This window comes from Podarcis raffonei, chromosome 10 (assembly GCF_027172205.1).
Source record: "Podarcis raffonei isolate rPodRaf1 chromosome 10, rPodRaf1.pri, whole genome shotgun sequence".
NCBI classification, from domain to species: Eukaryota; Metazoa; Chordata; class Lepidosauria; order Squamata; family Lacertidae; genus Podarcis; species Podarcis raffonei.
In genome coordinates this window covers 51,933,797-52,061,691 of record NC_070611.1, presented here as the reverse complement: position 1 = coordinate 52,061,691, position 127,895 = coordinate 51,933,797, and the positions used below count along the sequence as shown (strand labels likewise).

Sequence of the window (127,895 nt, the reverse complement as noted above, 5' to 3'; positions counted from 1 at the left end):
CTCCCGCACCCTGTATTTTTCGCCTGGGAACAGGCAGAAAATTCAACAGGTAGATGGTTTTCCAGCAGCCACGAGGAGGGAGGGGCCGTAGCTGAGCGGCAGAGCATCTGCTTTGCATGCAGAAGGTCGCAGGTTCAAACCCAAGCATCTCCAGGTAGGGCTGGGAATGTTCCCTGTCTGGGACCCTGGAAAGCTGCTGCCGGTAGACAGTACTGAGCTAAAGGGACCAAGGGGCAGACTAGATCTAAAGCAGCTTCCTATGTGTCGTAAGAATAGTGAAGATACACTGGTGGGTCCAGCGGTTGGCCTTGGGGTCTCAAATTTCAGTAGCACCCTATGCAATGCCAACATTTGGTGCCCCCAGCCTCTCATCTTCCATTCTACATCACAGTTGCTGTGGCCCTGAGTGCAACCAGACTGGTTGCGCTCCCCTAAATCCCTGAATCTGGTGGGTGAGAGGCTGAACCTGAATCCAGATCTACCTGGTTCAAATCCTTGCGTTTGGTGTGCATTCACTAGGTGATCTTGTTAGTTTATTTTGAAGATCTTAAGCCGCCTTTCGGGGTGCACTGCCTTCACAGGTGTTGAATCAGTTACCAATGGAAATTATTATATTTCCCCACTCCTTCACTCTCAGGTACCAGAGTGGGCTATAACATTCAAAAAGAGGCAGTGTGGTGTAATGGTTAGAGTGTTGGACTAGGACTTGGGCCTGCCACCATCTTTTAGCCTAACCCACCTCACAAGTTTGTTGTGAGGATGAAATGGGAAGGAGGAGAACCAGGCACACCACCTTGAGCTCCTTGGAATAAAAAAGTGGTATATAAGTTTGATTAAATAAATAAATATACTATTAAAAACAGTTCAGAACAACTTAACAATCCCAGAAATGAGACAAGTGCCCTGCATTTTTATATTTAGGTGGCTATCAAAATTTTTCTTTAATAAGGCTTTCCCTGATGTGTGCGACCCGGTCATTTATGGAAGAATCATTTTACCATTGTAAAAATGGTTGTGCTTCATTTTGCCCACCGAGTTCCTCATCTTTTGCATTTTATTTCATTGAATTTATTCCATAAAATGTATATACCGCTTGATTGTTATTTATTTCCCCACTGAAAAATCTCTTTAAAGAGCTTCCAAGGAATTGCAGTCTTAAGAAACCTGTCGTGTTGGGCTGTGATATCCTAAAATCTGACAGGAAGTCATCTAAGGGCCATCTAACAGCTCCAGTACAAAATATATACTAAGGAAAAATTCTCTCACAGCAGGACATCTCAGCACCACAAGATGTCAAATAGGGGTATTTTATTTCAAAGAACTCTCTCAGCAGCGTTAACACATAAACGGCACACCTCTTTCGTTCCTCTGATTTATAAAATGTTTCTGTCTTGCAGGATCAGGTAGGAGGCAAGTGGTTTCATGAAAGACTGAGCTTGCGCTCAACCCTGCAGGGATTCTTTATGTGGGAAAGTCACAGTGTTCTTTTTACTGGGCACGTATTTCATGTTTTCTGCTCAGCAGGTGTAACTGTGTGTCAAAAGTAGCCATTAATTGCAATATTTTTTTCCCTTTGCCCCAAAAGGAAGGAGAAACTGGGTGGTAGTTAACCACATTTTCCCTCAGAATAGACGCATTGATATTAATGAACATGATTAAGTTAGGTCCATTAATTACCTGTTTTTATTTTAAATCCCACTATCTATTTTCCAACGACAATCAGGTGGCCTAACCAGCATGGCTGATCAATTTCATAATACTGTGTGAAATTTGAAACTGCTGCTACTAATCCTCCTTATCCGTTGATTATTTTCTAGTATTGGCTTTGACCCTTTCCTGCTCACATGAAGCCATTTCTGAGACTCTGCCTGTACAACATTTATAATTCAGATAGAGTTCTGTTTAAGACATTTCTGCTTTATTCTTATCTCTTTATCTTCTTACAAACCAGTGAAGTGGTATCTGTTCCTCTGTAGCCGTTTTTCAAGTTTTACTGTGCTCTGAAGCAAGTTTTCACAAGAAAGAAACCTTTCATGTTTTAGTTTTGATTTTTTTGGGGGGCGGGGGCTTCTGCTTGACTGCTTAGGATACCTTAAAAAGATAATAACTATGGCTGGATTGAATTACTGCCAAAGGGTGTGTCTCCACCCCCCACCCCATGCTCTCTGCAAAAAGCAATGGTGAGTCTTTTATTACTGATTTTGCTGTCATCCGTATTGCTGCATGAATTAGAAAGGGTGTATTAAGCTCTCTCTTAAGCTTCAGGCAAGCTTCTATGACCTGAGCTTTAGTATAGCATTGAAGCTACAGCACCTTTTTCTATGCTGAATTGTATTAGCCTGCTATAGGTTTTATTGTATGAACTGAATTTTAGAAACTTGGACCCCCTCCCCTGTTTTTTATTTATTTCAAGGATGGGTAACCTCATGCAGTGTTCCAGATTTTGTTGCACTAAAATCTGCATTGTTCTGGACCATGCTGGCTGGGACTGACAACCTATAGAGGGCCATAGGTTCATTTGTGGCTCCCCACCCCCCAAGTATTCTGGGAACTGTTGTTTGTTACGGGGAATTGTAGTGACAAGTTTTGTTATGTACTGAGTTGAATAGGATACAAAAGGCAGCAGTCTGATTGGTCCTACAACAATAGGATCCAGAATGCAGCAGTCTGATTGGTTCACAGGAGCCACCCAATCCAGCTCCAGGTGGAAGGGAATCTGCAACCTACAGGAGAATCCTAGAATTAGCCAATCACGTGGGGCCCATTGTGTAAATAATGTATATAAGGCAGACTTTCTGGGGGAACTTCCATTCCTCCTCACCACTATGAGCTGAATAAAGAGCATGAAATCCACTCTCGACTCCAAGTATATTTTCAAGTTTCCTATGAACTCTCAGCACCCTTAGCAAACTACAGAACCTAGGATTAGGTTTTAGCCATGATTGTTTTAAAAAAAGGTATGTGTGCTTTAAGTGCATGGTGCAGATGTGACCTAGGTTCATCAGCAATAAAGAGAAAATGCATCTCCTGAAAAGGACAGAAGAATATACAAGCTTGCATAAAATGTGCATATGCTGTGTTATGCATAGATACATATTTAGAAATCATTACTGGATATTAAATAGAAATGCATCACATTGTAGTGACCCAAGTGACTTGAAGGCCTGCTCACTCCAGGCGGTAACTGTTGATGAGCAGCTTCAAGGACCCTATTCTCCCTTCAAATAGTAAAGGTAAAGGTAAAGGGACCCCTGACCATTAGGTCCAGTCGTGACCGACTCTGGGGTTGTTGCGCTCATCTCGCTTTATTGGCCGAGGGAGCCGGCGTACAGCTTCCAGGTCATGTGGCCAGCATGACTAAGCCACTTCTGGCAAACCAGAGCAACACACGGAAACGATGTTTACCTTCCCACCGGAGTGGTACCTATTTATCTACTTGCACTTTGACATGCTTTCAAATTGCTAGGTTGGCAGGAGCAGGGACCGAGCAACGGGAGCTCACCCTGTCGCGGGGATTTGAACCGCCGACCTTCTGATTGGCAAGTCCTAGGCTCTGTAGTTTAACCCACAGCGCCACCCGCATCCCCCCTTCAGATAGAGGACTCCTTTAAACAGTGAACTCTCCTCTGCAGATTAAGCCACATGGCCACCATCAATGAGATGCAGGCAGAAGCGGAGAAGCTGTGACTCTTCAACTCCAACTCCCAACGGCCCCAGTCAGCATGATCAATGGTCAGGGATGATGGGAGTTACAGCCCAGCCACCTCTAGAGTAGGCATCCCCAAACTCGGCCCTCCAGCTGTTTTGGGACTACAATTCCCATCATCCCTGACAACTGATCCTGTTAGCTAGGGATGATGGGAGTTGTAGTCCCAAAACAGCTGGAGGGCCGAGTTTGGGGGTGCCTGTTCTAGAGGGCCACAGGTTCCCAGATCCTAAAGCATTTTAAGAGGAAAACAAAAGTAGTAGAAATGAAGGGCAGAACTTAGTAGCTGAGGATATAGTGCCACCTTGTGAGAGTACTGGAAAAAGGATTGATTTTAAAATTATAACTAACACCAGCACAATTTAAGAGTTACTTAGTACGAACCATCTGCCCAATGAGTGCAAAACTGGGCAATGAGATGGTCCCAGCAGAGGCCTGATGATCTAAGGGGTGAAGTTTAGCCCCATTGAAATCAATCAGATCTGCTGCTTCATTCTATGCATGTTTGCTCAGAAATAAATGCAGCTGTGTTCAATGAGGATTAAGTCCAGGGTGGAATCTAAACACATATAAAAAAACATTGTGAAAATGTTTTTTTAAAAAAAGTTTTGAAAAATATATATTGAATTTGCCATAGCTTAGCATCGCCATCTAGTGTTACATTTGTATACAACATGCTTAAAATGTTTTATTTGCAGCTGAGCCCAGGTATGTTTAAATAGCACTGGAACTTTACAGTGGAATCCTATAATGTACTTTAAAAAACTGGGTATAGAATTGTAGCCTTTTTTGAAAAAAAAAATTAATTGATTTTTTTACAACTACAATTTTACATCAAATTATCTATATAATCCTTTTGTGAGATTCTCTGAATTTCTTGACTTCCCCCCATCCCTTACATGGATCCTAATAACTATTTTTCCAAATCTACATATCAATGCAGTTTCCATAATTTTCATTTTTCTTAATTATGCATAATGTTCATTACTTTACAAGTGGTTTTAAAAGTCCAGCTAACATTTTAATTTGCTTACAATGGTCTCCTAAATAAGTTATAATTTTTCCCCATTCTTTAAAAAATCTTTATTTTCTTGATTCCTGAGTCTTCCAAATAGTTTAGCCATTTTGGAATAATCCAGCAGTTTGGCTTGCCATTGTTCCCTAGTCGGGATCCTTGCTTCTTTCCATCTTTGGGCTAATAACATCCGCACAGCTGTTGCCGCGAACATAAAAAGTCTTTTCTGGTCTTTTGCATCTCGGCACATATAATTTCTAATAAAAAGCTTTTGTTTTTTTAAATAAATGTTACCTTAAACATTTTTTTCCAATTTGTTAACAAAATCATTTGGAGAGATATTATATATGTACATGACCACCACATATGGTAAAAGGTACCATCATTTTCTTTACATTTCCAGCGATATTTGAACTGGTTGTATACATTTTAGGTAACTTAGTAGGAGTCAAATGCCACTGGTACATCATTTTCATAAAATTTTATTTCAGTGTACAACATGCTGTAAATTTCAAATCTGTTTCAATTGTAGCCTTAAAACTGGAGTAGGAATCCTTTCGTCAGCCACATTCTCTTGCCAGACACATAAGTGGGTGGAGGAAGGGAGTGACTTTTGTATTTGTACAAAGACTATGTTTCAGTTATGCAAAAACCAAGGGGTTCTGCACATACACATTCATCTCTGCATCATCCATCCAGGTAAGGAAGAAGCATCACCACCCTCTCTGAAGACACATTCTAGTCAGACGAAAACACCCAAGGGTGCAGATTAGGGTGAGGTGAGTGAATGGTGTGACCTGTGGAGGAGAGGGGCCTAAGGGGAGTTCTGAGGACCAAACAGAGAGACCTGGACGCCTGCAATTGGTTCCTGGAGAGCCGGTTTGGTGTAGTGTTTACAGTGTTGGGCTAGAACCTGACACACTAGGGTCCAAATCCCCACTCGGCCATGAAGCTTCATGGGTCACCTTGGGTCTGTCACTGCCTCTCAGCCTGACCTACCTCACAGGGTTGTTGTGGGGATTAAATAAGGAGAGGGAGAGCCATGTACGCCATCTTGAGCTCATTAGAGGAAAAGCAGGGGACATAAATGCAATAAAATAAGAATCTACTCTTCTCCCATTGATTTAAATAAAACCAATACAATTTTCTATGGATTATGCCGGACTGAAACACCTGCTCTGGTGCTTCATATACGTAGGAGATCACCACAGATCAGAGTTTCCAACTGACATAGCATTTTGCTTCAGATCCAAAGCAGAGCCTCCTTTTGGTTTGTCTTCTGATACTTCAGGTGCCTTTCCTGCTGGTTGTAATGTTTAACCTCATTCGTTGGCAAAAATGGATGAAATTGGCAAGCATCCCTTTCCTTGGGGATGAAACTTTCAGACAATTAGGTGTAGACTTGGACTAAAAGAAGCTCCCTCTGCCCCAACAGAGGGTTGTCCAATGCAAACACCACCCCACCTTCGCTGAACGAGAATAAGTTGCCACTGCTCCCTCCTTCTCCCCGGTGGAGTCACAGATCTTGAAGTGGAAGAGGCCAGAACTAAGGCTGGAGAGAGCACATCTCCTTACGGGAGCAAAAGCCCTTTAGGATTAAGTTACGTTTTTTCCTTAGTATGAATTACTAAAGGAATGAGCATGCATGAGAGAGTAGAAATGTAAGGAACTTTCTCATTTCTTCTTTGTCCTGATTTGTCCGTTACCAGCACTGGCAAACAGTAATATGAGAGCAGTTCTAGTATGAAGTAGGAGGAATCCTGTATGTATTAGACATCAATACCCACATGATGTTGCTTCTGGTGAGTCAAAGCCAACAGGCAGTTGGTGTTTATTTTCAAGTTGTCCGAGTTCACATGAGAAGCATCAAGTGAATCTGTGGATTGACACTTACGGCTTCATGGACAGATTGGCATCCAGTTATGTGGCTGCCAGTAACTAAGACAGAACTTAATATAGTTGCTGCCACTAATAGGAAAAGAAAAAAGACTCACTTGTGGCCTGAACACATGGAGGTTTGAGGAAAATGTTTCCTGAACTTGATTGTGGATCCACAAGGTCACATCCACATCATACATTTAAAGCCCTACTTTAACAGACATGACTTGCCTGGGGTACCTGCCACCCTCTTGCCACACTGGAGTTGTTCACTGTAGTTCAGGGGGCTGGCCATAGGCAATCATAACAACTCTAGACCTTGTGAGTCCACAATCAAGTATCAGAAGACAAACCAAAAGGAGGCTCTGCTTTGGATCTGAAGCAAAATGCTATGTCAGTTGGAAACTCTGATCTGTGGTGATCTCCTACGTATATGAAGCACCAGAGCAGGTGTTTCAGTCTGGCATAACCCATAGATAATTGTATTGGTTTTATTTAAATCAATGGGAGAAGAGTAGATTCTTATTTTATTGCATTTATGTCCCCTGCTTTTCCTCTAATGAGCTCAAGATGGCGTACATGGCTCTCCCTCTCCTTATTTAATCCCCACAATAACCCTGTGAGGTAGGTCAAGTTGAGAGGCAGTGACTGACCCAAGGTGACCCATGGAGCTTCATGGCCGAGTGGGGATTTGGACCCTAGTGTGTCGGGTTCTAGCCCAACACTGTAACCACTACACCAAACTGGCTCTCTAGGAACCAATTGCAGGCGTGCAGGTCTCTGCAGGCAGTGCGTTCCCTGGAGGAAGAATCTGCTGCCTCTTTGAATCCTGCCACCTGAGGCAGTCGCCTCAACTCGCCTAGCAGAACCTATTCAGAAGTAAACACCATTAGCTTTAACTCTCATCTGAATGGGTCCAGGATTGCAAGGACTTGATTCTAAGTAGACATTCCTAAGATCGCCCTGCAAATCGGAATATATTTGCTTTCAGTTTTCAGTGCGGGCGTGTCCTTAAACGCTGCCTGTCACGAGCTTCCCTCCCCAGTTGCCAGGCCCGCTTCACCCGGCAGGGGCCGCTGTTTGGGCGCCCCTCTAAACCGCCCAAGCGCCGCGGCCGTCGGCCCGCCCGCCCCGAGCTCCGGAGACTCCATTTCCCAGCATGCCGCGCGGGCGTGACAGGAAGTCCCGTGTCTTTGGAGTCGGGTGGGAAGGGGCAGATCTGCTGCTGCTGCTGCTGCTCTTGCTCTTGCTGGCGCCGCCGCTGGGCGCGGGTCCGTCATGGCGCTGGAAACCCTCTCGCCGGACTGGGAGTTCGACCGCCTCGACGACGGTTCCCAGAGTAAGCGCGAGGGAGGCGGGAAGCGTGTCTCATTCTCTGAGGGGACCCAACAGCGGGGTTGCCCACCCCCCCCGAATTTTGGAGGGCGGGGGGGGGGGTTGAGTCCTTCTGCTTATGAGGACATCCCGCTCCCCCCTCACCCTCCCGCCGTCAAAACTGCCTCCCCATGAAAAGGCCCCCCCTCCCCACAGCTCCCTTCCCTTTCTGCCCCGCCCCGACTGACCCCTGAGGGAGGCCTTTTGCCTGCCATGCCCTGTCCAGAGCCTGCCTGCCTGTCAGCTGCTTTGTGCATCTTTTTTGGGGGGGTGGGGGTGGTTTTGGGGGGTGGGGAGATGACCAGAGGCAGCCTCAAGCTCCCTCTTTGGGAAGCTGGCACCTTTGGCAGCCACGCTCTTCAGCCACCCATTTGCTCGTGGTCAAGGTGGCTGAAGGGTACAAGGGTGTCATCATCAATACCTGTACAAAAATCACGTCCTTTCTTCCCAGAGGCCAAAAATCAATAGCACACGAATTCCTGCCAGGTTGAGAGGAAGGAGTCTCTATCCCGAAATGGGGTGGCAAAGGTCTTCTGGATCTTAACTTCTGAGCAGGCATGCGTGGGATTGTACTGTTAAAAACTTGTTTCTTGTTAAAAGTTTGGTTCCAGTAATTAACAAAGATGACGCTCCCCTTTTCTTTCTTCTTTCTTTTTTTGCATGCTGTCAGTTTTACCACTTTGGCCATGTTCCATTACCACCTCCCACTTGACTTAATGGTCTAAATTAGAAACTCAGTCCATAGGATAGTTTGATACAGTATGAGTAACAGTTAACATGTTTGTAATTATTTTATAGTTGCCTTTTTTCTACTATAAACAATTATGCTTTCCTCCCCCTGAATTAATTTGTTGGGAATTACCATGCTACCCTCTGGTTCTATAATGCAGATTAAAGTCCTCCTCCTGCCAATAAACATACATTGGGAAAGGGACTAGAATTCAGCTCCTTTTTATAACTCTTTAACCACCCTTCTTGCAAGTTGCGCTGTGCTTCAAAAGTTTCCAAACGTACATGATTAAGCAATCTCATGTTTGAATTAAGAGGGAATTCTTTCTGTGCATCATGGTTGTCAATATAAATCTGGAGTGTGGTGGTAGTTCTGGTTTACTCTGGAGCAGTAATGTATAATAAACTCTTCCACATTAGCAGACACCTGTATTTGAGATTCATTGTGTGGCGGAGATACATACAATCACCAACATTTATCTGCTCTGTTTTTCAACTGACAAGAGTTTGATAGATTTCCCCTGAGTTTTATTGCATCTCTGTGGGTAAAATAGGGAATCTATCTTTTTGTAAGTGATTGTCAATATGGAAGCTGGGGTAAGGAGATTATTTCAAATGAATACTGAACAAATGATTGTGTACATACCACAGGTTCAACAACATTGGGTCTAATATAGAACATAACAAGAGTCCTGCTGGATTAGACCAAAAGCCTACCTAGACCAGCATAGTATTCTCACACTTTATGCCTATGGGAAGCCCACAAATGGGACTGAAGTGAAATAGCACTTTCCCACTTGTGATTTCCAGTGTAGGCAGAACATAGCCATTCTGGCAAGCAGCCATTGATAGGTCCCATATGGAAAGCTATTGGTTATTGTAATGTAACATGCTGTAGGTCAGCTGGCAGTAAGAAACCTCTGTGTTCTGAGTGTTGGGCTGCAGCTTGATTTCTGGGAAGTCCCCTTCCCGCCTTTCAGTTGAGGCTTTGCACTCTTTCTGACAAGCAGCTTCCTTGTTAATATAGTAATAACACTTTCCATTTTCTTTGCCTGTGTCTTTGGGGTTCTGTTTCACTTTTTTCTTCTAAAATAGCCACTTTATTCCAAATCTTCCCCAAATTTGTGGTTGCCTATTCTTTGCTTTCTCATTAAGTACGTACTTCCTTCTTAGATACAGTTAGGCTTTATTCTTGCAGCTACACTATTCTTTAGCCAGAAAAATTAAGTCATGCTGAAATAATTTAGTTGGGTGGTGTGTGGCTTTCGCTCTCTTCACTTTAGTTTGAAGAAACTGGACACTCTTTTCCACTTAGTTTTCACAACCTTCATTTAAAAAACACCATAATAATTGCATGTGGCAATGATTTCATGGTGTTGAAATTTAAACCTTATGTAAATTGTTCTTCCACACGCTTGCATGTACACGTCATATTAGTATGCTATGCATAATTTGAAACAAATTATGCTTTATATATTATACGACCATTGCTTGGAGAATGTCGTGAAGATATTCATTTTTGTCACAGTGATCTATAGCATATCAATGCTCATTTTTTTGAAGGAAAAATTAAATTTCCCATCTTGACATTCTGTCTACCTGCTCATTCTGGCATATGCAACAGAAGTTTATAAAGTAATGTTTTTCACACAGCATTCCAGTTTTGAATATTGAAGTAATTAGATGAAACAAAAAACGGGAAAACTTTGACATTTAACATGTGCCTTTCAAATCACCTTGCAGGTGGGTCAGGAAAGCTAGCTGATAAGGAAAGCAAGATGAAAGCAATCTTATAAAGCTGGTTGAAAATATTTATTCTCTAAATCATTTCATTTAAAACTTCCTGCGTTGCATTTGTGGGATGATGCCTTTGATTGTCTTAAATTAAAGCTTCTGAACAGTATATTTAACTCATGTGTGAACTCTTGTGTAATTGACTATGTAATGCTGGAATCCGTTATTTTATAGAAAGCCAAAGGTGAATATAGTAAAATGTAACTTGGATTTTAGGAAAGCTGATTTGAATAAGCTCAGAGAAATGCTAGGTAGGATTCCATGACTAGATCTTACTAAAGAACAATCACAAATGAGAGAAAGAAATAGAAGACCTATAAAAAAGTCAGTGTAGCTACACAAAAAAAAGCTTAGTAATCAGCTGAAAATAAAAAGGACATGTCTGAGACATGGAATGGGAGTATGTCACGAAGAATGTGTAGCTCAGCGTCATGAGATCAATCCCATGTCTTGGGATTGTAGTCTATTGCAAGCTGAACATGAGTCAGCACTGTGATATGTAAGAAAGACTAATGCAATTTTTGGCTGTATTAGTAGAACTGTGGTTTCCAAGTTGCAATAGGCAATGGCTCTGCTTTATTTTGCACTAGTCTAATGTCACCTGGAGTACCGTGTCTTGCTCTGGGTGTCTTACTTTTTGAACAAGTTCAAATGAGGGTGGTCAGGGCTTTGGAAAATAAGCATTATGAGAAAAAAGTTGAAGAAACTGCGAAAGAGGACTTCTGGCCCTCTTCTGTGTCGTCCAGGTATTTGCAGAGACTTTAGGTTTGTTCTTTGCTTCCTCAGAGAGGAGGACTAGATCTAATGGGCTTAAGTTAGAGGAGGGAGGATTTCAGCTGAACATTAGGAGAAATTTCTTATCAGAAACCCAGCAGTGGGTTAGTGGTTTTTGCTTTATCTTTGTCTTGTGAAATTTTGTGAAATTGACAACTCAGGAATATTTTGTGAGCCTTACAGATTGTGATTATGTGTATTTTATTAATAGTTTTATTATTGTTGAGGGTATTTTTAGAAGCTTTTTGAATTTTTGCCTGTATTTTAATTGTTATTGTTGTAAACTGCCTTAGTTTTTTACTTACATATGTGCCCTATAAATTTTCAAAGTTTTTTCTTCTTTTACAATATTGTAGCTGCCAGTTTGAAACAAACCTGCTGCTTTTCATTCATAGTATTTAAAAGCAGTTGATGGTTTAGTGCTAGAAACTGTATTAGCAAAAATGGAAGTAAAAATCCAAGTGTATATGCTTGGATTATGACTGTTGTGTGTAAGTTCTTTTAAAATTGATAAGACTTCTATGCTGTGAACACAGGCTGAGAGTTAAAATTACCTTTGGATTCAGCACAGTCTTAAGTTTCAACAATATTCTGGCTATAATTTGTCCTTTTAAAGTTGACCACTACCGCTTGCTTGCTTATTTATTTATTTATTTATTTATTGCAATATAGGAAATTGGTGTGCATTTGCATCAATATGTCACTGTATACTACTTTCAGTTTTTATGTTGTTGTTGCTAAAAGTAAAGATGCTAGCAATGCATTATTTAACTTTGCAAATATTGCTCTGTTCTAGTTTCGTTGGTTCTGCTAAGAGAAACTGAATAAAGCTTTATTATAAGAAACCATGTTTAGTTGACTGTGTGGGAAAGGAAAACAGTTTCCTGCTTTGCTGTAAATGAAGAAAATAGATCTGCTCCAAAGCAAGGAGCTCCTATAAGCAAACAAAACAAAAACAAAAACCATTTCAAAGTTGTTGTTTCGAGAATCCTTAGCTAACATACAGTTTGTAGATGTTCATTGATGGAAAATGGCAGCGTTAGATCAGTCCTACTGGATCAGCTCAATGATCCACCTAGTCTTTGAAATCTACAACCAGAGAGCATGAAGGCAACCGCACCACTGTCCCAGAGACACACTGCCTCTGAACATGAAATATGTTTAGCTGGTTCATCACTTTTGAAACCATTTAAGCCAGTAGCCGTCACCATGTCTTTGTGGCAGCAAATTCAATAATCTTACCATACACTGTGTGAATAAGTCTTTTCTTTTCTTTCTTTTGAATCTGCTGCTAATCAGATTTATTGGTGACCCTGGGTTCTAATGTTAGGAAAAAGATTTCTCTATCCGCCTAGCATAGAATTTACTTTCCTCACTGCTGCTGCATATTGAGTCGATGTTTTCCTGGAGCTGTCCTTCACAACCATTTCCTGGACAGAACATTCAATGACTGTGCCTATTAGTTATGAAGTTGATATTTTGCTTCCCCCACCCCCAGTTCCTTTGTACTTACAGTAAATCTCATTTACGTATTTGTTGCTCATTCATCCAGTTTGAGGGGAGCTTCTTGGAGTTCTTCACTTACCATATTCTTAATCAGTTTGTGTCATCTACAAACCTGGCTAACACTGCTACAGTTGACACTCACTACAGTTAATTATAAATTAATTAATTAATAGTAGTTTTGAAACAGTGGACCCTAATGGCTACTTCCCTCAATTGTGAAAACTGACTGTTTCTTCATATCCTCTGCTTCCTGTTCTTCAGTTGGTGTCTAAGAGAATCTGTTTGCCTTAGCTCATGACCTCTAAGATTACTTAGAAACCTTTGGGAGCTTGGTCAAATATTTTTTTGGAAATCTAAGTTTATAATGTGTGCCAGATTACTCCTCTCTAGGTGTTTGCTGACACTCGTAATTTTTAGAAGGTTGATGAAACATGAGTTCTGTTTGTGGTAACTACAGTGCTTCTTCCTCAACAAGTCTTGTTTTTAATAGTTTTAAAAATTCTAGCTTAAGTAATAACTTCCCACTCATTTAGCTGTACTCCTAGCTTAACAGACCTTTAATAACCTGGTCACGCAATTGATTCCTTTTAAAAAGTCGGAGTTAACATTGATTCAATTCCAAGGCTGCTAATATTAGTGATGTTGCATATTTTTGTTAGTATAGTACTGAAAATATTCGTGGAAAAATAGGTGTGACTAGTTACAGTGGTCTACACTGAGCCTCTTGGGCTTGCCGATCAGAAGGTGGGGGTTTGAATCCCCGTGACAGGGTGAGCTCCCGTTTCTCGGTCCCAGCTCCTGCCAACCAGGCAGTTTGAAAGCACGCCAAAAAGTGCAAGTAGATAAATAGGCATCACTCAGGCGGGAAGGTAAACGGTGTTTCCGTGCACTGCTCTGGTTTCGGTGTTCCGTTAGCCAGAAGCGGCTTAGGCATGCTGGCCACATGACCTGGAAAAACTGTCTGCAGACAAATGCCGGCCCCCTCAGCCTGTAAAGCGAGATGAGCGCCGCAACCCCAGAGTCATCTGCGACTGGACTTAACTGTCAGGGGTCCTTTACCTTTACCTTTTTACATAAATACATGATTCAAACATTCAGAAGTTTGTGTAACGTTATGTAGACTTTGTCTCGTTTAAAATCTTTCTGTTTTGGACAAATAGGTCCCTTGTATGAGGTTAAATTTGCATAGACAGATTGTAAGCAAAACGCCGATAAAATCGTGTATTGTGGAAATAGATCTTTCTTAAAACAAAAACAAAAAAAGGCACACACAGGACATTCACTTGAACAACATGTTATTTATCTAGGTCGGGGGGGGCAGCTTTTGGTCTACCAGGTGCTGTTGGACTTAACTCTTGTCTGCCCCAGCCAGCATGGCTATTGATGAGGAATTGTGGGAGTTGTAGTTCCGCAACTTTTGGAGGGCTGCAAGTTGTCGACCTGTGATCTAGATTGTTTCTGTTGAAGGTTTAGGAAATTTTAGTTTAATGACTATGATAACAAATAACCTGTCCTAATGGAATACAATTTATTTTTAGAAATTCATGTTGGAGTACAGTTGAAGAATTATGGGAAATTTCTAGAGGCATACACTTCCCAGCTGAAGCGAATTGAAGATGCATTGGATGACTCTGTAGGAGATGTTTGGGATTTCAATCTTGATCCCATTGCATTAAATGTAAGCTTTTGTTTACTATGCACTTCTCACTGTTCACTTAATTCTGTTGTGTAATTGATATCTGTGAGCTAAAGCTCTTTGGAATAGGGCTGTAATGCTTTGCATAGCTACGCACATGTAAATCCCATGTTAGTAATGACCTCTGTGTGTGACTGGGTACAGGACTGTAGCCTAAATGTCTCGCATCCAGCTGCTTTCCGAAGAGAAGTATTCCGTTTTAAACATTGACCTGCTTTGCATTTCACAATAAACCAAACCATAGCTTAGCACGAATGCGCAAGCATGTGGGCTCTAGGAGAAGGAATCATGGGTACTTTGCTCCTCCTTAGTCATTCTGTTGCAATATAGAGCCATTGCTTGGCTTAATGTGTTCTGAAAACCTGGTCTTATGGTTTAGCTCTCTCCAGACTAACCACACACTGTAACCAAGGCTTGCCCTATGGGTTATGCCTCGTGTGTTGTTCTGGTCTTGCCCACCACTGGCATGTGGTTCCTGGAATGTTGCCACAAAAGGTTCCCCACCTCCAGTAGACCATCTCACTCTCATCCCAGTCAGTGCTGCCCCGCGATGACTTTGGCACAGAGGGAAGGCGGGCTAGTACGGGGTACCGAGGAATGGTCCCCTCCTAGAAGCCTAGGAAATTGCCTTATACCGAATCAGGCCTTTGGTCCATCTAGCTCACTGGTGTCTACGCTGTTGGCTTTTGACAACTTCAGACAGAGGTTTATGTCCCAGCTCTACCTAGAGATGCCAGAATTGAACCTGGTACCTTCTTCATGTTTTTGTTCAATAGAGCCTTACACTTGTTTGTCCCGCCCCCCCCCCGAACATATATTGTGTTTCCTAAGCTAAAAGTGGTTTAAAGAAAAATGCAGCAAAATTTAAAATTAAGAAAATATAAAAACACAGGAATTATTGTTGTTGCTATTATTTATATCTTGCCTTTTCCCTTGATAAGGAACTCTATGCATCTTACAACTAACACACAAACAGCAAAAAACAGGGGGATGGGGAGAAGTAAACGTAAAAAACACACCAATTACCGTATTTTTTGCACCATAACACTCACTTTTTTCCTCCTAAAAAGTAAGGGGAAATGTCTGTGCGTGTTATGGAGGGAATGCCTATGGGTTGCATGCCTACGGACTTTCCTCCTCTAAAAACTACGTGCGTGTTATCGTCAGGTGCGTGTTATAGAGCGAAAAATACAGTAGATATGTGTGTATTCCACTGAGTTCCACTCAAGGCTTTTTAAATTTGGTGAGGGGAATTGGAGGAGTAGGTGCCCCTGTTGAATCCTCTCATCTGTTGGTGGTCTCTTCAGGAGAAATTTTTATGATATGTGTGGCTTTAAAAAACAAAACCCTATGCAGTCGTAAGAAATCATTATGGAAAACCTATAGAGTTAAAACTGATAGATGGGAACATGGACTAGAAATCATGGTTAATTTAGACCGGGAGCCAAAGTTTTCATGATCTTCTGGTGGCAGCTCCTTGTGCATTCCAAAGTCCCTCAAATTTCTGGAACCCTGAAGTAAAAAAAACCTACGGCTACCATATGCTCTGTGTGTGTTCATGCACACATGTGCAGAAGTGCTTTGCAAATTGGCTAGTCATAAAGTAAGTATTTTAGTAATTATTTACAGTATGTCCCAGTAGGTGTGGCTCCTTAGTTGATACGAAAAGTACAACTGGGACTTAAGCCTTCCAGGAAACCATACGTTCCTGTTACACTAAAAAACAAAATTATTGTTATTAAAGAAAGTTGCTCTTGAAAATCTCTTGACTTCATTTCTGGCAGAGTACATGAGTCTCTGAAGGCGAGTAAAAGTGCCTAGTGGTATCTAGCTATGGGCCCGTTTAGAAATCATACAAGTCATTGTATGCTAGATCTTTTCCATGCGATAGCTGTCGTTTAGTTAATATGTTTCTAAAAATAACATTTGAAAAAGATCTTGTAGTTCTGCTCTGTGTGGTTCCTCCCCCTCCCCCAGAGGAGTTGAACAGGGTTTGTTTGTTTGTTTGTTTGTTCTTTTTAAGCAAACAATCTCTGTTACTGCCTTTATCATAATATATATATATATATATATATATATATATATATATATATATATATATATAAAATCTGCCTGTATATTTGCACTTAAGATTTTGTTTGAAACAGCTGTGTCAACTGCAATTGGACATTTTAGCCTATTCAGTAATGTGGCAGGTCTCTGTCTTCCTAAAATCACCAATTATTTTGTTTTATTTTAGCTTTTGCCTTATGAACAGTCTTCCTTACTCGAACTCATAAATACGGAAAACAAGGTAAAGTTCTTAATTTTAAATATGTATTACAGAAACCTTTTTATTCCATTCTTCAGCTGAAAAGGCTTCTAGAGCAGTTTACATAATATCAGCAACAAACAGCAAAGTTCCTGTCTCCAGACTTACAACCTAAAACACACCAAAAAGGGAAATAATCGGAAAGGGAGGAGGAAAAAAGGGAACTCAGGCACATGTTCTTCTAATAATCAGCTTGAATGGAAATATTTTAGGGAGAGAATGTGCTAAATGTAGCTACCCCTGGCCTGACCCCCATCTCTCCCTTTGCTGCAGATATAGATAGATAGATAGATAGATAGATAGATAGATAGATGATAGATAGATAGATAGATAGATAGATAGATAGACAGATAGATATTGCTGTAAATGCACTAATATTTAGCTTTTCTATTTCATTTATCCAGGTTCTAAACAAAGTAATCACTGTGTATGCTGCCCTTTGCTGTGAAATAAAAAAGTTAAGATATGAGGTAAATATCTCTTCATTTTGCCAACTACAAACTGCTTTCTAGAAACTAGTTTATTCACCTTCTATATTATGACTTCTTATTCAAGAGAATTAAAAATCTTTTCTTTGTTCCTAGGCAGAAACAAAATTTTATAATGGCCTCTTGTTTTATGGAGAAGGAGGTAAGTACTTTACAGTTCAGTCTGCTGTTGGTTGGATTTCTTGCACATCATTTGCCATGAGGTCCCAGGATAGGTTAGAATAGGGTGGATTCTCTCAGGTTTCAGTGGTGCATCTTCAGCCTACGGTGAAAGCTATACAATGGCAATACGAGATTTATCTCTGTGAGTAGTGTGTTCCACAAGCTAGGAGCTGTTACTAAGTAGGGTGATGGTGGGGCCTGATGGTGGGGCCACATCACCCACCACTTCCAAACACCTGTTCATTTGCAATGGCCAAGCTAGGAGGTGTATGAGAGAGGAGGAATTTCCTCTTCTGCTCCCCATAGCATGGATCATCTTTCTTTCTTCCCCTCCACTGGTTCCATTGCAAAGTAGAATTACTATCCCAAAATCCAGGCTAGCGTGAATTTTTTTTGAGTGGTGGGAAGGCAAACATAGAACCTCATGAACTGACAAAAGGGCCTTGGTTCCAGTGTCCTTTGCTCCCCCAGTAATGCCTAATTCAGGGCCTAAAATGTGCTGCTGACGGTGGTAGCTCCATGCAGGAGCATAGCCCTTACAGTGGATGTGCCCATCTGCTATCAAAACACTTCTCTGCTGGGGCTCTGCACATCAAGGTTGCTGTGCCCATCTTGCTAATATGTGAAAATTCTTCTTTGGTTAGTTTTGAAACCAAATTTGAAGCCACAGATAACAACTCACCTTACCTTTAAACTGTTTGAGCATTTGGCAGAGTTGCTTAAGCAGTTGCAAAAGATAAATGTTTGGCTTCTGTTGATACAGCTCAATGGCAGTGTGATGTGCAAGGTCAACAGAATTGGTATGTCCTTGGCCAGGATTCAGACAGGTGTGGGCGGCTTTGCCACTCATACACAGAGACTTTTAAGCTGCACTCTTGAAGTGGCTGCCCTCACAAAAAAACCCATCTCAAATTAAGGAACCCCCTTTGGATTGGGACTCAGTGAAGTATGAGGGGTTTCTGTCAGATGAAGGTTTTTTTCTTTTCTCCTGGGTGAACAGTCTGCTTCTGCATGGGGATGGTCTTGCAGTAATGAACTGATATATCTAATTGATAAAAGTGCTCAATTCTGAGTAGTTCTGTTTGAAGTAAAGCTTAAAGTTAGAGGTGTTCAATGTTTGGTCTGTTAGCTATATGAACAATCACAGGCCATAGGTAAGATAGATTTTGAATACTGTCTGCCAGAACCAAATTGTAATACTTTAGTGGAAGCTTTAATGTCAACATAGAAATGCTGCTAACCCATAAGAATGGTTTTTGCTAAAATACTGAGGGTGCTTTGAAGAGGAAGTCATGAGGGACCTTGATCCATGCTGCCTTTGTGTTCAAAGAATGTTACTGCCAAAATGGAGAGGATGTTGAGCACAGAAATGGCAGTCACCCGATCACATCCTTTTGGGCAGTTTTGCATAGTTTCTTCTGCTTAGGGAAAAGCTGCTGTCTCCTTTCTTGCACCAGTATGATGAATGAGATCACATTGCTATGAGAATCCTTTGAAGATTGGCTCCTTCATGCTTTGAAGGAGGAAGTGGCCTTCCGAGGTTGTAGGATACAAGTTCCTATAGAACTAGAGTGTAGTAACTGTTTCTAATTTAGATGGTAAAAGGAAAACTTCTAGTATGCGTTAGCAGTAATATTCACAAAGGATGAAAACTGTTAATGACCTTTCAGGAAATAAACTTTACCTTAAAACTGAATTCCTGGAAGATGCTGCTTCTCATATGCTGTGCTTGTATTTAAATCCTTTTTGAAAGATACAGTGATGCGCTGCCAAAACTAAAACAAGGCACTTCTGATTTTCTTCCTCACTGGCAGGAAGCAAAGATTGCTGTAGCAGCTGCGAGAGTCACATTTTTATCAGTAATTCCATCCCCCCCCCTTGACTCTTTGCAGACTAAGCCATTTAGATAGAGCTGGGAAATTTAGTATCAGGCAGAGTACCTCTGTAACTTGTGCTCAGGGAGAATCTTTGTTAGGTGTGTTTCCTTCCACCATGGGGATGCAGTGGTGGGAAAAGTCAACGTGCGACAAGCTCCCACATGTACTTTGCCATAGGAGTATATAACAGCAAGCCCTGATTGCCAGTGGCTCCCCATAACACATAAACAACATGTACAGGGCAGTGAATCTGACATGACATACGCAAAATCCAGTGAATGTACTCGCGGCACCTGCTGTTGTATACATAGGATGCTTGGGCTTTTCTACACAGAAATAATCTCCACTAAGAAATTTGTCATTTGCTAAATGATTCTTAGGGATTTGGGCCATAAAAAGTATATGATCGTTTGGCAAACATCCAGTCAAATAGACCCAGCTCATGCCTGTCTACATGAAATACCTTCTGAAGATTTTTTTTTTAAAATTCTCTGCTGTTTCTTCTTTTTTGATAGATAATATTGGTAATTTTTACGTGGGGTAGTGATAAAGTAGCATTTAAACATTTTCTAATGAATCATTCATTTGGAATCCATTGGCGATGCATAGTTTTGTTGTAGTATATTTTTAATTATGACTAAAAAAAACACCCTTTGCCATCTTAAGTGTCATTAATAGGTAAACAATGTGTTTTCTAATATTCCTGTAACTCTCATTTTACCTTTCAAGCTATGGATTCCAGTAAGGTGGAAGGTGATGGCCAAATACAAATGGGAAGATTTATTTCATTTTTACAGGTAACACCTGGGACATAGTTCTGCAACTTTTATGGTATTTTTTTGTGCTGATCAATAGACTTCATAATCATTTGCTTCTAAAATGTTTGCTATACCACAGGCTTTTAGTGGCTTGGAGTCAGTGCTATACAGTTGTCACCAGTTGTGTTGCTTATACTGTCACATGCACGCAAGTCTTTTTGCCCCTGTGTAGTCTCTGGTCACCTCGTTTTTTAAAGTTTCAGTAGCAATTCAAGCTGCTGTTAGGAAAAGTCCAGCAGTGCGAGTATAAGTACTTGAGTGCAGCAATGGCACCACCACTTTTTTAAACATTTCAATGTGACTGTGGACATTCTGTTAAAAATGCTCTATTAGCACAAGTTTTGAAGTTGTTATTTTAAAACCATTGAGATGGATCTAGACTACCCATGCCCAGAACTCTGCCCAAAGTACATTCTGCTGAAGGAAGCAGGGTGTATTTTCACCATGCCTTTCCCAAAAGCTGTTCTATAGTGTTGTGGGACCCACCCAAGTAGTGTGGATGAGAGCAAAGGGAGAATTAGTGAAGACTGGCCCATTTCACATGCCAGGAGCCCTTCTGTTCACAAAATAGCAAGTCTGAATGCAGCCCCATGATGTGAATGCTTGCTTATCTGTGGCCCTTTCATAACCGGGGTGGTGGTGAAAAGAAAGGGAGTGGATTTTGAGTGGACATACGTATGCCAGGGAAAGAGTTCAGCCGCTGCTCATTTTCAACCCCCTTTCTGCTGGTCTCCTGCTCAAGAATTTAATTTCTTGTGTTTTTGTCCTTAGTGATGGTGGAAGGAAAATTGCACAGCCACACAAAGTTTGCTTGACCTTCAGATACAGAATAAGACTAGCTGTGTTTCCTGCTAGAAGTATATTGTTTGATATACTGAATTTCAAGAGAAACATTCTTTAAAATAGCTATTAGTTCATAAAACTTTGAAAATATTGTTTCTGGTGGAAAGAAACCAACCACCACAGAATATATATTTTTTTAACTGAAAGCAGGATCTGAATTGCTCAACTTCCTATGTTTTTTACAAGTCATGTTGTTGTGCCTGGCATAATTTCAACAACTGGTGATTGCGATGGCTCAAACCATGTCATTTTTCTGTACACAATGTGCTTCTCTTAAAATAAGAGGGGAAGAATTGTTTTTGAAAAGTTTTGATTAGTGCTAAAACAGGCTAGTAGCAGTTTTTTTCTGAAAAACATTTTATACATCTGTGTTTATTACAGATCTGTAATGTGCTTATTACAGATACCATATTTATTTATTACAGATCTGTCTGTGTTTATTACAGATACCATATTTTTCTGTTTATAAGACTAGGTTTTTTTTAACTTTAAAATAAGGTTAAAAATCTGGGAGTGTCTTATACACAGATAGTGCATATGCCCATTTTCTAAATTTGGGGTCCCCAAAAGTAGGGGGCGTCTTATACACGGGAAAATTGTGTGACTTTTTTGTATTGGATCAGATTGTTATTACATGTGTGAACTTTGCTGTCTATTTTGTTGTTTCTTCAGCTTGTAAACTGCTTTGTGTATAGTAATATAGGAAGGCGGTATATAAATTAAAACTGAAATGAAATGAAATACCTTTTATTTGTGTCTTGCCACCTTTAATTTTAGAGACACATAGGTTTAGGTGATAACTTTTTGGATAGCTCCCTACTGTTTCACCTGATATTGTCAGGAGAATTTCCAGAGAACTTAGATTTTTTTAAAAATTCTCTTGCTTTCGTTTTGCATTCTTCCAATACATGAGACTGTTAGTGGTTTCCAGTGGATAGAAAATGCTGACATAGTAATTGTTAATGTTTCTCCAGTGTGAGTTCTGATTTACTATTAGTCACTTTCCCGCTACAGAGCCAGTAAAAGTAAACACTCTTTTGCTACAGCTGTTGCATAACTGATGAGGTCTTATTCACCATTCCAGACATTAATCTGTTTTGAAATTACACTGCCTATTAGTTCTTAATATTGTCTAGACTACTAATAAGCACTACAGTGGCAGTATTTAGGAACTTTGAATATTTTTTCTCTTGTTTGTGATTGTGACAGGTTGGGTTGCTTTTTAATAGGGTGTTCAAGTGTTTCATTACAAGACTGTTTTGCTACATTAACTTCCCTAACTAATCCATGGATAAATAATCTCATTTAGTGTGAAAGGGGTTTCTAATTTGTACAAAATTTGTCATTTCAGGAGTTGTCTTGTTTCGTGACACGCTGCTATGAGGTCGTGATGAATGTAGTTCATCAGTTGGCTGCCCTTTATACAAGTAACAAGTAATTACTGCAAAAAATACTATCCTTTAAATTTACTTGTTGAAAACGCAAATGAAAAAAATACAGCATGTTGATGTGCTTCTTAAATTTTGCAGAGTTGGGGAGGAAATATGGGATGTGTGCCTGAAATATGGGGTGTGTGCATTGTTAAAAGGACACCTGTCTGTTTTGGGGTGTAAACCATGGTTGTTTTGGATTAATGAGTATTTCCATTTGATGTTCCATTTGAAGTCACTAGCTACTGCAGGTGTTCACTTCTGAATAATTAGCTCTTTTACTATCACAGACCTGTACAACTTGTGACCTACCAAACTGAATGCCAGTTTCTAGTGATTGCAGCCTGTAGGGCACAAAATAAATTCATGTGGCTGATGATAGCCTGGCAGAGTGAAAACCCATGTGTGTAGGACTTGGCATATATGACCGCTGGACTGTGTTCAGGTTTCTAGGCCAAAACTTGGACAGGCCTATTTAGCAATACTTAATGTGATTTATCACTTTGATTCCAGTATTTCGGGTTCTCAAGTGATCATTTTTTAAACCTCTTGCATGTTCAAAACTAACTACTGTGTTGGGCTTATTTAAAAGTTCTGGGGACCTTAGGGTAAGGGGAGGGTAATAAATACATTAATAATAAATAAATAATAAAAGCATCGGTCTCTAAAATGTTTTGTTAAATGGTGTGAAATACAGTATTTTGTGTTTCAGGAATGCACCTAAAGTTATAGAAACATCAGGAGTTCATTTTCAGGTGAGAATTCTGTAGGGATTTTGACTTGTGTTGCATAACTTGGTAGATTCTTTACCTGGGAGTTTGATATCTGGATATCTGCCTTACTTGGAAGCATTTTTTAAAAATGAAATAAATCTACAAATATTATAATAAAAATAAATTGTGCTAGGTTCTTTAATAGGCTAAGGACACCTGATTCTTTCAGGGATCTCTTCTTGCTAGCCAGGCCTACAGTACAGCATAGTGCAGTGGTTTTCAACCAGTGTGCCGTGGCACCCTGGGGTGCCCTGAATGATGTTCACGGGTGCCGTGGGCAACACTGTCCTCTGTTCTTCTTTCCTTCCCTCCCTTCTTCGATACCCTCTCTCGTCTCTGTCTCCCCAAGGCTTGCACAGCTGTTTGTTGCAGCAGCCCTGGCTACAAGCTCCCCAGGCGAGTGGTGCTTCTGGGGCTGGTCAGGGGGTGCTGGTTGCCAGGAGCTGAGGCAGCCCAGGAGTAAGTAAGCAAACAAGCAGGCGAGGGAGCCTAGCCAGGCAGTCCGCCAGCCCTTGCTGTTGGGAATGGACAAACAAGTCCCAGGCCCCTGTGAGGAAGTATGAGGAGGCACCTGTCTTTGGGACGGGGTGGGCAGCTCAGAGACAGGGGCAGCAGCAGCGGCTGCCCGGAGGACTCTCAAGGAGAGGAGGCTGAGGGAACACTCCACAAGGGAGGGCGTTAGAAAAGGGTGAGGGGCTGCCAGCTCTGCAGGCAAGGGGTGACATAACTGGGCTCCTGAGCCCCACAGGGGTGCCGCAGAAAGAAGGTAGTTGGTCAAGGGAGCTGTGGATTGAAAAAAGTTGAAAACCTCTGGCACAGTGAATAAAATATGTAATAAAAACTATTGTTATCGTCCTGTACATCTCAAGCACATCAACTCTATATAATAATTTCCTATCCTCTTCTATCCTAATCATATATACTCAGTGGTACGTCATGTTGAGTTTAGTGGGACTTACTTCCAGAAAAGTGGGTATAGGATTTCACTCTAAATCCAGGATATATACCTTTCCAAACAGGCTATGTATGAGCATCTGGGAGAACTGCTGGCAGTTTTACTTACCCTGGATGAGATAATAGACAACCATGCTACCCTGAAAGAGCACTGGACTATGTACAAAAGGTATGTGGATAAATTCTTACATTTATTTCTACTGGTACTGTAGAACAATAAAAGTAGCATCAAAACAGATGTTGATGCTGCACTGCACCTTTTCACTGGGCTTGAATAGGTGTGTGTTTTGCAACTCTGGTATTCAGGCCTTAATTTCCTGTATTTTGCCACCAACTGGAGCAACATTAAGCTTTTATTGCATGTTTCTAATTATTCCTACAGTGACCAGCTGGTGTGAACTGTGGTTAAAATGCTCAAGCATGTGATGGTTCAATCAATCAATCAATCAATCAAGGTTAACACTCGTCACTGTAATTAGGAAAGCATTTTTCTTCTTAATCCCCTGGGAATAATGGTAATCATGGCATAGTGCAGTTCCAAATGCCTTGTGTCCCAGAATTGTAGCTGCGCAGTCAAGGCCACTGATTGAAGTTGTGCCAGGGCTTTTTTGTAAATGAAACAAGCAAAAATCTTAGGTCAACTCATATTATTCAAAGGTAGATTATCCCCCCACATCATTCATAAGTGTGTGAATACAAAGTTTGCCCCTCCAGATTACTCCTCCTGAATAATTCCTTCCATCCCGTACACATTTAGGAATGTTGAGTTTCTTTTAAGTAGATTTTTTATTTTTTATTGCTTTATTAGGTTACTAAAATCTGTCCATCATAATCCTTCTAAATTTGGAGTGCAGGAAGATAAACTGAAGCCATTTGAAAAGTTGCTATTAAAACTAGAAAACCAATTACTGGATGGGACGATATTCCAGGTAACATAATAAATAATAGAGCTTATTTCTTAATAGAGTTCAGATGTGGTTTGTAAGATCTATGGAGTAAAATGTTCCTTTTCTGAAAATGTTATCGTTTAATTGGTGTGTTTAAATTTTAAATGGTATGCTGTTGGTATCCTCTCCTCAGTTATTTATCTAATATATTCTGACTGGGAGCCAAAGAGCTACTTTAGGTGCACCCAAGAGCTTGCATATACCAAGTGCAATTGTTCATCAGTTTTCTTTTAAAAGCATTCCATATTGCAAATCGCTTTTGAAAGTTCCCTCAGTTTAAAAGCAGTTTGCTAAGTGGGGTAGAGAGCTACAGTTTGGAAAAAGGAAAAAGGAAAGAAAAAGTCAAGGCACACAGAATTAATTGGGAGACATCCACTTATGGACTTTCTCCTGTCCTCTCTTCTCCTTTCTTCTGCAGCCTTCACAAATCTCCTTAGCGGGTTGGAGCACCCTCCAGACCATATATGAGGGGCATGTAGGGAGCTATGAAGGAGGAGAAGCAGGAGATGTTCATTGCATGAGCAAATGCCCTGTACAGTGGAACCTCAGGTTGTGAACATGATCCATGCGAGAGGCACGTTCACCATCTGCAGCGTTCACAACCCACAGCGCTGCATTTGTGCACGCGTGGGTTGCAATTTGGCGCTTCTGCGCATGCGCAAAGCACCGAAACCCGGAAGTATCCTGTTCCGGTACTTCCGGGTTTGGCGCGGTGCGCAACCCGAAAAGGCATAACCTGAAGGGTCTGTAACCCGAGGTACCACTGTACTATATTTCTAGAATCAGTCAACTTGCAGCTGAGTCTTTTTTGTGATCTGTAGTAAAAGTATCAAAAGTTTTAGATGCCTCCTTTGTTGTTACCTTATATATAATTAACAGTAACATTTCTTATTGCAGAAATAAGCTTTTAATATTTTTCTTATAATAGTATTTACTATGTTAGAAAAGTGCTTGGGTTTTATTTTATTGTACTTTGAAATTAACTGGTACTTGTATTGAAATTAATGGTTATTTGTATTGGTACTTGTACTGGGCTCAGCTGACAATTAACAGTCAATGAATCAATCTTAATCGCCTTTTGATTAGATTTTCAGTATGGTTTCATTTGAACTGAACACTCCCCAAATAAAGCACAACTTGCCACTTGAATTGTCTCCATCATGGAATTCTGATTGATTTGTAACCATCTATTAATATGTTGTGCTCGTCTTCTCCATGGCATTAATGTTGTAAATCACTCTTGTTTCTCTTGTCCTCATTCAGGCCTGTATAGAGCAACAATTTGATTGCCTCAATGGTGGAGTGTCAGTGTCGAAGAACAGCACTTTTGCTGAGGAGTTCGCACATAGTATTCGCACAATTTTTGCAAATGTTGAAGCTAAGCTTGGTAATGCAAGATGGATTTTTTTCTTTGCATTGACATTATTGTTTGTAAAAGTTGTTATATTGTTTGTCTAGTGGCAGACTTCAAAACTATTCTTTTCTGTGTGTATTTGTACAAGGTGAACCCTCAGAAATTGACCAGAGAGATAAGTACGTAGGAATTTGTGGGCTGTTTGTACTGCATTTTCAGATTTTTCGGACAGTAGACAAGAAATTTTACAAATCGTTACTGGACATTTGCAAAAAGGTGAAGATTTTGTAATTTTCCTCTAATAATTAAATTTCACAAACAACATAAAAATAAAAACCTCTTATAAAAATATAGTAACAGTATCTAGTTACAAGCTCTCACTAGTAACTCCAGCTTTAAAATAATTTAGCTAGGTTTTTTTTCTGTTTTCATAGTTTCAATTTGTTGTCCTTTCTGAATAACAATTATGTTTTGTGTATAGCAAAGGAACCGACAACATGTTCTCTTTATAGTACTCAAGTTGCCTTGTCAATGAATGTTGCATTAATTATTTTGTGATCAAAAACTGCTATTTTTGCCATTAATTGCAAGTGTGTGATTTGGGCAGCTATTGCCTTTGATAATGGTCCTATTCATGTGTTATTCACATGTAGGATATTGCTGTGATTACTTGGAGCAGGGCTGCTTTTAGTTCCACCTCTTAATGCTGAGTCTCCTTCCTCAAACAGCCACACATTTTGTGCAGTTGTTTGAAGAAAACCCCTAGCATGTGAACGCCTGCTCACATTTAGGGCCTAGTCACAATTAGGACCCCTGGTTGCACATGTTGGGGGTTTATCTTTGGTCAGCTGCGGGCAGTGCATGGTGGTTTGAGGAAGAAGATGAGGAACTGGAAGTATGACATTGCTCTCATTAGTTACTGCAATGTCCTGCATCTGAGTAATGCACGGGCTAATAACCACCATAAACAGTCCAATCTTAACCATGTTTACTCAGAAATAAGTGGTGCTTCCTTCAGTGCTTCAAAATAAATATGCCCAGAATTTCAGCTTAAACAAAACATTGAGAGGTACACCTGTTTCTTTTCATCCTTGCTCTGACATGAGCATAGATGCTGTAAGCCACCTTTTTTAAAAAAAGCAAAACTCTTCTATCCAGGGATTTAGCCGTGATTGCACTAATCTCTTTTTATGCCCATCCGCTGTTGAAGTAGCATCCACTGAATTGGTGCAGAATTGTCATACCTGTTCTAGTTGCTCTGGTACTCAAGGGATAAATCCTAAGATGCTATGGACTGTGTGTAGCTTAGTTCAGTCCCGCTACCCCTCCTCCTCCTTAATCTCCAAAACACGTTCTGATAATTCTGTTCCCTGTTGGTGCTGCAGAGTGTAAACTCGGCAGCAGAGCCTAAAATCCTATGCAAACATTCATGTGAAATGAAGTGAGATAACTTAAAACTGGGCTTAGAACTGGCCTGCTATGTATGTATACCTAATACCTATAGGACAATCCTACATATGTGAATGTGGTGTAGCGGTTTTCAATATCAAGTCTAATATGATATCTTTCTCTCCCCATCCCCTCCATCCTTCATCCAAATGTTACTGTTGCTGCTCCAGGTGCCAGCTATTACACTTACAGCTAATATCATTTGGTTTGCTGACAACTTTCTCATTCAGAAGGTGCCAGCTGCTGCCAAGCTTCTGGACAGGAAGAATTTTCATTCCATTAAAATACACAGAGAAACTTTTCTACAGCAGAAGGCTCAGTCACTTACCAAGTAAGGTTTGAAGAGTAGGGAGCTCTCCCCCCCCCCCCCGTATGGTTCTTACTCTGTGAATCAAAAATATTTGTAAACTGAAAAAATAGGAGCTAATTGACATTCCTGTTCTTTTCCAGTTATAAAAACAGCCAAGCACCCCTCTTTTGGTGGGGATTTTATGTTCCATGGCCATTGTGTCCAGATAAAAGTATTCAGGAATAGGGTATTAAATTCCAATGCTGAAGACATGTGCTTTATTCTCTTGAATATTCTAACCTATTTTAATATTATATATTTAAATGGTTTTAAGCTGCCCTGTGAAGGGTAGGTAAGAAATCTAAATAATACAAAAAATAAATTGCTACACTGGCTCAGTTTTGTGTTTTATTTAAAGCCTGATATATTCACCTTGGATTAGGCAAGCTCACCAAGCAGTTAATTTTCAGGATAAATTTACACTGGCAGAAATTTGGCATGTCAAATTGTGATTTGCATTAACCATAATTCTAAACCCAAATCATTGTTTGGCTCCTATTTTTCATACAAGCACCCAGCTTCGTAACTTTTCTCCATGGCCCAACAATCCCTTAAAGAAGAGTGATGGCTGAAATTATGTTGGGCATTGTGCCAAATCATAGCATAAACCTGTAACAAACTATGGCTCTTGGCCCATTGCAAACAATGGCATGTCAATTCAGATGTTTCAAACCACAGCTCAGCTTCTTTAACATTGGTTAAAGATGTATCTGACTGAACCGTTACATAACCATTACTTGTTTTCTCTCCAGAGAGATGCAGTCATATTACGTTTTTGTGAGCTCATGGATGATGAAAATGGAATCTATTTTGTCAAAGGAACAACAAATGGATAAGTTTGCAGAAGATCTCACTAATAGGTGCAACGTTTTTATACAGGTGTGTGCTAGGTTCCAAAGCAACATGGCTGAAAAATACTGCTATATATATATAGTTAACTTTATATTTCTTGAGTACCATTTACTGAAGAAGAAACTGCTGAATATAGGTCTATTACTACAATTGCTTACTAATGAATGTAAGGTTAATACAAAAAGTAATTTCTTTATACAGCCTAAGTGAATATATTTATTTATGACTGGTATTATCAAATTAAATTTTGCAAGCTTACTCTGCAATTTTCAAACTTTTGTTTCACAGATTAATAGGCTTGGTTCAGATATGATTCCTATCGCTTGATGCTGTGTGGAAAAAGTACTCTTTGTCACCCCACACTGATCACTGCACAAACTCACTCATGTGACAAACCATAGTTTGCTGTTGTATCTGAACTGGTAAACTATGATATACTTTTCTTGGTTGTAGAATAAGCACAAACCAGAGTTTCCCTTGTTTGGATGTAACAGGCAACCATGGTTTCCTACAAGTTAGAGGAGAGAAGCCCTAGGCTCATTCCAGACTCATTCATTTAATGCCAAACAATTATTCATTGCGATGTCTCAACCAAGCCATCTTCTCAAATAGGGAAATAGGGGTTCTGTTTTGTTTCCCTATATCAGTAATTATTATTTAACGTATTTATACTCCACCTTTTTCCCAAGTTGAGATTCACTAGCGAAAGCTCAGAGCTTCCCACATGAACTTGTGTGAGAAGCTTTATCAGGCTTCCCTGCTTGCTGTGTAACAATGGGGGGAGTGAAGGTTGGTGGAGTCAGCCTTGTGGTATTCTAGAAAAGGGGACTACCAAGGAAGGAATAAAATCACTTGCATTGTAGAAATCGGGAAATCGATTAATAGTTCATGTTTCAATAGGTTGGTGCTTGTATGCTTCTAATTCCATAATGTTTAATTCAATTGTATATTGAACAGCTGTATTTGTGTGTGATAGAACCGATTTTGGACACAAAAAAATATTTATGATGTAATAGAGATGTAAAGATGATTCACGTTCCCCTCCCAATTTATCTCTAGGGGTTTCTGTACGCTTACAGCCTTAGTAACATCATTAAAACTACAATGAATCTGCACATGTCAATGCAGAAGCCAATGACTAAAACCTCAGTGAAAGCATTGTGCAGGCTCGTGGAACTTCTCAAAGTAAGTTGCAATGTTCATCTCCATGGTGACCCTAACATTTGCAGTAGTCCTTTTGCAGGTGTGTTAAGACCTGCATGCTTTAATTTATGAGCTGGAAAGATGGTAGACAAAATTTGTAAACAATAATTCAGGCAAAATATACTTATCTAAATGGTTTACATATCTCCAGAGCCATACGTTTTGTGTCTCTAAGTTGTATTTCTTTGCATCTTTTCTGGGTAAAATATATTTACTGTAATTCTGAAACCACTATAGGTTAGGTTCTCAAAATAGGGTGCCTAAGCTGAAGTTCAGTGCTAATACAATTGATACTCCATTTGTGGAACTCCTGGAGATATGCTCACCCCCCCTCAGTATTGTCCTTTTGGCACCTTTTGAAGACACTTCAGAGATAGTTTAGGTATTAGGACTGACTATGTTGCTTTTACTTCTGTTCTTACTCTTCCTACATAATGCAGTTATCTTTCTGCCTTCGCCGATCCAGTCACAATGGTTGTTTGTTTTGCTATCTGCTGTAAATGGTCCCATGTTCTTTTAGAGGAAGCATGTTTTAGAAATTGATAGATACAATCAGCAGCAATTACGCCTAATTTTAGTTGCACCAGCGGTCTGTTGCCACTAATGGTCTCTTTTAAAATGTGCATTTGACTGTGGTCTAAACCTTCATTATAGCTATCAGTGATGCCAGCATGATTTGTACTTGCTGACATAGCAGCAAATATAGTATACTGCTTTTGACGGGAATATTAACATATAGCTGTAAGTTGATTTTGATGGAACATCCAAGTATAGCTACCTTGTTAAAAATTCAAATTGTATTTCATATTGAATTTAGCTGTTGAAGATTTGGATAAAGTAGTTATTTGTATGGAAGAATAGGCATAATGTGATTCAAATAACAGAATTGTGATGTTAACTCGTGTTTTGAAATCTGGTCAACTGCAGGCAATACAACATACATTTTACAGAAGAAGTATGATTGTCGCTGATTCAGTAACGCACATAATTCAGCATCTACAGCATCAGGCTCTTAATGCTATTGCTATAGCCAAGGTACGCAAAAAGTTTCAGTAAGTAGTTTACTGTTCGGTATAGTTAAAATGAGTAGCTTTATAACAGTTGGGCTGCTTCGTTTATGCATTTTTAGTGATAGAAACCAGCTAAAGAGGTCAAATAGTTGGGAGGTAAGCAGTGATGATGATAGCAGTCATATGTCATTATATGAACAAGCTCCAGGTTCCTAGTGTGCAACTGTGAGGAGGAGATTTGAAGCTTTCTGTTTTTCAATGGAATTCTGTTTGTCAATGCTGTATATCTGAAGCTGGACAAACTGGTTAGTCTTAATGGTGCTTTACGGAAACAAGCCAGTTGACTAATATAGTTATCATTAACCGCTGTTTAGGAGTCAAACACAGCACTACACTGCAGTTAATTGAAAGTGAAAGTAAATGTTTTTGATTGCCCTTCTTATAATTAGTGCCAGAAGAGCCATGGTGATGGGGGAGACTGGGGATTATTTATATAATACTAAGCCATAGATTATTGCATCTGAATGCAGTCAATGTATGTTTTACATTGCTGAGAAAATATGTACAGAATTTCATACTTACTCACATACTGAACACTTTGGTGAGTTGCCTCAACTGCAAAGTTGATGTTAATATGTGAAGCAGAACATGGGTGAATGATCACCAAAGGAGAGAAAGATCACACAGACGATAATAATATGTAGCACTAGGGATGTTTCCAGCTTAAACTCCATTGAGGTTAAAATGAATCTGTGCTCTGGCGGAAGTCCTGCATGTTTCAAAAGGGCTTGTGCTGAAGAGTCTCAGGTAAACTGTTCACTAGCATTTTGAAAGCAGCAAGGATATTCCCTAGAGTCTAAGCTAAACCTGAGTAACTTCAGGGTTGCATTAATGTGCCGACTATACTTAATTTGGGATAAAGGGGGAGGGGCTACTTTGGGGATAGCTTTTCTTGCTAAGATTTGTGTAAGATTATGATATGTATATTAAATGTGGCTTAGCTCGACCTTGAGACCAAAAATGCAAATAATGTGGTAGGCTCATAAATGCAATACAACATTTGCTGTTGAATTTTCCATGAATACTAAACCCCAAATGCTCTCTTCTATGCTTTTTTAAATGAAGAAAAGAGTTATTTCAGACAAGAAGTACAGCGAACAGCGCCTTGATGTACTCTCTGCTCTTGTATTGGCTGAGAACACCCTCAACGGTCCTAGCACAAAACAGAGACGACTAATTATTTCCCTCGCACTCAGTGTGGGCACACAAATGGTAAGCACAACAGTTCCTTCCATAATTGCAATATTTATCATTTCTGTTAGCAGCAATCACATAGGGAATTGCATAGTCAGTGATTAAGGCACAGCCATAAAATTAACTTTTGTTATTATTGGATTGATGCTCTTGCATGTCTATCTCCTCCTTTCCTTTCTCCCTTTCAGAAAACATTTAAAGATGAAGAGCTCCTTCCTCTCCAAGTAGTTATGAAGAAGCTGGCCTTAATCAGTGAACTTAAAGAACGGTAGGTAATGCCAAGGAACAAAATGCTGTAGACTTTTAGCACAATATACCACCTTCTTGACTCCTGTAGAATGCTGTTCATCATCATATGTGATAGTCAGGATTTTGTATACTTTGTATGAAACTGGGCTTTAAGCAGAGTTCAGCATTCTGAAGAACGATATTCCATTCTTGTTTCTTAAAAACCATTTTTTTACCCCTGTGACTTGTGAACATCAGCTTGAAAGTTCTCAGTAGTAACTTTGCTCCTTTTCCTTTCTAGAGTCCAAGCACAATGTGACTGTTGCTTCTTGTATTGGCACAGAACTGTATTTCCAATTTATCTTGATGATGTCTATGAAAATGCAGTGGATGCTGCTAGGTTACATGTAAGTAAAAGAAATATATGAAATAGGAAGGTGGGTTAAACAAAACCATGGTTTGAGATTATGGCTTGCTAATTAACTTTGGTTAGAAGAAAGCACAGCTCCCAAAGGTCTTGCATAATGTGGAGTTGTGGAAGCCTGCAAAGAGGAGAAGGGTGAGCACACAAACCTCTGGTTAATTGTGATCATGAGATTCTGTGAAGCAGTCCAGCGAGTTCTGTGACAACAAAAGTTGTAATGGCAGTCAAGTGCACCCAATGTATTATTTCTACTGAGCAGCAGCCATGGGGATTAAATGCACCTTTCAAGCAGTTGTCTTGAGGATCCCTTCCTCTTCATTCCTTCTCTTGCTGCACTTTCCACGGTTTCAATCAGTAGCAGGGTGGTGCAGGCAGAGCACCGTTGTTTACCTGGCTTCATATATGCTTCTCTTCTAATGTTGACTGAGAGATAAGAGACAAAGCCTTAAGGATGACAAGCAAAGCAAAGCCTTCTCCCATCAGAGGAGATCAGGAGATGGACAGCAAAGTTTTTCAAAATCTCATAGTTCCTTTTAAAAAGTTCAATTCTGACTGTCTCTCACTTGCTCTCCCAATAATCAGCTCCCCTTTAAAAAAAAGTTTAAAAAAGAATTTACTGTGAGGGTTCTGCCAAAGGTTTTTTTTTTAAGTGAAGGGTTCTACTACTGCAAAAAGTGTGAGAACCACTGACCTAAAGTTTAACTTTATTTTTAATTTTGTTTATTTAACAAAATGTATACACCCCTGTGGTGAAACCTCTAAGCAGTTTACAAGAGTTTGAATGGTTTGTTATTAAGCTTGCTTGTTTCAACTAACCTTAGTTAAGATTAACCTCAGTTTAGGATTCTGATGGCATTCTAATCCGTGATTAATCTAGAAATGAAGTGGAAGCTTCCAATTTCTTTGTGCTGTGCTGGAGTTGGGTGGGGGAAGAATGCTCAGTGTCCATGCTCACTGAGTCTTGTTCTGATAAACCATGATTTAGCATTATATCTGAATGTAGTTTTAGAGATTAATTGAGGTTCAGGATCCTGAGTTCTAATTGCTCAGAGTACCTTTTAGTGCATGCTGTGGCTCGGGTTCTTTATCAATTTGCAACTTTTTTTTTACAGTACATGTTTAGTGCATTGCGGGATTGTGTACCAGCTATGATGCATTCAAGGCACTTGGAGTCCCATGAAATACTTTTGGAAAGCTATGACAAAGAAATCATGGATGTTTTAAACAAGGTGATAGTGCACGCATTTTATTTACTTTGAATGAAAGCAGTACAGAGCAATCTGAGAATATTTAAATCTGCCACTGTTGAGGATTTCTGTTGGAATTCTCAAAATTCTTGAATTTAATAGAAACTCACATTCTTTATTGCTCTGGTCCCATTTTCCCTCAATTATTCCTCTGCTTTAGGTTTATGCTAATGTTTGTTGAGTTGTGGTTATGTACTTGTATCACAATGTAGTGTTTATATAACACTGCATATTCTAATTTCCTATTCAGTTGTCTCTTCTCTTTCCCTTTGCATTTTGTTTAGATTTAGCTTCCAAGGCAGGGCTTTTTAAAAAAAACAAATTAACATACATAATGTACTGTTTATATTTTAAGTGACCAACAGTCACCAAACTTTTGGGGAGAATGGCCACTATTTAGAGAGAGTGGGTTGTATCCAGTACTGTCATTCTGTTTGTTAAACAGAACTTCCTCCTTCTCTCATCTGCAACCCCTTGTGCACCCTCAAAATCTGCTCCAGAGGGTTAGGGGATACTACTTTGTCTGTGTATCTATACAAGCACAGAGTATATGCAATAACTCACTTTTTCAGCCTAATGTTGAATTTAAAATACAGTGGTGCCTCGCAAGACGAAATTAATTCGTTCCGCAAGTTTTTTCTTCTTGCGAGTTTTTCGTCTTGCGAAGCACGGTTTCCCATAGGAATGCATTGAAAATCAATCAATGCGTTCCTATGGAGACCGTCCGGGGACAGAGGGGAAGGCGCGCAAGCCTTCCCCTCTGTCCCCGGAGATTGCGGGGCTGGCAACGGGGAGAAGCGATCTTCTCCCCGCCGCCCCTTGCTTCAAAAGAGGTCCGGGGACAGCGGGGAAGACGCGCTGCGCTTCCCCGCTATCCCTGGAGCTTGCGGGGCAAGCTTCGTTTTGCGAAGCAAGCCCATAGGGAAATGCGTCTTGCGAAGCGGCTAAGAAAACGAAAAACTCCTTCGTCTAGCGAGTTTTTCGTCTTCCGAGGCGTTCGTCTTGCGGGGTACCACTGTAATCCAATTTAGTCCCCCATTGGAGAAGGAAAACCATCTTTTTGGATCTCCCGTTTCTTTGTAGAACTATTTTATTGGGGAATAAATGTCTTGTGAAGATTAGTTTTTCACCCCATGAAAATAGTGTTTGTTGTGACTTTTATTTGAGCAGCACCTCCTGGACAAACTATGCAAAGAAATAGAAAAGGACCTTCGCCTTTCTGTGCACACACACTTGAAACTAGATGACAGAAATCCCTTCAGAGTCGGAATGAAAGACCTTGCCCACTTCTTCACCTTGAACCCAATTCGTTTTTTCAATCGGTTCATAGATATCAAAGGTAGGCTTTACTTAATGTTCACTTACAAAGCTTAATACTTTTTCTGTGAAGTAAAATTCATCCCTCCTGTCTATCTCTGTACTTTTTTGAGGAAATCTGTCCTCAATATGCTGATATGATCAGTGTAGCTCCAGCAGGTACTTTTACTCGAAGCATTTCTAATGTTACTTTATTTCTGGAGTTCTAAATAACCTTAGAGTTGGGATGAATATGTTTTCCTTCTCTTTTCCTCTGCCCTTTTCTCCAAGTATTCATTGTGAAAATGACTGTTCCTCCCCCCCCCTCTTTTTGCAGCCTATGTGACACATTACCTAGACAAGACTTTCTACAACCTTACTACAGTAGCTCTGCATGACTGGGCCACCTATAGCGAGATGAGGAATTTAGCAATGCAGCGCTATGGTTTAACTATGACAGAAGCACATCTTCCTAGTCAGACTTTAGAACAGGTACATCATATTTATGCTAGTGTCTATGCATTTTAAAAAAACAGGATTTTGTGACTTGCTGAAGTACGGTACTTAATGCTTCTGGTGTTTTTGCTTTTTAAAAGTTTCAAATAACAGCACTTATTTGGATTATTTCCAGATGTGATATAATTAAATGGCCTACTGTTTTTTCAGGGTCTTGATGTTCTGGAAATTATGAGGAATATTCATGTATTTGTATCCCGTTACCTCTACAATCTCAATAATCAGGTGAGGGCAGGGGGTATGTCTACACTTTAAAAAGCAAATCTTATTGCTGCTGATTTCCATTTAGTAGCTATTATAATTATATAGCAATTTTTTAATTGCAGATCTTCATTGAGAGAATCAGCAATAACAAGCATCTGAACACCATAAATATCAGGCACATTGCTAATTCAATTCGAACACATGGCACAGGAATCATGAACACAACTGTGAGTATTTTGTGTTATTCTCAGAACAGCTGCTGAGCTGGCATTTACTGACCTTTTATTTAAAACTGCATTGTGAACAGCACAAGCAATTGGAGGAAAGTGGTTTCACATGCTGTGCTAATCTGAGCACAAAGAGGACATCTGTGTATGTAAGAGGAGCAAATTTTAAAATACTCTGAGAAAAAAGATGAGATTAAACAATATGAAACAAGCATTTTCATTTTTCCAAATTATGATAGTTCATAAATTTGTGTGTGCAAGATGCCACTTAACAGTATTTTGCAATGGAGAGATAAGTATGCCAGTCCAGCTCCTTTCCTCCCTCCTTTCCATCTCACCCTAGTGTGGCAATTTCCAGACAGTAAGCCGAGATGCAGTAGTGTGCAGTGAGGGGATGGGAGTATATTTACATTATCCTTGTTGTCTTCTTCTGCACAATTTTAAGGGGATAGTTATGATGTGTAAGCCCCAATTCCTGATGAGACTTTTCTCTCCCATGTCCTATTTAGGATTATTTGTCCAGCTAAGAATGCCTTCTGCTGCTCACTTATTCACACAATAATTTCAGATTAACAAATGCTCAGAGTAGCAAAACATATTGACTTGGGTAGGGCCGTGACATTATAAGTGAGCTATTGATGGTTCTGAGTCTTGGGACCAGTGTCACAAGTCACTGGGGAAATGTCTTCTAACGGGGGGTATCAGTCTTCTTCATACTGTACTTTTTCCTACTTTTCTTCAGGTAAATTTCACATACCAGTTTCTGAGAAAGAAATTTTATATCTTCAGCCAGTTCATGTATGACGAGCACATCAAATCCAGATTGATCAAAGATATCAGATTCTTTAGGGAAGTTAAAGATCAAAATGACCACAAGGTATGTTGTTTGTGAAACCATTGCTAAAAACTACAAGATACCCATTTAAATATAATTATAAAAGCCTGGTTTCTATTTTCCTTCAACGCCACTCCTTCTGATAGTGAGTTTGGCAGTGAATTCTGTCAGGATTGTATCCAAAATTGGGCCACTGGGAAATGAGGAGGAATCTTGGAGCTTGGAAAACCCTCAAATAGCCTAATGAATTCATTGAGTAACCACAGAATTACTCAATGATTAGAAAAGAAAAATGGAATATGGGGATAGAATCTGTGCTTGGAGGGAGGACCCACCTATTCACACACACCTGCTCATGTTAGGAGGGAGGATAAATTGTAGCATTTTGTTGCAGGTTCCATTTACTGGCATAAATGCACAGAAGCAATATATGTCTAAAATATAGTTGTGCATCTCTCTTTAGCTGCAAAACTTGCATTTTGAATGTTCTAAAATGTTTTGCAAGGTAACGGATCTTACAAAAATGTGGTTCTAAGAAAGACGGATATTTGCTTTCGAACTGTACATATTTTGGTTTATATAGCATACTAGGGGTTACTATTTTAGAAAAACAAAAATGTTTGGAAAAATACAGTGGGCTGACAAAGGTATTTAAAGTTACTTAATGTATTTCTTCAATCTTAAAATAATTTTTCTAGTATCCCTTTGAGAGAGCAGATAAATTCAACCGAGGGATCAGAAAACTTGGAATTACACCCGATGGACAAAGTTACCTTGACCAGTTCAGGCAACTAATAAGTCAGATAGGTATGAAAATATATCGTAAACACTATATTGAGATATATTGCTAGAATCCAAAGAGCTATCGGGTGGGACTGGGCATACCTAATGGGCTTGTTTACATTTTTTCCTTGGAACAGCAGTTCCCATATTCTATCACTTAGGAAGTTCCCTCAGTTTCAAAAGTAGCTTGACAAAGTTGGGGCAGGGTAGGTGTCCAAAAAACACAAGCTTCCTTTGGCCCAAGGAAGTAATTGTGTAGTTGAGGGGTGGCCAACTCCCAAGAGACAGCAATCTACCCGTTTTTGGGGGTTCAGGTCAAAGTTGTTGAGCAACCAACAAAAAGCTGGGGAAACAAACAGCCTCACTCATTAAGCTCCGTCGTCCATTCTGCACATCGTGCGACAATGGAGGGCGGGGCGAGGGGCTAAGGAAAGGGACCCAGTGATCGACTGTGATCCACCAAAACCTCCCGGGGATCTACCAATAGATTGCGATCTACCTGTTGGACATCCCTGGTGTAGTTCTTTCAGCCCTGAAACCTAAAATTCTGTTCACATTATTAACTTATAAAAGACAGTGAGCACAACCTGGCCAAAACCAAGTATGTACTTTGAAGTCTAACAAATTGCAATGGACTAGATTAACTAAATGCATTGGCTATACAGTGCTTATCTTTCCAAATTAACATGTGGAAAAATATGCACATTAGACTTCACTATAACACTTTCTGTAAAGGGCGCTACTTATGGTTGCCGTGTATTCTCCCAATATGACTTGTTTATTTACAGATGAAATAGTATTGTGTGGGGGTGGAGAGGAGATGCAGCTTTATCAGATGTCTCCAACAGGTTTTAACTTTCTAAATGGACTTAGTGTCATTAAATTCTGAATGCTCGGTTACTTAATTTCAGGTGCTTACGTTTCTTGTTGCCTATATATTTTATTTTTAAAGGGAATGCCATGGGCTACGTCCGAATGATAAGATCTGGTGGACTTCATTGCTGTAGTAGTGCAATTAGGTATGCAACCAAAAATTTCAGCTTGCTTGTTTATGCTTCTGTAAAGCAAAGTGGGGAACCTGTATCCCACAGACCACATGCACCTCTAACCTATTTTCATGCCACCCCCCTGGTCACTGCAGGCCCACTGTTGCACTGTGTACCATCTCATGGGAATCACCTCTTCCTGCATGAGGCGTGTGTGGATGTGAGAGAGACTGGCTGGCAGAGAACTGCAGTGCTGCAAACTCTGCATGTGTTTAGCTCTGGCTCCACTCACCACTAGTATGCAGGTTATGCTGAGGGAATCTGGCCCACGACAGAAAAAAAAGTTCCCCATCCATGCTGTAAAGCCTTTGCAGCTCCTTTTGGTTCTGTTTTTCCTTCCTGTGGTATGCCTTGCTGTTAATGCACAGGTATGGGTCCTACACTAGTGCACATGTGCAGCACTGCTGCATGCAGTAGTGTACAGGTGGAGGAACTGACAGAGTTGTTCTTGTTCTGTACCACAAAGTACAGTGCTCACAATAAATTCTGCTAGTCTGTTCAGTAAATTTAATTTGCTTATTTTATATAAACATCTTTTTCCTGTTGAACTTGATATTTGAAGGTTTTGAAGCAGCTAAATAAGACGATGAGAAATATAGTGAGGGGGAAGGACATAATACAGTTGTACCTTGGTTGTCAAATGCCCTGGAACTTGTACGTTTTGGCTCCTGAAAATCGCAAACCCGGAAGAGATTGTTCCAGTTTGCTAATGTTCTTTCGGAACCCGAACGTCCGGTGGGGCTTCTGCGGCTTCTGATTGGCTGCAGGAGCTTCCTGCAGCCAAACAGAAGCCACGATTTGGTTTCCAAACGTTTTGCAAGTTGAATGGACTTCTGGAACAGATTCCGTTTAACTTCCAAGGTACAACTGTATGTCTTCTCAGATTTGGATAAGGATACAGTTTTATTTCAATCAAATCTTTGTGAGGTTATATATAGATTCAATGTAAAGTATTATGCAAGGCTATCCTCTCTGTAACTGAACAATCTTGATAGTTTGCATACAGTATGTAATACTCTTCCCTCCCCCCAAATCATGCTCATCCTTGCCATATTTTTTCTCTCTCTTGGTTAGACTAGAAAGCCATTCCATGGGATTTGTGAGCCAGAGAATCAAGCAGTGTGGAGGTCAGGGTTCTTTTTTAGAAAGCAAACCTTTGGTCATAGTGTAAAAATAAAAGCAAGCTTGTGATAAAGATCTGAACAGAAGTAATGTAAGAAATATGAAACTCAAGTTAGCATTTTTATACATAGCATGATATATAATTCTGAATGAATGAATCGCATATGAAACTTGTAGGTTTGTTCCTGATATTGAAGATATCATTAATTTTGAAGAACTTGTGAAAGAGGAAGGTCTTGCTGAAGAAACACAAAAAGCAGCCAGGTAACCTTACTTGATGCATCGACAAAATTCTTGCACGAACTGTTCCTTTAAAAACCGCCTCAAAGCATTTTCAAGTGTATCTCTGTTTTATAGGCAACTGGATTCCGTACTGAGTGATCTCACACGCAATTCTGCAGAAGGCACAGAGTATTTCAAAATGCTTGTGGATGTGTTTGCTCCTGAGTTTCGCAGTTCAAAGAACATGCACCTACGCAATTTTTACATAATTGTTCCACCATTGGTTAGTTTTGATCTTTCTCGCTTGGTTTAAACAATAAGCCATTTAGTTACATGTGCAGGATGTGCTTGTGTTGAAACTGGTAATTTTTTGTAAGGTTGCACTAAGTTTATTAAATCACCATTTGAACTGCCCCTCCACTAGGGTATGGGGGGGTGTTATATGCCATTGTGTACTGATACCCATAAAAAGCATGTCCTTTTCATGTAGAAAGTTACAGGCTGAACCATTACCGGAAACCCTTTAACAAGGAATGCTAACATGGCTGGGAAATACTTGTGTCTGAATGAGCAGATAAGACACCAAGTGACTGGCTAGATGAATTGTTAATCAGACTCTGATATTGATATAAATAATCTTGAATAACAATTTTTTAAAAAAATACTTCTGCTCCCCCCCAAAAAAAATGCTTGAGGGGATTTGCAATATATATATATTTGGAGAATGTTTAAATACTGCTCTAGAAGGGACTGTAAATCTTCAGACAGCTAGCAGTTAGTGTATGAGAGCACCACATTCTGTCGTGGGCCACCTTTGCCCCCCCAAACTCCCCATCTGAAAAATCTGGTGAGAAAGCAGGCTATCAGTCTGGCCTGCGGGGAAAAAGTCCTATTTGACTGACTGGTAGGATGAAGAGCTCTGTCACCTAATATGCAGGGGAGCTAGGCAGTTACCTGACAACTTACTGCCTTTTGGGGCAACTCTTTGTGTCTTGATTTTAGGCCCTCAACTTCATAGAGCATTCAATCAGCTGCAAGGAGAAGTTGAATAAGAAGAACAAAGCTGGTGCAGCTTTCACCGATGATGGTTTTGCCATGGGTGAGTTCAGGAACCATATTGAGTCTTCTTTCATGGGTAACTATCATAAATTGCAGGTTTTGAGGTTTTATATGGAAGGAGCCATAGTTCAGTGGTACAGCACAAGCTGTGCATGCAGAAAGTCCATGTTTAATCCCTGGTTTCTCCAGTCAAAAGGATCTGGGCTAGTGGAATTATGAAAAGGATATATCTGCTTGAGATCTTGGAGAGTTACTGACAGAGAACTGTTCTAGGTGGTTCAAAAATCTGACATGTATGAAGTATCTTCATACGTGATCTTATATAGCTTTCAGCTAAGTGTATTCAAAGTGCGTCCGACAAGACAGTTATACAGAAAAGATGCATTCTTAGCTAGGTGGTCAGTGTGCAGTGTTGAAGTGAGGGGGGTGTAGAGAATCAAGTTTTTCCCCATGGAGTTACCTCGTTACCTCAGCGGATGATGATTGAGTAGGCTTTGCTTTCTTCAATCTGTAATGGATTTCACAAACAGCTGCACTCAATTAAGTGGACCCAAAGCAGATTGGAGAGAGGATTTTGAAAAATTGGCCCCTTGCTACCCTTTTCAAATTTTTACCGTACTCTCTTCCCATGTGAGCAGGGATGCAAACTTGATTGTGAGCTTTCTGTGGGCAGAAAACCAGCTTTTTTAAAAATGTAACTGAATAAATATTGACACGTACCACTATATAAGCCTTGTATAACAAGCATACAACTCTGAAGACTTGTAGAGAGGAAAAAAATTGAGCTGGTGAGAAGATGATTCTGATATTAATGATCAAAGGCCAGTTTGAGGTACATGCGCAGAATACATTTGTAAATTTTTACTGCTTTGAAGAATGGGGTGCTTAACTTGAACGACTTGTTTTTTTTTAATCTGCAGGTGTAGCTTACATTCTGAAGCTTTTAGACCAGTACCAAGAATTTGATTCTCTCCATTGGTTCCAGTCAGTTCGAGAGAAATACGTGAGAGAGATCAGAGCATTAGCAAAACAACAGAACGTTCAATCAGCTGTCCAAGATGAAAAGCTGCTACAGACTATGAACCTTACTCACAAGCGACTGGAAGTTTGTTTGCAGGTATCAGTCTCTGTCAGAACGCTGGCCAGGGAAAGGTGGTGGGAGGCGTGCATATCTATATATATGCCACTCTTTTTAGATAACAAAGCTACAGCTTTCCCCCTAACATTTAATTAGTGGGCATCACACCTGAATCTACCCTTCAATGAAACCCTGTAAGCGTGAAGAATAGGCTGCAGTTAGGCAGAGAGAGCGGCAATTTGTACATGCACCTTTACAACATCCAGCCAAATGCATGATTTATTACTAGCTGATGATAAACTTAAAAAATTTAGATTTGGAGTTGGGGGTCCTCAAGAAGTAAAGTGTGGGGATTCCAAAGGAGTGAAGTCTTGAGAACTACTGATTTTTGAGTAGAATTGAGGGGGGATGGGAAATGGATCTTTACTGGCATACTGCTTTTTAGGACAGTGACATTTGTAGCAGACGTTATGTTAATAAATAGTTATTGTGGAAGGAAGGGTCTGCAGGATCATTTTTTGAAAACAACAACAACAACCTGCAGAGACAAAGTGGAAATGACCAAATTACTAGTAGTGTGTCAGGTATGAAGCAAACTTTGATTTGAAAGTGTAGTTCTGCCTTTCCCCGTATTTGATCAATAAAAACCCAGTGCAATTGATAGTGCAGATAAAAATCAGGAAGCACTGTAATTGTTATTTAGGGGGTTTCTGGTATCAGTGCACTTTAATCAGGTACTGTGAAGATTCTCGTTCTGTGGCATGCTAAGACTTGCTGAGAATTTCTTTAATTTTTCATAGGAGTTTGAACTGCTTTATTTCTCACTAAGCAGCGCAAGGATCTTTTTTAGAGCCGATAAAACTGCAGCAGAAGAAAACCAAGAGAAAAAAGACAGAGGTTAGTAAAAAAATAAATCTTCTTGTCTCTGGGAAAGTCATGTTTGTGGTTAAAAACAAAAGCATTGTAAAAGCAGTGCTGAGAATATAAAATTCTTGTGACGTTCTACCTCTTTTGTATTTCAGAAGAACCTGGAAAAACAAGCAATGGGGACCTGTCCAACTCTAGTTCTGCAGATCCTGTTGTGAAATGAGAGCCTTGGTATGCCTTTTGATTCTGTACAATGTAATTATGCAGCCCCAAATTTGTAAAAGTGTACTGGTGATCACTGAATAACAATTACGCTTAAGCTGAAATAACTCCCTATGTTCTGCAGATCTTTTGGCGGTCTTGGGAAAATGTTCATTTCTTTAAACTGCTCACACGTTGCCAGGGATAATATCACGCTGGTATTTAGCACTGTGGTATTGGTCCCTCCACGATGTGATTCCCGATTACTAATCTGAGGAAGTGGTGTTAGCCCGGGCCGAGCAGATGCGGGGGTGGGGAATGGTGCAGAACAGGAAGAAAACTGGTGGATATTGGCATGATATTTTAAACAGACTTTATACATGTATATAATTTAAATTCCATTAATATTTCATTGCTTTTTAATCAATTCTGTCTGTAATCCGCCTTGAGTCCCCTCAGGGAATAAGGTGATATATTCATAAATATATCATCAGAGTGGCTTTTAAGATAAATATCTGCTGTACCAAAATTGCTAGTTTGAGCAAATAGGAAAGAAGCAAAACTAGCAGGTAATTGGTGCAGCCCTAGTTAGACAGAATGAAGTGTTTACCTGCTATAGCTTCCTTCCTGGTTTGTAAGGAATCACCATTGTATTTGTCATCTCTTATTGCAAAGGAAGTTAATATGAATTGTTGGAGCTGCTTAACATGTTAAAATACGAACAGAACATGCAATACATCTTCAACTCTTGTTTTGCTTCGTTTTATAGACATATAGAGCAATGGTGATTTGTTGAAACAGAAGGGACCAAACTGGCATGGAACTTTTCACCTTCTGAATCTGATAGTGACCCAGAAGTGCCATGAACTGTAGAGTAACCCATACTCTCACAACTAAAAAAAATAAAAATACAATTCATCCTTTCTGTTGACATTTCACTGAAGTCTGTTCTTTAGCCTAATGTATGATTTTTGTCAGGGAGATTTGGTGTCTTATTTTGATTCAGTTCAATAACTTAAAAAAAAATCTTTTGCATTTGATTTAATCACAACCTTGACATTGCAGTTGCTGCTTAATTCTGTCTGTGTTCACTTCAGCACTAATGTCCCCATTTAAAAATCTGTCATAGTTCATAGACCTTTGGAATCCAAAGAACATGCCAACTTAGAGGGCCAGTCTCTGTCTTTCAGAGACTGACACTGTACAAACATGTAAATTTAAGGCACTTCTCTGTTATAATAAACATTCATTGCCATTTCTGCTTTTTTGGCCTCTAATTTGGGAATCCTTAGTTTAGGGCATCCCATGTGCCTGAATTGTGCAGTGCTAACCAAACATGGTCTTGGTGACTCATAAAAACAAACATCTGTAGCCTTCATTGGGGGTCTAAACTCATGTACATGCTCTGCTTCTGTGAATATATACATATGTACAGTCCTATGGCTTTCTTTGTGAATATAGAATGGTAGTTAACTGCACTCTGAACATTTTTCATCATGTAAACCAATTTAATAGATGAACAGTTTTAAGTCTTTAATGTGACTTCCAGTTTACATTTTATTTTTTTTGAGCAAGTAGTAATACATTCCTTCTGGTGCCATGGCATAGGATCTTATACTTCATCACACAGTTATGTACATGTGATGGGTTAAAATTGTGAATACCTGCAGCTATGTTAAAAGCAAAAACAGAGGCACTAAAAAGATACCGAGGTACTATTTTTCCTTTACCCTTCCCACCTTTAAATGCTGTTTTCAAACATGAAAGCAACACCTATGGCCACTTTTTCATAGGCTCAGTTTGCAAAAGCCAGAAATAAAGGGAAGTCTTCTTTTCAAATTCTTACGCATGGTTGAATTGTCAAGATCTTCCTCTTTATGAATTAACAGGATGTGGACCTATAAGCCTCTTCCTCTAACAAAAGTCTAAGTGAAGAACAAACCCCGGGAGCAAACATTTCGTAGGCTTAAAATGACTGTTAATAATAAGCTTATCTAGCCTAGCAGGAGTGGTAAAATGGGTCAATACAACAATGCTATCATAATACTTTTTGACTGTGCACTTGTATGTTTGAGTCCTGCTACATGTTGTCATTGAAGTAAATTTGACAAGTCCCATCTGATTCAGTCAGTTCAAATTCTCAGGAAGGAAGGGGACCAAATATTAACATGTCTTGCTCTAATTCATTTTGCAAAACCATTTTGTTTCATTATCTCAGGTTTCTTTTGTTCTGTTTGATATTCTGTACATACTGTTAATAAATGTAACTTTGGAAAGTGGATTTATTTTACTTTGTGTGTACTTAGTCTGAGACTGGTTTTAGTTTTCATAAAGCAGCTGAAAATTTGCATCTTTCAGATGGCATATTGACACCAGAAGAAGAGCCTGAGATTTTATAGTGCAAATGCTATAGTTTCATGCTTAGGAAGAGTTGTTAGAATGTTAATGTCCTCTTTTCTGAAGCCAGGACAAGTTAAGCAACCACAGTTCCAAACATTCACACCATTCAGTTTAGTTCAAATAAGACTTTACTCTAGCATTATTGCTAAATAGTTGCATTGCAAAATGTGGACCCTGTTTGTTAACATTAAAACATATTTTAACATCAAAAATATCCACCAGGGTTGGGGAATCAGGTGAACTTCATTAGATTCTTGAATGTTACTTGAATTTAAGATAGTAAACCCAGAACTTCTTCCACTACAGTACTGCTCACCCCAGAAGCATCAATGTCACACTGGTAAGATCATACAGACAATATTAGGCTTAGATTGGTCCTTGTATGGAGAGCCATGCAGCCTTGATATCTGCTTTCATTTCTAAGTCGCACAAGTGCATCTCAGGCTGCCTCCATCTAGGTTATAAACAACCAGCCCCACACTGAACTGAGCTTACTCTTGAGCAAGCCTCCTTTGTGTTAAACCTAGAAGGGCACTAACTCAAACCTTGTAGATCAGTATGAAAAAGAAAATGTTTAGTTGGCTCATGTGAGAGGCTGAGACTTATGAGGAGATTAATGCAAGTAGCTGCTAGTCTACCTGCCACCTCATTCTAGCGCAGAGTGCCTGTTTTATTGAATCTACAAGTATGGTCCCTGCAAAAATGGTAGGCACTTAAGAGAGATATTATCTAGAGTAAGCTTTCAGTATTAAAGTATAAAAATAGATAATAGGAAAGTGATTTATCAAATAGATCTGTAAACAGCCTAGCTCAAAATAGTGTTCCTGTTATCACTCTCAGAAGTACAACAGAGCCTAAAAACTTCACACAGAAGCAAACACATTTAACTATCACTGGTAGCAATCAGTAAGTGACCATGTTGGGAAAGAATTTCAAAGATTGTCAGTTTACCACACCAGAAATCCAGACCAAGCTCTCCACATGCTATCTCTTAAGTACTCACATTGGATAGTTGAGAGAGTGTGGGCTATTATGTGCAACACCACTGCTACTTTAAAAAAAAATACAGCTTATGCTTCTGACTCCTCCTGCCCATCTCCCTGTACTGTGTTGTCCTCTTCTGACTGCTCATTCAAGAGCACGAACTTCCCATCATTGGTTAGTGGCACAGATGACATTAACTGAGCTAGTGCTTCCGGATCCTATAATGAAAACACAATGAGAGTCATTGGAATAGTTATCCAACGGTTTGCAATTATCTGTCATCAGGGGGCCTCAGTTGTTCTCAGCAACCTAATTCGTTGCTAAGAACAGTGAATTGACAAGACTAGATTAAAGCAAGCTTCATTCCACAATGAGGATCCTTGCGTGCTTTGGATTGGCTATATAGTATGCTGCAAAAACAAAGTTGAAATTGCAGCTCATTTTCAATGTGCCGACACCCAGGCACACAATCTATATGGGACTGTGCCCCCCCCCCCAAATCTCTGGCAGCTGCGCAGCACAGGTGCACATGGCATGGTGATATCGCGCAGCTCTGGGCCCCTTCAATTGCAGGGGCAAGGTGATGTACCTGCCAACACCTATATATAGCTAAAATGGTATTTGTAAACTCTTTACCCTACTGGGTTGATATTGTGAGCTTTATGGGTACAACATGCTCTGCTAGTTAACGTGTACTTGAAAAATGCAGGGAAACTAATAGTTAAGTCCTTTGTCATTCAATTTATGTTTAAATGCATTTTATTTAATGTTGGTGCAGAAACTTGCATTTCTCAATATGTACAGGAAGACCTGAAATGGATCCAAACAAGTAACAGTAGAAGAAAAACCCCAGACAGCTAAAGTTCCTGTTTGGGTGGCAGGTTAACACACAACTTGAGGCCCTGACTTAATTTACCTGCGTTGCCGCTGTCATGATTTTTTCATCGTCCACAATCGCTTCCTGCATTTGTCCCATTCACTGTATTGTTCTGGGATCCCCTACATAGAACCACCTATGGGCCTCCTGCCCCTTACAATTTTTTAATTCCCCTCTTTCCTTTCTTTTTAAGCACAGGTGGGACTGAACTGGCTGGTAAGCAAAGTGCTGGCATCCAGGCACCCATCAGAGGCCAGAGTTTAGGCTTAAAAGCAAGATTCAGTACTGTATAGATAGGAAGAGTTAAACATTACCTTGCGAGCTTCAATGATTTCTTTCCCGAGGTTTATCGCATAACAAATCTGCAGAAGAAGCAGAGATCAGCCTTAGGAAATTTTTCTGTTATCCTAGGACCCAGGTTAGAGCACCAGAAAAGCAGAAGTATGTGGTAGCAGTTCTAGACAGTAAGCTGAGACCAGGAGATAGGCTTTGTGGAAGTTTAGCCAGTTGCTGGCCAAACATGTATGGCGAAGCAGTGCAGCATAAGGTAATAACAAGTAAACTCTGATGTTTCTCTTTCAGAATCTTATTTGTCTATAAATGTGGTCACAACAGGGTTAAGCAAGTGGGCAATGGATCAAGGGAATTGCTAAGGAATAGTTGGGGAGTGTGTGTGTGTGTGTGTGTGCGCGTGCAAACTAAGCAAAGCAAATGGACTCAACTCACTAAATGTCCACTAAAAACTTATTACGGATGACTACAATTAGAACAAAATGTATTCTAAAAACCATGCAACGAAACGCATCTCCAGACCTTTTCGCCTTCGGTGTTACTCTCAAATACGTAAGCACTCATGGACTCTTCGCCTGGGGACTCGGAGATGGGAACCACAAACCCAATCAGTCTCTTGTTTTCTTGATGAGCAGCAAATTGTGTCACACTGGCAAGTTCAAACTGGAAAAACGGGTTTCACAATTTTAAAGACTTAAAGCAGGTAAACATTTAACAACTTCCCCAGCTGGCAACTTGGCATTTAAAGCCCTGACTGCCATTTCTGTACTGTGAGAAATGGAAGAATATACTTACACTTATCCTCGTAACTTGGGTTTGCGGATCTATTAATCTGTTGTTAGTGTAAAGGGGAGGAAAAAAAGTAGATTAGGTCCTCTTCACAAGATTTAACAGCAGAGAAAGTACAGGAGCCCTAATCTGGCTCAAGAAAGTTGGGCCTTAAGCTGACATATCTTCATGTGCTACTTGTGAGAAAAGGAAAAATGAGTAGAGATTGCTAGATCCCCTTAACCAGCCATGCCCTTTTCCAGATTACTCCATTCCCACAACCGGGGAGGGGAGGGTAGCAAGTGTTCTTCTTCCATTTTTCCTCTCCAACAAGCATTCATCATTCTGTGGCTGCTAAACATTCTCAGTCTTCATTGATCTATTTAGTTTTTAAGGTTGCCCCCTTAAGGTCCCCTCTCCAATCCTTAATTATTGTAACCCTTCAGCAAGTTAACTTAGGCTGATGATAGCCATTATCCTCTTCTCTGTATTTATTCCCACCCACTCCCTGGACTGTATATGCAAAACCACACACATGCCAGACCTTAAAAGTGCAATATGAAAAAGCAACGTGATGGTTTTCTATTATGTCATGTACTATTATGTCATTCCACTACGTCTCATCCTACAACAAAAAGCTTCCCTTCCCTGTGGTTCTTAGCCCTCCACATGTTGGATGGAAGGTAATTATTCCTGACCACTAGCCACGGCCGACAGCATTCCAACAGCACTTGAAAGGTTACCAGTTCACTATCACTGTTGAGAGATTCTTTGATTGACCCTTCCATCCTAGATATGCTTCCTTGGAAGCAAGTATTTCAGAAACTAGCGTTATCGGTAACACTTGTAGCTGGATTCAGTGATAAAGGTAAAGGTACCCCTGCCCATACGGGCCAGTTGTGTCCAACTCTAGGGTTGTGCGCTCATCTCACTTAAGAGGCCGGGAGCCAGCGCTGTCCGAAGACACTTCCGGATCACGTGGCCAGCGTGACGAAGCTGCTCTGGCGAGCCAGCACCAGTGCAGCACACGGAAACGCCGTTTACCTTCCCGCTATAAAGCGGTACCTATTTACTTGCACTTAAGGGTGCTTTCGAACTGCTAGGTGGGCAGGAGCTGGGAGCGAAAGACGGGAGTTCACCCCGCCGCGGGGATTCGAACCACCGACCATACGATCGGCTAGTCCTAGGCACTGAGGTTTTACCCACAGCGCCACCCGCGTCCCCCCAGTGATAGGATTAAGTGATAGTTACTTCCAAAAGAGGTTGGGATTAAAGGTGCTGTAGCCAGTGAGAACTAGGAGTTGAATCCTAATGAACAGAAAGTCCTTGGATCCAGCAAAGGTTCCTAATAACCAGGAAAGAGGAGCTATCCCCTCTCACATCAGTCAGGGACACCTAGGCCTCTACAGGGACACAGGAGCAGGACATCAGCAAAGGTTATCTCCTCCCGCTGGCCTTAGCAAGTACAGTGGTACCCCGCAAGACGAACGCCTCGGAAGACGAAAAACTCGCTAGAGGAAGGAGTTTTTCGTTTTCTTAGCCGCTTCACAAGACGCATTTCCCTATGGGCTTGCTTCGCAAAACAAAGCTTGCCCCGCAAGCTCCGGGGATAGCGGGGAAGCGCAGCGCGTCTTCCCCGCTGTCCCCGGACCTCTTTTGAAGGAAGGGGCGGCGGGGAGAAGATCGCTTCTCCCCGTTGCCGCCCCTTGGTTCAAAAGGGGTCCGGGGACAGAGGGGAAGGCGCGCACGCCTTCCCCTCTGTCCCCGGAGATTGCGGGGCAGGCAACGGGGAGAAGCAATCTTCTCCCCGCTGCCCCTTGCTTTAAAACAGGTCCGGGGACAGAGGGGAACGCATTGATTGATTTTCAATGCATTCCTATGGGAAACCATGCTTCGCAAGACGAAAAATTTGCAAGAAGAAAAAACTTGCGGAACGAATTAATTTCGTCTTGCGAGGCACCACTGTACCAAGAGTACCCTCTTCATGAGTTCCAGCCTGCTCACAGGATCAGCTCACAGATTCATCAGACCTCACATCAGTGCAGACCATGTAGAAGAAAGCAAGCGAGGAAGTTTTGCTTACTTCAGGTCGTTGCTGGTGACCAAGAGGTGGGATTCCGTTGTACGGAAAATGTTGTGGATGGCCCGAGCCGCCAGCACCTGCCTCATTGCTTCGTAGATCACCTCAACCGTGTGGTCGGATTTGACCGCCATCGATCCTAGAAAGCGGACTACAAACATCTGCTGCAAGAGCGAATCTGGGGAAAAGGAAATAAAAAAAGAGGACAGAGCAACTTTCTCCTTGTTTATCCTACCTCTCGAGTTAATAGGACACCTGATTTCCCCCCCCCCTTGTATGCTGATTTCTCTTCTTCAACATGAATTTTCTCATGGCAGGTTCCCGTTTATGAATGCTCACTTCTTGATTTCAAGCAGTGATGGGAAAGTGTGAATGGGTCGCAGATCTAATCTTGTAGGTCAGAGATGCAGAACTTCTGGTCTTCTGTGTATTCTTGGACTCCAGCTCCCATCTTCCCTAACTACTGACCAAGCTGGAGGGCACTGATGGGAGTTGGAGTCCAACAACAACAAAGAGTGCTACAGGTTTCCATTATCACCTTGCCCCCTGCTTGTGAGCACTCAGAAGCATTTGGCCATCTGCGGGAATGTGGGATAGTGGGTGTTCTTCACAAGACAAACCAGGGATGGGGAAACCTGTGGCCTTCCAGATGTTGTTGCCCCAGCCAGCATAGTCAAGGATGGTGGAAGTTGTAGGCTAGCAGTATCTGGCCACAGGGTCTCCTGTCTTTGACACAGACCATGGTCCGACCTAAAAAGTGGAGCTTGGGGCACCATTTGTGACTGAAGAGAGTTTACCCCATGGATCAAATTTACAATAGACCTTGCAATTTTAGACAGCTTTTGGGCTCAACAAGACTGAAGTTTATGAACAGCAATCCCCAGTGAGTTCTCACCTGCCTCATCCTCTTTCTTGCCATCTTCTGACTCTCCAAATGGGTTTGTGCGCCTGTTAAAATACACACGGGGCAGGAGTTATGGCTACATGGCCAACCTGAAAGAAGGAGACAAATGCAAAAGGGAGCACTTTGTCTAACTCTCACGGGCTGTACCTGCCACCTCTGTTCTGATCCAGGAACTCCGTTGCGGGAAGAACAATGTCAAACTGAATTGGTGTTCCGGGTGCAATTAACTCAGTGGGTTCTGGAATGCTGGCTGTCTCGTTTGGGGCTGCCCAGTCATTCTGCATCTCCACATTCTTCACATCCTGGCTAAAGCAAAAGGAGAGAGACAGAGAAGATGGCCCCATATGAGAAAGACAGCGCTGTGAGAGCTGGAAGGGAGGGAGGATTCCTAGAAATGAAAGTCTGGGTGAGAACGGATGAGTGAGCATTCAGTCAGGGTCTGAGCTGACATTTAAACATCCTCACCACCAACATCCAATTTTGGATAGTTAAAATGTGTTTTAAACAAGGAACTAAGACATAATAACCAGGAACTAAATCATAATGCAAGGATGGGGGGTCAGCTTTTACAAGACAATCCACCTGTCAATCACATAACATCTCTTGATGGACAGGTGGGTTGTACTGCCCACCTGTCAAAATCCCTTGTGCGGGGTTCCTGAGCACCGAGAGCCACCTAACCACCTAATGCATTTATGTTGGCTACCACCATCCGTCTTGATGCAATGCACAACAAAATAAACAACATCAATCTTATAATCAACATACAAGAAAGGAAAAGATGAGAATCCGAACGATAAGTCTGCCTAGGCTAAGATAAAATGAAGGAACACAACCCACTGAAATAAGGCACCGGCAATGCATCTTTAATAGGTGCTGGATGTTGTTACTGTCGGCACTCGTCTAAGATCTGCAATAAGGGTGTTTACCCAGAGTTGGGACTGCTTAAGATCCAATTTGCACATGAAATTGCATGATGCAGGTAGCAGTTATCTACCACGTGTAGATTAGAATGTAACAGCTGAGCTATCCATTCAGGAAACTTGTGGAACAGCCTTTCATGTAAGGGACCACTTCAGAACACAGTGGGGGAACACTCGCTCCCTCTGTCAAAACCACGATGCTTGCAGAATGCCGACACGTCAAAAGTTAAGACTGGCCTTCTTCCTGAGGTGCTAATTTTCTTTGCGGAAGGAGCATCCAAACCTCTCCAGATTAAGATGGCTAAAATGTTACCTGGGGGATTGGTTTTCCTGCTTCTTCCCAAAGCTCGTGATTGGCGTCACGGCTTGCAGTGCTGTCTGATTCAGCCTGATGGCAACGGCCTGAAGCAAAGCAGAGGCACAACCTTAAAGGAAGTTGTGCGATATTACCCAAGCAAACATTGAATCACAGATCTTACTGTATCTGGGGTGAGGGGCTTGTTTGAGTTATCAAAGCATTTCATTTCAAAACCTACTTACTTCAGGATTGTCAGTAAGATAGATCTGCCGAGAGATGTTGTTGATTGCACATATCCACTGGAAGAGGAAAACAAGAAAGAGAAACGCCAGAGATTTCAATTTAGTTCTGGAATTTTAATTTCGTGAGTAGAAAGAAAGCGAAATGTGTTTACCTCCTCATATTCTTTCTTGCTTTCTGCCTGAAGGGTTATCCCTCTGTAAAAGAAAACAAAAACCACACCATCATTTTCTTTCCTTGCCCCATTAAAGGATTTGAAGCAGAGACTACATAGCCAACTAACAGGCAACCTACATTTCTATTCAGCCATCTTTGACGGAGCTAGCAGAAGGCAGTGGAAGGACTCCCAGAAACTCAGTGGAGCTTCCTCCACCCCCACAAAAAAAATTCTATAGGTGACTAGAGACCTCCCTGAAGGTGAGGCTTATGCTCAAGGCAACTCAGTTAATGCAGCCAGACTGAAAGATGCAAGGCCTTGTTTTGGGTAGGGTAGTTGCTCCCTAGCAGAAGCACCAAGACACATACGGTTTCCCTGTAGGAGTGGTGATCTGAAAGCAGTAACGTCGGTCTTCGCAGTCAACTGCCATCACAGAGCAGTTGTCCAGATCCTGGATCAGTCCCCCGGCGACGGCTCCCCTGGGCTGGCACATCAGGTTCCCACCTTGAGTGAAGAAGTACAGCCTGTCCCAAGTTGTAGTCACCAAGCCTGTTTTGCTGTAGGAAAAGACCAGAGCTTTGGTGTCACCCTCACACCAGCAGCAAAGCAGCAGGATTCACTCCCTCCTCACGGCCAAAAAACCAATCCTTTTGGGAAAGGGAACTGAGCAGCGTGTGTTTTCTAAGGTCAAATCCCACCCACCCCCTTCACCGCGCACATTTTAAGACTCCCGCTATCTTTTTGTAATGTCAACAAGGCATCTTGTGGGACTTGAATTTTGTATTGTGGCAAAAGCACGTGCAGGCACTTTTCATTATCCCACAGTACAAGGGACATCACAACAGCTACTAGTCGCTGCTTTTACTCTCTTTTAGCTCTTTGGTTTTCTGGCACTGCTGCATCGTACATTTTGGGGGGAAGGGACATGTGATTCGCATATGCAGAAGCCAGGGTCAATCCTTGACAACATCTGCAGGGTAACAGGAAAGATCTCAGGCATCAGCACTTGAGAAAGACATGGAGAGGGCTGGCGAGAGTTCTGAGGTCCAGAAAAGGAGACGTGGAGGGCCACATAACCTCCCCCCCCCCCCGAGCTGAGGTACTAGATGTAGCATTTTACTTTTAGGAACCTTAGGTCCCAATTTTGAAAACCCACCGAACCAGCTAGAGTACTAGCCCGTCTACCATGCCAAGACATGACTCCCTCCCAGGAATCTTCCTTACTTTCTAAGGTTAAGGTAGCCAGCCTTCTGAATCAAGTTTCTGTTGATGAGAGGCGACGCTGCATCGAAGTCAGGCGTGTACACTGATTCGCCAACTGAAAGCAGATCTTGCTGAGATACCCGCATAGCTTCTGCCTCAGTGTCCAATTCTCCCTGTACGCTACAGGAGAGAATAAACGTCAAAGCACTTCATGGCCATAGCTTGCTTGCTTAGGCTGTCCAATGAATGCAGAGCATACATTTCCTTTCTCTTCCTTAGAATATTTGATTGGTTTTATAATAAAATGGCAACAAAATCTGCAGAGCATTACACGCACACATCAGTCATCTATAAGGAACTGAGCAGGAACACAGTCAAATAATGGGTTCATTGAATGAACCACCCCCAAGGCTTCAACTATCTGTGACACATCTTCTCCATATGTAAGCATGAGTGGCGGGAGGCCTGAGATGAACAACCTTTCTATTTACCTAGCTGATATATGGGGACCATACCTTATCGAAATGTGTTTGGTTTCTCAACACCTCTTCTGCGTTTCAATAGTTCAGAAAGACTCAGATCCCAAGCTTTCCCTCACCATCTCATCGGAGATGCACAATATATTAGTAATACTTTGTTTAAAAGTAGTAACAATTTATTAAAATGTACATGTTTATTAAACAATGTAAACAAACAATTTATTTAAAAAATTATTAAAATTTACATGTTTCTCCAGGCACTTAAAATGAGACAAGCGGAAATGTAAGAGCGCACTTTCATGTGTGTATTTTAATCCTAGAAGCAGCAACATGGTTTTCTAGACACACTTGCATCATCTGGCTGCCAGGCGGGTGCCAGACTTGGAAGCGAGGGGCTCCTAGGCATGGTGACAATGATAAGACCCCTACTCCCTAACCAGGACTGAGAGCAGCCCTGCCTAGGGCAGTCATGGGCACCACAGGCTCTCTCTGCCATTGCTCTGACAGTCACAGCGCCACACACTGTCCTCCACTGGGCACCAGGCAACACTTCAGCCATGTACGGGTAGCAGTACTTTTGAAGCGGAGCGGAGCTGGACTCCCATTCAAAAGCAGCCCTGCTGCCAAATTCACTGAAGGCTGTGGAGGGCGTCACATCTGGGTCAGGCAGGTGAGGGGTCCTTCCAAGCCATGGGGGCCCCTGGCCAGTGCCCCACCTGGCTATGACTGCTGGTGTCAGACCTCAGGGTTGCTGCCAGTCATAGCACACTCATTCTCAGAAACAGCAAAAAAGAGCAAACAGGCAAAAGCAAGCTGGAACGACCCATTACCTTTCAACCATGCTTGAGACTGAAGATAGAAAGCTGTCCATTTTTTTGGTGAACATCTCGGCTCCCTTCTTAAAAAACTTAATCTGAAGAATATAAAAAGAGAGCACACACAACTCCTGAATAATTTTGACGGCAAACTCCTTGCAGTAGCATGCAAGGGGAGGAGGAGGGACACTGGGGTTTATATGATCCAACAATCTGGTCTTTCATACTGGGAGTCAAGGAGTTGTTGGCTAGGGAGTAGGGTATATCAGGGGCAGGGAGAACTTTGGCCCTCCAGATGTTGCTGAACTCCCAACTCTCATCATCACAGGCAATTGGCCGTATTTGCTGGGACTGGTGGGAGTTCAACAGCATTTGGAAGTGCAAAGGTTCCCCATCCCTGGTCTAGATCTTAGAAAGAGAACAAGACATGTGAACCTGCAACAAAACATTGCTTGGTATGGGACACTCTGTCTAGGGTCCTTTCCAGTCAACCATGCCCTCTTCCAGGATTATTATTGACACCTGTCTGTCTTGGGAGACAACAGAGGAGTGCGCCTTCGGGGGGGGTAAAGTCAAACCGTTGGAGAGTTACAGAGCCTGCTGTGGCTGTAGAGACCGACACTGAGAGACATGTAATGTCACAACTGTGGCAGACGAAGGCGTCTGGTTTTGCTGCTACAGGTGCACCAGAGTGTTTCTTCTCTCTGCGCTCCTCTCAGTGTTTTATTTCTCCTCTAGTCACTGCTGTGGACACACAACCTGACTTGTCTGTCTCCAGGCACTGCAAGGGATTCCCAGGCGGCACGGTTGAGGTGGCCAGCCTTCATGTCATGTATGCAGACAGCTTTGTGCCAGGGACTGGACTGAGGGGGACAAGACTGAGGAGGAATAGTAGAGACCGTCCCCCACCCTCCACCTGAACTTTCCAGAGAAGAGGAAGGCAGTGTTGAATTACAGCAGTGGTTTGAGGAAGGTCACAGCTCAGAGACAGCTGAACAGAAGAGTTGGGAGAAGAGAAGGGGGAGACAGAGACAGAGCAGCCAGCTGACATGTTATCACTGGAGAGCATATCTGACATCCCTTCTCCCAGAACTCTGCGTGCGCTGGAAGTTGAAGAGCGAAGGACTCAGAGACAAATAGCCCCTGGCAGTCACCATAAGGGGAAGTGCTGTTGCTAGGAAGGGAAGGGGAGCTCAGTTGCAGCAACACCATTTTGGGGAAGGCTGCATTCCCTCTTATTTTGGGCTGCCCCGTGGGAGGAAGCTGATTTTCCCTGAAGCCTGACACGGAACTGGTCTGCCAACAGGCCTGGTGCCTGAAGCCAGCTCCTCATAATAGCAAATCCTTGGGGATCCTGCCATGGTCCATTCTGTGGACATGGCATCAGAGTGCTTTAAATGTATGGTGTGGATGCAGCCTTGGTCTGTCAGGGAGTGCTGGGTTTGTCCTGCCAGCAGTTTTTAACTGAATCATACAATGCTCAGTGGTTTCCAAACAAGCTCAGCTGCAGCGAAGAAGGGTTTGCTGCCCAAGATGCTGCAGCTAGGATATGTACCTGGGAGCGCGTATATCCCAGCATGGGCTCCAGCATGGCGATTCTCTTGCGGTACTGCAAAGCATTGAGGGCACAGTAATACTGCAGCGACGAGAGATGCTGCTTCCTCCGGGCACTGGCTACCTCTTTGGCAACTTCCGCCTTTAGCTGAATGATAAAAGGTTAGCAAAGGAACAGCTAAGTGTCAGCAGATGAGCCATTGCAAGACGTGGTCAGCAGTGCATTGGGCAGGCAATTAAATGACACCCAAGTGCCACTGAAATCACTGTGACTATACTACTACTACTACTAATTTATTATTTATACCCCGCCCATCTGGCTGGGTTTCCCCAGCCACTCTGGGCGGCTCCCAACAGAATATTAAAAACATGATAAAACATCAAACATTAAAAACTTCCCTAAACAGGGCTGCCTTCAGATGTTTTCTTCAAGTCAGATAGTTGTTTATTTCCTTGACATCTGAAGGGAGGGCATTCCACAGGGCGGGCGCCACCACCAAGAAGGCCCTCTGCCTGGTTCACAGAATTGTACACTGTTGAGGACTTTTCATTACATAAAATTCTTCTTATCAAATGTGCCAAGATGTTGGAATATCTTACCTTTTCATTCTCTCTCTTTTTGGGTAGCCTGCTGTACTTTGCCATGGAGACGTCGTGTTCTGCAAGCATCGAAGGAACAGTTTAGCATCATCACTCAAGCACACCGTCAGCAAAATTTCAGTCAAATGAAAGACCAACATGAAAACATACCGTTGCTGGCAAGGCTGAAGAGATCCTTCAAAGTGCTTACTTCTAGGAAAAAGCGGAAGGCAACAACGAAGGGTTTGCGCATTAGTGCAAAGTTTCCATGAGATGACCAGAGATGTGCCAATTAAAACTTTGAACATTCGCAGTGACCTTCTTCTCAAATTCCACTGCAACTACTTGACTTCATGCAAAGAAATGTGCCATGTATTTATTTCCTTAATTAGCCCAGAACTGCTTCAGTCCCATGTTGAGATAATGCAGCAGAACAGTGGGAGAAATGTTTGGGGTTTTTTGCCAGACATTTAACTGGACTAGCAATCCTCCTTGAACAGTAGAAACACCACAATGAATAGGGATGGAGAAGCCTATGGTCCTCCAGCTGTTGTTGGACTACAACTCCCATCATCTCTGACCACCAGCTATGCTGACTAGGGCTACTGGGGGCTGGAGCCCAACAACACCAGCAGGAAGGCCACCGGTTCCCCACTCCTGGGTCTAGAAGCTGTCACCATCGCTCAGGTTTTAGCCCTAAGAACAGGGCACCGTCCCATCTAGGTGAGCATCCTGTTCTCAAAGTGGACATTCAGATGCCCACAGGAAGCCCATAAGCAGGACCTGAGCACAGCAGTCCTTTGCAATTTGCCATGTCCGCCAAGCTTAGGTAAAGGTAAAGGGACCCCTGACCATTAGGTCCAGTCGTGGCCAACTCTGGGGCTGCAGCGCTCATCTTGCTTTATTGGCTGAGGGAGCCGGCATACAGCTCCCGGGTCATGTGGCCAGCACGACTAAGCCGCTTCTGGCGAACCAGAGCAGCGCATGGAAACGGCGTTACCTTCCTGCTGGAGCGGTACCTATTTATCTACTTGCACTTTGACGTGCTTTTGAACTGCTAGGTTGGCACGAGCAGGGACCGAGCAACGGGAGCTCACCCCATCGCTGGGATTCGAACCGCCGACCTTCTGATCGGCAAGCCCTAGGCTCTGTGGTTTAACCCACAGCGCCACCCGCATCCCTATTTCCAAATAAACATGCATGCACTAGCACTTGCAAGCCCCACTGTGTACAGCGTGTGGGGTGGCTGTTTTTAAACCCCCACAGAAGTCTACATAGGGGCGCAACCTTAACTAATTTTCTTTAAGATACGAAAGTTGTCTGAAGTGCAAGAAGAAAAAGTGTCCCTCTCTTCCTTTGTTTCCTACTAAGAGCTCCCAGTCACACCTAGAAGATTTACCTGTAAGGTCTTTTTCACGGAACTGGATGATGGGGAGAACCATGGTGTCTGCGAGCTGCTTGGCCAGTTCGGTGTGCAGAATGTTAAGCTGAAAGACAGGAGGGCAGCCCATTCGTTTAGAAGGCAGCAATAACATCCCCGGTACCCTAAATTCACCGTCATGTGCTTGAATGGAAAACCCAATGTGGCTCAGTAGGGCAGACAGGAAAGTTCAGACTTGTGCTTGACTGTGGGAACTTTAACGCCAGAATGGGGAACTTGTTGCCTTCCAAATGTTGTGGGATTCCAATTACCATTCCAGAAAAAATCAATAGGTGAAAACAAGTTTGTTTACATGGATATTGGTAATAATATTAGTATCTGTCCATGCACCAGTGAGCTTTGAGTCTTGCTAAAATTAGTTATGGGCTGCCAAATACACACGGCTTCAGCTGAGAGGAAATGTCTCCATTTCTCAAGATTAAAGAGTTTACTTAAGGAGAGGCTTTGAAACAAGACTTTATATTTACTCTGCAGCCTTTTCCTGCAGGCTGGACTGCTTCGCTTATGCCCTGTCAAAAGACATGACTCAACCAAAACAGCTGTTGTCACAGTTTTCAATTTTCACAGTGGAGGGTATCAATTCATTATTATTGAAGGTATTGGCTTTCTTAACTGCGTGGCTGGAACTGCAGACAAACAAGGAGATCAAAAGGCAAGATTCCTAGAAAGTAGTCGCTTATGAAGACAAATCTCCAAACAGGAAAAAGGGGACTTGATCAGAAGACCAGAGGCATGTTAGCAAATACCAGGCATGAAGAACCTTCTTCAGCCTGAGGGCCACAGTCCCTCTCGGGGGAAGGGGCCAAAGGCCAACGTGGCCAGAGCCACTGAGGTGACTCTTACCTCTGGGCAGTCAGCCACAATACAGCCACAAAGGAGCCAGAGGTTTCCACCCCGTCTCCCCACCACACCTCTCTCCTTCCAGGCAAGCAAAAGGCATTCTAATCATCATTGTACAAGGGCACATTCCAACCAGGCAAAGCCCTCAAGGAAGATGTGGGCCAGGGCCAGGGCCAGGGCAGAGTGTCACCTGGGAAGGGCCCCCAAGGGTCACTGAAGCTCTGGCCAATGTTATTAGAGAAGATGGAAACATAAAAGGGATAAGCAATAATAAAAAAGAGAAAATAATATTTGCAGATGACACCTTGCTAACAATCGAAAATCTGTTAGAAAATATGCAGGTAACAGAGGCACATTTGGGGAAAAATTGGAGAAATGACAGGGTTGCAAATTAATTGGTCTTGTTTCAACACTACAAGATGGTGCTATTTTATTTAAAAAGCTAAGCACGTCAAAGTGCAAGTAGATAAATAGGTACCGCTCCAGCGGGAAGGTAAACGGCGTTTCCGTGCGCTGCTCTGGTTCGCTGGGAGCAGCTTAGTCATGCTGGCCACATGACCCGGAAGCTGTACGCCGGCTCCCTCGGCCAATAAAGCGAGATGAGCGCCACAACCCCAGAGTCGGTCATGACTGGACCTAATGGTCAGGGGTCCCTTTACCTTTTTACCTTGGGTTACATACGCTTCAGGTTACATATGCCTCAGGTTACAGACTCCGTTAACCCAGAAATATTACCTCAGGTTAAGAACTTTGCTTCAGGATGAGAACAGAAATCATGCTCTGGTGGCACGGCAGCAGCGGGAGGCCCCATTAGCTAAAGTGGTGCTTCAGGTTAAGAACAGTTTCAGGTTAAGAACGGACCTCCAGAACGAATCAAGTACTTAACCCGAGGTACCACTGTACTTCAGTGGGATTGTATGCTTGAAATCATAGAATGGCAGAACTGGAAGGGACCCTGAACAACACAGGACTAGGCAGCTGTCCCATATGGGGATCAAACCTGCAACCTTGGCGTTATCAGCACCATGCTCTAACCAACTGAACTATAAGTATGTCACAGATTTTAAACTAATCTAATGGTCACTCCCTCTCCTCATAAACTTCAATTTCTGTGAGGGGCTGTGGGAGTACGGCTATCTCAGCACTCTCACCAAACTACAAATTCAAGGATTCTTTGGGCGAAACCAAGACAGTTAGCACTGGTAAAAGCAATGATATATGCTTATAGTGTAGATATGCTCCAACATCCCTTGAATTGTACATCTTAGCTGAGTGTGGTTAAGCAATGGAAACCAGCTGGAAAAGGGTGTGGGAGTCTAGGAAGAAATAAGACACTGTACCCTGGCCTAATGAGGACTAGAATTCCCAGGGTTCAAGCCAAGAGAAGAGATGTTCTGTGTCTCTAGACAATGGGTGGAGAAATGGAAAGGAAGACAACCCCCCCGACTGTCTCTGCAGAGCTGGAAATATTGCATTATGAATTTAAGAGAGGCGCCAGAAAAGCCTCCTGAAGGCAAATGTAGGCCAAGAACTTTGAACTATCTATTTACTGCATTTGTGCACAGACCAAAATGTCATTTTGAAGTACAAAGTGCATTTGAGCCAAAAAAGGGGGGGACTCCCCTCCCCCTTAAAGCCAATTCTAAACACTGGAAATGTTGAACAACATTTGTTGTTATTTTATTAGTTGTTATTTTAAGTCTGCCTAGAAATAACAGAACTTCAGAGTGTCTGCGGACAGCGCTGGCTCCCGGCCTCTAGAGTGAGATGAGCGCACAACCCTAGAGTCTGTCAAGACTGGCCCGTACGGGCAGGGGTACCTTTACCTTTACTTTAGAAATAACAGAACTTCAGCAAGCTAACATGGTTTGGCATGCTAAGTCTGCTGCAGCAAACACACAGAAGAGAAGTTGAATTTATTATGGCAAGTCAGTTGGCTAGCACATACAGATTTACAGTGGTACCTCGGGTTAAGAACTTAATTCGTTCTGGAGGTCCGTTCTTAACCTGAAACTGTTCTTGACCTGAGGTACCACTTTAGCTAATGGGGCCTCTCGCTGCTGCCGCACGATTTCTGTTCTCATCCTGAAGCAAAGTTCTTAACCTGAGGTACTATTTCTGGGTTAGCGGAGTCTGTAACCTGAAGCGTCTGTAACCTGAAGCGTATGTAACCCAAGGTAAAAAGGTAAAGGGACCCCTGAGGTACCACTGTACACACACACACACACACACACACACACGCAGAACAGAGGTGGGAAACCTGTGGCGCTACAAATGTTGCTGGGACTACAACTCCCATCATTCCTGATCGCTAGCCATGAAGATTGGGCTCTGTGAAGACTCCACCAATAACTGCAGGGCATCTCCTGCTCCCCTCCCCCTGGTGTGTAAGAGAGAAAAAGTTGCAAAGGGTGGGTCAAAAGGCAGAAAGATGCATCCAATAACAATGACTCTAGCCAGAGTAAGTTGGTCCCTCTTTAGGGAGCCACAACACTTTGCATAAATATAGCAAGAACTGCTAAATAAGATAAAGGGAACTTCAGGATTCCTCTCTCTCTCTCTCTCTCTCTGCTTCTCCTTCGCCCCATCATTTTACGAGCAGAGTAAGATGAGGCCTTTTCTACAGACTATACAAAGCACAAACAGGCCACCCTTTGCCACGCTCCCCCTTTGTAAATCTCAAGGTCGTCACAGCTTCAACGAGATAAACAGACACCATAAAAAAACCTAAGAAAAAACTTGCTGGCCATTTGGATTACCTCATCCACAACTTTTGAAAAGTACTGAAGGGTGGATATCACTTCTTCATCTCCTTTACCCAGGGCAAAGTTCTGCAAAGGAAATGAAAATAAGACGTTAGGTTTCCAGAGCCTCCTGTGGAGTTCTATGGGATAAACCAAAAGCAACCTGCGGTATTGGACACAGATGTTCATATGTGGTGTTTGCCCTCCCAGGTGTGTGACATCATACTGGGTTCATAGGGAAAGGGTTAACTAATTGTAAAATGACTAACCAATGGGAACCCAGGGGGCAGAGTTAACTGTGTATAAGGTTTAAGCACAGAGGTGTGTGTTTTTTTAGGAGAGAGTTAGAGTTAGGGTGGTTGAGAAGACAGTCTGGAGTTAGAAGAGACAGATAAGATAAGTCTGTGAGCAGGGGTAGTCTGGTGTGAGAGAGTGAGAGAGAGTCAGTCAAACAATTGAGATAATAAGTCAGAAGGTATTAGGAAGGTATAGGCTGGTAAAGAAACTAAAGTTAAGGTACTGACAGAAATATTATCAGAGAAACCATGAACTTGTTAATGTTTGTAAAATAAACTTGGGGGGTTTTTTGGTTCACTTTTAACAACTGTCTGGACTCTCTGGTTTTACCAGAGAGTTACTGGTTGGTAGCAGCGGGGAAGCGAGCACAGTGGTGGCACAGGGATCAATAGACCGTTAAACGTCCAGGGACCCTGTGTGATCGCCACAGCATCCTTCTTCCCTCTGTCATTGGCAAGATGCTTCTGCGCTCCAGCTGCTGGAAACCGCAGGAGGGGAGAGTGCTGCTGTGCTCAGGTCCTGCTTACAGGCTTCCCACAGGCATCTGGTCAGCCACTGTGAGAACAGGATGCTAGAGTAGAAGGACCACTGACCTGGTCCAACAGGTTCTTCTTATGTTCTCCCCTTGCCCCACCCCCATTCTTGCTCCAAGATGTTGAGGCGAGTTTGACATCTCCAGCAATATAACTAAGCAAACCCCTTAGAATCTTTTCATCTCTACCATCTAATCTGCTGAACATGGAGGTTGTGCAGGGTAAATCAGGCGTACCTGTTTCTCGTATGCAAGAAGCTGCTTGGAGAGCTGCTGGGTTGCCAGGCACATTTCATTCTGCAAGGAGAAAATGTATTTCATTACTAATGATCACACACCAACTTAAAAGACTCCTCTTGAATATTAGGCAGGCACTGTCTCTGTTGCCTTGCCGGCACCGACTGAAGACCTTCCTCTTTCAACCAGGCGTTTTAAGCTGAGATCTTTCCAAGCCTGCATCTGTACTGGAATTGTTTTTAAAGGTTTTGTTTTGTTTTGTTTTGTTTTGTTTGTTTTACCATTTGTTGTCTGCCACCCTGGGCTCCTTTGAGAGGGAGATCAGGATATACATTTAATAAACAAACGAATGAATTAACAGTGCAATCTTATACTTCTTCATTCAGATGTAAGCCACAGCGAGTTCAGTAGGACTTACTGCAAGGTGAATTGTGTGTCATACTGCAGCATAAGCCTCATCTGTCATCATAATGGGCACTACAGTTGCTACCCTCTGCATTTCAGATCATATTATTCATCAGGAGCACCAATATTTATGGACCAGCCTGCAAATTCCACACACCAGGCAGCTTTAGGGTCATGTGACAGACAAATATTTCACCATGAAGTACAGTAATACATAAATCAATAAAGGTAAAGGTAAAGGGACCCCTGACCATTAGGTCCAGTCGTGACTGACTCTGGGGTTGCGGCACTCATCTCGCTTTATTGGCCGAGGGAGCCAGCGTACAGTTTCCGGGTAATGGCCAGCATGACTAAGCAGCGTGCTGTTTACCTTCCTGCTGGAACGGTACCTATTTATCTACTTGCACTTTGACGTGCTTTTGAACTGCTAGATTGGCAGGAGCAGGGACCGAGCAACGGGAGCTCACTCCGTCGCGGGGATTCGAACTGCCAACCTTTTGATCAGCAAGTCCCAGGCTCTGTGGTTTAACACACAGCGCCACCTGCATCACACATAAATCAATACCTTGCTGTAATTCAAACTTGCATATATCGCAGAGCAGTACTCTAGACATTTCTAGAGTTCCCTTCTTTCTAAATATACATAACCCCCAAACCATATTTACTGATTTAATGTTTTACTTCTCAACTGATGTTTGTATTGTAGAGGTGTGGAAAGAACACAGACTTTAGGAAAATAAAATTCTACTGTAAGGAACTATGATCCCCAAACCAATTTTTGTCTCTCTTTTCCTTCACTGCCTATCAGTGGCATCGTTCACCCATCATAGTAAGCCATAGTTAACAGTTTACTGTGAATGCAGAAATCGTCCCCACTTCACTGCATCCCGACGGGAGTAATAGTTCACAATCACTAGCTTAGTGCTACATCCAGCTTGGGGACTTTGGTTTGTTTCACTCAAACAAAAAATAATTGGAAAGCCAAGAATAAATCCTGACTACAATGTGGCTTCTTTGGAACAAAAGAAATAAACAGTGATCCCCAATTAAGGAGGATCAAACCACGATACACCAGCACATTCGCAATCAAACATTAACAATGGTTTACCATAATCTTGGAACGCAGCCACTATAATAGCACAACTCTTTCACCACCTAAACAGATTACAAAGTAGATTTCACAACAAACACAGAAAAGAAACAACTGTATGCATTGCTTATAGCTCAAATTGGGGCAAATAAATATTGACCACATTTGGACATCACAAACTTTACAACCTATGTAGCTCTCTACTACACACACACAATGCACTTCAATGCAGAGGACACCTTGATATAAAGCAAAGGGACTGAATCTCAATATTCAACACAATTCAGTCTGATTTTTAGACTGACATCAAATTCTACAGAATAAACACAGTCAAAATGCCATGTTCAGTGTTCAAATTCAGACATATGCAGCATAATCTGATTATAATGCATAACCACCCTGTTCATTTCTTAAAAGAGGCTTTAGCTGCCAGCAGCTCAGTTATTTGTTCCGTTTTCTATCTTATCCCACCATCTCTCAACACCACTTTGATTGAATCAACTCCATTTCCGAAAAGATCAAACACATTAGTGTGGGCACCAAGCCTAGTGAGCACTGGTCTTTAAACTGAAGCCTTTGATGTAGTATACAAGATTTCTGATAAGAGAAAGTTCACCTTAGTTATAAAAAGCCATGCTGTCATTTCATTACCTATTTTTTCCAATGTCTATTTCAACATAGCTCTGTATTTATTCCACACGCACACAAAGTTGACCAGAAAGGCAAATTAAATTATCTCCGCGCTGAAATTCTGATAATCGGCAAAGCTATCAGACCATCTGATCGTACGCAAATAGCAGGTTGCCTGCCTTCTCCGCTTTTCTTTGTTACCCATTAAAGCAAACCATGCTGAATTGAAATAAGTCACCAAACCACACCTATAATTTCTGGCATGTAAACAGGCAGCACTTCCAGTGGCTAGGCCACACCCGGAATTTTGGGAAAAGCATGAAAACAAACAAGAATGCCAAGGAGGTGCACCCCAGGAACTTCTGAGTTCCAGACATTTCATCCAGGACTTACAGGAGGTGATGCAACATTGAGTTACAAGTTAAGCAGCCCAAATACAAACATTTGGATGGGCTGGGACTTAGTGCATTGACAGTTCTGTGTGCATAATGCCAAAGACATGAGGGGTTGTGTTCATTTAAAACAGGGAATGAGGATCTCTAGGGACCTACAGATAATGCTGGACTATCCCTCACATCATCCCTGATGCCCAGTATCATCTGGAGGGCCGCAGGGCAACCTTGATTTAAAAGGCTCTCCTGAAGACGTGGCTACAAATTCCTACTGTAGCAACTCCTTCAAGACTGCCTGTGTTTATGGGTGCATTCATCTATAACATGCATGCATACGTTTCCGAGCACAATTCAAAGTGTTGGTGCTGACCTTTAAAGCCCTAAACAGCCTTGGTCCTGTATACCTGAAGGAGCGTCTCCAGCCCCATCATCCAGCCTGGACACTGAAGTCCAGCACCAAGGGCCTTCTGGCGGTTCCCTCGCTGCGAGAAGTGAGGTTACAAGGAACCAGGCAGAGGGCCTTCTTGGTAGTGGCGCCTGCCCTGTGGAACGCACTCCCATCAGATGTCAAGGCAATAAGCAACTATTTTACTTTTAAAAGACAACTGAAGGTGGCTCTGTTTAGGGAAGTTTTCAATGGTTGTTGCTGTACTGTTTTTAATATTTGGTTGGAAGCCGTCCAGAGTGGCTGGGGAAACCCAGCCAGATGGGCATGGTATAATTAATAAATTATTATTATTATTATGCATATGACCCCACCGGTCTTCTAAATAATCTCCTGAACGCACAGAGATGCTCCCACAAGTTAATCTACAATAGTGAAGAAAGGGGTGGAACAAGAAAAGTATAGAATTGATGCGAATTGGATATACAGCACTTTTTCAAATCTTAATATTTGTTGTGCTGGGGGTGGTGTGTATGCATGCACAGAACAGACTGGGATCGCAACCCTGGAAGAGCGGGGGTTAAACCTTCCAAACCTCCTCCCCCAAATTGTTTTCCCATGTTACAATCCAACCAACTTGTGTCCAATGATTAAAAGCTTTGCCTGCCAATTTGCGGTTTATTAATACAGGACAATTACCATAGCAAATTAAGACGGAAAGTGGAAGACAGAACCCCAATTCTTTTGTGGAAGCCAGTAATCAAAAATGACCTGTGAACTGGGATGCAAAACTGTGGCCTTGTTCCAATGATCACAGCTTGGCTTCTTAAGCGGAGAGATGCACAAGACTTTTGCCACGTACACGGTTTCTTTGAGGTGAGCTGCAATTTAACCAGGAAATCTCTAATTAGCCATAGTTTCCCATTTTATCAGAACCAGAAAACTATGGGTATCAAGTTCAGAGCAGATCAGGATCTTAAACCATGGTGTGGAATTAGTTTAAGATCCTGATTTGTTCCGGTAACCATAGTTTCTCAGTTTGGACAAAACAAGAAACTATGATTAATTAGAGGTCCCTGTTGCAACAACAGTTTGCTAACAAAAGGAGGGGCGAGCAGGCTGCATACCTGGTCAAAAGATTTGCACATATCTAAACTAAGAAGCCAATATATGACTATCTGAATAAGGTCAGGGTGTATGCAGTAATTGCCTCAAGTATATATTGCTTTCTATGTTTATCTCCCTATTTTTAAGTGAACAAAAATAAAATATAATCAATGGGGGGGGGGTAATCATGTGTTTCCTTCAGGGAAGTGGCGGGTTTCTTTTTATGGTTTTCTATATTACCTGTTATGAAAGCTCAATATGTTATTGAAATAAAACAATATGTTATTTTTAAAAGAGAGTTGAGGGGCAGAAAGGGAACCGAAAACATTTGAAGTGATTTACCTGAGCCCCATAAACTCGCTGCATTGCTTGAAGCAACTGGTTGGTGTATTCTGTGAGTGTCCCCGCATCTTCTTCAAACACACTCAGCAAAGAACGTGTCTGGTAAAAGAGAAAGGGTAGCAGTTTATTCACCAATGGAAAATTACAGTTTTCAAACAAACAGGTAGCATAAATGGAGACACCCGATGTATTTTTTTAAGACAGCAGCCTAAACTGCTTAGATCTGAATGGATCACACCACAAAGGTTTCAACCCTAACCATGCTTGCTAGGTCAGAGCTTTCCAAACTGTGTGCCGCGCAAACGCTCCCCATGCTCGTCCTGGGGCTGGAAAGGGGTTAATTTAACCTCCGGTTTGCTAGTAAAACTGAATTACAGTTGTACTTCGGCTCCCAAACACCATGGGAGTCAAATGTTCTGGCTCCCGAACAATCGAAAACCAGAAGTTTTCGTTCTTGTGGAAGCCGAACATCTGGCGGGGCTTCCGATTGTACTGTGTTGCGATATTATGCATGCATAGTGTCACCAACATGAAAAATTTGGAAAGCTCTGTGTTAGGGAATACAGTGAGCCTTATATCCAAATAAACATGCATTCAATTGCATACTTTAAAACTGTGGGTGGGGTATTGTTTTGTAATATGTTACATTTTTTGTGTTTTTAAACTGCCCTGCGATCCTCGTATGAAGGATGGTATAGAAATTACAGTGGTACCTCAGGTTACATTCGCTTCAGGTTACAGACTCCGCTAACCCAGAAATAGTGCTTCAGGTTAAGAACTTTGCTTCAGGATGAGAACAGAAATCGTGCTCCGGCGGTATGGCAGCAGCGGGAGGCCCCATTAGCTAAAGTGGTGCTTCAGATTAAGAACAGTTTCAGGTTAAGAACAGACCTCAGGAACGAATTAAGTACTTAACCCGAGGTACCACTGTGTGTATATATATATGTATATATACACATAAATACACACACATTTTCTACCCCTCTTTTTCAGCTACTGCTAAAATATGTTGACATTTTAATACTCTAAGCGAGATGGCAGAAGCAAGAAAACCAGTGTTATGTTTCAGGTATACAAAGTTAACAATTTACATTGGGATATTTTTATATATATCTAGTGTGGTAAGATCTGCCTTGTGTAAACTATGGTTTAGCTCCTGGGCAGAAAAAGGAGGATGTGGTTTTACTCACTAACCAGGCCTGATTTCCTTCTAGCAGCAATGGAAGGGGAAAGGAACATAGGAAACAAGCATATACAGAGTCAGGCCATTGATCCATCTGGCTCAGTGTTGTCACTCTGACTGGGAGCAGTTATGCAGGGTTTCAAGCAAGGGATATTTTGAGCTATATCTGGAGAAGCTGGGGATTGACCCTGGTAGATACCCCATTCACAGAATCAGAGTTGCAAGGGACCCCCTCCAACGGTCATCTAGTCCAACTCCCTGCAATACAGGAATTCCAACACATAGTCCCCCATCCAATTTGAAACCATACAAGACCCTGCTTAGCTTTGCAAAGGTGCCAGTGGTTTTTACTGCTGCACCACTAGGAGGGTACACCACTGAGCCACAGCCCTTTCCTAAATGAGTACTGTATAGAGAATCTGATCCAAGCCCTTTTGGTGGAATAGGTCATATTAAAGTCTTATAATCGAATATTCACACCCCAAAATACGGCTCTGACCTATGGCCATGCAATTCAGCAACACTCCACATGTTCTTTCTGGCTCTACATATATATTTGACTCACCCAGCTAACAAGCATCACACCCACCAGGACAATGGAAGAAAAGCAGATATTTGGGGTCCTTCAAAGACTCTGAAGAACAGAAATTTGACACGGGTCTGATGGAATGAAATTTCATTGCTGTGGGGCCAGCACAGAGAGGACCTGTTCCTTGGGACCCAGTTAGGGCTGGGAGAGAACCCTGTCTGAAAGCCTGGAGAGCGACTGCCTGACACATACAAATTCAATTTGTGCAATTAAAGTCACTTTGCAGCTCTTGCACAGCAAACACATTTCCCTCAAAGATTAGATTTTTTGCAATAAGGAAAGTGACAGAGAAATGTGCTTGTGGCATAAAACTTGCTTTGATGCGACATCATCTAAGCTACCCTAAAAAAAAAATCAGGGGAAAAGAGCCCTGGATGGAGGGGTGCGTAGCATTGGTGTCAATCAGGAGGACTGACAGTAAATTTGTATATGCAGCTCCCTGGTGTGTTTAACTGCCAGAGAACTCGGTGGAAAAAAAGTGTACACACAAGTTAGCACAAGTAAGAATGCTTTGAATGTGAGCAGTTGCACCTATGATGCTGTGGCTTCTGTAAAGAAACAGAAAAACTACGGCCCTTTAAAAAAAAAAGGATTTGCACTGCCTCAGCACTCTTCTGTGTACTACGCAAATCAGCATCCGGCCTGTTCACTTTCAGGCCTCTAAAGCACCAGCATCCATTTAGATGAGTCACATGATGCCTGCATGTTCTCCACAAACTTGAAAGAGCTCTCGCTCACTCACTCGCTCTCTGACCCAAAAAGATCAGGAAGGAAGAAACAAACTGTCTCTAATTCATAATTTATTCTACCTTAATTCGCATATCATAACTGCTTTAGAACATTGTTTTTTATTGTATTGCTACCCACATGGAACTTAGGGAGACCAGGAAAATACATCAAATAAATCCAATTATTAACTTTCCCTTCCCCCGGATTTCAAAATGTCCCTCCTAATGCACCTATTAAAAGTGACCTAGATTGGTCACAATGAAGCTCCATACATTTACAATGATAAAGCTATTTCCGGTCTCCTCCTCCCTTCAAAGCTCATTAATATTTCCAAAGTGCTTTATTGTTAGAACCATTGTTAGAACATTTCCATGCTCCCTTCACTTCTTAACCTGGAAAAATAAGATAGCATCCTGCCGATGTACCGAATGTGTATTTACACACGATAGTAGATGATCGGCAGAGCAGAGTTTTTTTATTTCTCTATGGGGATACTTTCTCTCTGTCATAGAGCCAGATTCATATACACTGGAGTTTCTCCCTCTCTCACACACCTGGGCAAAACACTGCCTGTTTTAATATCTAGCCCAGTCTTGCCTAGCCATATCACCTCCAGGTGTTTTGGACTACAATTCCCATCAGACCCAGCCAGGATGGATGTGCTCTCGGAGGCTGATGGGAGTTGTAGTCCAAAACATCTGGGCACGGGCACCAGGTTGGAAAAGGCTGATCTAACCGGGCTAGGAGTTCTGACCTCCCTCATTTCTTCTGGGTCCTAATAATGACACCTTTCTCTTTAAAAGAAAGGTCGCCTCCTACTTAAACCTCCGACCACAATGGCTACTTTTCCATTCCGACTCCTCCATTCTCCGGCAGCAGGGGCTTCTTTCTTCAGCTTTTAAATTATCCCCGTTTAAAAATTACATGCCACCCTCCAACTTGATGAAAACTCCTGCGTCTGTTGAGCACCATTATGAAAACAGACGAAGCTCCACCACCAAAACCTTGCCTAGCTCACAGGTTTGCTTTGATGCAGACCCACAACAGAAAGATCAGCAGACACCCGGGAAGAGCTCTCGGCTCGCCTAAATGCCATATTCTGGATTACTGACAATCCAGCTCGCCCCCTCCCCTCCCCTCCCGGTCCGCAGGTAGCTTTCGCGTTTGCGCGCAGCTTGCAACGACTGCGACATCCTCTCTTCCCCTCCCTCGCCGGCCTGACGCGGAGATCCACTCAGACGTGCCGCGGTGGTACCTGCGGGCTATCCTGCAAAGCCTCTTCCAGGCGAAGCCTGTCGACGGCGGGCATTGTCTGGCGCTGGAAAGGCGAGCGTGAATTATTCAGGCTGGGCGGATGATCCTGCTTGCAAGTGGATCTCTTGTGACGCGTCAGCTTCGGATGCTGCGCCCAGCCGAGGGTTCTGGCTAGTTTCCCTTTTTCCCACCGCAGCCGGGAAGGAGATAAAAGAAGCGAGTTCCGCAGCCGCGCAGCGCCCAGGTGCGTGAAGCAGGTAGTTGCCGCCTGTTGCGCACCAAGCCAGCCAGCACAATCCGCAGGCAGCCAGCCCAGGACCACTCCTCCCAGTTCCTGTTTCTGGGAGGAAGTGGGACGACTAGTGGAGAGCATCAGGAAGTGGGGCGGCGCTGCGGCCTGGCCTCCTGCAACAAAAATCCACACGGGCAGTTTCTTGTTTAACGTGCGGGTTAAAGGCAGAAGAAGAGAGCCCTGCAGGATCAGGCCATCTTACCCAGCTCTGGCCAACCAGATGCCCAGGGTGGGGGGGAGTCCAGCAGAACCTTCACAGCCGAATTTAGAGCTGCAGATTGTCACGCTGCAAGACTGAAATCGTATTTAAGGCTCCCAGAGAAATAAAATGAAACATTGCTGGCATCAAGGCCTGAGAGGGGTTATTTCAGGAATAGCAGCGTTTGATTCTGTTGTTAATATTGTTTAAGGCTTATCCGGCCTTGTAAAATCATGTTTGATCATGCTGATGACAGCCAAAGAGCTCGTAAAAAACTTAGGGCTGGCAGAAATAGGTACATGGACCGATGAGAGAAATAGCACAGTATGAACTAGATCTGATAGATAAAGCATGTCATGAATTAAGGTTTTTTAAATGGTATTAATGATTTTGCTGATCAGTTCTAAAAGAAACTAGAATTCTAATGGCTGCCACGAAAACACTTTGCTAAATACCCAACAGGAGGTGGTTTGAAAGCTTGCAACCCTAAATCCATTCAGAAGGTACAAATAAAATATTCGGATTAAAATGGTGGGATGTTTAGGTGGAATGGGATGATCTAGGATGCAGGGATTGTAGGTTAGTGTTAGAGCACCTGTCTTGCATGCAGAAGGGCCAGGTCTCCAGCATCCTGTCTGAAATCCTGGAGAGCTGCTGCCGCTCAGTGTGGCCAGCACTGGGCTACATGGACTGGCTCAGCTTCCTTTGTTCCTATGATAACTGAGGGACCACCTCCTCCCATACTCTTAACCACTACAGTTGTACCTCGGGTTAAGTACTTAATTCGTTCTGGAGGTCCGTTCTTAACCTGAAACTGTTCTTAACCTGAAGCACCACTTTAGCTAATGGGGCCTCCTGCTGTTGCCGCACTGCTGCGGCGCGATTTCTGTTCTCATCCTGAAGCAAAGTTCTTAACCTGAGGTACTATTTCTGGGTTAGCGGAGTCTGTAACCTGAAGCGTATGTAACCCGAGGTACCACTGTACATCACACTGGCTCTATCTCCCCCCCCTTTTTTTAAAAAAATTCCAGGACATATGAAGTAGCAATAAAGTCAAATGGACAGGTTTAGAAAGCCTTGCCCAGATTACTGAGTAAATACAGTAACTCTCACATGGATTTAGATATCTGGGCATCCAGATCAGAGGCAGGCTAGTGTCCCAGAGCCTCTCCATAGGAACTGAGTGATGTCTTAACCTCTTTGAACAGCCATGTTGTGACTCGCACTCTCAAAGCTGGCAGCTTCCTCATACAGCAACAGAAACTCAAAGCCTTCAACAGCTGCTTGATGGACAGCTTTCTTGGCAGACAGCTGCTTGATGGCAGCTTCTTCATTATACAGTAGAAATACAACAATGATTAAAACACCGGATGAATTTTGGCTTTCTGCGCAGCTCTTAAAGGTGCAGTGTCAAGGGGGGCGGCAGTGGATGATGACAGGTGACAATCGTAAATTCGAACTACAGTGGTACCTCAGGTTACATACGCTTCAGGTTACATACACTTCAGGTTACAGACTCCGCTAACCCATAAATAGTGCTTCAGGTTAAGAACTTTGCTTCAGGATAAGAACAGAAATCATGCTCCGGCGGCGCGGCAGCAGCAGGAAGCCCCATTAGCTAAAGTGGTGCTTCAGTTTCAGGTTAAGTACGGACCTCCGGAACGAATCAAGTACTTTACCTGAGGTACCACTGTAATTAAAGTGGTATGATACTGATCCAGGCAAGGATTCTATATATTTTTATTGAGTATAATACGTCTTCCAAATTTACCTGCTTTCTCGCTGCCTTCATGATTGCTACGGCTTTGTTGCTGTTGCTAAAATCATGTATAGAATTTGTTTATAATAACAATAATCAGCAGCAGATTACCAGAGAAGAGAACGACAGAAAAATGCAATGAGAAAGGATCAACATAAATGAGTTTGCCACTGAAAGGTAAAGAGCAAATTAAAGTGGAAGAGGAGGGAAGTATTGCAGCTGCTCTTAAGCAAAAAAAATTCTGCAAGTATTCTGGAGAATTAGATTTCTCCCACCAGTGTAAGCGAATTTTGCTGCATCTAGTACAGTACTTTGTTATTCCATAATCAAATGTATGCCATTACTCTATAAATGTATTGTCTTCCCTCCTGACTCTTACCATATTTGTCAGCTTCATAATGTATGCTTTTGTATTGAAAGCATACTGAGTGTGTGCTAATTATTATTATTATTATTATTATTATTATTATTTATTTATTTATTTATTTATTTATACCCCGCCCATCTGGCTGGGTTTCCCCAGCCACTCTGGGCAACTCCCAACAGCATAATAAATATCACAGGGTGTGTCTGCCAGTTGCACTTTCCTGCTGCTACAAATCTAGCTTTCCTGTTCTATAGCAAAATATCACAGCTCAGGTAGCCAGATGCAAATGAAGGCAAGCATACCTTCTGAAATCTGCCTTTCTGCCTAACTAAGGTGCCCCCCCTTTAATCCGGCCACTCTAACAGCAATGTTGCTGTTAAACTCTGAATAGTGAAATAATGAAAATTCTGTTTCATTTTAAGTAGGCTCTAAAGTCTTCTTTAAGAAATCAAATTGCTTTTAGCTAAAAAGGGTAAGTAAATGTTTCGACTTTTTTGAATTTTGCGTTCAGCTGCTTTTAGAACTTGTGTTAGGATACTGCTCTGAAATGCTTTAGTCTTTGGTTTTTATACTTTAAATGTTTTTATTGCCGAATTGTTTTTATAAAGATTTTATGTTGTCTTGGGAAATTGATAATTTGTAACAATTTATATTTATAGTTGGAAGGCAGCACATGAATCTTTGAAATGTGTTTTGAGCTGTTTCCCCCCCGAAATAAACAGGGAACACTAGTTTAGAAGTGGGAGCTCGTTTTTCATAAGCAGAGGAGGGAGAAGTGTGTGAGCTCAAGACTTACACACTTACACACGTTATACAAAACCATAGTTTAGTGTTATGTCAAAAAAGACCTGTCATTCGCCAGAACAATCCTGTGACTAATGTGGTGATCCTTTGCATACGTACGTACTTTAAAGTATGATATTATTGAACTCGATGAGACCTTTCTGAGGAAGTATGCAAAGGATTGGTGGATGAGTGAGGTGTGTCGCTGTTACTATTATGGTTTAGCAGCTGAGGCTGGCAGGAGGTAAGATAATTACTTGCAGACTTCTCAAATTCAAATCTGTTTCCCAGCAGACTGGCATAAACTGTGAATTAAAATAAATAGAAACAAAGCTATTACAAAGAATATTCAGTAGAATTCATAGGAAATAAAGTATAAAATATGGTGACATACAATACATCTAAAAATTGAAACTCAGTTAAAAATAAAAACATATGTTGTATCACCACTAGACATGTATTACTGTACTATTAGCATTATCAGACATTAGAGTGGATATATTTGGAACAATTTTGCAACTGCTACAGCCTAAGTAGCAACTCCTAATGTAATTCTGCTGGATTTTGCCTTCCCAGAAGTATAAAATATTTTGTCCAAAGCTGCCCACACATAAGCTTTTATCTGCCCCTAAGGTACAACCCATGCAAATGTATCATGCTTAAAAAGGCTGAGGGATCACAAACTCCATTCCATGGACCCAAGGTTATCTCTCAACTGGGATTTGAAGCTGGCCAGCAAACCTCAGTTGAAAGGAACTCTTGGTTCATATCAACCATGGCTAACATCCGTGTTGATACACTGTAATGTGTTGGAGGAGACTTGAGAGTCCCATGGACTGCAAGAAGATCAAACCTCTCCATTCGGAAGGAAATCAGCCCTGAGTGCTCACTGGAAGGACAGATCCTGAAGCTGAGGCTCCAATACTTTGGCCACTTCATGAGAAGAGAAGACTCCCTGGAGAAGACCCTGATGTTGGGAAAGATGGAGGGCACAAGGAGAAGGGGACGACAGAGGACGAGATGGTTGGATAGTGTTCTCGAAGCTACCAGCATGAGTTTGAGGCAGTGGAAGACAGGAGTGCCTGGCGTGCTCTGGTCCATGGGGTCACGAAGAGTTGGACACGACTAAACGACTAAACAACAACAACAATGTTTATTTGTGGCTGAGGCCAACGGGAGGAATGAGAGTGGGGAATGCATGGTAGGGGAGAGGCTGTGGAGAGAAAGAATGCATGTACAGATGCATTTAAGGAGCTTGGGGACCATAAATGATGAGACAGATCTTCAACACTTGAGCTGGGAAAGCTAGTCAGGGATTGCTTGTTTGAAGTGAAGGTCACTAATTATAGCCAGTCCTTGGGGTTTACATAGCTTTGACATTGATTAATATTGCATATATAGTCTGGGATGTGACCCTTTAACCCAGTGTCCTAAGCCTGGCTTGGCATGAGTCCTCTCTGCCAGTCTGGTTCCTGTCCCTTGATTAAGACCCATAAACAAGATTATTGCCCTCTCTTTGCTTTGCCTGTCTGAACAAAAGAAGGTCGGCTAGTCTTCCACCAGACATCAGATCTGACACTCAGTTTCAGTCGGTTGAAAACATCAACACTGAAATGGATTTTTAATGTTAGCAACTGCATTTTCTCAGCAGGGTTAGGAAAAGCAAGGTTTCTGAGAAAGGAACGACTGAATCAACACTACATTTCTTTCTGAATATTGCCACCGTTGTGGTTGGTGGCAGTGGTGCAATGTAGTAATCGCACCCTAATTCATTAACAATCATGGCTTCCTCCAAAGTATTCTGGGAACTGTAGTTTATCCCTCGCAGAAGTACAAGTCCCACCACCCTGTAGTTAATGAACTACAGCTCCCAGAATTCTTTGGAGGGAAGCCATGACTGTGACATAAAAGTCCTTTAGACTTATGATGTGGATGCAAGCTTACATACTATGTTGAATGGTCTTACAGCTTGCTTGCATACACACACTAACCATAGATGGTAATGTTTATTACCTCACTTACATCAAAATGTAGTGAAGTGGCTTAGCTGCCTTTGGCCACTTCTGCTGAGTGGAGCCCTGGGCTTCTGCCTCAAAGTCCTGCCCTGATGGTACCACTTGCTGGTGGTGTCAGTGCTACAAAGTGAGCTTTTTGGATCAAAGCCACGACCGCAGGAGGAGCCCACCTGAACTGACAGATTAGAGGCATGTGCACTCAGTGACCCTGTATGCACAACATGCACAATTGTACATGTGCACATGTCACAATAATTCTGCCTTACTAATTTGTGCACTGCTTATATGCAGAAATGGCTTCTAGACATTTTACAACTATAAAATCAATGCACAATTAAAATACACAATAGCAGTTACATCGGGGCATTGAAACCACCTTAAAATAGACAGCAAAGCGACCAGCTGAAAAGCATAAGAATTAAAACACGTGAAACAATGAAATCAGAAATTCAGTTCAGGGGAAAGCTTGCTATTATTATTGTAGTGTGGTGGGTAGAGTCTGTGCCCCTGCATACACAATAGTTGTACAAATCAGCAAGTGTACACTCCTTCACAAAGACACATTGGCTTCATGTGTACCATACATATAAAGCACATGACTTCCTTCAAAGAACTCTGGGAACTGTAGTTAGTTAAGGGTGCTAGGAACTGTAGTTCAGTCGGTGAGCAGTCAGCTACAGTCTCCAGGATCCTTTGGGGGAAATAATGTGCTTTAAATCTGTGGTGTGTACGCAGCCTCACACACATGTAGCGACAGCCTGTGTTCAGTGCCAATGTGTGAACAAGCCTTTTAACTCCTATGATAGGGAGACTTCTAAGTTAACTCCCTTTTCTGGCCCCAGGATGAGTCTCTTAAGCTGAAAGATGCCCGCTGCCAAGTAGGAAGGGGCAATAGTTGGTGGGGTACATCAGAGGCAGTATTGCAGGGCATAATGCCTGCACTCATCCTTTTCAGTGGCAGTTTCAGAATTTGCATGCGCTGAAAGCGACAGGTACAACGAGCAGTTGCCACAGGCCCCACCCTCACACACACAGCTGTCCCTGAAGGCAATCATCTCATAAGTAGTTGACTAGCTCAGCATACCAGTTGCCTGTTGCTGTTCCTCACAACAGAGAGGATTTCGATTCCACAGCACTTTGCAAACTAAGCCAACACCCATGAATTTCCTTTCTCAGCTTAAGAACTCCACACTTGAGCTGCCTGAAAGGTCCTTGGAGAGAGAGGAAGGGAGGGAAAAAGAGAGAGGCATTGTTTAGTCTATGATTCAAGCCTGGGAGCCTATTATGCCAACTATAATCTATCCCGTGATTTTATTTGATCTGACTGGTTCTACTAGTTTTGGAGGAACTGCATTCAACACACTTTACCATTCCAATGGGAACTTAAAGGCAAATCAGGGTTGTTTCCTAGACAGGCACAAAATCTATATTTTTAGCATGAAGACCAATGAAGGAGGGAATGAGCTGTTTAAAAATTAAAAGAGGCAAATGTTTCATAGCTGGTATAGTATAGTAGCTACGGACTGGCTCAGATGATGATCGAAACTGAATACACCTCAAAGTGGTCCACAAAAATAATAAAACAATAAAAGTACTGGTAAAAGCAGTTTTAAAAGCTGCTTGAAACGTTAAAAAAAATTAAAATCAGCAATGAACTAAAAGCAGATTAAACCACGCACCAACATTCTACATAACTGAGTAAAGGTAAAGGTAAAGGAACCCCTGACCATTAGGTCCAGTCGTGACCGACTCTGGGGTTGCAGCGCTCATCTCGCTTTATTGGCCGAGGGAGCCGGCGTACAGCTTCCGGGTCATGTGGCCAGCATGACTAAGCTGCTTCTGGTGAACCAGAGCAGCGCACGGAAACGCCGTTTACCTTCCCACCGGAGCGGTACTTATTTATCTACTTGCACTTTGACGTGCTTTCAAACTGCTAGGTTGGCAGGAGCAAGGACCGAGCAACGGGAGCTCACCCCGTTGCAGGGATTCGAACCGCCAACCTTCTGATCGGCAAGTCTTAGGCTCTGTGGTTTAACCCACAGCGCCACCCACATTCCATACATAACTGGGTAGGTTGATCTAAACAAAACTGTTTTTAACCAGCACTGGAAACCGCTTAGTGCAGGCACCTGCCTGATATTAATCGGCATGGAGTTCCAAAATTGATTTCTTACAAATGTGGCACCTGTAACAGTGTTTAGGGTTCAGTTCCTTGACCACAGTGCTTAGAATGTAACATTTCTGAGGAGGAGATGGAAGCACCTTAACACCTTAGCACATATGCCAATAAATAAATGTGCATGAACATAATGCACAGCTTATTAATCTACTTCTTTTCCTTATTGTTTACTTTGCTCTGGCTAGAGAATGCTCAAACTTAACAATGATCAGTCAAACATTTACTCCTTTGCAGATACTGAGATATACTTTGAGAGGCACAGATTCGCATATGCTAATTTATATGTATAGATGCAATTTTTGAAGCAATCACAATAATTTAAATGGAAATACAATGCACCTCACCATATTGGAAAAAAACAATGCTCTTGTGACTTATGTGCTTGTTTGGTCTGCTGTTCAGGTGCTGATGTGCAACTTCAAGGCCTCTGCTTCTGTCCCTCCTTACTGGTTTTCTTTTATCCTTTAAACCTGTTAGCCCTTCAAACAGAGGACTGTCCTCTGCAAAGTAGGACATCCAGGCAAAAGGCAGGGCTGCCCAGTGTGGGTTTAGGTCAGTGATATGATAGCAGAGGCTGCATACTCTAAAAAGGTAAACATTACATCCATTGCTCCACCATTCATTTTGCCTCTGACCTTGCCCATCTCTGGCATGTGGCCCCCTAAGAAGGGACTGTGGCCCTCAGGCTGAAGGAGTTTCCTCACCTCCACCAACACCCTTCCTGCACTTAGTGATGCCCTGAAATAATCACAGACACTCCCTGCTCCCTCTCTCAGGTGGCAGTGCATCCTCACTCAAATGTCAGCTCTGCTCTTAAGTCACCTGGGTATCTTAAGCTGCTGCTGAGGTACAGTCTCAGGTGGTTATTGTTTCCATCAGTCAACTCAGCTGAACAATCTGAGTGGCTCACCAGAAGCACAGATCACTGGGCAGCCACTTTTGAGGAGAATATTTGAAGGAGTCTCTTGGTTACTTAGACGTGTGTTGATTTTAGGGCATTTGAGAAATTTCCCAACTTGTCTTTTATCTGCATTGGACCAAAACGTGACACCGTCTCCCAGCTTAGAAGTGCAAATTTAAGCAAATGAGTGGTGTGATTTGGTAAAATACATTAAAAAACCCCATATTCATAAATATTAATAAAAAACATATCTGTCCTTATGCCACAAGATTAGACTGTGATGAACATGTCTCCTCAGATTAGCTGAATATGTAAACAAACCACTCAATCTTTGGGGGGTGCTTCATTATGTTTTTGAATATTGTATTTTTAATTTTTTTATTATGGCCAGGGGCCTCAAAAGCTGGAAGCGGCCCAGGTCTCTCTGGCCATTGGGAGGGCCTGATGGGAGTGGTCCATACCTAGAGGGATGACCACCTGGGAATGACACATCTGCTGTTTTGGGTTCCATTATGATGAAAGAAATGTGGGATACAAATATATAAGAAAATGAACAAATTCTCCTAGTGCTGTTTTAAAAACAAATAATAACAGCAAACTTGCCTCTGGAAGCAGTGTGGAAAAGTGATTAGAAGGTCAGACTAGGACCAGGGAGACCAGGTTTCAAAGCCTCACTCAGCTGTGAAATTTGCTTGGGCTAGTCACTCAGCTTTCACCTACCTTACAGGCTTGTGGTGAGGATAACACGGGGGAGGGGGAGAACCACTGTGATCTCCTTGGAGGGAAGGTGGGATGTAAATGTAATCAATATAAGTAAATAAACTTGCTAATTGTCAAATTGCATCACCTTGGGGGCTGGCAGTTGAAGCTGAGAGACTGTTCAGTTCAGACTCAAACAGCTGACACCCACCAGAAAAGGGGCTCCTTAAAAAATAAAAAAGCCTTAGAAATAGGAATAAGTGGATTAAACAGAGGTAGGAATAAATTTATGGATCTTCTGGAGCACCAAGCAATTTTGATGTCTTCAAATGTAAACATCATCATATGGCACTTAGGAACGCACTTAATTTGCAGGGGGGGAGGGAAACATAACATTAGATAAATAGCAATTTTCTTCAAGTGGTTTTTCTAAGAAACTACTATTATGCAACAACGTGAACAGCACAACATTCTGTAAAAGAGCAAAATGACAGGCTTTTTGCTGTTCTGCCATTCCACAGTACAGCACTCTCTCTCTCTTGCGCTCTCTCTCTCTCTATATATATATGAGATGTCATCTAAAAAATTTAAAATTCCAGGAAATGATTCTGAGTCAATAGATATGAGATATGGGAAGAACTTTGGCTTAGCATGCCTATGCATAGTTTCAATAAATCAAAGTGATTAGCTTTCTCCCCCCACGCTTTTTTTTAAAAGTCAGGAAATACACATAGATTCATAGAATTACAGAGCTGGAAGTGATCTCAAGGATCATCTAGTCCAATCCCACTGCAATGCAGGAAGTTAGATGCCATTGCACCAAGCAAATGTTTCCCCATGTTTCCCAGTGCATTTTACCATCTTTCCTTATTGCAAAATGGCTGGGGTGGTGTATGTGTGTTTTTTGTAAGGTTGGAGCTCCAAATCTTTCATTGTGCAATCTGAATTTGCTGGTATGTGATTGAATCCCTCTGAAAAATAGCAACAGGTTGGAGGCAACCTTAGTTTAATGGGACTTATTCCAAGGTAAGTGGGTACAGAATTGCGCCTAATCCATTCACTTTGAGTATAATTTAGTTGCATGCTGAAAAGCTAATCCCCTTTATCATATCATATCAATGCAATTCTGGGCTGCATCAATAGGAGTATAGCATCTAGATCAAGGGAAGTAATAGTGCCACTGTATTCTGCTCTGGTCAGACCTCACCTGGAGTACTGTGTCCAGTTCTGGGCACCACAGTTCAAGAAGGACACTGACAAACTGGAACGTGTCCAGAGGAGGGCAACCAAAATGGTCAAAGGCCTGGAAACGATGCCTTATGAGGAACGGCCAAGGGAGCTGGGCATGTTTAGCCTGGAGAAGAGGAGGTTAAGGGGTGATATGATAGCCATGTTCAAATATATAAAAGGATGTCACATAGAGGAGGGAGAAAGGTTGTTTTCTGCTGCTCCAGAGAAGCGGACACGGAGCAATGGATCCAAACTACAAGAAAGAAGATTCCACCTAAACATTAGGAAGAACTTCCTGACAGTAAGAGCTGTTCGACAGTGGAATTTGCTGCCAAGGAGTGTGGTGGAGTCTCCTTCTTTGGAGGTCTTTAAGCAGAGGCTTGACAACCATATGTCAGGAGTGCTCTGATGGTGTTTCCTGCTTGGCAGGGGGTTGGACTCGATGGCCCTTGTGGTCTCTTCCAACTCTATGAGTCTATGAGTCTATAACATTCTATGTCTCTTTCCTAGGCAAAGAGAGATTTTCCTGTAATGGCTTAAACATGCTAATATGATGGTAAATAAATTGATCTTTGGGCACCAGCTCAATAAAGCAGTTAAAGCTGTGTAAATCAAAATCAATAGGGCTGAAATACCTGCCCATGATTAAGAAAGTGATTAAGTAAAAGGTAAAGGTAAAGGGATCCCTGACCATTAAGTCCAGTTGCGGACAACTCTGGGGGTGTCGCGCTCATCTCGCTTTACTGGCCGAGGGAGCTGGTGTTTGTCCGCTGACAGCTTCCGGGTCATGTGGCCAGCATGACTAAGCCGCTTCTGGTGAACCAGAGCAGCGCACGGAAACACCGTTTACCTTCTCACCGGAGCGGTACCTATTTATCTACTTGCACTTTGACGTGCTTTCCAACTGCTAGGTGGGCAGGAGCAGGGACCGAGCAACGGGAGCTCACCCCGTCACAGGGATTCAAACCGCCGACCTTCCAATCGGCAAGCCCTAGACTCAGTGGTTTAGATCACAGCGCCACCCACGTCCCACCATTAAGTACCTTCCCCAATAGAAAAAGACTGCTGATTAAGGGTCTTGATAACATGCCAGTCTATTAACCTTGCTGCTGTTGGTTAAGAGAAAGTGGCAGAGGGCAGGGTTTTGTTTTGTTTTGTCTTTTCATTTGCAGTATAATCGATTTTTATTTATTTATTGCTGTCGAGAAGCTGCCTCCTGTGTCTGACTTGGCTCAGGTTCTGATGTGAAGATCTGTATCCTGACCACATAGGGGAAAGAACCAAAGTCAAAGAGAATGTTATCCTAACCAGAGGTTGTTAAATTCCAAGAGATTCCCAACAAACCGTAACAGCTGGCTGATGCCACTTTGAGCATTTTTGGATGCTTGTGACCAGAGCAGGGACAGGGAACCTATGTTTTTTCCAGGTGTTATTGGACTACAGTTCCCATCATTCCTCACCATTTGCCATACTGGCTAGTGCTGATAGGAGGTTGGAAGTACAACGACATCTGGAGAGCCTCAGGTTCCCTAAAATAGAGAAAGCAAGTAGACTGTGTTTCCTGTTATTGCTGCATGCAAAGCTACCATACTCATTCTCTTTTAGGAGGTTTAGGTTTAATAGGGGCAGTTTCAATAGAGATAAATAAATCAATAGCTCCTTTCCCACTCAGGATCGCCAGCGACTGGTGTTCAAGGCATACTGGAGGTAGTATGTAGCCATCACATTGCTAGTGGCCATGAAAGTCCTTCTTCACACCTCGACACGCAATAGCTATGGAATCTGCAGCTATAGTGGTGAGTGATGATGCAGCTACACCTGGCTGAAAGGGGTATTAGGTAAATTCATGGAGGAAAGGACCATTCGTGACTATTTGCCATTACAGTCACCGTACATTCAAAGCACATTTCTTCCCTCCAAAGAACCTGCGGGCACTGTAGTTTTATCCCCACCCCACCCCCACAAATGCACAGTTTGCTGAATCATTAGCAAACGACCATTCCCAGGATTCTTTGGGAGAAGTCGGTCATGTGCTTTAAAAGTGTGTTTTGCCATCTGGTTGCAAACAAGACCTTGGGTGGACTCTGGTGGGCCATTGGTCTGAGCCAACAGCAGGACCCTCCTGTGGCGGAATAGGTCAGTGTGCCTGGCTGTTAACCAGAAGGTTGGTGGTCCGAGGCCACTCAGGGATGGCTGTGGGCTATATATATTGTCTACCAACTTAAAAAAAACAAAATCTCTCACTTAGAGCAGTTCCCTGAGAATTTGCTGGAGAACCTACAGGTAAATGACTGTAGGTCAAAGGCTTTACTGCGTTTTCATTTGCTGCATGCAAAGATACAATAGAATTACTGTTTTATAAACTGTTCTTTCCATTACAATATTGTATTTAATATTAGACCAAAGCAGTAATCAGGAGATTCCATCATCTAATGCAGGGTAAACATTAATAAAGAGAAGGTCAGTTCCCATGTCCTAAAGAAGCAGAAATAAGGGAAACATTATGGATTTGTGTTTCCATTTCCATGCTTGATTGAACCTGGACTGTGGGGGTTTAAGCTTCACACAGGCATTCATAATTTAAGTTATTTATTTACAATGTTATACAGAGCTCCCAGGCCTGGGTAGAGATTCTCTTAAGATGGGACACAGAGAAAGGCTAGATTCTAGGGAGCAGGCAGGTCAGCATGGAAGATGACAGCCTTTTAGATGGTAGGAGAAGAAGTGTTTGTTACTCATGCATCTTCTGTCACTCCTTCAGACTATCTGAAGTGGCCAAGAAAAGCAAGAAAGCAAAGGACAGCGAAAGAGACAATGGGTTGTACCCAATGTTGTCATTCCACTCTTGCAAGAGACTTCTGCTTCTCCAATGACACTTCGCCCTCCTCTCCTCTCCTGGCTGTGGGCAGGATTCCTACACTGCAGGGGGTTGGATTAGATGACCTTTGGGGCTCCTTCCAACTCTACAATTCTATGATTCTGTGCAATTCTTCGGATGTTCACGCACAGCCTTGAGGTGATGCTCACCATCCTCATCCCTTCTCCGTTCGAAACACCGCTCGCCTCCACTCAGGCCAATAGGAGGCGGCCGCTGGAGATGCAGGTGGCCGTGATTGGCTGCCGCTGTTGCCCGGGCGACGGAGGAGGAGGAGGAGGAGGCGTGTCCCCTCGGCGTTGTTTTCGGTCCTCCTCCTGCTTCTCGCCCGCTGGCAGCAACGAGGGCGCCCTGGGAGGCGGCATCCTTTCCGGAGGCGGAGCGGCGAGACGGAGGGAGGCAGGGGCTTGCCTCTCGGCTGCGCGACCCCCGCTCACTCCAGAGAGCCCCCAGCGCTGCAGGGAGATGGGCTGCGGCAACTCCAGCGCCGGCAGCAGAGGTGAGGGGCAAAGCGAGAGGCTGGTGGGGCTGGAGGTGGGGGCTTGGCAGCAGCGCCAGGGAGGATGCCCTGAAGGGTTCTTGCAGGGAAGAAGCCTGGAGGCAGGTAATGGGGGGGGGGCTGGAGGGCAGCAAGGGAAAGAGGGCTGAGTTGTTACAAGAGGAAGGTGTCTGGGAAAGGACAGAGCAGCGAGGAGGCAGAGGAGAAGGCACGGTCTGTTCTAGAAGAAAAGGAAGATTCCCTTTGTGTGACTGTGTGTCCGGCAGGCGTCGAGGAGAGGCAGCCGCACACTTCTAGAAGTGGCTAGAAACTTCATGCCACGCTCAAGCAGCGCTGCTCTCAGGCAAGGGATGCAATGCTTGATAGGGGCGTGCAGGCGCAATTCACTCCTGCCTGCCTCTACCGCCCCTACTACTACTACTTATTACTGTATTATTATTAATTGACGGAAATGAACAAAAATGTGTGAGGTTCCTCCCACCCACTCCCTCACTGGAAACAGCTGAAGCTGGGAAGGAAAAGGGGGACACACACCAAGTACGCTGCTGGAATGCCATTCCTGAAGCTGCTTTGCAAAAGCAGGCAAAGAAAAGATGTCCTGCAAAGCGATGCAGCCTGATTTTTTGGCGTGTGGGATCATACATCTCTTGGCTGACAAGTGCAGGGCTGGACTGCTGCGTGTCTATTTACTAGGCGTGTGAATAATGTTAGGAGTGCAAAGAGGCTGGCTGGAAAGAGTTATGGTCCTTCTCTGCAGCTGACCTTTCAGCATGACTTATCCTTTATTTCAAGCTCTTTTTTGTACTTGGCGCTGATATTCCCTTCCTGAAAGGATTTGTCCTCTCCCCCCTCCCCCCAATAATACAAAAGGCCTTTTCTTTTCATCCACTTAAAATGCACATAACTCAGGGCGGGAACAATTGACTTTGCATTCATGCATTTGTTTGGCCCCACATCCTTGCCTCTCTGATGATGATGCTTCAGGTTTTCTATCTGTGAATGGTTCTGCTTTAAATCCGTGGATGTTAAATCATGGGAAAGTTTTTTTCTGCATCAACATTTGACAAAAATGTGACCAGCATTCACCCCTTAGACGTTTTTGCAGCCCAGTGTCACTTGGAGTGGTTTCCAAGAGTTGTCATCCTGTTGCAGCTTGCTGGATTACCAGTGACAAGCTTCTTTTATGTTTCATGGCTGTAGAGCATTTTGCATCTATGCAGCCCTATAATCAGTCCAGGAAGCACCACATGAATGCAGAAAGTTATGCTGTTCTATGGACCCTAAGATTAGCGTATTGTTTCTTAGCCTTTGGAGACAGATGCTCATACCGCTTCTTCTCTGCATATAATTTTCATTAAGTTTTCTGTTTTACAATTTAAGATACTCATTTTACATCCCTAATATATCAATGACTTCCCTTCTTCTCTTTCTGTGGTTCATTTTACATATCATAAATCCCTGCATATTTTACAAAAACTATACCATTCAGTATTCCATTACTGCATCCATCAAAACTTGTTTACACTGTTGAATTTATCTTAACCCTGCCAGCATTTTCAGCTGTACACAATTATTTCCCATATATTCAATGTTTTCCAGTCATCTTTAAATGTATGTTCTTCTTGTTTTCTTAGCTCATACCGCTTCTTAGTGGTCCCGAAAAACAATGCATTCAGGTGTAATTACATCATGACTACTTTCATTACATTATTATGTTTATTTCCATTGCTTTGCAAATGCTTGCAGCTGTCCAATGTTATGGATTTTGCTAGTATCTAAGTTCCACTGAGGTCAGTGGAACTAGCTCCTAAATGCACTTCCAGTGTTGTAACACTAAGGCTGCAACCCTGCACATGTTTCCTAGGAGTCTGCCATATTGAACTCAATGGAGCTTAACTTTTGTGTAGACACATTTAGGACTGTGCTCCTGGGGAAGTTGGGATGTGCTTTTGATAGTGTCTAGCGCTTAGCTTCTTGGATATACGATGTTTTCCAGTGGATAGCAATGCACATCCTAAGCACGAGTTCCCAGTAACTTCTGCCACTGTAAGATAGTCCAGGAACATAAACATTAAAAGCAAGCTGTTCTTATAAGAAGGGTTTTGCTTTGCACCTCAACTGTTTGAGGTGCATCCAAGAAATGTAATGTTGCAGGGTTATGAGTGAACTTATTTGAAGTTACTGCTCCCAGCACACAGACTGGTAGAGGGCCACTGGTCTGGGTCAGCTTTTCCCAACCTGATGTCCTCCAGATGTTTTGGGCTCCAACTTCCATTGCCCCAGCCAGCATTGACTATGGACCTGACAAGTGCATACACTCAGACGTAGGCCCCAGTGGTGCTGACTCCCATGTATAGAATTGTAGCCTTGGAAACAGGAAGGCTCTAGTCCTATTCATACAGTAGGGTTTACTTTCAAGTCATTATGCTGAATGACTATATTCTCATGAGCAAAGGTGAAGATTCTTGGGTACTCCTGCAGGAAAGCATATTTAGAATTATGCTTCTTTAGTGTTCATGCCTGCCATATATACTCAACTTCCTTTATCCAAAAGAAAATGATTTTGTCTATTGAAAATATGTGAGAATAAATTCTCTTGCTTAGACTGCATATAGCTGTCAAAGCAAATATTTTTCCATATCCTCAGTGGAAAAAGTATTAAAAATTGGTTTGTTTTTCCAAAGGTATTTGCACCAGATGCCTAAGATTAAGACTACAGTTAGCTACTTTCACCTGAACACTCAACTATTCTGGGCTCATTTTGTGATATCAGGTAGCACGGGCTTTGTGGTAAATAAAAACTAAAACTGAAATTCAAACTAACTGGTGCTGGGGGCGGGCGCATTGTAATTCCATATTTCTCTACTTGTCATCCCATTCAAGATTGCTTGTTCAGAGTAAATCCACAACAATTCCATGGCAGCGCTTTTCATTTCAAATCCTTTCTTGAGAAGAGGCATGGAGTTGTGCTTCTTGAAGGATCAAATGGTGCAAGTCTTATCTCCAGCAAAGAGTCTTGTGGCATCTTTACGACTTAACAATTTTGCTAGGGCTGTATGATTCAGGGCCTGATCTGATACTTTGTAGCAGCCCCAATCTGACCCCAGGTAATCCAGAGCTGATCCAACCTGGATTCAGGTAGACCCAGAACAATCCAGGGCAGCTTCAACCTGCTGTGGCCGCACGCACACCGGGCTGACCTGAATCATCCCGAGTTGGATTGGGATTTGGCCAGAGCTAGAGCACAGCCCCAGGACTTGCTATGGCATAGTGACTCAAAGTCTACATCATGAGATGCATAAAGTGCAATGGGCATGGTGGGACTGGGGGGTGTCGAGGAAGTGTCCCATTTGAGAGGCATTTTTGCAAAAGTCATATGACCTTCCCCTTCCAACAGGACAACTATGGGAAGGAGTAAAGTGGTGGTGAGCCCCATTGGCATGTTCTTTTGCATATTTTCATACTGAAGTGATGTACTTCAGCTTTGTAAAGAGGGTTGCCAAGAGCAGGAGGGCAGTAAAGGGGGAGGGAAATAAGGAAGCCCAATTTCACTTTCAGACAAAATCCTGTCCTAATGCAAGCCCGAATACTTCTGAGGCTAGCTGAGCCAAACACCTCCATGTCCCAATCGAGATCTTAGATGACTCAAACTCTGCTTCTGGGTCAATTGATCCTATGAAGGACAGGCTGGAGTGTAAGCACCTGAGTTTTGATAAGTGTCTCCCCTACAATGACCTGGATGGTACATTGTTGATGGAACAATGTGACTCAGATCATCATCTACGTGGCTGAGTTGGCATTATGATCCTCAATTGGAGAGAGGGCAAGGAGGACCATTATAACATGGACTCTGACCCCATTAGAAGAGTGACTGAAGCAGACGGAAGTACTTTTTGCAAATATAAACTTGCAGTTCATTGATGTTAAATAGAGATTTTTTTTATATAAAAAAAATTACTTAGGTTAATTAAACATTGGCTGTTAAATGAGCCACAGTTCCAGGGAACATAAAGCATTATTAACCTTAGGAAAATGCTCATGAAGCTTGTAGGTTTGCATTTGCAAACATGTTATACAATTTGCCCCTATTTACAAGATTGAAAATTCTCATCTGGCCCAAACACAAGAGGGTGGTGATTTTTGCTACAGTGATTTGTTTATTAAATCTCATCTGGTTTATGTATATATCAGACAAAGTAAACCACTGTTAAATTAGTGGTGCAATGGAGAACATATTGAAATTCTCATGTAATTTGCTAGCCCCCCCTCTGCCTTTCTCTCCCACAATCATATTTAACCAGCTAGTGGCCTGAAGAACAAGGACGCGGGTGGCACTGTGGTCTAAACCCCTGAGCCTAGGGCTTGCTGATCAGAAGGTCGGCGATTCAAATCCCCACGACAGGGTGAGCTCCCGTTGCTCGGTCCCTGCTCCTGCCCACCTAGCAGTTCGAAAGCTGTACGCCGGCTCCCTTGGCCAATAAAGTGAGATGAGCGCCGCAACCTCAGAGTCGGCCACGACTGGACCTAATGGTCAGGGGTACCTTTACTACTGGCCTGAAAGCCAGATCTGACCCCTGAAGCAAATTAGCCTTATCCCCTGGCAGGCTTACAAAATTTTAATTAAGGTATGTTAAAAGTTTGCCCAAGTTTCCTAAAGAAACATTTCTTTTCAAGCTGTAAAAAAAATAGAGATTTCCCACACTTTCCTATTTCACTTCTGCTTAGATCCTTCATGTGTAATGTCCCACCCTCTGCCTGAATGCTTGTGGTCCATATCACTGAAAGTCGTATTTCTAGAGATGGAGTCATTCTTTGATGAATGCCCAGTTCTTTGATGAAAGTCAGTTCATTTAACTTATAGAATAAGTTGACTCCCTGGGAAAAAGAAGTTGGCTACCCCTGCTTAAAAATCAGCTTATGCATTTTATTTTAAATGGGATGAATGGTGCAAATTCTCCAGAAGGTAATCATTCTGATTGCTTAAACTGGAATATTATAGGAAGCTGCATAGGACAAAGGCTTAAGAGATGGCCGTGTATGATAAGTTTGACCAGACTCATCTGTGGCTGTCACTTGTAATTTTTCAGCTGCTTTAGATATGCTGCCCACATACAGAGCACCATGTGCCCATATACGAGGTGAATGGTTGAGATCATGCTGGAGAGTTTGAAATTCCTTGTCATTCCCCTCCTTTCTATTTGATAGAAGGAGAAAGACAAAGAGGAGGGCTGAAATCCCCATTCCTAGGGACCTGACGAGATGAAGCTGTTCCTCTTCCAGCTCCTGCTTTCTTCTGCAGGATTTGGTAGGAAAGCAGAGATGTTTGCATCTGACTCTGCTTTGGAACTTTCTGCTTTTGGTACTGTAAACAAACAGTGGTGCAACTGAGTGCAATTCTCTGGCAATGGATGGAACATGTTGGAGCCAACACAGTGTGTGGTATTCAACTGAGTTTTATGCAGAGTGGACCTCTTGACAGTAATGGTTGTAACTGAATCATGCTCATTAATTTTCTATGTCTCTACTCTGAGCAAAACTTAGTTAAACCCACCCACCAATTCCTTCTTTAGGGTGGCCATCTCTGCTTTGCCCACCCCACACACGAAAAAAGAGGGCAAAGGTTTGCATAAAATTGCATATGGTAATTTAAATGTATTGTTTGGGAATTGTTAGCAAGGTTGCAGGTTCAGTCCTAGACAGCTGCATATTCCTGCACTGTAGGGGGTTGGACTAGATGATCCTCAGGATCCCTTCCAATTCTATGATTTGTTGTTGTTTAGTCATTTAGTCGTGTCCGACTCTTCGTGACCCCATGGACCAGAGCACGCCAGGCACTCCTGTTTTCCACTGCCTCCCGCAGTTTGGTCAAACTCATGCTGGTAGCTTTGAGAACACTATCCAACCATCTCGTCCTCTGTCGTCCCCTTCTCCTTGTGCCCTCCATCTTTCCCAACATCAGGGTCTTTTCCAGGGAGTCTTCTCTTCTCATGAGGTGGCCAAAGTATTGGAGCCTCAGCTTCACGATCTGTCCTTCCAGTGAGCACTCAGGGCTGATTTCCTTCAGAATGGAGAGGTTTGATCTTCTTGCAGTCCACGGGACTCTCAAGAGTCTCCTCCAGCACCATAATTCAAAAGCATCAATTCTTCAGCGACCGGCCTTCTTTATGGTCCAGCTCTCACTTTCGTACATCACTACTGGGAAAACCATAGCTTTTACTATACAGACCTTTGTTGGCAAGGTGATGTCTCTGCTTTTTAAGATGCTGTCTAAATTCTATGATAGGGGCCTCCTAACAACTCTCAGCACCCTTAACGAAATACAGCTTCCAGAATTATTTGGGGAAGCCATGGCTGCTTACAGTGGCATCATAGTGCTTTAAATGTATGGTGTGAATGTGACCTTAGAAGAGGGATTAAAATAAAGGGCTGTCCTACTCATGACCACATCAATCCTTTTCAAAACAAGCTTCTTAAGGATTGCCACTTTTCTTTTTCTTTTTCTTTGCTGGCTCATGTATCTACCTAGAATGCAGCTTGAGCTCTAAACATTAGTAAGTGATAATGGTTATCTCCATAGAGGTATAAAGCTCCACCTGCTGATTTTTGCAGATAAAGTGCTGTTAAAGGCAGATGATTAGCTCTTTCTGTGAGTGCTTGCCTGCCTGATGTCATCATGAATTTTGCTTAGGTAAGAACTCTCTGCAATTTAAAGCACCTGCTTAGTAAGTGTAATAATAGCTCCTGCAGGTACTCTAGGTACAATTGTGCTGCAAAGTGTTATCGATCTTCATGGATCAAGGGATAAACTATTACGCTTCCATCCCCACTAAAGCTTTGAGCAATATCCCAACTTTCAGCCTTGGTCTTCTGCTAGGAAAAGCAAACTGAACCTTGAAGATTAGAAGGACACACAGACAGGGGAGGGAACTGGGTGTTTACACTCTGAGCTGAAGGTTACATGCTGGCACAATAAGAAACCCTTTTAGTTCCAAGAAAAATTGCATTATGTATTTATTTATTCCTGAAAACCTAAGCAGAGGAAGTTATCTATCGAATAAAGTATGCCAATACAATTGCATTACCCTGTTATGCTTACCTCGCCTTGTAAATAAACAAGAACCACTATAACGAATAAACTAATTGAAACAAAACTAAATTCCACCAACAGGCCCTTTGGTTTCAAGTGTCATAAGCAGTGCTTTTTCCCATAAAAAATGTTTAGGGGTACTCTCATTTTGACCCAAGAAAATCACCATTTTATAGTTCAAATCAGGAAAAATAAATACAGTAAATGGACAAAAGTACAAAGATTCACAAAATGTTTAGGGGTATGCGTACCCCTGCGTTCCCCCAGAAAAAAAGCACAGGTCATAAGAATGCCCCATTATTTATTTATTTTATTTATATTTATTACATTGATTACATTTGTATATCACATTTACCTTCCAAGGATCTCAAGAGGGGTGTACATCCCCATTTCATCAACACAACAACCTTGTGACACTGCATCAGGCTAAGAGATGGTCTGCAGGTATGTGGAGCAAAGAAATAACAATTCACATGGAAAATCATAACACATCCCCCAAAACATATTAAATAGAAATTTAAAATTCTAAATTACGCAAGTTGACTACATCTGCATATACTTACTGGAGACTTCATTCGGCTTGCAGCATTTAAAGAGAAGGGATTGAAGGCAAGAAATGAGAAGAGTGAAACTCATGGGTGGTGCAAGGACCAGGAGGAGGTTGGCAGTTGTTGTCATTACAAAATATGAAGCGCATCGGGCTTATTTTGAGCTGAGTTGTGCTTCAGAACCTGTTTTTAATGACAGGCTTTAGTTCTGGAACATAGGGGCATATGCAGAGCTCATCGCTACTGAATAACTCTTCCCAGATCCCACATACAGTAGTGTAGTGGCAAATTCAGAAGTGCTGGGTCCCAAGAGTCACACACAACGAGGGGCAAACAGCTGGCTGCGGAGCCTTGGGTGTAGATAGCTTGTGAGTAAGTCTCCAGCTTGACGCTTCAAGCAGAGCATATAAGAGCAAGAATTGCAACCTTTCCCCAGAACAGCCTGTCTCCTTCCTTTCTGCATGAGTCATTGAGAGATGCCTCCTAAGAAGGCAGGTGATTCTGCTGTACCAGGAGCGATGGGATGGAGTGGACCACAGGAAGCAGAGTAGAAGAAGACAGGGGCAGAACGGTGAATCATGATGCAGAGAAGCAGCTAGCAGCTACTCCAGTTGGCACAAACTTCCCCAGCCTGGTGCCCTCCAGATGTTCTGGACTACAACTCCCATCAGCCTCAGCCAGCATGGCACGGGTAACAGTGAAGCAGCTATTTAGGTTGCAGTCAAGCAAGGCAGTGGAAGCTGCCCAGCTCACAATTTTCATGGGAACCATTTTTGAGAAGGTGTTGGGCCTGGGCAGGGTAGCCAATGCTGAGCCATCCAGATGTTTCTGGACTTCAACTCCCATCAGCCCCAGGGAGCATGGGCAATGTTCAGGGATGATGGGAACTGCACTCCAGTAATAACTGGCGGGCGCCATGTTGGCTACCCTGGTCTTGGAGGACTCCCTATCCCAGCTGATCAGCAGGTCTCTATTCTCACTCCTCTTTTATCTATGAGTGTTTTTTCACCTGGCTAGAATATCTTTTGTTGGCTGGAGGATAGAGAGGGCTTTGTGTGCAGTAAGTTGCCTACTGCACTATGGTAGAATTCACATTTGTTGCTCTGTCCACATTGGCCTCTGTTTTCACCCATTACTGACATGTGGCCCCTAGAAAGTTGCCCAAAGGGGGGGGTGGCCCTCAGGCTGAAAAATGTACTAGAATGTTGGTGTCAGTACACAAGGTCCCATAGCTCAGCAAACATAGGTAAAGGTAAAGGGACCCCTGACCATTAGGTCCAGTCGTGGCTGACTCTGGGGTTGCGGTGCTCATCTCGCTTTATTGGCTGAGGGAGCCAGCGTACAGCTTCCAGGTCATGTGGCCAGCATGACTAAGCTGCTTCTGGCGAACCAGAGCAGCACACAGAAACGCCGTTTACCTTCCCGTCAGAGCGGTACCTATTTATCTACTTGCACTTTGACGTGCTTTCGAACTGCTAGGTTGGCAGGAGCAGGGACCGAGCAATGGGAGCTCACCCCGTCGCGGGGATTCGAACCGCCGACCTTCTGATTGGCAAGTCCTAGGCTCTGTAGTTCAGTTTAAATTGCAGATACCATTTGCTTTCTCCTGGCTGGAGGTGGGGCAGTTATTTGTTGAAAAACCTGACCTATCTCCTGGCAAACCACCGGACACAGAAATCCCTTCTGATAAGGATTCATTAGGAGTGAGGTGGGGAGATGCTTCTCAACTTTTGAACTCAGTTTTAATTTGGAAATGATTCGGACAACATGGGATGTGCCTGTTTCTTGCTCAGGAGTGTGCCAATCAATCAAGAAATTGCTAGAAATTGTTCTTAGAGCTGATAGTTTCCTGCGAGCTGATGAAACCTACAGCTGACTCATATACTCCAAACTAAGATATAATCTGGTGTCGGAAGCATGGAAAATCATTCACTATTTTCCTGTGCAATTAGTCACTTTGATTTAAGCTGACCAAGCTTTATCTGAACCGCCCAGAGTCTCTGTCTGCATGTTTGTTAGAATGGCTGTGTGTGTCCTATTTCTCCATAGGACAGGCCTCTCTTTAAAGGGCTGCCTGGTTCAGAACCGGTTCAGAGATAAACGGCTATATTGAGGGAGTGCAGAGACCTTGGGGTTGCCCATCAATGCAGGTAGCACCTGGAGAGTAGACTGAACAGGCAGGGACACAGGTCACTTGGTTTTCCTTGCTGTTTTGACATGTATTGAGTTTCTCTGTAAGTTATAGTAATTATTTCTAATTCTGCATCAATAGATATAAATTAGCATGTGGAAATCTGAGGCAAATCTGTGAACTTTTTGTCCTGTTTTGGTAATGCGTTTCCTGTGTGATGTGTGCCTTTCATGGAGAGGGGGGTGATGGTGATGTAAGATGGGCAGTCCAAAGGCCCTAGACTACAAGAAAATGGTGACCGACCCCTTATATTGCCTCCTCCTCTTCTTATTTCCCCTCTGTCTGCTTCTTCTGTACAATGAAGTGGCTGTTTCTAGCATCTGATGCCAGTCAGGATGAGGTAACTGACCGAGAGCCCATCAAGGGGGGCAGATTTGTCTTGCTTTGCTTTCCAGGACCAGCCCTATCATTTGGAAGGGTGATAGAGCTGCTTCAGGTGGGGGGTTCAGTGTGGGTGGAAAGTGGCAGCTAGATGTTGGCACACAAAGCTGTGCGTGCCATGCAGCACGCCCCCTACCCCTCAGCTAACCTATTGCCCTCTGGTGTAGCAGGAAATGCTGCCCCATTGACAATGCTGAGGTAAATTTGACCTGCTAGTTTAGTCAGCTTCTAGGCATGGAATGCAAGGGGGTCCCATTGTATCTTTTTGTCATCTAAGTAACCGAAGCGCAGGTCACAAATTCAAACCTAAGTTCTTACAAGATGAACTCAGTGCTGGTTGTCTGGGGTTTTCCACTGTTTGGATTTGACCTGCTCTTGCTATCTTCTCTAAGGGACACGGGTGGCGCTGTGGGTAAATGCCTCAGCGCCTAGGACTTGCCGATCGCATGGTCGGCGGTTCGAATCCCCACGGCGGGATGCGCTCCCGTCGTTCGGTCCCAGCGCCTGCCAACCTAGCAGTTCGAAAGCACCTCCGGGTGCAAGTAGATAAATAGGGACCGCTTACTAGCAGGAAGGTAAACGGCGTTCCATGTGCTGCGCTGGCTCGCCAGATGCAGCTTGTCACGCTGGCCACGTGACCTGGAAGTGTCTCCAGACAGCGCTGGCTCCCGGCCTCTAGAGTGAGATGAGCGCACAACCCTAGAGTCTGGCAAGACTGGCCCGTACGGGCAGGGGTACCTTTACCTTTACTTACTGCTATCTTCTCTTTATTTATTTAATATATTTTTTCTGTTTCCCTCTGATATATTTTAAATCTGATGCCGCTTAGCTGCTGAATTCATTTCAACTCAAAGTGGGGATACTTTAATGAGCAGTGTAGGACAAATCTCTGGTTAATTCCACTTCAGAGTGGAATGTTTTTTTGTCTCTTTAGAATAGCTACCAACAATCCACGGGCAGCTTACCCTGCACAAAGCTGATTCATTTCAATGGAGCTAATGCAGGACTTGTCATAGTCCAGGTCAGACTCTTTCTCTTACTAATCTGTTTTTTTAAAAAACAACAAAACGCAACTCAAACAATTTAGTATCATCAGCAAACTTGGTTGTTCACTCCTAGCCCTACATAGTTTACAAACAAGTTAAAAAGCACAGGTCCCGATACAGATCCCCAAATGACCCTGTACTCTACTTTCTACATTTCCCCATTTGGAGAACTGTCCATTTGTCCTTCCTGCCTGCTTCCTGCTACTTAACCAAGTCCTAATCCGTCAGAGGACCTCTCCTCTTATTCCATGACTGCTAAGCTTACTCAGGAGTCTTTGCCGAGGTGCCTTGTCAATAGCTTTTTGAAACTCCCAAGTATACTATGTCAATCGGATCACTTCTCTCTATTGTTGTTTATACTCTCAAAGAACTCAGACATGCTGTCTCTGCTTCAGCAAGGCTTGCACTTCTTAGGATGCTTCATATTTAAGAATATTTTCCACCAGTTTTCCCAGGAGAGATGTGAAGCTAGCTGGCTTGCAATTTCCATTATCCACCCTGGATTCCTTTTTATAAATTGGTGACTACTTTCCAGTCTTCAGGGAATCCCCATGCATAGAATATGCCCACCTCCCTCAACTTTGTGCTCACTAGATATTTGGAACTACAACTCCCATCATCCCTCACCATTGGCCATTTTGACTGGGGCTGATGGGAGTTGTAGTCTAAAATATCTGGCGTGCACCAGGCTGGGAACATATTATACGTAGGGCTGCCTCTGAAGAAAGTTCGGAAACCTCAGCTCGTGCAGAATTCGGTGACCAGGTTACTCACTGGGGCAAGAAGGTTTGAGCATATTACACCGATCCTGGTCCGACTTCACTGGCTGCCAATTAGTTTCTGGGCCCAGTTCAAAGTGCTGGTTTTGACCTATAAAGCCTTAAATGGATTAGGACCACAATACCTCAAGGACTGCCTCTTCCCATATAAACTGACCCAGACTCTGCGTTCATCATCTGAGGCCCTTCTTCGTGTGCCTCCCCCAAGAGAGGTCTGGACAGTGGGAACACGAGAACGGGCCTTTTCTGCAGTGGCTCCCCATTTGTGTGGAATGCTCTCCACAGGGAGGCTTGCCTGGCACCTTCATTATACACCTTTAGGTGGCAGACGAATACATTTCTCTTCAAACAGGCCCTTGGCTGATTGACATCCAATGTCCTTTTAAATGTGTTGTGGGAGGGGGAAGATTATTGGTTTTGGGTTTTTTCTTATTTTTATTATGTATTTTGCATTTTTTATACTGTAATTTTATGTTGTGAACGACCTACAGATGAAGGGTGATATACAAATTAAATGATAGATAGATAGATAGATAGATAGATAGATAGATAGATAGATTAGATGATAGATAGCTACCAAAACATTCAAGTTCACATTAAGCCTTAAATTTAAGGTGTAACATTTTTTTTAAAAAGTGCCCAATGTCTAGCAGCACCATTCTACCCACGTCTACTCAGAAGTAAGCCCTACTGAAGTCAGTGGAGCTTACTGTCAAGTGAACAGGGTTAGGACTGCAGCAGAAGCTGTCTGTGGGCTACTTCCCTGCAGGCTTCATTGAATGACATTTCAGCAGCAATAAAACAGCCTTTCATAACAGGGGAGGAAGAAGGAGGTCATCCTTAATTGATTCCTGCCTTCTGTGCATTTAGTGGCTGAGTGAGTCATGAACAGGGAGCTGTTGATATGATGGGGAATAAAGTGTGGTGTTTGTTGTTGCCTTTCATTCTGCTTTTTTTGGATTCTTTGTATATTTTTTATATGCCTGCCTTTCGAAGGGTGTATTAATAACAGATGTTTTCTAACTAATTGGCAATAAAAAATGTTACAATATTTAAAATGGTTCCAAGTTCAATCCTGGGAGGGGATCGATGTCACTATGATAATCAACCTGATCTTTAAATGCAGTGGCTAAGAAAGATATGTCTTAGTGGAAAAAGCTTGGAGAGTCACATTTGGGTTAGGGCTTGCTGTTGCTGGCACCAGTTTAACAGCCCTGCTGTCACTCAGCTCTTTAGCACGCCTGACACCAATATCTTAGAAATGATGGAAGTGGAAATTTAAGGGGTGCATTTCTGCTCATTAGTGGTCTCTTCATGATTTATGTGGATGCCCACCCCATTTGGTTGTGTATTTTTTGATGCTTTGTTTATGATTTATGATTTGTTACGTTTGTAGTTATGTAATTTTTTATGTGTTGTAAGCCGCTTTGCACGTGGTTTGACCTTTGGAAAAGTGGCATATAAATAAATGACTGATTGAACAAGTGATACCAAATTTCTACACCCAACCTTCATTTTGCTCTTTCCATTCTAGATACTGCAGGAACAGCAATAGATGTGTAAGTATATATCTTTTGCATTGTCTATAAAATATTTTGAATTATCAAATGATTACCAGAGCCAGTAACCATCTCATGATAGCTTCTAACCAGGGTTGGCAGGTTTTAAGTCAAGCTTCCGTTGTAACCTTCTTACTTGGGAGCAGGCTCCACTGAATTCAAGAAATCTTGAAGTCTCTGGGCAGATGGGGATAGCATTTGAACTAGGCTCTCATCAACTGTGGATTGTTGTGCAGCTGGTGAAAAAGTTGTCCATGCTTGAAAGTCCACAGGACCCCTCCCCACACAGGCTCACCACGATGCACTCCGTAAGGTGGACATGACTGGCCCCCTTCCTGCACTGACCAAACAAGGATGCACCTATGGCATGCATCAGTTGTGGGGGTGGGGTTAGCCTCGGTGTGTGCCCCCACCACAATTATTTCAGCATGTGGAAGGTGTGTGTTGAATGAACCTGCCTTCTGTTTTTTCTGTACCTGAAGAGAAACCCAGCTTGCATTATTTTATTAATGCAAGAATTAAATCACCGAAGCAAATTCATTAGTATCTGTTTGAAAGGCTTTTCTGTCTTGCTGTGCATGAGTAGCGTGCTTGCAAAAGAAATCACATTGCATTGGGCTGTGTTTCTGCTCTCGGCTGCCTGCTGCCTGGACCTCAGTATTCCTAGCTGGTGATTCAGGATCATATGTTTGTTTGCTGCATTTATGTCCCATTTTTTTTCTGCAAAGAGCTTAAGGCGGCATGTATTTTTCTTGTTTCATCCCCACAACGACTTTGCAAGGTAGGTTAGGCTGAGAGTGAGTGGCAGGCCCAAGGTCACTCAGTGAGTTTCGTAGCTGAGTGGGGGGGAGGGAATTTTAACCCTCCCAGTTTGACACCCTACACCGCACTGGCTGTATCATTTTCTTCACCTCTATCACCGCAGACGCAACCACTTCGGAACCTGGAAATTATTCTCTGTGTGGGTGGCCGAGTGAGAAAGCAGAAGGGATCCTTGCGCCTTTCACAGTTGTCCACATAAGGGAATTTCAGCGGCTTGCATGTCCAGATACACCTGTTGAAATCTCATTTTCAACACCACCGTGAAATGTTCAGGTGCCAAATGCATAAACAACTCCTGCTGAAATTCCCTCTCTGCCTGCTGTGCTTTCTCTTGGGGCTCCTTAATTAATAGAGCAGATGTTAAGTGGATGATGAAAGCAGTGGGGTGGTTAAGGAGGAGCAGCTGGACTGCAATAAAACCACAAGTCCCGGGTAGCTAATTATAGCAGTAATGAACGTCCTCGATCCATCATTCTAGGAGCTTTTTCTAAGAGTCAGTCACCAGGCAGGAAGGAACGATGAAGTATGTAGATGTATAAAATACTAGTTTGCCACCTTTTTGTAGACGGGAGCTTTCCATAGCTGCACAACAATAGGTGAAGCCTTTGCTGATGTGGAAATGCAGTGAAGGGAAGATGGCCTGCACCTGTTGAATTCTACCTGTTGTGTTAAAGGTACAGAGCCTCTGTTCTTTTCTTCTTTTTTCTTTTGAAGAAGCAAAGCGTCAACGCCATTTAAAAAAAAATGCATTAAAGAAATTGTGTCAATAGTAGCTTTCCAGGCCCATTAACTTACTTACAAATACGCTTACCTTTAAGCATCATGGTAGCTGACAACCTTATAGATTTGGATGAGATCATTCAGATTTGCAACTTTGGGGGTGTTTGAATGTATTGAGTTGTATCCTATGTTGGCCTTACTTAGAATAGACCTGTTGAAATCAATGGACATGATTAACTTTCGTCTATTGCATATGTAAGTACTTTAATATAAGACTTAATTTTAAAGTGTTTTAATAGACGATTGATTGATTGATTGATTTAGTACCTCACTCATTCTGTTGCCTCTGCCACTTGGGATGGCTTCCAGCATGAAAACACAATAAAACATTAAACATTATAAACCTCCCTATACAGGAGTGCATTTAGATATCTTCTGACGGTTGCATAGTTACTTATCTGCTTGACATCTGATTGGAGGGTGTTCCACAGGGCGAGTGCCACTACTGAGAAGGCCCTTTGCCTGGTTGTCTCTAACCTCACTTCTTGCAGTTAGGGAACCGTCAGAAGGTCCTCGGAGTTGAACTCTCAGTGTCTGGGCTGAACCATGTGGGTAAAGATGCTCCTTCAGGTATACTGGGCCGAGGCTGTTTAGGGTTTTAAAGGTCAGCATCAACACTTTGAATTGTGCTTGGAAATGTACTGGGAGCCATTGTAGGTCTTTCAGGACTGGTGTTATATGGTCTCAACAGAAGCTAGAGATCTTGTGGGTGGTACTGCTGTCTCCCACATAGTTCTTTGCCACTGCATGATTTTCAGAAGCAACATAAATACTGGAGCATAAGCAAATATATAAAAATGTTGCTTTTCATGCATGACCTATGCAGGTGGCAAACTTTACTATTGTGTGGTACAAAAACATTCCTTGTACAGCGTACAGTATGCATAGCTCTCTTTCTGTGCTGTGCTGTGCATACTAGATTATTAATGCTTGATGTTTAGCTGTTTGTTTATATTATGTTGGAAGACACCCAGAGCGGAGCAAACCTGTCAGATGGATGGGGTATAAATAAATTATTATTATTATTATTATTATTATTATTATTATTATTATTAAACTTCCAAAAATGTTTGACAACCAAGGCGCGGCTTCCGATTGGCTGCAGAAGCTTCCTGTACTCAATCGGAATCCGCATCGGACGTTCGGCTTCCAAAGAACATTTGCAAACTGGAACACTCACTTCTGGGTTTGCGGCGTTTGGAAGCCATAACGTTTGAGTTGCAAGGTGTTCAGGATCCAAGGTATGACTGTATTTGAAACTAAAAACAAGAAGCTTTAACACTGCCATTGAATTGTTTCTATTTCTGAAGGGCTCTGGACTAAGAATTTTTGGACTGAATCAAAGAAAGGCACATTTGTGGAATGCACCAAGGGATATTTAATGACCTCATAAAGTAGATGGGACCTCAAAGCTTGCCAGAGACAATAGAGCCTGAAATATTAGTGGGAAAACAGAAAAGCCGAAAAGCCCTGATTGTTAACTTCTTCCTTCTCAGTGGAGACTAGCAGGGTGGAAGGCAGAGATGCCAACAGGTAGTGGAGCCAGAGCAGATGGCTGGTTGAACTAGAGCCAGCATGTCCAGTGGTTAGGGGTGATGGGTATTTTAGTTTAGCAACATTTTGAGAGCCAGAAGTCCCCTCCTCCTGCCCTAAAATTTTCAAATTCCAGAAATAGCCTGTGACCAGAAATGGCAGTAATAAACTTTTGAAGAGGGGTGTCTTTCCCCAGATAGAGATAGCAATGTGAGTGGCAGTTCTGCTTCCAGAAATGTTGCAAACGGATATTGCATGTAAGCTAATGGAACTTTGAAAGCTAATAGCGGCCAACTTGTTTTTTGTAATTTTAATTTGCTTTAAGCTTCTTAAAATATTGTGTTTAATATTACTGTGTTTTAATTGTTGTAACACACCCTCGTACCTTAGGGAGAAGGGCAGGTAATAAATTGTAGTAGTAGTAATTATTAATGTGTGTGGTGATGACGATGACAACAATAAAAATAATTTTATTATTTGTACCCCACCCATCTGACTCCCACTCCGGGCAGCTTCCAACAAATATAAAAGCATAATAAAACGTCAAACATTAAAAACTTCCCCATACAATGCTGCCTTCAGATGTCTTCTAAAAGTTGTATAGTTATTTATCTCTTTGACATCTGATGTGAGGGTGCTCCAATAGCCGCACATCATAGCAACCAGAGTTGTGATTTTGTTAAAGTAGTCTTTACAGTCAAGAGCTTTCAACTTTGCATTTAGGAATTCATGAGAATGCTTTGCCTCCTGCTGGGAACAAATAGATCAGCTCTGCCAGATGTTTTGGACGGCAACTCCCATTACCCCCAGCCCACACAAGCTATCAGTATTCGCTAAGGTATTTCTTGAGTGTTTAGACATTCACAAAATCTGACTGGGATTGTTGACGGAAGCATGTGAACCTTCCCCAAAGTTTGGAGATTGGCTGTAATATATAAACTGCCACAGTAATAACTCCTACATTATTTATCTCTGGAGAGGAGAATGCTATGCAGAAATGTTCTCCAAGGACTCATGTTCACAAACCTCCCCTTTTTGTCCTTCATTCAGTGCTTCTCTGCAGGCCTTGAGGCCCCTGGCAAAGTTATGGTGGTGTTCATGTGTCCTGTTTCATCATGGACAGTCCTCTATTTGAAGGGCTGCCTGAGAAAGGAAGGCAGGGGCACTGAAGTTACCCATCAAAAGTATGACCTCCACTGTAGTGAAAAGTACTACATTTCTGTTTAAATTACAGTGGTACCTCTGGTTACGTACTTAATTCGTTCCAGAGGTCCGTTCTTAACCTGAAACTGTTCTTAACCTGAAGCACCACTTTAGCTAATGGGGCCTCCCGCTGCTGCCGTGCCGCTAGAGCACGATTTCTGTTCTCATCCTGAGGTAAAGTTCTTAACCTGAGGTACTATTTCTGGGTTAGCGGAGTCTGTAACCTGAAGCGTATGTGACCTGAAGTGTATGTAACCTGAGGTACATCATTTATGGGGTACAAGCCGGGGCAGTGTGTGGAGGTTCTGGGCTTTCCAAACGACAAGACCCCCTTCTCGGTCTCACTGAAAGGAAAACAGAGCAGTTTGTTTGATGTTCTCTTGGCAGCAGGAGTTGCTGGAAGGAGGTTACAGTTCCTCTTTTTTGGTGATACATATGCTACACCCCCCTCATAAAGTGCCTTCTAGTGAGCTCCTTCCTCTATTGGTAAGCCTACTTGGCTTGCTTGGCTTCAGCTGCACTCTGAGCAACACTCTCAAGGACTACCAGATGTTTGAGAGCCTCACTATGTTTCAACGTCCACAACAGTCCAGAGTCCTACTGCATCAGGGGCCGTGAGGGAAATGCCTGGAGCTGCTTGGGGCAGCTATGACATTCTCCTATTTCTGTCAGCAGAAGGCTCAATGAAGTAGGAGAATGAGTCATTGGCAAATACAGTCAAACCTTGGTTGTCGAACGTAATCCGTTCCGGAAGACCGTTTGACTTCCGAAACGTTCAACAACAGAGGCGCAGCTTCTGATTGGTTGGAAGAACTTCTTGCACACAAGCAAAAATACCTGCGTCGGACATTCAGGTTTCGAGAAATGTTCAAAAACCAGAGCATTTACTTCCAGGTTTTCGGCATTTGGGAGCTGAAATGTACAATAATGGAGATGCTTAGGAACCAAGGTTTGACTGTAGAAGTTTAGCTATCGACAGAAAGGGTTGGGTAGGGAATCTAAAACCGAGTTTCGACAATCTATTTTGTCATTTATGTCATTGCAGAACAGAAGAGTCAGTGTCAGAAGATGACAAGAGGAGGTATGTTGCCGTGGGTTGGGGTGAAGTTGTACGATCCAAAATGGATTTCCATTTCATGAGGAAAGAACACAGGGAAAGGAATGGTTATTAGGTTATTATCCCAAACCAACAACTGTATTTTGGTTTAGTTGCATGAGCAGAGATTCCTAGGGAGTTTAGCTGCACGCCCCCCCCCCAATATATTGTTGTCAACTCAACTTCTGCTTTACCCCCTGATGCTGGGAAACAGTCATAGTACAGAAGCAAATTAAGGACCTTTCTTAGAGTAAACAATGATGCATAGAAGGCTTGTGAGAGGCCACATTCTTTAAACAGAATGTTTGATGGAAAACTGCTGTAGGTTATTCAAAGAGACTCTTAAGAGGGGAGGCTACAGGGTTAGAGCCCTTCCTCCAGTTAGCTGAGCCTCCCTCCGCATGTTGCTCAGGCAAACAAGATGGCTGCGCTAGTGAACCGTCAATTGGTAATAGTCAATTGATCGATCGGTGCAGTCTGTTTTCTATGACCAACTGCACAGTTTGGCTTGCTATGCCTTGAGAGCTGATATCTGCTGTAGATGGAGAAACTGAGCTATTTTGTTGAGAGAGGGAGAGTTGAGGCTGAGAAGAAAGAGGCTGAGCCTTAAATAGTGAGCTGCTTCTGCCATTCTGTATAACATTCAAGAACTGTGTCTTATCTGTATTGTTGGGATCCATTTTGAATTTATATAATTAATAATAATAATAATAATAATAAATAAATAAATAAATAAATAAATACATTTATTATTTATACCCCGCCCATCTGGCTGGGTTTCCCCAGCCGCTCTGGGCGGCTTCCAACCGAATATTAAAAACAACACAGTGTCAGACATTAAAAACTTCCCTAAACAGGGCCACCTTCAGTTGTCTTTTAAAAGTAAAATAGTTGTTTAATTTTTAATTTCATTTAATTTTTAATGCAATACTGGATCACCTTGATCAAGGGGTTGATCCCAAACAGGCAAAACTGAGACTGGAGCAAGCAGATTGCTTAGAGTCATAGAATCGTGGAAATTGGAAGGGACCCCAGATATCAGCTAGTCCAACCCTCAGCTAAGGATTCATTGACAGATGGCCACCCAACCTCTGCTTAAAAATCTCCAGTGAAGGAGAGTCCACCACCTTCTGAGGGAGTTTCTTCCACTTTCAAACAGCTCTTACCACCAGAAAGTTCCTCCTAATGTTTAGTTGGAATCTTCTTGTAATTTGAATCCATTGGTTTGGGTCCTACCCTCCAGAGCAGCAGAAAACAAGCTTGCTCCATCTTCCATGTGGCAGCCCTCTAGATACTTGAAGACTCCTATCATATCTCGTCCGAAAAGCTGCATGATCTAGCATATTGAATTTTATCTCTGCAATGAACACGCAAGGTCACCTAAAGCAAACTACTCCCTTCCACTCTCTGTCTCCCCCCTCTTACATGATGGATGGTAATAATGCTAACTTAGGTTACTGGGTTGTTGTACTGATTGCAACCAGCTAACACGTGTGAAATGCTTTCAACACTTGAAAAGACCTATACAAATGTTAAAGTATTTAATTTTGCTACTATTAGTATTAGGTATACTCTCTGTTTAAGTTATGGTTTTAATGTTGGTGTTTTTCCATTCCATTAAGGAACTATGGAGGTGTTTATGTCGGTCTCCCAGCTGATGCGGCTACCAAGATTTCCACCCAGTCAAAGACGGTATCTCAAGGTACTTCTTAAAAAGGTGTGTGCTTTTAGTGTTTCCAGTGTGCTAGCATCTCTAATTTATCATAGCGCTAAGATAGTTGTTTTGGTGTTTGAAACTGTTAACCAATTAGAAGCCATTTGGTATATAAGCAGCAAACAAACAAACAAACAAACAAACAAGGCAGCTATGTTCACTGCTTAGATTGTATTAGATCAGTTTGGTGAAGGCTGTATTAGATGATCACTTCTGTTCAATGACTACCAAGCACTGTAGCATCTGAGAGGGCCTGTCCCAAAGCCTAGTTAGCGCTCTCCCAGTTTTCGGAAGGAGGGCTCTAGGACCCTGCCAGAGCCTCACACCTCCTTCCCAAAGCCGGTGCCCACTTAGCCAGCTTTGAGAAAGCAGTGTGAGGGCTGGGGAAGGGCATCAAATTTTGGCCTCACTCCCCCCACCCCACCCCACATGACAAGGGTTCCACCTCAAAGTACTCTCTGAAAAGTTGGGCCGCTAATATATTTTAACACTATTTGAGATGCTGGAGCAGGGGTGAGGAACCTCTTTCAGCCTGAGGGCTGCATTCCAACATGGGCAACCTTTGGGGGGGGCACAGTGGGTGGGGCCAGAGGCAAGAGTGAGCAGAGCAACAGATGTGCCTTTTATCTTTGTGCAGTTGTCCACATTTGTCTATGCAAAATTCAGAGATTTCTAAACACACACACATACATCCATTCTCCATCAAAGTCAGCAAGAGCCATTAATCACAGTTCAAGGACATATTCCAGCAGGCAAAAACACTTGTGGACTAGCACAGAGTAGGGCTGGTGAGGTGTGTAGCCTGAGGAAAGTCTTGAGGGCTGGACAGAGATGCTTGAAGGGCCTGGGCCTGAGGTTTCCCATCTCTGCTCTTGAATGCCTATGACCTCATAGTAATTGCCCCATGTACAGTATATGCATGCTTCCTGCATCACCACTGTGAGTCTTCAATCTGCTTCCTTTAATTTGTATCTGGTTAAGTTTTACATATGGGAGACCATGACAAATGGGGTTTGCCAAATTTCCCCCTAGCAGAGTTTGCCAGCTGGAAAAGCATGATGTAAATAAAACAAATAAACTACTAAATGGGTTAGGGCTGTACAGTGGTACCTCGGTTTTCAAATGTCCTGGAAGCTGAACGTTTCGGTTTTTGAATGCCAAACACCCGGAAGTAAATGCTTCCGTTTTCGAACGCACCTCAGAAGTTGAATGGCTTCCACTGCGTGGACATGTTATTTCCCCCTGTTTTCTGTAGACCGCCCTTTGCGACTCAGTTTTCAAACGTTTCGGAAGTTGAGCAGTCTTCCGGAAGGGATTACATTTGAAAACCAAGGTACCATTGTAACTGTATCAAATGTCAACCTTCAGGCCATTGTTACTTCAATCACAACTGGCCCACTTGCAATAGAAAGTTCTTTCACCCCCTGGATTATGGTCCTTATTACTCATGCAACATTTCTCTCCCAATCAGTTATCTGCATAGACCATTCTTTGCAATGGAATCCAGAGCTGCCTTTCGGCTGAAGATTTGCATAGCCAGAAGCATGAAGCCACCAAGAGCTTCTTGGCAGTGAAAGTTACAACGACAGATCAAGAGGCTGGATGCTCAAAATGGAACTGAAGCATAGGACTGTGATTTATGGATCTTTTTGATGTCCTCCGGTCAGCGTTAACTAGCAGATATATGATGGGTATTTCTGCACAAAAAGCTGACACTGTTGATCGCCAGCACTTTGGGCCATACTACAGAGTCTATGGATGACAATAGGTCTGTTTTTTTCATTTGGCTACTTTTGATAGCTTTTATATAACAAGACCATTACTGCTGTTCACGCAAGTGTTCCTAGGCTAAGGTTAGTGCAAATGAACTATTGATTTACTCCAGAGTAATATATTTGAGTAATATATGCAGGCTACTGCTGTGGGAAATAGGAGTTAGGTACCAATAGGCATTGTCAGCTATTTCTAATTACAAACTACTTTTATACTGTTAACCTGCCACTGATGGTGACATGTCACTTTTTAGAAGTGTAGGAATTGTTCAGGAAAAATTATTTTGCCAGAAATATATTCAATGAGTTGCCAGCCTACTTACTACCTACTAACGAACTGTCATTTATTTCAGTAAGATGCTAACTTGCCTGCCTACCTTTTTTCATTTTGTTTTAGTGGCTGAAAATAACCTCTACTTTTACCAAACAATCATGTGCTGTGTCTTTCATTTTGCATACAGATAATAATGATATATGTAATTAATTTTTTTTTTAAAAAAATGAACAGAAGACAATGGCAGGAAGGAGCTTGCAAGTGCTGCAGCCAGGCAAATGCTACTCATTTCTTATAATGAATTTCCATGTAAGTCCTATTGAACAAAATGGCACCTGTTCAGCCACAGTCCTTGATGGACCGTATTCAGCGCAAAGCTTTATAGAGGCGATCAAACCTCGAGTTCTGCCCACCTCTTAAATCTGGATGTGTTCTGATCAGCATCAGAGTTGGTATCTTAATCTTGTTAATGGCAACATTTCATTATGTGAAACTTCATCCCAACATTTCATTCCAACCTCTGCCTTTTATATACCATCCCGTTAAATGTTTTCAAATGCAGTTAACTTCATACTGGTGATCTTTCAGTGTAGCACCACTCAGTGTTTCTGCATGGCTGAATATGATGTATTAAATTATTGAAGCATTTTTGCATAACTCTTGTGCTGTCCTTTCTGTTTTGAAGATGGCACCTGCCCCACCAGCTCACTCCCACCATACTCATGATGATTCTGAAATGATCTGATGGACTGCAATGCTGTGGACCACTTAGTGAATCATGAGCACATACACAGGGCAGGAGTCTAAAGAGATTTAGCTGTAGGGTCACTGTATGAAGCTAATAGGTGTTGCACATTATAGGCAACTGCCTTAAACCAAGCCATCTATTCCAGTGTTGTCTACTCTGACTGGCAACAGCTTTCCAGGCTCTCAGGGAATTAAGTCTTCCATGTGGCAGTTTATTGTGGACTCAGCTCTGCTCGTGCATACAATTTCCCCCCATAGCATCTACACAACATCCTCATGAAAATGCCACCCCATATCCCTCCCCACTCAGGAGCGACCGTGTCAACAGCCTGAGCCATTTGGATGTTCCAGAGGTCGACCAGGGCTTTGACAGGAGCGCCAGTCGTATCAACACCCTTAGCAAACCACAATTCCCAGGGTTATTTTGAGGAAGCCATGACTGTTTAAAGTGGCATGACACTGTTTTAAATGTATTATACAGATGGGGCCTTATTAATTGTAAGTGCAGTCTGGTCATAAATTGCCAGGATGAAATAACTTTTGCTGTTTTGTGAAAAAGGCTGCTGTGGAATGTCAGGCAAAAGGAAGCCTTTAACCAGGGGCTTCTCTTTTAAAGGGGAGATTCTCTCACACCAGGGAGAAGAACATGCCAGTCATAAATCATGCATTTCCAGTGTTGTGGAGAGTTTATATTCTGCACTTTCCCATACATTTTTACTATCTAGATAACACTTGCTTTTAGGGAGACACCAAAGAAGATCTCAATGTACAAAGAATTTTTGATTTATAGAAATACAGAAGCAATGCCATATTTTAAGTAGTATCCCTCAAAGTGCTTTACAAGGGAGGCCAAACTCCCTAAGGCAGACAGTCCTTTGTCTCCCAGTCATACTGTCTGTGGTGCAAAGAGGAAGTTTAATCCTAGTTATAGGTTCTGGAACAAGGATTATGTTAGAAATGCCAGAATATGCAATGTTCTTTGGAGGTTTATGGTCTAAAATGCCACCCCTAATGCAACTCTCTGTCTCTTGTTAACCACTGTTCACTTTCAATGTTGTCTTTGAATTTCTGTCAAATAAGGAATCTCCCCGCCCCCCCTGCTCTTGAAGTTTCCATTACTGGCTTTCTTAATCTTGAAGATATGGATATTTTGAAGTTCAATTCTGGGGAAGAAGATGGGCAGAGATGAGGGGAAATCTTATTGCATGTAGAAATGGGTACTGTCTACATTCTCTGGATCAGTCTCAAATCCATCTACTTTCAGCCTCTTTCTGCTCCAGCCTCTGCTTCCTAGTCCTTGTGACAAACAGACCCTAGTAATGATAATGGTAAACATCAACAATTCTGGAAATGGAGGGTAGTGCTACACGTGCAGTCTCTTCCTGTCACACCCAGTTGCCCAGGAAGGATGCTCACATCATGCACTCATGCACAAAACCAATGGACATTAAAAAATATAAATTTTTGGAACCATGCTCAACAGGGCAACTGGAGATTCACACACACAAAGCCAGTCATGCCTGTTAAAAACTATTAAGAAGAGCTTGGATTTGATATCCCACTTTATCACTACCTGAAGGAGTCTCAAAGCGGCTAACATTCTCCTTTCCCTTCCTCCCCCACAACTGGTTTCCCCAGATTACGAATCTACCGCTCTTAACCACTACACCACACAAGCCTAAATATGAAGCTACTAAAGAAGAAACAATCATAAGAAGGGACCATTGGGTGACAGATATTAGCAGCCTGAATGTATTAATTCAAATTTGGTGTGAACAACCCACCTTGCTTTGGAGGAGGGGTTCACCAGCTATGGTCTGCACACCTGATTCAGGTGGTCCATAGCATATCCACATTGCATATTCCTATTGATTGTATTTTTATTGCTTCTTTTCTTTCTTATGCTGCATTTTATTGTATTGCAATTCGAATATGAAATGCAGTAGAATAAAATATAATTTAAGAAATAAAAGAAGCAGTAAAATTACAATTACAGCACATACAACGTCCAGCAACAGCAGATTATGATTACTGCAGCAACAAACATAAAAAAACAAACCATCACCAATTTTCAAGTGGTCCATGGGAGTGGGGGGGGGGAGTTTGGGAACCACTGCTATAGATAACTTGTTCACATCTAGCAGGATTTGTGAAAATCTAGTACTGTAACTTCTGAAATGCATTATTTGCACTTTCCCAGCAGAGGGCGGAAGAGCTCCAGCAACAGCAGTAAAACTGGCTTCAGTTGGTCACCAGGAACACACACTGAGTATGCATGTCTGCTTTGGAAAACTTGACGGAATATGACTTTTGATTTATTCTAGGTGTGTTATTCCATCCCACCCTTCTCAAAATTATTTTAACCAGGGACTCTACAGGATCATCAAGTGTGGGAAGCCTGTAGCCCTCCAGATGTTTTCTCCTGCTTCAGAGGGTAGGACTCGATCCAATGGATTCAAATTAAAAGAAAGGAGATTCTGACTAAACATAAGGAAGAACTTTCTGACAGCAAGAGCTGCTTGATGGTGCAACGGACTCCATCGGGAGGCTGTGGACTCTCATTCAATGGAGGATTTTAAACAGAGGTTGGATGGTAATCTGTCATGAGAGTCCTGCTTTGCAGGACATTGGACTTGATGACTCCTGGGGTCCCATCTAACTCTAAGATTCTATGTTTTTGGCCTTTAACTTGCATCAGCGAGCACAATGAATGGTAGGAGTTGAGGAGAGCTGTGGCCCAGCAACATCTGGAGGGCACCAGGTTCCACACCCACTTTTGCCTTGGTCTATAACTCAAAGCGGGGACGCTGGTGGCGCTGTGGTTTAAACCACAGAGCCTAGGACTTGCCAATCAGAAGGTTGGCAGTTTGAATCCCCACGACGGGGTGAGCTCCCGTTGCTCGGTCCCTGCTCCTGCCAACCTAGCAGTTCAAAAGCATGTTAAAGTGCAAGTAGATAAATAGGTACCACTCCAGTGGGAAGGTAAACGGTGTTTCCGTGCACTGCTCTGGTTCGTCAGAAGCGGCTTAGTTATGCTGGCCACATGACCCGGAAGCTGTACGCCGGCTCCCTCGGCCAATAAAGCGAGATGAGCGCCGCAACCTCAGAGTCGGTCACGACTGGACCTAATGGTCAGGGGTCCCTTTCCCTTTCTAACTCAAAGCATGGGGAAAAGACAAACAAGCTCATGAGCAATCTTTTTATATTCATCTGTTCACAGGTCATGCTTATGAGCTATTCGTAAAATCTACACTTCAGTGACCCTAAACTCCAATTTTATTCCACAGAGCAATAAATGTCGCAAAGAACACATATTTTCCTGTATTAACTGAGTATGTATGGCTGGATTTGGTTGCATAATTTATCTCACACCCCTCCCTGCTTTTCCAGAATTTTGGGTGTTTTTCAGGGGCAGCCTGACTCATTTCGTCACCTCAGGAGAAATGATTCAGGCCTTTGGCATTCCAGATGTTGATGGACTACAACCCCCATTATCCTGACCACTGGCCATGCTGGCAAGGGCTTCTGGGAGTTAAGAGTCCAACAACACCTGGAGGTTCACAGTTCAGTTGCCACATGGACCTTATCATGTTGAAAACCACATCCATGTTGTGTCTGTTTAGCAGCGCAGGCGCAATGCAGCAGCTATTGAGCATTAGTGGTAAAGTCTTCCATTCAAATTTCACACTAAGCACAAATTCCTCTCAGCAAGCCACATTCCCTCATCCTCAGTTCTTCATCAGTGATGAGGATGAGGATACTACATGACCCAAATGGGCTGTCATAGCATTACTGAGATAATGTATGAGTAACAATAAATGAACAATAATAAATTCCCCCCCAGGCTTTACTTTCCAGTCATGGCTCATTCTCCCTACCCTGATGGGAGAGAGAGACAGAGGAGAGTGACAGAGAAGAGTGACACAGCTGGCCTCCAACCTCACACTGTGGGTTAGGTCTAATGGCTATCTGCTACATCATCCTGGGATGCCCTGCCTCTGGACAAGAAACAAGTGTGAAGATAATGTTACTATGGTGCTGGACTGCTTCTCTCCGGCACTGCCAAAGTGGAAGGGGCCCACCATAGTTAAGGTGGAGGGACAGCACAGTTTCAGATTACCTGATAAATGTCACATGTACTGCAGATATTAATACTGCTCAGCTTGAAGTGACTGGATGCATAAAAACTGACTCCTTTTGGAATAAAATGTTGCCCAGACTCAAGTTGGATTCAAAGTTTTACATGCAGAACTTAAATCAAAACAGAACAAAAAACAGTAAATGATCCATCCAAACAGCTCCATAAGATCATGTGCATGTCCAGCACTAGCTCAGCATCTTATATATTAGCCTTCATCCTGCCTAAGGCTATGTAGCTCCTGGAGAGCCGTTATCACATCTTACTCCTGGTCTGGCTGGGAACAAAATGCCAGGGTAACTCCCTTCAAAATCGTGATTTGCAATTCAGTAGCCTTGTATGTGATCTAAGGTTAAACACTCACATGTTAGCTAGCAGAGAACAATAGTGCTTAGAGAGTTCTTCTTGAGCTTCAATGGAATCTTCCAGTTAAGCCCTTTCTGCAACATAGGCATTCTCCATTTCAGTGTGAATTAAGCAATTATACATAACAACATGCCAGTTAATGCATTTTTATCCCACTCTTCCTCTACTCTTCCCTCAATAGTGTGCATACATGATTCTCTTTCCCCTTCCACTTTAACTGCATGACAGCCCTGTGAGGTGAGCTAGGTGACTGATGCAGAGGGAGTTTCATGGCTCAATTTGAATCAGCTCTTCCCAGCCCAGAACAATAACCATCTACTACACCAGGCTGGCTGTATTCTTAGTCAAAGCAATCTGCAGTTTCAGTACTAGAGGCCATCATAGGACAAAATTTGTGATAAGACCATGCACATTCTGGCATTTAAATTCAAAGTTGCATTTAGTAGAGTTTGCAGCTTACAAAGTCCACAATTTGGTGGAGAAGCAAGACCACCCTGAATTTCAATAACAGCTTGCAATAAAATCTTGGCTTTTAAACAATGCCTTGGCTGCTCTTCAGCTTTATGGGTTGTTGTTTTTTTAAGTTAAAAAGAATACTTCCACTGTCTTTAAATCATAAAGCGTGCCCTGTATTTTATTTCTCTGCAAAAAAGTTTTTAAAATCTGAAATATGCTGAATAGGAGAGAGGCAGGGTCACAAAAGCATTTAGAATGAAAGAAAGCTGAGGAAATTAATATATTATTGTTCTAGTTGTGATTTGCGCTCTTAAACTATGCCTGGATTGCTGGTCTATGTACATGACTGTGTTCCCCCTAAGTATAATTCAAGCAGAGAGGACAAGCATTGGGATCTCGAGAGTACAATAATGTAAGATCTCCCTCTTTTTTCTATCCAGCCCCCATTTTGTTCAGTGCACACCTTCACAGCCATTTTAGGGCCAAACTAGATGTGAGGAACCTTCTTATGTGTGGGTTTGACTCAAATGTAAATACAGTGGTACCTCAGGTTACATACGCTTCAGGTTACATATGCTTCAGGTTACAGACTTCGCTAACCGAGAAATAGTGCTTCAGGTTAAGAACTTTGCTTCAGAATGAGAACAGAAATCGTGCTCTGGCAGCGCGGCAGCGGCAGCAGGAGGCCCCATTAGCTAAAGTGGTGCTTCAGGTTAAGAACAGTTTCAGGTTAAGTACGGACCTCTGGAAGGAATTAAGTACTTAACCTGAGGCACCACTGTAAAGTAGGGGATGGGTGCATGGGATGGTCTGCTGGATTCCCTCCACCTCCATTCTCAATTTATCCTCCTACAAGTCCCTTTACCCTCAGCCAGAAGTGAACCTGGCCGGGAAGAAAATGTCTCATAATGAGAAAGTCTGTAGGAGGTCCAAATAGGCATGGAGAGGGCTCAGCATCCTATCACATGCCCTTTTTGCTTTGTTCTCCTGAAAGGATGACAACTCCTAACAACCTACCTCGGGCAGATCCTTCTTTCCCAGGATGCACTAATTGAAAGACTTTCGACCATAAGGAAGTCCCTTCCACCTCTAGCCCCGCCTCCTCCCATGGAATTTAATTACATCAATTGCAACTCAAAGCCTTTAACCAACGAGGAATGGACAACTTGTCAATATCTGTCTCCAGAAGAAACGGACCCCCTCCTACACCCCCTCCAATAGCCCAATCCAAATCGCAACAAGTTGAACTAGTGGTGCCAGCTCCAGGAATCGGCTCAATCTTCATGGATTGCCTGGGAATCCTAGAAGCTATTCATGCAGAGGAATGAAATAAGGCCTTACCGGGTGTCTGCCTGGATGGACAAATTAATACCCCCAAATTAGTCTTCCCCTCAAAAGGCTCCCCCATTCCTCCGCATCGTGGCTCAATCAAGCCAAACTCAAAGGACCTGAGGAATTAGCAGCAGAAAACAGCTATGAGAGCCTGGAATCTAAAAACCCAAGAATCAACTGCTGCCCTAAACATCATCTCCTGGAATATTGCCTGCTGGTCCAGATGCCTCTCCCATTCTACAGACATTCCCTTCTACCGTCAAAACTTTAACATCACCGCTCTCCAAGAGACGTGGAGAGGGCTCAGCATCCCATCACATGCCCTTTTTGCTCTTTAAATCAAGCTGCACCCCCTACCCCCCACATTATATGCATGTATACATTTCTTAAACGTGTTGCCCGCCCTTCAGCTGGAGGACAGGTTGAGCTGCATTTACAAATAGGTGAATCTGTCCATTTCAGTTTCACATTTTCCACCACCTTGAGTTCAGTGCACTACATCAGCAAGTGATTTTTCTTAAGTGCTTATAAAAACTGACCAGCATTTTAGGGTGGAATTCAACATCACACAGTGATGAGTCTCCCCCCCTGTTTTGGGGGTTCTCCTGACCCTCCAGAGTGAATTTGGGGGAGGCGTGGGGAGCAGGGAGTCTGGGGGCAGGAGATACAGGGAGAAAGAACGCTCACAGTTGTGCTCATGGGAGTCCTTGCACTGGCTTTCACTAATGCACCAGGATAGTGGATTCTGGCCTCTTGGTCATATTCTCCAAATACATCCATATTTGCTTGCAAAGTTGCTCAATACACATATTTTTGCAAGGCAATTTTCCCTAATAAAAGGCATTTTTGCATGTTATTTTCATGAATATATGCATTCTCATGCACACTTCAGCATACACATTGCTGGGCAACTGCATTGCAAAATTCGGAGAAGTGCAGATTTTGAGGAATGGCTGGCTGCATTTCAGTTTGCATGTTGTTTTGGAAAGAGTTAAGTAGGTAGTTTCATTCTGTATATGCAGACTGGATCACAATTCTCACCCATACCTAGTGACATGCAATTAAAACTAGATCATATAACACTTAAATCTACAGTAGAAGTTATTCATTTATTATTCTATATTTATAACTGTTAAAGCCTGTAGCAGTTACACCCAGGCAATCCCAGCTCAAGACATTTTGCTACCTGAGGCAGATGAGTTCTGAGTCAAGGTGTGTGATAGTAGGGCAGAGTTATTTTGGCACCTGAAGCAGAAAATCCCACAAGCTCTTCTTCCCCTCCCCAGCGGTAATGAGCAAAACAACAACTTGGTGCCCTTTTATAATACCCAAAATTCAACTTCCTGAGGTGGCTGCATCTCACTGTCTAATGCACAGGTCAGCAAACTTTTTCAGCAGGGGACTGGTCCCCTGTCCCTCAGACCTTGTGGGGGGCTGGACTATATTTTGAAAAAATAATAATGAACGAATATGCTCCCACAAATAATCTAGAGATGCATTTTAAATAAAAGCACACATTCTACTCATGTAAAAACACCAGGCAGGCCCCACAAATAACCCAGAGATGCATTTAAAATAAAAGGACATATTTTACTCATGTAAAAACATGCTGATTCCCAGACCGTCTGCGGGCCGGATTTAGAAGGCGATTGGGCCAGATCTGGCCCCCAGGCCTTAGTTTGTCTACCCATGGTCTAATGGTAGGGCTGGTCACCTTGTGGGGAGCTGGGCCTATTGTACAGCAGAGGAAATGCTACCTTTGAATGGAAGCAGCTCTAGAGATTCCTAACGCTGGGTGATTCCCATGTCAAAAAGGAAGAAGAAGAAGAAGAAGAAGAAGAAGAAGAGTAGTAGTAGTAGTAGTAGTAGTAGTAGTTTGGATTTGATATCCTGCTTTATCACTACCCAAAGGACTCTCAAAGCGGCTAACATTCTCCTTTCCCTTCCTCCCCCACAACAAACACTCTGTGAGGTGAGTGGGGCTGAGAGACTTCAAAGAAGTGTGACTAGCCCAAGGTCACCCAGCAGCTGCATGTGGAGGAGCAGGGAAGCGAACCCGGTTCACCAGATTATGAGTCCACCACTCTTAACCACTACACCACACTGGCTCTCTACATATCTCTGTGTTGCTTATTGAACCCTGAAGGTAGAATTCTGGTTCTGCAGAGGTTAAGAGGGACCTATGCAGCCCCCTGCAAGAGTTCGAAACACAGGCCTGCAGCAAGGCTTCTCCCAGGCTGAGGAAAGAGCTAAAGGGTGCCGGGTGCTATGTTCTCCTTAACAGTTAGCCCACTCCACCTGGGTATAATACAGAGACCAGACTTTGAGAACCGCTGGTTTAAAGAGTTGATTCAAACCCCTGTGGAAATAGCTGGTGCCCAATTGGCTGCACCTCTTTCATTTCATCTCTTTTCGCATTTCCCCCCTTGTATTGTTCACTTCCATCTGAGAACAACTGCTATGTGTTTTGAACAACAGTCTGAGTAATTAGAGCCAGTCAACTTTGCTGTGCATAAATTGCCAGCCCGAATGTGCTGATGTCACCTGGGGTGTTTGTTTTCCCCAGGACTAATTAAGGGGCCTAATTTGATGGCGCACTGAAAACAGATCGGCCTTTTGTGCTCCGACATGAGTTATACGCAAGTCCCTCCCAAAGGTGTGTGCAATTGTAATCCTAATTAACTTTGCCACTCCGAGTACTTTTGGTATATGCAAATACAAGGCATCTGGCTCCAGGCGCAATTACATGTAAATTTGCCCTGCCTGCTGTTTCAATAAAAAAAAGGAAAACTTAATCAGCCCATGTGTTTTCTGCTAGATGTTTTGCATGTAGCCTGTTGGTAAAAGAAAAGGGGGGGGGGATTCCTCCTGGCTCACCCAGGGGTGAAGCTCAGTAATTTTAGACATTGGACTTAATGTCCTGACGGAGAACCCTTTTTAGATGGCTAAGTTTTAAAGCACGCAATTTACATCTCTCCCACCCCCTCCCTATCTCCATGCTCTACAGCCCTGATACAGTGGTACCTCGGGTTAAGTACTTAATTCATTCTGGAGGTCCGTACTTAACCTGAAACTGTTCTTAACCTGAAGCACCACTTTAGCTAATGGGGCCTCCTGCTGCCACCGCACCGCCGCTGCACGATTTCTGTTCTCATCCTGAAGCAAAGTTCTTAACCTGAAGCACTATTTCTGGGTTAGCAAAGTCTGTAACCTGAAGCATATGTAACCCGACGTACTACTGTACATTAAAGCAAAAAACATTTTCCCCTCTTTTGTCTTTGGCATCTATAACAATTATGTAGGCCTATTTTGTGTGTGTGTGTGTGAGAGAGAGAGGGGGGGGGGACTTGATGTGTAGAAACAGCCCATAGACTCCTGAGGGATAATCATATTTGACCTGAAACATACGGGGAGGGGTTGGTAGGATGATTCACCCGCTGCTAAATGGCATCACTTTTCAGACTGCTGTGCTTGGCAATGAAATCTTTTGTGGCCTTTTTATAATCATATCTCACACCCCGAATGCTAGAGACCAAGGAACTGGCATAACTTCATGAACCATGCACACATTCAGGACTAGATGCCATGAACAGAAACACAGTAGCTTCTGTTTAGTTTACCTTTTTCAGGATAGTGAGCTTACATACCTTCCAACATTTCTCCAATGACAATAGGGATGTCCCATTCCACAATGATAATTTTACTATTTATACCCCACACATTTTACTTGGTTGGCCCAGCCACTCTGGGCAGCTTCCAACATGTATAAAAACGTAATAAAACATTAAACTTTTTTAAAAAAAACAACAACTTCTCTATACAGGATTGCCTTCAGATGGCTCGGAGGTCAGATAACTCCATACCCTCCAACATTTCTCCAATGAAAATAGGGACATCCTAAGGAAAAGTGGGACATTCTGAGATAAAATCAGAAATTGGGACGGCTTCTCTAAATCAGGGATGTCCCTGGAAAATAGGGACACTTGGGGGGTCTGGGTTTGCCACGCCCTTTTTAAATAGGTTACCCCTGGCAACATAGGGAACGTTAAAAATGGAACCTGGAGCACCTTAATACTGTGTAAAGCAATGCACTTTTAAATCAAAAACCGTTTCCCCCCCCAAAAAATGGGTGAGCAGCCATTGTTGTTTCTGTGTCTCTCAGACTCCCAGTAGCCTGGGAACTTGAAATACGTTTTGCACGTAGCACTGTCTAATCTAATTAAGTTTATAAAACCATTCCATTGTATGACTGTTAGGGCTCTTCATAAAAATAAAATAAAACAAACTCTGCAACTGTGTCTTCTGCTGGGTGTCTCCACACTCAGTTCCTGGAATAGCTGAATGTGACTTCCAGCACAGAGGAGGTTCCTTTCATGCTCCAGAGCAGACACGCCAACTCTAGGGGACTGAAGTGTCTTCAGCCCCCTCAATATTTGTTGGAAGGGGGCTGGGGCCCCTCAACATTGAGGGGGCCCAGCATGTGGCGCGACTGTGTGATGTCACACGTGTGACATGTGTTGCGCATCACTGCTCCCCTGCGTGCTATGCACCGGGGCCCCTCAATTTTGGGGGAAACTGGCGCCTCTGCTCCAGAGTGTGCCCTCAGGGCCCACGACCCCAGTTCCAGCGGGTATAAACTCTGCCTCCTACCTTTGTGGGTCCAGCTGAACAGACCTAGAAACTTTCCCCACAACTGGGACCTCTTGATATTACAGAGTTGTCCCTTGTTGGGAGGTGAATGAGCGTAAACCTTCAAACCTTTAGGACTGGAAGTGGCAGTGATGCTGGGGGCAGGGCCAGACCACACAATCCTGTGGTCCTTACTCACCTTATTCCCACATGGTGAGGAAGAATGCCCAGAGAGGACTTCAGTCTTCAACCAGACTAGCTTCTTTCCTTTCTCTCCCCACTCAACCATCTGGGACCTGCTGTCACCAACATTATTTAGATGCCACAATACTGGAAACAGCCTTGTTACATACGCCGCAACTGTCCCATTTTAAGTAGGGCATCCCAGATCACAGAAGCAGCAGGATGGTGTGTTGGGGGGGTGTTCCCCCCCCAAAAAAAATCTTGTAGGGTGTGCTGTTAGGTCATGTGAGGATATATATGGAAAAGTATTTTTCTATTAATTTACAAATGCATAAATGCATATATTTCTGCCTAAGTAATCCCCCCCCACAAGTATGTAGAAATCACTGCCTTCTTTTTGGGTTGCTGCAAGTTCTCATCTAAACAGATAAACACTGTTGAATTTGCTTTTAGAGGGAATTTCTCTGCCCCCTCCCCCATAACTTCAGGTAGCAGGAATCCTCTCCTTTCATTCACCAGGACAGATCGTGAATATTCATTGGATTCCAGATGACCTTGAAAACTTGGTCCAGCCCCTATACCTGGTAATACTTAATAAGGTAAAACTCTAGTTATTCTTCCTAGCATCTTTTTGTTGTGATAGTTGTTCAGTGAGTGCCAATGGTTCCCAGTTCTTTGATTAAGAATTTGATGCATTCTAGAGAGAAATTCAGAGAAAACTAGCTGTCTTTATATCACACTGAAGCCAGTGGGACAAGTTAGTTGTGACTAATTTAAGCCCCATAGACTGCAACAGGACTTAAGCGTGACTAACATTCTCTGGAACGGTGCCATTTTGCTCAGACCAAACACAAGGGATGGAATTTGCTTTGTGAGTCTGGAGGGGGCATTCAAGCGACAGGCTATACCCAGGAGCTCCATGGATGCTGAGTGCGAAAGAAAGAGGATATTATAAAGTAAATTCTTAAGCCATCTTTGGCACAGAGTTGGATTAAGTTGTAACTGGAATGCTTCTGAAGCTAGGTGTGGTCTTCAAGGTATGTGTATCTCTTTCTAATAACATATAAAACAAGATTTCAAGAAAACCATCTGTGAACACTTAAAGCAGGTAAAACAATGTGAGGAAATATGTCCAGAATGTTATCTTTTTCGTCTGCCAACTCTGTCTTCCAGATAAATGGCAAACGCCAGTTCCTTGTTGCAGGGAAGAAGCCGAGAAAATAAAGCAGTGGGTGTTTTTATTTTGCCTTTGGGAGAGAGGCTTAAATTCAAAAAACATTCTGATGATTATTCCATTTGACAACATGATGGAGGAGGGAAAAACAAAGTCAGGCCGTCGGAGGCGCAGTCAAAGAAAATAAAAATGGCTTATTATTAGCGTGGTTTTGTGTCCGGTGCCAGATTCTTTCAACTCAAGTAAATCAACTTGAGCTGTGTTGAATGCAGTGAGAATGGCATTACTTTAAAAATGGGACACTTGCTTCAATCTTTTAACACCTATTCAATATATTAAAGGAGCCCACTCTACAAACCAAGCTGGACTGCACTAGGGTCACACTGACACCTCACATTTAAAGCCCCGTGATTCCACTTTAAACAGCCATGGCTTACCCCAAAGAATTCTGGGAGTGATTGACTGTTAAAACACGCTGAGAATTGCACTCCTGTGTGAGGAACAGTGGCCTCCTAACATCTCTCAATGCCTTAACAAAATGCAGCTCCCAGAATTCTTTTGGAGAAGATATACTGTTTAAAGTGGCACCATAGTGCTCTAAAAGCATGGTGTGAATGTGGCCAAGGCTACACGCCTTCATTAGCCCTCCATGCGCATGAAGTACACACTCACTGGACCCAGGCCTACCTCCATGTGTCTGTCACACCATTATCCACATACGACGAAATTATAACCAGACTACAGGAAGCCCCCCGCCCCCTAGACAGCGAAACCTCTTGAAACTAATAAATCCAAAGAGTTGGGGACATATACATTAAAAAGTTGTTAAGTATGACAGAGTTACATTATCTTATAATATCGCCTTGTCTCCTGGCAAGAGTGACTTCAGAAACATTTCTGTAAAGCAAGGAATCGCAATCATTAGGTTCATAGGTAAGTGAATGCTCAGGGCAGCGAGAGGCTGTTATCTACACTGTTCACAAGATAAATAAAATCTGTCAAACCAGACAGATTCAAAAGTGTCATGTTTCTTTTGTTCCCTGACTACTCTGAGTTAACTTTTTTTGGGGGGGGGGAGGTGACTTACCACACTTTATGATTCCACAACTCTAAATCTACCCTTGCAAAGTCTTTCCACTGATGGGCAATTATTGACTGTAGTCACTGACAAGCGGCTGGTTAGTTCCTTCCATCTGCCAATATCCACATTTCAGCTGCATAGGCACTACTTCCATATAGTCTACTGAACACATAGTCATTTGTGGACAGGGCAAATGGGTGCAGTCCTCCTCATCTATGCTAAATATATAAATAAACAATCTATGCTGTATGTATGGAGGCGAAATGCAGAAGAACAGTTAACTGAAGTGACACAATGGATTCCATTGTCACTTGTGCTATGAGTGACTCAACAGGAGGTGACTTCTCATCTTAGGGTACTTCCCCACAACGTGTTTACTGAGTGTTCTGATTTGTTAGCAAGGAGATTAGATGATGTTGGCTATTTAATGAGCATTCATCCTGTTCGGTTTGCAAGGAGATTAGATGGCGTTGAATGTTTAATGGAAAGTCATCCTTTATTTGTTTGCAGAGATATTAGATGACGTTGCGTCAAAGAAAGTGTTAGTTCACACTTTCCGGTGTGATTCCCCATCACTTTCCTTCCTGCAAAAAGCCCAATCTTTGGGGGAAGTCAGTTTCTTGTACAAGACCTCCCATTCAATTATAACTGGGTAACCCTGAATTTACCAGTAGGTGATTGAACCCCACTTGGAAACAATGGCAATCTGGAAGTGCCCTTACATTTTTAGAAAATGGAGTAATACCTAACACGAATCATACTCAAAGTAAATACATTGATTTCAATGTGAGTATGAGTGGGGATGCTCATGGAAGTTAAAATATGGTGAAATGCTTCCAAAGCACAGTCAACAAAGGGGAGGATGACTGGGGCATCTTTAACCTGGTTTTGTCCAGGGAGTCTTACTAGCTAGTTCCAGTCTATACCAAGAATTACATAAGAGCTAAGCTCATGATTCTACAGCCTTGTCACATTTCATTATAGTTCCCACGAGAAGGAATTCTTCCCCTCCCCTTCATCTGCAGCTAGCTTTGCAACAGTCACTGACTTTAATTCTTCCTGAGACTGTAACCATTCAAGTCAAATTTAAGTCAGCTGGGCTGTTGTCTTAAAGGTTTACAAGGTTAACAACTGTTAGCTTGCTTTAGTGGTCAGTATGATTTTCATGCTCATCTGGATTTCCCCCATTTCACAGCTCCTGACTTGACAGTGCAATACCCCCAGTGACACGAGAAGTCTGTATGTGCCTTGATTTCTCGCTTGGCTTCCTCTTCGAAATTGACTTTAAGGGAAAGCAAGTGCGAGCTGACAGCTTGGCCTCTTAGTGATCTTGCTTTTCAATTAAATAAGGTTTTTTAAAACACACACACACACACACACACACGACACAGATACACAGGCCAAGTCTACCAATTCTTGTTTCCACCACAAACTAATGCTACGAAAAAGTTAGTATCAAACGTTTAGAAAACGGGGCATGACAAGGATAAGATGAAAGCAACTTTTCCCTCATAGCTCCCATGTTCAGTCCCTCAAAATGGACAAGATGTAACTAATTAGCAGGAAAGCAGTTTCTGAGAGAATTTAGAGCAAGCCATTTATGGCTGGATCAGGTGGCTATTGACAATAAGGTTCATTTCCCAGGGGGAATTGTTTCAATAGCCCTTGATTTAGCCAGGGATATTCATATGTGGAAGCAGTACTCTCTCTCTTTGTGAGTGTGTGTGCAAATGCATCCATAACTGAATGAGGAACTTCATATAAAATAAATGTCGCATTTAAGGCTCTCATCAAAAATCACATTCAGTTACATTCGTTTTTTGGGGGGGCTGGATAATCTTTGAATTTTGCTTCCTTTCAGCTTCTTATATTTCCCCATCTTAAATTCAGTGCCCCATATTTCTATGATGTGCGATCCTCATGAAAATTCATCAGCGTTTTATTTTATTTAATTATTTAGAGCATTTGTACCTTGCTCTTCAGCCAAAAAGCTCCCTTAGCGACTTACCGTAACTCAAAATAAATTAAAACAGGACAGCCCCACCTGCAGGCTTACATTTTTTTTAAAGAATGACACACATAAGAGAATAAGGAGAAGGGACAGGACCAATTCTTAATCAGTTGCTCTTGTTGTATAATATATATGCATACATACAGGGCTTTTTTCATCTGGAACTTGACAGATTTAGAGTTGCCACTGTCTGAAATATGGCATCCCTACCCTTGCTAAATTCATGAATTTAGGAGTTTGCTCAAATTCCAACCCTACACTGAATGTAGAGAGGTGTGGGGGGGTGTCTGGTGTCCCCAAAACTCAAAACAATATTCACTACATTTTACCATATCCCTGGCAGCCTTAAAATGATGTATTACAGTGGAAAAGATGGCTTCCTCCAGAGGTACATCAGGGCAGCCATCTTCTTCTCTTACAGTTACCCAGCCGCCATTAATGCACTGCTGTTTCTGGAGGCTTTTTACTGAAAAGCACAGAAATGGCCGTAATTTCTAGCTGTTACAGGCATCTGGAAACAGTTGTCTAAAAAGAATGAACAAACCAGGGAGGTCATTGGTCTTCCAAAACAATCTAAATTGGTTGGAAGTGTGTGGATTTTCGGATTTTATTTTTTTTAAAAAAATTATTCTCATGGACTTGGGACAGAATGGGCTTGCTGGCCTACTCATGTGCAAGGGAAATGGGCCACATCTGGACTGTTTCTTTTGTTCCTACCATGCTGTTAGTGTGACTTATGGTGTCCCCTTGCAGCATTGCTTTCAGCCTTCACTACAGAGTGTGTGGTGCTGTGGTCTAAACCACTGAGCCTTTTGGGCTTGCCAATCAGAAGGTGGGCGGTTTGAATCCCCGCGACAGGGTGAGCTCCGGTTGCTCTGTCCCAGCTCCTGCCCACCTAGCAGTTCGAAAGCATGCCAGTGCAAGTAGATAAATAGGTACCACTGCGGCGGGAAGGTAAATGGTGTTTCTGTGCGCTCTGGTTTCTGTCATGGTGTTCTGTTGTGCCAGAAGCAGTTTAGTCATGCTGTCCACATGACCGGAAAGCTGTCTGTGGACAAACGCCGGCTCCCTCGGCCTGAAAGTGAGATTAGCACCACAACCCCATAGTCGCCTTTGACTGGACTTAACCATCCAGGGGTCCTTTACCTTACCTTTTTACCTTACAATGTGTGTACCATAATGGTTCCCTCAGCACTGGCTTATTTGTTCTTAGCTGTTTCTGTCTGTGGACTTTTGCATTGCTACTGCTTTGGCGTGAAGGAGAAAATGTTCACTTCTGTTGGCTGTCCTGCTGTAGAACAATATACATTCTGGTTTATGCCTTCCTGTTGTCTATGCGTTTGGTGGGGGGTGCGAAGGGCAGAAATCCCCTTTTCGGATTGCAGTTGTGTGCCACAGCTCTGGCAGGTTCAGATAATGCATTCTAAATACGTTGTACAAAAATCAGAGAAACTGATAGTATTGTAAGCTTTGTCACACTGGAAGGGGAAGAGTGGGCTTACAATGCTTACATTTACTTCAAGAACAATGCAGCAAGGAATGTCTTCAAAGACCCATTCCAGGAGTTTCTGGTTTTATCAGGGAATTTGGTCTCTCCAGTTCACTGCCTAGTAAAAATAGTTCAGATTTAATAAAGCACAGATGTTGACATACACACACACCTTCATCATTGCATGGATGCATTTCATACTAAATTTCACCTAAGGAATTTTAGGCTTTCAAGATAATAATCAAAAACACTTCTTGCTTCCCATTGGGATTATTCCTTGTTTGAGATCACAGATGCCCCCAACAACATCTTTTATGGAACATTTAATTCCAAAAAATAATCATCAATACATGCTACAATGCCTTACCTGCGGTTGTTTTAGCATCTCGCTTACTACTTCAGCTCTTAGGAAAGTATTATTTCATCAACATCTTTCTCTTATTTCTGCTATCAGCAAAAGTAGCCATGTATAATAAAATTAGGATCCCATTTCAATATAATTAAATATAGTTACTTGCTGACTACATTCCAGGAATTCTTTTGGGGGGAGCATACTGCTCTTTTTAACAAAGGAAGAAGTCTGCTATGTTTAAATTTCAGCCAATGCAACACAGTTTCCCTGCTTTACTTGCAATTCCACATCAGAGTGGGGGATTTCTCATCCAGTTCAGCAAAACTTACATCTGAATCCTAAACACACTTAGGTAGAAGTATTCTTAGGACTGTATCTGCAAATGGCAAACCTAAGAATGCTTAGCAGAATGTCAGCTCCATCTCTGAACTCAGATTTTTAGGACTGGACTATGAAGGGCAGAGGGACGCGGGTGGCCCTGTGGGTTAAAACACAGAGCCTAGGACTTGCCGATCAGAAGGTCGGCGGTTCGAATCCCCGCGACAGGGTGAGCTCCCGTTGCTTGGTCCCTGCTTCTGCCAACCTAGCAGTTCGAAAGCACGTCAAAGTGCAAGTAGATAAATAGGTACCTCTCTGGTGGGAAGGTAAACGGCGTTTCCGTGCTCTGCTCTGGTTCGCCAGAAGCGGCTTAGTCATGCTGGCCA

At 42.6% G+C, this 127,895-nt stretch overlaps 3 protein-coding genes across 5 annotated transcripts; 2 read left to right on the top strand and 1 right to left on the bottom strand.

Annotated features, from left to right (window-relative positions):
• Positions 1 to 7,802: 7,802 nt before the first annotated feature.
• On the top strand, positions 7,803 to 46,182 carry WASHC4 (WASH complex subunit 4). Its single transcript, XM_053406338.1, has 34 exons — positions 7,803 to 7,938; positions 14,315 to 14,454; positions 16,712 to 16,765; positions 17,188 to 17,253; positions 17,368 to 17,413; positions 20,040 to 20,107; positions 22,323 to 22,405; positions 23,114 to 23,156; positions 24,194 to 24,297; positions 24,937 to 25,057; positions 26,339 to 26,462; positions 26,578 to 26,705; positions 28,049 to 28,209; positions 28,980 to 29,106; positions 30,139 to 30,264; positions 31,210 to 31,317; positions 32,418 to 32,564; positions 32,735 to 32,814; positions 33,076 to 33,181; positions 34,311 to 34,427; positions 35,616 to 35,784; positions 36,079 to 36,233; positions 36,408 to 36,482; positions 36,584 to 36,688; positions 37,431 to 37,565; positions 38,222 to 38,330; positions 39,259 to 39,325; positions 40,652 to 40,738; positions 40,832 to 40,979; positions 41,699 to 41,795; positions 42,676 to 42,872; positions 43,634 to 43,730; positions 43,856 to 43,931; positions 44,671 to 46,182. The coding sequence occupies exons 1-33, from the start codon at positions 7,878 to 7,880 to the stop codon at positions 43,921 to 43,923; spliced, it is 3,519 nt and encodes a 1,172-aa protein (XP_053262313.1). The 5' UTR covers positions 7,803 to 7,877; the 3' UTR covers positions 43,924 to 43,931; positions 44,671 to 46,182.
• Positions 46,183 to 47,359: 1,177 nt separating this feature from the next.
• On the bottom strand, positions 47,360 to 73,758 carry APPL2 (adaptor protein, phosphotyrosine interacting with PH domain and leucine zipper 2). 3 transcript variants are annotated; one of them, XM_053406344.1, is made up of 21 exons: positions 73,737 to 73,758; positions 68,896 to 68,994; positions 64,545 to 64,604; positions 63,494 to 63,565; positions 59,853 to 59,940; positions 58,625 to 58,666; positions 58,475 to 58,533; positions 57,876 to 58,022; positions 56,336 to 56,418; positions 55,048 to 55,206; positions 54,192 to 54,380; positions 53,821 to 53,863; positions 53,669 to 53,725; positions 53,442 to 53,530; positions 52,353 to 52,511; positions 52,197 to 52,249; positions 51,305 to 51,479; positions 49,249 to 49,285; positions 48,976 to 49,116; positions 48,477 to 48,524; positions 47,360 to 47,503 (listed from the first exon to the last, which is right to left on the bottom strand). In XM_053406344.1, the coding sequence occupies exons 2-21, from the start codon at positions 68,917 to 68,919 to the stop codon at positions 47,372 to 47,374; spliced, it is 1,857 nt and encodes a 618-aa protein (XP_053262319.1). In that variant the 5' UTR covers positions 68,920 to 68,994; positions 73,737 to 73,758; the 3' UTR covers positions 47,360 to 47,371. The 3 variants fall into 3 exon arrangements, with proteins under 3 accessions (XP_053262319.1, XP_053262318.1, XP_053262317.1); XM_053406343.1 differs by lacking the exon at positions 73,737 to 73,758 and adding an exon at positions 72,652 to 72,996 and having other exon boundaries at positions 58,625 to 58,663; XM_053406342.1 differs by lacking the exon at positions 73,737 to 73,758 and adding an exon at positions 72,652 to 72,995.
• Positions 73,759 to 86,069: 12,311 nt separating this feature from the next.
• Positions 86,070 to 109,890, top strand: C10H12orf75 (chromosome 10 C12orf75 homolog). Its single transcript, XM_053406586.1, has 5 exons — positions 86,070 to 86,448; positions 100,015 to 100,039; positions 105,423 to 105,458; positions 107,096 to 107,175; positions 108,659 to 109,890. The coding sequence occupies exons 1-5, from the start codon at positions 86,070 to 86,072 to the stop codon at positions 108,709 to 108,711; spliced, it is 573 nt and encodes a 190-aa protein (XP_053262561.1). The 3' UTR covers positions 108,712 to 109,890.
• Positions 109,891 to 127,895: the final 18,005 nt, after the last annotated feature.

Coding starts and splice junctions, on each gene's coding strand:
- WASHC4 (XM_053406338.1), top strand. CDS start 7,878: ATGGCGCTGGAAACCCTCTCGCCGGACTGGGAGTTCGACCGCCTCGAC. Junction 20,108..22,322: donor GATTTATTTCATTTTTACAG/GTAACACCTGGG, acceptor TTGTCATTTCAG/GAGTTGTCTTGTTTCGTGAC. Junction 41,796..42,675: donor CGATGATGGTTTTGCCATGG/GTGAGTTCAGGA, acceptor TTTAATCTGCAG/GTGTAGCTTACATTCTGAAG.
- APPL2 (XM_053406342.1), bottom strand. CDS start 72,705: ATGCCCGCCGTCGACAGGCTTCGCCTGGAAGAGGCTTTGCAGGATAGC. Junction 63,566..64,544: donor TTCTTGCATACGAGAAACAG/GTACGCCTGATT, acceptor TTTCCTTTGCAG/AACTTTGCCCTGGGTAAAGG. Junction 58,667..59,852: donor CCGTGAAAAAGACCTTACAG/GTAAATCTTCTA, acceptor GCTTTTTCCTAG/AAGTAAGCACTTTGAAGGAT.
- C10H12orf75 (XM_053406586.1), top strand. CDS start 86,070: ATGTTCACGCACAGCCTTGAGGTGATGCTCACCATCCTCATCCCTTCT. Junction 100,040..105,422: donor GCAGGAACAGCAATAGATGT/GTAAGTATATAT, acceptor ATGTCATTGCAG/AACAGAAGAGTCAGTGTCAG. Junction 105,459..107,095: donor TCAGAAGATGACAAGAGGAG/GTATGTTGCCGT, acceptor CATTCCATTAAG/GAACTATGGAGGTGTTTATG.